The 144,179-nt window shown below is 39.2% G+C and overlaps 1 long non-coding RNA gene across 1 annotated transcript; it reads left to right on the top strand.

Moving 5' to 3' along the window:
- Nucleotides 1–62,341: 62,341 nt before the first annotated feature.
- On the top strand, nucleotides 62,342–122,449 carry LOC309874495. The gene is made up of 3 exons (XR_014316835.1): nucleotides 62,342–62,358; nucleotides 120,033–120,123; nucleotides 122,407–122,449. It is a non-coding gene; the product is annotated as an uncharacterized lncRNA (long non-coding RNA).
- Nucleotides 122,450–144,179: the final 21,730 nt, after the last annotated feature.

Here is a 144,179-nt window from a genome sequence, read left to right as displayed (position 1 = left end):
ACTTAGGCTCATCACTGGAATTTAATTTCTCAGCACAAATCATGTTCCCATCACAATAATAAAAACAGGTTTTGATTCCAGGTTGATTTAATTTTTTCTTTCCTTTGTTACTATGTTGTCGCCTATGTATGCAGTTTTTAGGAGTACTTTTGCAGAGATTTTGATTTTTTTATTATTTTTCTTTTATATAAATCATCAGTTTTCATGGTATAATCTTGTCGTCTCTTCCCTTTTTAAAATGGAGATTTCAGGGAAGAGAGAAACTGGGAAGAGAATGACCTTTTCTTCTATTATTATTATTGTTGTTTATTATTGCTATTACTATTACTATTACTATTACTATTACTATTACTATTATTATTGTAAAGCCCAAAGGATAGAGACCCTATTAAAGGTTTCTTAGCATTGTTGGTGGTGATGTTTGTGTTGTTTGTTTTGCTTTCTTTTATATAGATTGTATTTCCTTATGTACTGAGCACAGTATTCCCTTTCTGAAGAAAGAGCCAGAGCTGTGTGCTGATAGGTTGCCAATTTGCCTAGATATTATGCATTTTGCAAAGGGAGTGTTTCAGCAAATCCATGTAAAACTTTTCAATAGCCCAAACACAATCCCTAATAGGAATCAAGTGACAAATAATCTGTGTTTTTCTGGAGAGAGAGTGGATCCTTGTGTTCAAGCTAAAATAAGCAGAAACTGACTTTTTTCTTAACTAAACAATCTAAGTTAATAAGGCAGAAAGAAAGAAGAGGTCAAGAAACTGAATAATTTGTTCCTTATCTATAAACATGTCCAGTTCTATGAAATTTCCCACACAGACCCATTGGCTTGCAGTTAGCATTCATTTATCTGTGTTATTCAGCTAGGGTGAAAGTCAACAACCTCTTTCCTCCTAAATGCCCTGTAACAAACCAAAAGAACCGATAAACCAATTAAGCAGATGGGAATCCTCTCAGAGGCTAGCAGCATTCACAGCAGACAACATCTGCTTGGGTTCCTGTGCTACACTGCTGGGACACCCACAGGATGAACAAAGGGAAGTGTTAACCTGATGTGCTTCCAGCACCACATTTGTGCTAGTGAATTCCTTACAGAGATCGTACAAATTTGGGGATGCAGTTCAGTTATCAGAAGTGGCTTTTTCGTATTTTCTCTGTTTAGTATCTTCTCCTCCTCTTTCACAAACTGTTTTAGATTTGCCAGGATCTCTTCAAAGACTTTATTATTTAGTGCTGCAGCTTTGATATATAATTTGATATAAGGTCAAACTCGTACTAAATGAAGGATGGTCAGAAACCATGGTCAGAACATTCTCTGACAAATGAATACCTAACAACTACAACAGTTATGCATCTCCTCCAGGGAATGAGCTGAGGTTCAGGCAGATTAAGTGTTCTATCCAAAACTGTACAGGAGTTCTGTGTGACAGCCAGGAACTGAACCAAAGAGGTATCATTGTCCATAATCGCCCCATTTTTCCTTTCACTATTGCCTAGAACAAGCTTGGGCATGCTTTGGTTCCCTTACGCTGCATTCCCTTATTAATTTTATTCATGTCTGTATTCTGATCTTTACACCTTGTTATGTATCAATTCAAAATACTGCTTAAAGTTTAATTTCCAGTTGTGGGATTTTTGATCTTGTTATTTTCCTCCCTTATTCTCTTTTTGAGTCCCCCCTCTTCATTGTCTCAAAGTTAATCTTTCATTCATTTTCAATGACTTTCTCCCTGAGAATTTGCCCATTCTCTAACAAGATGGCAGCTTCCTCCTCTCCATATCAGTCATGAGTTTTCCAGACTCCTCTGCATGCTTAGAAGTGCCTCTCTCTGAAAACTCCCCAAGCCCTTTAATTTCCCTGCTTCAAATCCTACCTTAAAATTCCTTTGGTACCAGTGACAAGCTTGGCACTATTGCGCTGCAGTTGTGCTGAGACCAGGACCAACTATGGAGGTTGCTGTTGCATTGGCTCCTTCTGCTTTTCCATCTGGCTGTACCTTTTCTTTCTCTGGAAGCTCTTCGGTCCCAAACCATGCTTCCATCCCATGGTATTAAATCACCCAGAATGAGAGGGCCATGGTTCATGAGAGTGGCACCTATTTCTAAAGCAATACTGTTGTGGTTTAACCCGGCCGGCAGCTAAACACCACACAGCCGTTCGCTCGCCCTCCCCCCTCTCTCTCTGGGACAAGGGACAGAAATGGAAAGTGAAGCCTGTGAGTTGAGATAAAGACAGTTTAATAAGACAGGAAAATAATAATAACAATAATGATAATAACAATAATAATAATAGTACAATGATGATAATAGTACCACTAATAATAATGTGTACAAACAAGTGATGCACAATGCAATTGCTCACTACCCGCTGACTGATGCCCAGCCTAACCCCGAGCAGTCCGGCCCCCTCCACTGTCTAGCCACCCCTATATATTGTTTAGCGTGATGTCAGATGGTATGGAATACCCCTTTGGCTAGTTTGGGTCACCTGTCCTGGGTCTGTCCCCTCCCAGCTCTTGATGCACCCTCAGCCTGCCCGTTGGCAGGACAGAGCAAGAAGCTGAGATGTCCTTGGCTTAGTATAAGCACTGCTCTGCAACAATTAAAACATCGGGGTGTTATCAGCACTCTTCTCATCCTAAGCCAAAACATAGCACTCTACCAGCTACTAGGAAGAAAATTAACTCTGTTCTAACTGAAACCAGGACAAATACATATAGTAAATCAGTGTCATGACACCAGAAAAGAATTTGGTCAGTAACACCAGAACCAAAAGCAATAAATCACCGCCACTGAGACCTAACTCAAGTCAATCACAGTGAAAAACCTACTGAACATTTTTAATACATTATACTTCCATGAATTCAATCCAGTGCAAATTTTGCCTTTTTGTGATAGCATTGTAGTATTGGCTTGGGCTCAATATCACATCCTTTGTAACCTCTGAATACTTCAGTGCGGTACTTCTTTTTTCAGTCATTTATTTGAGGGATGATCTATTTGACTGCTGAATATTCTAACAATAAGCTAGTTTGTGCATATAGAAGCCTTGCCAAAGAATTTTTCTTCTGAAGGAATCCTCTGCCAATAAGCATCAGCAAAAGCTGTCCTGCTGGGGCAGATACATGTGTTTTGCTATCTGACTCCAATACAGCTGAAATTAAGTTGCCCACTTTACTGCTGCAGTTCAAACTACGTATAGAGTTCAGCTCAATGGCAGTGATGTCATGGCACTATAGCACATAGGACATGTTGTTCCCCCAGTGAGTTTTCCCCAAGTCAAGAAAATCACTGAGGTTAATTTAATGAGTTGGTTTTCAGGAGATTAGTCTCACCATGAGCTGGATTATTCTGAACATATGGAGATTCATTCTGGTTATGAAGTAGGTAAGAGGATGGTAGAGATGTGGGAATGCAAAGTTTTCAACTGAGTGAAGCTTGTGTTCAATACTTTAACTCTTCATCACATAGTTGAGATTGATTTTCTAAAATATATTTTTTAAAACCTATGGCAATGCCAGTCACTGCACTTAGATCCAGTTTAGGTCTATAACACGGTAGAGTGGAGGTGAGGGTGTGTATATTTATGATAAATAAGGTTTATATGGAAAACCTGGAAGAAAACAGATCTTGGAACAAGTGCAGGCTATTAGTGAAGTTTAGTCATTTCTTTTAGCAATTGTACTGGTTTGGGCTGGGATAGGGTTAATTTTCTTCATAGTATCTTATATGGTGCAAAGTTTTGGATTTGTGACCAAAACAGCACTGATAGCATGCTGATGTTCTAATTGTTGCTGAACAGTGCTTACAACACATTAAGGAATTTTCTTAATTTTAGCCCAGCCATACCCAGTACAGCAATACAGGAAAACCCAAGGCACAAAGACTATTTGGTATCTGTGAGTGCGTGGAACTTCTGAGATCAAAGCTCACTGATTTTAAACATGTATATATATATATATATATATATATATATATATATATATATATTAGACTTCTATCAATGGAAGGAGTTAGGTTTCTAACCTCTGCTTAGCTACCATTACAGAATTTATGCTAAGCAACTCCTCTGTTGATAGACAAATTCTGAACGATCTGAAAAATCCCATTTTTGGCCACAATATTTCGTAGAATTGGACACCATTTGCCCAGTGTGAATAATCGGTGCCTATCTCATCCTTCTTCCTTCTTAAAATTCTCGGTGAAGACAAGCAGCTATCTGCCTCTCGCGGCAAATGGAATTTCAGCACCAGGGGCTGTGTTAAAGCTGTTTCCTGTCTCATTTTGGACTTTTTTTTTTCTTTTTCTTTTCTTTTTTTTCCTAGCTTCACATTGTACAAGTTTTGGACAGGTTCTACCTCTGTGTCAAATGATTCATACTCACTGAATTCATGCAGGCAATGTTACATGTGAAGGTAGTGGTCATGAAATATTACGCTCTTCAATCTTTTACACAGATGCAATCCAATGAGCAACAGTTATTTTTCTGACAAAGAATTTGTCCCTTCAATGCTAAAAAGCACTCAGATATCATGTAGACATGATACAAGATACACAGCTTTTCCTGACACCACTGATTTTCATCTTCTGGTTTACCTGATGCATTTAAAATAAAACATAAAGTGTTTCTTAAACAATATGCTTTCACCTAGCGTAAAACTAGGAGACTGGTGCAAGAGCTCAGGTGGGGCAGGATAAAAAGCTTACAATGATCTCCTCTAACTTCTTATTCCCTGGATTTATGGAAAATTGGTATGAGTCAAAGTCTTATTCATAACTATAAATGTAAAATCAAAAGGACCATTGAGTATTTTTATTAAACACAAAGAAAGCCATTTCAAAAAGGAGGAGAGGAGAAGTCTTCTGCAAGCTCACCACAGGCTCCCATTACAAGGTAGTTAACCAATTATTTTTATTTCAGCATAGATGATAATTAGTCAGAGCTATTGTTCAGGTATGCTGAAACCTGACCATTTTCAGTGGTTTTGCAAGACTTGAAAAAGGTTGCCTGCACAACCCGCTATCTTTTCAGTATGTACCAGCAAAAGTATCTGTTACCTCAGTGAGGAAGCTGTTAGACCCATATCTGCTGTTTGTCAAGATAATTCAATTGATGTTTCACCTAGAACCCTGCAGGACCACAGCCACTGCAGTGGGAAGACCTTCGTTAAGCCTCAAGTTACTGATTTAACAAGCTGTGCTAATGAAATGGGGCTTTAATGAGGTGCTTTTAGCTAGGCTCCACGCATTTTGCTCTTTATCTTAGCCTTACATTTCCTGCATTTTTTCTACAATATAGCTTAGCAAATCCTTTTTTTTTTTTTTTTGAGTAAAATGACCCTTGCTATCTCATTTAATAGATGAACATATAATATCCAGCTATCCCAATTAACTTCAACAGTGGCTGTGGCCTTTCTCTAGGCAGCAACTACTTATCAGGCCAAGAGATGTGATACAGGACTGGAGGCCTTTAGCCTGACTCACTGGTCGTTCACATGTCCTCTGCTCACAGATTAAGTTTAAAATGATACCTTTGATAAGTGATATGTCTCATCTTCCACAGTGCCACGTTGCTTCAAGGTTGTAGTATTTAGGGCAGTGATGCTTTTTTAATGACAAATATTAAAATAATGTTCTTTGTCAGTAGTTTGCCAGAAATCAACATGTTTATTTATCAGCTACTCAGTTTGATCCAGATTCACACAGTCATTAGCAGAGATAATGACAAATTGCCCCATGTGACTGGGATGTGAGCTGAAACCTCAAATAACAGTGAAACAGCACACAGATCACACAGCATAACCACCTTGCTTGAAAGCTACTCTAATTTTGTAAAGCAAGTTGTCAAATTGATGTCTCTGCTGACAAACAAAAAAATGTTTTTAAAGGAATGCCTCAAAAATCCATAGAAGGAATGCAAGTGCAGCATGACATTTGTTTGATTTCATTCCTCAGGCAATGCCGTAAAAATTGATCAGACCACATTTAATGGAGAAATCATTAGAAGTCTAATTCAACCAACTCCAGAAATATTTATGAAGAGCAGTTAAAAACCACTGATATGATACAGGACGATACTTGTTGTAGTATTATTAATGGCTAAGAAGACAGAGCTCCAACATATGATTTCTGCAGCAACTCCGTGATGCATTTCCAGCAGTTCTTGTACAATGGGTTGTTATTGAAACAGCACAATCTTCCAAATTGCCGTTAGCTAAAGATGAGCTTTGTATGACTTGATATTTATCCATTTTGACCTTTAATGCCTTTTACAGTAATTGTTGATCCAGTAAAAAGCTACTTTATCTGTCTTGCCCTGGTAGAGATACGACTGCAAGCTTCCACTAGTCAGCCCTATGGCAATCTGTTACTCAATGTCATGTTTTTATTTAACTCGTTCTTCCCCATTCAGACCGGTCCTCCCCTCCACTGCACTGAATGATTTTTATGCAAATGTCCAAAGGTAATTAAACTTGATGACAAACTGCAATTGCCATTTTCTAATACCCCAGGCTCGTGTGAAAACTTTTTGACGGGAAATTAAGCACTTTGTAGTCTGGGGTGTTCTGATAAAGGCAACAGTACTTTTAGCTCCTTGAAAGGCCTTTTTGGTCCTCCTCATGTGTGTTTTCATTGTTTTTTTCCTCTCCTCCTTTCATTAAAGGACACATCCTTGTTTGTTTCAAGGACACATCCTTGAAAAAAACAAATGAAACAAACAAAAACATGGTGAGTCCGTATTTCTTGGCTCTTTCTCTAAACTGCTGTCATCCTAGAGAGTTCTTGTCATGACTGTGGTTCTGTGGTGCAACACTTCTGGAGGTGCAACACTTACTGTTAGCAGTGAGTTCTCTGCTGGTTGAGAATGCTGTATCTCCTGTGGTATAAACTGGACCAACACAAAGCACTCTCCTTCCTCACGGCTGTTCTGACCCATGGGGCTGCACAGAACGGCTGCATTGGGTAGAGCTGTGGTTCATTGATGCTTTTTGGTACCTAACCAGTGCCAACAGAAGGAGATAAAGCCTTGCTCTTTGTGCAGGGACCACAGAAAGAAAGATAGCTGTCTGCACAGAAGCCTATACACACACAAACACATACAGGAAAAAGAATCAAAAGGACAAGTTTCCAGATTCTTTCATTCATCTTCATTCTCTCCTTAGCAGACTCAGCACAGCAGCTTGCCTGAAGGATAATAAGAAATTAAAAACCTGAAATGTCTGAAATTTAACCTTTTAAAATTTATACTTTGACCTCTTGTACCTAGCCATGCACAATCAGGCACAGCCCCTGGTTTTGTGAGAGAAAAAGCGGCCATTAAGTTGCAGCAATTTCACATAGACAGGGATTTCCTGTTTCGACTTTCAAAAGGGCAAAGTGCTTTCACGCATATTTCCCTCACTGACCTATGGATGCCACACATCCAAGTGCAAGACTTGCTCTGGTGTTCACATAGCAGCCATTATTGCTTTGTTTGGAGCCAGACCAGCCATGACAGATCTTCACAGCCCTCTGGGAGAGCTGCAGCCATGTTCTGCAGTGCTGTATGCTGGGATATGCCAAATGTCCCTATTTTATGTCCTCAACACTGTGAGAAAAAAATAAGGAACCTAAGTTTGCAGACTGGTAACTAGGGGACAGGCTTTTAAATGATCTTGAACTCACAGATGTTGCATCAGAGCAAGCCAGATGCAGCAAACTAAGATGAAGAAGGCTGAGCAGATACATGGCCATCATCACATCGCATTGTATATGTTGCATAGGGTGGTGAAAATAAGACATGGCTCTCTTCCCTCCCTTGCCCCATAAATCCCCTAATCTCCCGTTTAATGCTAGAGCTGGCAGATCATTGGTTAGTGAACTCCTTCCAGTATCTCTTGACAAAGAAAGACAAAATAGATGGCTTTCCTTTTTCCTCTTTCTGAAGGAAAGACAAAATAGACGACTTCACTTACCTGAGTAACTCTGGTGATTTTGGCACACTTATTTACTAAAAATCAATGTAGTGTGGGAAATTTCCAAATATATACCAGGAAACTTGCCTCCACTTTTCGTGATCTGATATGAAGTGAAGGCAGCCTTTATGTCTACGGCTGTTACACAGCAGCAGGTGTTTATATACTCCTCATCATCTGAGCTTGAGTCTGTCTGCAGAAGGATAAACAAGCACCTCATAGGGAGCCCTACCAGGAAAAAACACACTCCAAATAGAAATGCATCTCCTCAGAGGCCAACAGTTTCCTACAGAATGTCAGAGAAGGCAGCTGTCACAACTGAGACCTTGCAACTCTTGAGACCCTTTAGAATAGCCCAAGATACAGCCACATGGTGAGAAATGAGAGTGCAATGAGAGGAAAGATGTGAAGGTTTGCATGATGGCAGCAAGGCAGAAGGAACCCCCCTTTCCATGGGATATCCAGAGAACTGAAGTCACATCAGAAAGCAGGGGCTATAAACTCTGAGAGGAGCTCTGTGAAGACAAGAAGCAGAAAGAAGAATGTAAAAAAGGATATTTGCTCACCCAAAGTTCAGGATGGTGAGAAAATGGGTGAGAAAAAGTAGGTGCCATGTATGGTATCCAGGGAAGGGGTTGGATCACTGTCCCTGGGGGTGTTCAAGGAAAGGTTGGACGTGGTGCTAAGGGACATGGTTTGGTGGGTGACATTGGTGGTAGGGGGATGGCTGGACCAGATTATCTTGAAGGTCTTTTCCAACCTTAATCATTCTATGATTCTATATTACAGCGAGAAATATTTCTCTTAGTCTTCCTATTCATATGCTGTTCTTTGACCAAAATCACTCTCTGCTCTGTCCCCAGTCTCTCAAAATAAAACTTCTCCTTGATTTAGTGGGAAATGTGCCCATCAGAAGGGAACTTGGAAATGTGTTGTTGTGTTGTTTTTTTGTTGTTGTTGTTGTTGTTTGTTTGTTTTTTTTTCTTCTATTTTTTCCCTCTCTCTCTCTCTTTTTTTTTTTTTTTTTTCCACACATCACATTGAGGGCTTCAAGCAATGATCTGTGAAGTCTACAAGTAACCCTCAGATATATCAATGTGGCCCTTTCTGCCACCAAGGTTTCTGTTGTGGTTATGGAAAATACGTATAAAACTCATTTATTTTGTTGGACTAATCTGAAGGAAATCTTTGGTACAGAAATGTAGGTCACACAGGAACAATCCACCTTGTGGTGACTGCTTGTTTTTAGTGTAACTGGACAGTTCTGATTCTTTGGCAAGAGTTTCTCAGAATCTTTTTAACAGTGAAAATCATATTTGAAATATGTTTGAAAGGCTGAGCAGACAGATATACCTCATGCTTGCCCAGGAATATATGAGAACAAGAGAATCTATACATCTCTCTAACATGAGGGATCTTCAGAAGGAGTTTCTCATAGGAATCTAATGTAGTCGTCTTCTAACTTATCATGCTGTGTATATTAGAGACATCTGCAAGCTTCTCTGCATAGCTGAGAAGCAGTTAGGGGTGGATTAATGGACTGCATTTAATGTTGTCATCACTTGTAAAGTCAGTTTACTTAGACTGTAATTATAATCTGCCTGAAATGATAAGAACTGTGGTGTGGTTTCACGCACCCTACCTGGGAAAGCAGCTAGCACAGGAGAGAGTGGGAAGCCGGCTCGGACTCTGATAATGCCCATCGCTGTGGAGTGCTGTCGCACAAAAGGGAAATTCTCCTTCAGCACAGCCAAAAATGTATCTCCCTGAAACATGAAGATTTGCAGCTCTTCAGGTTTTAATGCTGATGATTGCTTACAATAGAAACAGCAATTTGCTGACAAATACTGGAAAATAGAGGTTTTGGTGAGGGGGGAGAAAATAATGCACACATACTTGCTAGATTTTGTACATGTTTTAAGAGGCAAGCTACACTGTAAAATGTAAGGTTTTATTTTACAGCTTTTTTTTTTTTTTTTTTTTTTTTTTTCCTAGCAATAATGATTTACAGCGATAGTAAAATATTATAAAGAATAAATCTTTTGTTATATCAACTAGTATATCTGGAAAAGGTTTTGAGTATATAAGAACTGGTATATTTTTAAAAGTTTTAGATTAAAAGAAAATGATTTTAGATATCATTTTTGTTTTGCCAGTACCCAAGATAATCACATTTCTTTTTCATTTTGACTCAAATTACTTTTTACAATTATTAAATTCAATGTCAAACCAGAAATAAATGTATTTCATCCAGCTCCATACCTACTGTTTAAGCCCTATGTTATTAATTCATAAATCACTGAAAAAAGGATTTTAAGAATACATATTTGTAAACTTACAGTGTATTTTGTTAAGTTTTAGCCAAATAAAAAAGACAGAGTTAAAAAAGCTAAACAGATACTTTATAACACCATTTTCTAATAATTAGAAAAACAAAACTTAAAAACAATGACATATAGGGAAAAGCCAAAATATTTACTTCATCTGTAGATTTAATTAAGTAAACTTTAAAAATATATATTTCTTTCACAAGTGACATTTCTCCCTGAGAGTCAGTTTTTGCAAACCAGATGTGCAAGAAATTACATTATTCACTGAAGACTAATACTACTGGTTTGGCTCATTAGTATCTGATCTGAAGAAATTTTAGAACATGCGCAGTCCCACGTTGAGGAAGTTGCATATGGTTTCCTGCCATGTGTGGTTTCGTGCAAGCTTTTTTTATGAAATATTTTTTTTCTTTTTTTAATTAATTGAATTCAAAAAAAAAAATCATTGAAGATACTATTGCCAGTGAAACATAGAAACCCTGGATGAACCCATTACCTTTGATATTTTTCTTGAGCTTTTTAAGAATAGAGTAGAGTAGAGTAGAGTAGAGTAGAGTAGAGTAGAGTAGAACAGAATAGCACAGTTCAGTTTTGTTTAGTTGAGCTGAGTTGAAAGGGACCTTCAAAGATCAAGTCATCTGACTGCCTGACCACTTAAGGGCTAACCAAAGGTTAAAGCATATTGAGAAGGTCATTGTCCAAATGTCTCTTGAATGCTGGCAGGCATGGGGCATCAGATACCTCAGTAGAAAGCTTGTGCCAGTGTTTGGCCACCTCATGGTACAGAAATGTTTCCCAATATCCAGCCTGAACCTCTGCTGGCACAGCTTTGGCTGTTCCACTCATCCTTTCATCAATTTGTGGCGTTCCCTCGTGTTCTATCATCAATTACCAGGGAGCAGAGACCAACACCTCCCTCTGCACTTCCCCTCATCAGAGCTGTGCTGACCTCTTAGGTCACCTCTCAGCTTCCCTTTTCTCTAGACTACACAAACCAATTCTGATGACCAGAAATAATCTGAATAATAAGTCACTGCTCCCCCAGACATGGTCCTCCCGCCCTGAAGACAGGACAGATCAATATAAATCAATATAATGTTGTTACTATTAAAAACTGAAGCAAAAAAAAAAAAAAGGCATTAGTTGCCTCCACCTTTTCCTCATCCTCACTTGTTAAGTGACCATCTGTATCAACTGTCAGTCCTATATTCTTTGACCTCCTCTTCCTGTTGACATCCTTGAACAAGCCTTTTTTGTTGTCTGACACCACAGTAGCTAGAGTCAACTCAAGTTAAGCTTTGGCTTTGCTTGTTTTCTCCCTGCAAATGCAAACTGCAGCTCTACACTCTCTCTATGAAGACAGACTCTGTTTCCAGAAGTCCTATATTTTCTTTTTATGCCCTAGTTCTTGAAAGAATTCCCTGTTCAGCCAGACCAGTCTTCTTCCCCTTTAAGTTGACTTGTAGCACAAATCAAGGATTGCCTGCTTTTGGGCTTTTAAGAGATGATTCTGGAAGAGCAACCAGATCTCATGGACCCCTAGACCCTCTAGGTCCGATTCCCAGGAAACATTGCTAACTAGTTCCCTGAGAAGCTTAAATTTTGCTCTCTTAAGGTCCAGGGTAGAAACACTGCTAACCTCTTTCACCAAAAATTCCAAGCTCAACTATTTAATGACCTCTTTGGCCAAGACAGCTACCTGCTGTCACATCTACCACAAGGTCTTCTGTATTCTCAAGCAATGGATCTTGAGTAGGGTATCTTTCCTGTTAGGCTCACTCAGTGCTTGTGACAGGAAATTATTTTCATTACACACATTATTTTTCAGAGAAATTAAACTGGGAAGGACTGTTCCAGCAGCCCAAATTCATTGATTCCTTCTATACAGACAAGCTGAATCATCTCCATTTTTTTTGTTAATTGAGAAAATTATTAGATGATAAGGCAAAGTTGACTAAGAAACAACTTAATCAAGTCTACGCTAATTATACACTCTGAAATGAGTTTATTTAAAGTTACAAGCCTCCTAATTTAGAAATTTATCAATGCTACTAGAATTAGCATATATGATATGACAGTTCTCACTAACTGTAACTTTTTCCATCCCTTCCTGCAACCCAATATGTTCATTTGGAACATCGTGTCCTGGGCATCACCTGAAAAGGAAAGAACTGGACCTGCTTCACAGTGAGGAATCAACCGACAACTGAAATCAAGGCACTAAAGCCTGGATGAATGCCAAGCCTCTGGCAAAGCAAAGGAAAACCAACTGTGCAAGACATGAACATCAGGTCCTAAATCAGTACAAGTTTTAAAATGATATTGAATAATAACTACATATTTCATTTTAAATTCACCAAAATGGAGACCAATTATGAACTTAGACCACATAATTTCAGGCAGATCTCTGCAGGCACCTGTTCCTTCCGTATTTATCAACTTGTAAAATATCCATCCTACCTGGAAGTAAAACCACTGGTAGACCATGATGTACAATACAAACTCTTCTTCTGAACTGTGTGTGTCTGCACCATGCCGTTATTTTTTTACAGACACCTCAAGGCTTCCATGAATATTGTTTATTGGGTGTTTACAGCTGAGGTTTAATATGTGGCTAAATATAGTCTAATAGTTCCTTCATTCCCACTTTGCTTTATGACATGACAAGGCTTTTGAAGAGTAAGTAGGCCATCCTAAACAAAAGCAGAAAATTAAATTCAGCATCCTTAATGCGTGGTGTTTTCCAAAACTTCTGTTGCTTTCGTGACATCTCACCCAGCTCTTTATGTCTATGGGGAGTTAGAGAAAAGAGCACATATTTTACAGAGAGCACAGTGTTAAATTCATGCAAAATGAAGAAATGTGCTATTAAAATTTATTTATTTATTTCATAGCTTTTTCCTTGAGGATTGTGCTTTGTTATGTCTTTAAGGACAGCAGCACTATATTAGTATGAGGTTTAAAATTTTTATAAATATTTAGAGCAGGTTTAATCTGTAACATTTATTTAAAGCAGTATATCAAGCTTACCATACTGTGTAAAATGAGAGTAAACACCTTTACTGCACCAATGGCTGTTCTTCAACTAGACTTAAAAACTGGAAACAAAAGATAGCTAAAAGAAAAGAAGATGTTGAAAGGAAGCAGAAAAATGCTGCACTAGCTCGTTCAGTATTTTTTTCTGCTTTCACATGAAATTTAATTCTTTTGTAAAGGGCTTGAATAGTTACAGCAGAATTGTGGTAGTTCAGAGTGCAAAGGAAAAATGTCTGTTTCTGCAGCAACAATAGGGTGTTGGTGTGTCTTTGGATGGATCCCTGCACTTATGTATAAAATACTCTCTTGTGAAGAACCTTTTTCACAAATACTCAAGGACATCAAATAAATAATTTTTATGATTTCTATGTTCAAAAAACAACAACAAAAAAAGTGTTAAAAACCATCTCTTCACCAAGGATATCTAATTAAAATACGTGTCTCATTTTAATAGTGAAATGGTTTGGTCTTAAGTATCAACTTGCTTTACTCTTCAGGAAAGTGTTTTAAAGGGAACTCTCAGTGATAGGCTGACCTGAAGTGAAGTGCTCTCCGCTCATCCTTCCCACAAGCATATGAATGCCAATATCTTGAACTGATTACTGTTAGTGGGAGTGTTGGTAGGTGTCAGGTCAGAACAATTTCATTTTTATAGCTCAGATCATCTGCATGTAGGCATAACTTAACAAGAAACAGTCAAAACAATTTCAAAAATACAAACTGTCTGGTTTTTTTTTGTTATTGTTGTTTGTTTGTTTTGTTTTTCACCTCTCCCAGGAGATTTTGCTTCTTTATATGCTCCTTTATACAGCTTCCAGAAGCATTCAAGTGAATGCTTCTTGGATAATTCCTCTGGTTTTCTAAATGTACGCAGAATTCTATGCTGAGACCAGTTTTTCCAAAAACTTTACAAGTCACTGAAGTCTGGACTCTGCCTCTTAAGGGTCACTCATGCGGGCATCTTCACAAGGGAAAAAAAAAAAAAAAAAAAAGGAAAGGAAAAAAAAAAAAAAGGTGACAAGGTGTAATCTACACCCATAAAGGATGTTTCAGAATATTGAACTTGGGTACTTGGGTTTCCCCTTCGCCCAGGCCTGTGACAGTCCTTCTTCTAATAGTCAATTTCTCTCAAAGGAAATTATTGTATGCTAGTAGAACCAAGGCTTTTTCACCTGCTTCTCATTTTCTTACTGGAATAAAATTCATAGAAAGGTAGGGCTGGAGAAGACTTCAAGAAGTCACCTAGACCATGCAGCTTCCGTAAGAGGAGGATCAGCCTTATCTGCATCTTTCCAGAGAGATAGTTCGCTATATTTTGTTCTTCAAAACCAGGAGGGAGCTCCCATATCTTCATCAGTAAGCAATGCAGGTGCCTACCTAAAAAATAACCACAAAAATAACCACATTTCTTCTTTCCTTTTCCTTTTCCTTTTCCTTTTCCTTTTCCTTTTCCTTTTCCTTTTCCTTTTCCTTTTCCTTTTCCTTTTCCTTTTCCTTTTCCTTTTCCTTTTCCTTTTCCTTTTTTTTTCTTTCTTTTTTTTTTCTTGTTCTTGTTCTTCTTTTTCTTTTTCTTTTTCTTTTTCTTTTTCTTTTTCTTTTTCTTTTTCTTTTTCTTTTTCTTTTTCTTTTTCTTTTTCTTTTTCTTTTTCTTTTTCTTTTTCTTTTTCTTTTTCTTTTTCTTTTTCTTTTTCTTTTTCTCTTTTTCCTTTTCTTTTTCTTTTTTTCTTTTGTTCTTTTTCTTTCTCCCAAGACACAGAGGAGCAGAGATCTTACTTGTTTGGAAGATCTTATTCAGTTTATTTTGTATACTGTGAAAGAAAGATGTATTTTTTTCTCCTTGTCTCCAGGCTAAGGATGTAACACAGTAGCTAACCTTGACTACATTATATCTTTGAAGAATATCTCTTTGTATTGTGTCTCCGAGGAATCATACACTTGCTGGCTATTCTTCAGTCCTCCTACCTGCAGATTAAGAGTGGCTGGAGAGCAGCCCTGCAGAAAGGGATCTGGGGATCTGGGTCAACAGCAGGTTCAACGTGAGCCAGCAGTGTGCCTGCAGCCAATTGGGAAAACTGCATTTTGGGATATGTTAAACATAACATAGCCAGCTGATCAAAAGAGGTGATTATCCCACTGTATTTAGTGTCAATGAAGCTTCACCTCAAATACTGTGTGCAGTTCTGGCTCCACAACATAAAAAGGATGTTGATTTACTTGAAAGTATCCAGAAGAGAGCAACAAAGCAGGCAAAGGGGATGGGAGGTATGTTCTGTAAGGAGAGGCTGAGGACACTTGGGTTGTCTAGTCTGGAGAATAAAATAATTAAGAGGTTAAACCACAACAGGTGACCTCACTGCTTTTTTAAGTATGTCTACAACAAGAGAGGTCAGGGGAAAACATTGGACTGATAGTTGATGCAGGTGGTCACTTAACAAGTGAGGATGGGGAAAAGGTGGAAGCAACTAATGCCTTTTTTTTTGGCCTCCATTTTTTACAGTGACAACAGTCTTGATCTGTCCGATCCTCAGAACTGAAGGACCATGTCTGGGGAAACAGTGACTTTTTAGTTCTGGTCACCAGAATTGTTTTGTGTAGTATGGAGAAAGGAAGGCTGAGAGGTGACCTCAGTGGTCAGCACAGCTCTGATGAGGGGAAGTGCAGAGGGAGGTGTTGGTCTCTGCTCCCTGGTAATTGATGATAGAACACGAGGGAACGCCACAAATTGATGAAAGGATGAGTGGAACAGCCAAAGCTGTGCCAGCAGAGGTTCAGGCTGGATATTGGGAAACATTTCTGTACCATGAGGTGGTCAAACACTGGCACAAGCTTTCTACTGAGGTATCTGATGCCCCATGCCTGCCAGCATTCAAGAGACATTTGGACAATGACCTTCTCAATATGCTTTAACCTTTGGTTAGCCCTTAAGTGGTCAGGCAGTCAGATGACTTGATCTTTGAAGGTCCCTTTCAACTCAGCTCAACTAAACAAAACTGAACTGTGCTATTCTGTTCTGTTCTGTTCAGCTCAAGGTGTTTGCTGAATTTAAGCCTGGAACTATGTTTCCTCGGAGTAAGCAGAATGCATGAGGAGCTTTTCTCTAATCTAGTGTATTTTCAGTGTTTCTATTCACTGTGCAGCCTAGTCATGTCTTACACTTGGAATAATTTCAGCTCTTCATTCTGAATTTTTAAAAGTGATACACATTCCTTTCCTCAATTATTTTCTATTTCTGCATACATATTAGGGAACTCTATTAAAAATAAAAAAGTCTCACCTCTCAGGAGAAATAACTCCTTTTAACTACTTCTAGGCCTTGTTTTAAGAGCTACAGGAACTCAGAAATGGGATAATGTCCCATGCCTGAGTTTTATTTTTGGTGCCTTGTTAAATCCTAAACCTTTAAGGGAAAAGATCATCAGCACTCCTAATGCAGGCACAGACCTTTAGGAAACACATCAAGGCAAGCTACTACTCTCTGGGCTTGCAGAGTTGAACCCTGTCACAGTTTATCTGCTGCCAGCTTCAAACTGTGGCTTGACATTTCTGGTCAAGAGGGGTGGCCTTGTGAGTCCCAAGAGGGGATGAATCTGAAAAGACAGAGAGGAGCATATTGTTTCCCTGCAGCAGTTCTCTGCCAGCTTCCACTGCAGAGGTACCTGTTACCAGCAAGACGTTGCTTTGAGGAAGCTCATCACAGCATGATCTTACTTGTGCCTGCAGTAGCAAGCCGTCAAAGCACAGCAAGAAAGAGAGAGATGGCAGGAGGCATCAAAGGGGAACTGCTAAAGACTGAATAGGAATGAAAATAAAAGCTGCAGCCAGTGTAACTCCCTTCCCAAAGGGAGGGAGCAGAAGTGCAATGTAAGAAGGCGTGGTCACAGGAGACCTCAGGGCCAATTCGTTCCTCCTGTAACCCAGCTGTTACAATAGGCTGGGAACTCAAGTGAGAAAATCATGAGAAAATTGCTGTGGTGCACAAAGATGCTTGTAAAATACTGCAGTGCCATATCTTGAAGCTGCTGGGGGTCTGAGGTATTACACTGCATTTTTTTCTTAGCTTTAAGAGATGATCTGTGGAGCTCAAACTGTTTAGCACTGCAAAATCCACACCTGCTTTTATACGTAACTGGGTGATGCTTCTGTATGAAACCAAGCCTGTCAGGCCAGGTACAATGGTCTGAAGGGGGCAAGGAGACTGCAGTTGCCATAATCCAGGTGGTTTTACCACCAAGCTAGGTTTCCCCTGACAACCAGTAAGAGAACATGAGAAACATTTCCCACTGGTATAAGAATACAACTGTTTATCTTCCTGTGGAGTAAGTTCCTTACTATTTTCAGTCCATCTCAAGTGCAAGCTTGAATACTTAGATTTAACCTGGTAACCAGTCTAAGACTCCCATCTCACTTATATAAGCTTTTGATCCACATATTTTTGTGACTAAAATGTTCTCAGCTTTAGCAAATGGCCGCTGATCAGGTATACCCAAATAGTGAGTCTCTCTCACATTGACTCACTCAAAGTTTCTCACATTGTAAGTGACACAATGTGGATGACCATTCCTTTGCATTCCTGAGTCTAGCAGGAATTTGAACAAAGATCAGATAGTACCTGTCCATTTTACCCTCAGCTATAGCTTTGATGACAGAAGGTTCTTCAAAATGTCCAAGAGACTTTGCTATTGATATTGGCTATATGTGAAAAGCTGTTAAAATCTGCAATGACAATTCTGTTAGGCAGAGTGAAGAGGCCATCTGTAGGATTATAAACCATGATACAAGTACAAAAACTCTAAGGAAAAAAGGGAGTAAAGGAGGTAAAGGAGAGAGCTGGATATAAGAATTTAAGAAGCATTTAAAAAGCATTTAAGAAGCAGAGTGAACCAAAAAAAAAAAAAAAAAAAAAAAAAAAAAAAAAAAAAGATGCTAAGGGAGATACAAGGAGCAAATAGGAATATTTGGGAAATTTAGGGAATAAATGAGAGTCCAAGTTTTTCAAAATGGACCTAGATTCATGAAGCTAGGAAAACAGGGATTCTTCCAAGAAGGAAGAAAGAGAAGGACACAGCTATGCTACTTTTCATAGATAGACAGATATCTGTTAGAAAACTCTAACAGGTAGGCAAACGAAGGCATTTCATGTTGCTGTTAAAAAAAAAAAAAAGTCTTGAGGTTTCATGTTGAAAACATTTGTGCACTATTTCTGCAAGATAGTATGTATTACTGAATGTATTGTAAAAATAAGTCACTTGGGCTAGTGTCTGAGGTTTTAGGACTTTTCCTTTGTCCTGAAGCTACAGAGAGTAAAAACAGGACCTAGATGGATATGACACTGTTTACAAACATATCTGTGAGCATGACAGCTGCATTAGTGTGTACCCACATAGACTTTGGTCCTAGACTGAACTATTTGACCTCGCTTTGCCTATGTCTACTGCAAGTTCACTGTCATGATCACATTCTTTGATCATATGATCACAGAGACCGTGTTGAAATTCAAAAGAACTTTCTAATGAGGTAAAATGTTTAAGTGCTTTCCTGATGTTAAGAGAATTGTGTTATTTAGAATGTATGCAAAGAATGCATGGTGATCCTGCCCTTCCCATATCCAGTGGTTTGGATTCTGTAGCAGGAATAAACTCTTGGAATAGCAACGTGTATGTCCTACAAATTTGGTGTTCTTTTAGTAAGAACAGAAATGTATTCTTGACTTCACTGAAGTTGCTTTCAGGATGAGCTGGCTGTCTTAATTAGCTTAGATCCTGATTCAGAACTGTATGCCTTCTGTGAAGCCTCATAAACATATGCTTATTTTCAAATGTATGTATAAACTCCATTATAGTCAATGGAGTTTAAGTTCATGCTTAATGTAAGCACACAGTTAGGTGCTTCCTAGAATAAGAAAACATTGGTGCTCTGCTTCAGTATGGAACACAGCTCTAATCAGGACAGCAGTGATATTTCCTGGCCACAGCTGTCATTCTGACCCCTTTCTTAGAGAAAATCTGCAGAAATGGTTCATCTGTTTTTTACAGCAGCTGTTGAAGCTCTGCAATTTATAACAGTGTTTTAAAGCAAATCAGCACCAATTTTAGCTTGTGAACTCAGTTAGTTGAGCACCTGGGGCAGCCAAGGTAGCTGGACCCCAAGAAGTCAGGCTACCTCAGGAAGAAATGTGAGCATGGGCAGTCATGGCAGGACTGATCAGAGCCATCCAGGCTATACAATCCCTACCTCAGATTCTGTGCATTACCATTTTTCTGGGCTCTGTCTTGAATCAGAACTGAGAGTTTTATACTTTTGCATCTAATAAGCCTGAATATTAAATCAAAATGCAGAGTCACTTGTAAAAGAAAACTCCGGTCTTGTTAGCTCTCATCAATCTTTTCCAACTGTCTTTCTATTGAGATCTCTCTGCTCTGATGTGCAAAAGTCAGATGTAGAAAAAGGTGGATGAAAAACTGCCTCCCAAGTGCTTTTATGGCTTTGAAATTATAGTTTGTTTTTCCACCTTATTCTCCTACTTTGTGATAATCATTATTATCTCTTTTTCCTACATCTTTCTAACAGAATAGTTGAGCAAGTTTTCTGCTACCTATTATTATTCCTCTGCACTTTTTAAGGAACAACGTTCATGTAAAAATTCAAAGTGGCAACCTCCATCTGTAGCTCGGTGGGGCTCAGGGCTATAAACATGGAGGTTACACTTTGCATTCCATTTTTAAGCATGATAAAATACAGCTTATTTAGGTCATTCCACACACTTTTTTTGGATTTTTCTTTCTTGAGAGAGAGAGAGATTCAAAACAAAGATGCCACTAACTTCAATCTTTCATTCTGTATTGCACGTAAATTGCAAGTTATATGTAAAGGCTTTTCTAAGGTTAGCCATCACCCTGGTATTTGGACATATTTATATCATCTAAAAACCTGGGAAGGGTTAGTCTGGATCAACCTGCCCAGCATGAGAAAACTGTGATCTTATCACAGGTTAAAACAGCAAAGAAAATGAAAAAGAAACAAACAGCAGAATAAGCTTTTGTTTGGTGTGTCAGGATGCTTTGTATTTTGCCATGAGCTGCTACTGCTAGTTAAAAAGTGTCCTTGTCTACATAGCTTTTTTAACCAGAGCTAATAAACTGGAATGAGAAGTCCATCCTTATTTATTTACATATGTGTAATTGTGTAGACATACTCCACCTATGTCAGCTTTGTCATCAGGAACAAAGCTGAAGGTTATTGAGGAGAATTTCTTTATTCTGTTTCCAAGCAAGAAAAAGCACAAATCAGCTGGCACATTTGGGGAAGGTGCCGTGAGAGAGCAAAGTCAAACACATCAGTTTGCACCTTGCTTGGAAAGAGCCCGAGATGTTGTTGGCTCTCCTTTTAGCATCCCCCAGCCTCAGTGCCACTCTTGGAGCCTACAAATCTCTCTCCTGCTTACTCAATAGACCAACATGCTGCATTACAAACCCCATCAGTACACACAGTAGAAGTAGGAACAGACAGTCAGTAGAGAACAAACCCTGTTCCTGGAGTCTCAAGCCAAGTGAAGACGACAGAAGAAACAACACTCTCCAAGTCAGGTAAGTACGGCTATTATGAAGCTGTTACAAGGCAAGATCCTGAAATCTGTGCAATTATATATTTAAAACATGTGTGATGATGTGGCCGCCCTAGGCAGCTGCACTGCTCACCAACCTTTGAGCCCACAGGGCACAGAACTTTATTCCAAAGCATTCATGTTTGAAGGCTTCATAGCAACACCAATTTTCCTGTGATCCCTCCCCTCTTGTCTTCTTTGGGATATTATTTTTCATTAAAAATCTGCCAAATTTCTGCATTATCATTATACTGCCAAAGGTTTTTTGTGTTGATATATGCTGGAGCTGGTCCTTAAAGTAATAATAGCAAGAGTTGGCAACAGCAAGTGTTTCAGGAGCAACTGGATCTGCCTTGGCACACCTCTAGTTTAAAAGATACCTCACTGCAATTAATTAGTTGGAATCTGAGCGCTTCCAGAAGGAAAGTTTTATGAGTTACCTCTTTCCTCTGGGAATGTATCATTCAAGCCAAATCACTGTTAACTGACATATTCACTCTTGAATTCTTTCAACTCAGCATCCACCCAGACTGTTTTCTTTTTTTTTTCATAGGAGAAGTGCCTGTGGAAAGTTATGCACTTTTATCCATTTTTTTCAGATTCTTTTCATTATTTATTTTTTCCTGAAAAAAAGAGCAAAAAAATTACATTTAACGTTGATGTCACTGCTCTTGACGCCAAAGTTTTCACTCTGCCTGAAGAACAGATGGAGAGTTACACTGCCAGCAGGGCAAACTTCCCTCACCGTGCAGTGCATCTTCCCTCCTTCATTAAAGCCAGCAGAAAGATTCTCAATAAATGACTCATATATTGATGTGCTGGCATCAAAAACATTTCCCCACTATCCCTCCTCAGTGGGAAACTGCCCACTTCATTCCCTACACCGAGTCCTCTCCTCAGTAGTAACCACAATGGAGAAGTTTGCAGTCATTGGGATGGGTGCTGACCTCCTGTTAGCACCTCTGTCAGGAAGTTTGTCTCTGCCAGTACCTCTTCTGCAGTTCACCTCCTTCAGTTCTTTGTTTTGCGGGAAACTTGGAGCAGGTCTGGAGAAGATGAGTGAGGCTCCAAGCCTATCAGTCTATCTCCTTTCCAACCTGGAAAAAGAGGAACCACCCAGGAACTCTCCTCTACCCTACAACAGCTTTGCTGGGACCCCATCTTAACACGTCTGGATGGACACATCCAGCTTCTCCTCTACAGGAAGTGTTGTTCTGCCACCTGCTCCTTACAATGATGTGTTTAGGTGGTTAGAAGGGAAGCTGAGAGTTACGTTCCTGCTTTTTTCTCCTGTAGCTCCTCGCCTGATTTATTGCAACAGGCAGAAGCCTAACCATTATGGCCTTAACAGTAGTTCCATATTTTGTTCCCTGACCCAGGAAACCAAAGGCTTGTGTGACTTATGTGAAAATCTGACATTTCCTTTATCCTTTAGGGATCACTCAGAGCTCTTTAAGTTCAAGTCATGTAAGCCATAGTTACCGGGAAAATCGTCGCTTGATAAATAGCCGTTCTCAACAGAATGATTAATAAAAGGATTGATATTGTCAGTGGGTCTGTATCCTGTTGTACACTGGCTATTCTGTTAACATTTTGCTTTGGATATAGGATGCCTCTTTATCAAACCATGTTTTTTCCTCTAAACCTAGGGAGTACAAGATATCATTGCATCATAAATTTTTAAATATACCCTGTATGAAAGCAGACAGATTTCCTGTCTGACTTGCTCATCTATTACCTAGAGAGGATGAAAGTGAAGTTTACTTGTTATGTAACCTTACCCTGATCTGATTATTATGCATGAAACCACATTTCAAGTGCTCCAGTGTGAAAAAAAAACTTGGGAAACTGCTATAGTAAACAAGGAGAAACTAAACACATGGATTGGATTCCATCAGGAAATCTTAGCTTTAAAATCCACAACACATGGTCTGAAATGTCATGCAATTATTTCTCTTTTAATTTATGCAGTAACTCATTATGGACATGAGAGGGGATGAGCAAAGTGAACAGAATTAGGTAATTCCCTTTTTTACCGCCTGCGTTTTTTTTTTGTTTTTTTTTTTCATAGACCTCTGGGCTGAACAACATCTCCAGAATTAAACTGGGTTTCAAAGTTCCTGGTACAGCAGAGAAATGGCATTTTTACTCTTTTGCCTGGAGTAACTGAAAAATTTGAAAGGGTCAGCAGGCAAAGAAAACATTTTCAAGCTGAAAAGTAATGATTTAATATGCTAAACATCAAGAGAGACCTCATTTTTCCATGCCGTAGTCAGCATGCAGCTATTTACTTACCCCACGGCCACCAAGTAAAAGCATTACTAGATGAGAGCTGGTACAGTTCTTGCTCTCTTTGCGCTATATGAGAGGGACAGAGAAAAAAAGTAAAGGATATTCTATATTCTGCAAAAGTAGGTGTTTGAGTTTTCGTAGGTTGCCTCTGGTTCTTCAGTATTAGCCCTTAAAAAGACAAAAAAAAAAAAAAAAAAAAAAAAAAAGGCACAAGAGGGACTGTTTTCTCAGTGTATGTATGTCCTACCCACCATTACTTTGCAGGATTGCAGGAACAGTGTCTCAAATTAGGTCTCACTCCATATTTGAGCATATAAACATAAGGTCATACCACTCTTCTCTGTGTTATAGGTCTGTCAATGCACACAGAAAGCATGAGAGGGGTCTGCACATCTGTCTACAGAGAAAACAGGAGATGCCATTCCTCTTCCAATAAAGTCAAGAGGAAACTTTTCATTCACAAAAATGAGTGTTACCTTAAGTTTGGAAAGTACTCTTCACTCAAGCCAAGTTAAAATATCCTTCATCTCGTTTCATGTTAAAGGAATTTAGTAGATTTATACATATATATATATATATATATATATATATTAATATTTGCGGCTTAGGCTACCTCTGCAGATAGCTACGTGTACATGTGCTAAACTTGAGTTAAGGGCTGCCCATGAGCTGATAACAGTTGTTATCCGTGTTTAATGGGATAAACTAAAACATTTTAGCCATAAATCAAGTACTAACTGATAGATGGGGAACCTGAACTTGGAAATAAAAAGCAACAGTGATTAGGGTATTAAGCGACTATCATACTTCTCCCGTGGGATGGCTAGTTCTGCATCACAATCTACCAGTTTCTTTGACTTTATTCTTTCAGGAGTATGATACTTTCCATTGCTACATCAACCTATTGATTTTGGAGCTCATATTTTCATTATTTTTGAAATGGTGTGGAAAGAGTTTTTCCAATGTGAATATTTATTTCCTGGTAAAACAAAATTAAATTATAGATTTGTATTGTGGATTTTGAGAGGGAAACACCCTTTCACAGACCTGTCTTTAAAGATATTTGTACCAGATTTAAAGATACTATTGTTATAGGGATTTTACAAACATTACCAAAACAAATTTGTCAACTCTGGACAATTTAGAAATAAGATAAAACTGAAAAGAAAACTAAGTGAGGTAAAAAAGAGGGATGAAGATGGCTACACAGTTATGATGATAACATAATAGTATCTCTCATTTTTATTGGAATGAAGTTGATTCCAAAAGACACTCTATTTTTCACTACAAGATAGACAGACTTAGTAGAGTAAGATTCATAAGATACCTCAGTTATGGCTGTTAGTATTTAAACATTTAGCTTATTTTAAAAGTTTAAACAAAACTTGATTATGAGCAATGATAAGCAAATTTTCAGACAAACACACTTCCAATTTAGAAAGACCAACAATTAAAGGATCATTGAAATTAAAATTATTTCTTTTCCAATATTTCTCCAACAAGAAAAATATTTTTATGCACAAATGAGAACTTAAGAAACTCTAGCCAAATAAATTAGCTCTGCATGAGTTGGCTTTGTCAACATGTGTTCAAAAATCGACACTTAGCAACAAAGCAATATTCTTCCATCACACACTTTTTCATATGTGCAAATATCAACAAAGCAGAAATGCAGATTAGAAGCAACATTTGTATTTCACACAAAGTTCATAGGAAAACATCAATAGGATGGAAATATCTAAAAAAGTTCATCTGGTGGACTGTGTAGATTTTATTCCAATTACTACGATTGATATCTCAAACACAGGTTGATTTACCTCAGGACATTCACTTTCTTATCCACAGTTTCTGTATTGCTGTACTAAATACTAAATATTTTGTATTTAAGGACAAATGAACAGAACATGATGCTAATAATTTATATTAAGATTTGCTAGTTGTGCTCTTTAGAGGAAAGAGAAGGTAGGAGACAAAGAATTGATTATTCTGCATTTTAGAAGAGGTTTGGAAGAGCTGAAGTTTGGATTTCTCCATGAGCAGAGTATGGTGGCTTCTACTGAGCATTTGTCCAAGGTCAAGATCAGGTGAGTGCACAACAGACCAGAGGTCAGGAATCAGTAAGAGTCACTAACACCACAAAGCATGCACCTAGCATTTATGCATTGGTATACCTCCTCTAGGCTTTGGAGATACCCTCTAAAGTATGTCTGTCATCCTTTTTGACAGTAAGCCTGCAAGTTAGGGCTGGAAGGTGCTTTCTGGAGCAGAGCAAACCCTGTGCACGTGAGCAAATTCTCAAACCAGAGACAGCCCTCAGGCAGACTGTTGACTTCACAGGCAATGAGGTGAAGATGAGGAGATCATGCTATGGACACGACAGCCAAGTAACTGACTGAAAAGGGTTGTTTAGACTTCATTGCGTATAACAGCACGATTGCAGCATTACAACAAAGTCATCCATGACTGAGGAATGTGCCAGCATGCCAGTGCTAATTTAATTTAGGTCATACGGTTAAATCAGGGTGAAAATGTGTATTTGTTTCTTTTCCCTGATGTTTTTTGCTCACTCTTCTTCAACTAGAACTGAGTGAGACCTTCTTACTGAAGCATAAACTGGTACAAAAGTGACCTTAGATCAGAGGTGCACTACTCTGGGAAAAAGGCGAAGGATTTGTCTGTGACTGGAAGTTTTGAAGACCCTCCTGGACTATGAAAGAAGAAGAAAATCTTGGCAGGCCTTAAGGGAAGCTGTGAAGTGTTCTCGAGGGGAGTGCTGATTTTATCTTTACCCTTGCATCTGGAGAATGTTCCAAATTTGAATTCAGGGATGTTTTCATGCTGCTAAATCATTACGTTGAGACTTGAGAGGGAAAGGTCCTGTTCTCAGTTTGTCATAAAATTATAAAATTCCTGCATGATTTGGAATTAGCCTATTAGAGATAATACTACTTCTCTCATTTCTTGTGTAATTTCATGCAAAGTGTCATGAGATTGAGAATAGCTCTTACTAACCTTTATACAGCCTATTGCACACTGAATACACAGCACATTCATTTCCACATAGCCTTGGTCTGTCCTGTAATGTATATAAATAGCTGATAAATATAGAAAGGAAGGATGTTTGGCACCTCTTGTAAACTGAAATTCAGGATTCAGCTGCTGAGCTGAGCCCCTGGAGCCAAAGCCTTTAGCATGCTTTCAGCTCTACTTGCTGTCTTTTTCTTTTTAATTCAGACTCTTTCATCCAAAGACTGAATGATGCAAGGAAATGTGGAATGTAAGGACATCTGGTTAACAGCTATCAGCATAAGAGGCAAAGATAACAGGCAAAGATAAGAGACAGGAAAAACAATAAATTAAACATCTAGATATACAAGCCCTAAGGACAACAAGAGATAATAGACAACAGCAAAGACCAAAGACCTCAGGTCACTAGCTTAGGGGCCATTGAAGAAATGAGTCAAAGTCTTGAGGAGGTTCAATCAGAACTTCGTAACTGATAAGAAATTAGGAAATAACTTTCTGACATGTCCCACAGGAAAGAGAAAACTGATGATGGGATGTTTCAAGAGGACTTGTGAGGTTGCATACAGCTTCTTATGCGATAAACAATAGAGGGTTTTGGAAATTTATGAAAATTATTATGGGACATTTAAGGAAGGGACAAATGTAGGAAAGGGAGGGATAAGGGTAGATCAGGGTAGAACAAACATGGGAAAATTGAGAACTGCAGACTGCTCTATTTTATTAAATCCTATTCCCATTTTCTGTGCAACCTTGTCTGTACTGTATGATTTGCTTGTGAACCTCAAGCTGGTCTAGCCAGCCAGCACCTGGAAAGATGCAAGGTTGGAGGCTGTGGTTGTAAAAGGGGGACAGAGTTTGTGCTTAGTTACTGGACACACTTAAAAGCCTGTATGACCATAAGGAAACCTCAATCCCGATCACCTGGAAAGGAGGAGCAGGATTAAGTCATCTGTGTTTTTCATGTCTCTGCATATGCTGGTGGTGTTTACGTGGGTGCTAGTAAAGGCCTTGGTCTCTGTGTTGGTTGGCACACCTGGCCATCTGTCTGCTCTGTGTTTTTGTATGTTTGATACATGGTCATCCTGGTTGCTTGCTGAACCTACAAATGGCAACAAAAGAAGACTCACCTAGGGATGAGCACTTTTCCATCTTATTTTCTGCCTCTAACCTGTTGAAGAGGGGGAGCAAGAGAGTGGCTGGGTGGGCAGTTGGCAACTGATCAAGGTCAAACCACCAGAAGTACATTGTTGTTTTGTGATATAATACTGAGCCTTGGATAGAGAGTAGGATTCTGTAGCTGCGCAATCCTGAGCATATAATTTCTTGCCCAAATATCCATTTCTGCATTAGAAGAAGTCCTGATAGATCCAAACTCCTTTAAGTAGTGTTTGAAGAGCTGTTGTTGATAATGACGAAATAAAAGTAGGATGCTAACAATATCAGTATCTTAACAGCCTGGTTTTGATTCTGACTCAGATCAGAATGGCAGTCACATGAAAAACTGAAGAGATGTTGTTGTGAACATTCATATTTCTAAGTGCATAATTCAGGCCATTGGTTATATCAGGACCTGTTTTACCTGAATGTCACATATCCTTGTCCAATGAAATGTGTTAAACTCTGCAAAACTAATTGTGCATGAGTAATTATGCCTCAGTAGGATTCAAGGTCATACATGCTAACATGAGTGAAGTGGCTTTCATAGCCAGTGAAATGAGAGTCACCTTGAGGTTGTCTTTTTGCTCGTTTAGGAAGAGTACATGATTAGTGAGAATATTCGAATATATATGTTGTGTCTTTATTTAAAAAGAGAGAGAATAAGAATGCAGAGCTTAAAGGATAGTATACTTTCATGAGAAGAATCCCTGGAATGTCTTTTTTTAATAAAAGAGAAAAAAATATGTAAAACTTATTTTCCTAGCACTAGGTGTTATAGAAAGTTTGGCACAAAATCATCTTCTTTGGCACTATGTTTGACATCACAGAACTGGAATTATGAGTTCTGTTAAGGACCCAAGCATCATACTGATCATTTGCTGGTTGTTATATTAATCAGCTGAAAGCATAAAAAAGTGTAGTTTATACCTCTTTATTTCTCTTTATCACTGTTTTTATCCCCTCCAGCTAATCACAGTCTCTTGTCTACACATGCTTTCAGGCTCTGGCTCCTTGTTAGCTTTTACATTTTTTAGAACAGATGCAGCATTCTTTTCCTGTGCATAGGAGTCTTTTTCATTTGAAATGACCTTGTTTCTGTCTCCATTAATTTCATGCATCAGTTTAGAAGACAATACATGGAGCTGGATGAGCCAATGGTCAGGTGCAGTACAATAAATCTCACAGGCATTTTCTAGTTATTATTCAGCTCTTGGAAGCACATACATCCTCACACAGTAAGTAGAAAAGTCAAAGGACTTCATCGCAAACACATTTTGTTGTCATTAATGCATTTCTCTCCTACTTTTTTCAACAGAGAAAATGAGGACAGAACTTACAGTGTCTATGATTTCCATTTACAGAAAGTCCAGGAAGAAGCAAGCTCAGGAAATATTCAGTCAATCAACCACAGCTATGAGTGGCACAGAGGCCTATATGTCTTGCCATTACCGTGCAGCATGTCCAAATCAACATATTAAGTGAGACAAAGTAAACAGAAAGTAGAGAATAGAATGGTAGTAGGAGAATTGTGTTATGGGACAGTGATGAAGGATGATGATGCTGAAGTAAGATGAAATGGATACTGGGTTTTATGGATCTCACCACACTCTGATCAAATAGAAACCCACAGAGCTGGGCCTATTAAGGAATGAGAACTGGTAAAATTTTAAATAAAAAGATTGTAGGGGGGAGGAGGTGGGAAGTAATGAATCTGTTTGATCTGTATCAGGCAGAAAGTGAAAATGGATGAATTTTCTTTTCTTGTAGCAGTGGGCTTTGCATTAATTTAAAATAAAGAAAAGAAAGAAAGAATGAAAGAAAGAAAAAAAAAAAAGTAAAATGAGAGAAAACCCAACTGCCTAACAAAGTGAATGCTCTGAACAAAAGAAAGGTGCCATTGGTACTTCTATCAAAAAGCTCCTATTAGACCCAACAGAAATCATAATCCAGCTCCACAGGACAAAGAAAAATGAAATTCACCCAGGAAATAAGAGAAAGAGTGTGAAATCCCACACCGCATACTGCACAGGATCTTGTTGGTATTTTATGTCCTGCACAAGCATTAAGTGCTTTGCATACTTATGTATCATGAGTTCATTTGATTTCATTGATTTTGTATGGAAAAGTAGATCTGATACTAAGCAGCTTCCAAATCCTGCTACAGAGGAAATAGATAACCTAACCCATGAAAAGAAGTTGGAAAACAATTTGTTGATAGAACTCCCATGCATGAGCATTTGGATGATTTGATTTTTATTTTTAATAATCAGTATTATTTTGTCTAAAACATTCCCTTGCAATTCTTTATTTCTTATGCATGGAGGTTCACTCTTTATACTCATCTGTCTTCACTTGCAAAGCTACTATTATACTATATGCTTTGGCCATCTGGACCTTCATGGCAGTGTAGATGGATTCTGGTAGATAAGAGAAATCTTGCTTAGAAAGGCTACAGCAGCAACTTATAGTCACAGAATCATAGAATTACAGAATGAATGATTAAGTCATAGAATGGTTAGGTTTGGAAGGGACCTTACAGATCATCTGGTTACAACCCCCCTGCCATGGACAGGGATGCCACACAGTGCATAGATTGCCCAGAGCCCCCATCCAACCTGGTCTCGAACACTTCAAGGGATGAGGCATCCACAGCTTCTCTGGGCAACCTGTTCCAGTGCCTCACCACCCTCTGAGTTGAGTTTCCTCTTAACCTCTAATCTAAATCTCCCCTCTTTTAGTTTAAAATCATTCCCCCTTGTCCTATATTTATCTGCCCATGTAAAAAGTCACTGTCCATCTTTTTTGTAGCCACTCTTTAAGTACTGAAAGGCTGCAATGAGGTCTTCCTGGAGCCTTCTCTTCTCCAGTCGGAGCAGCCCCAGCTCTCTCAGCCTTTCCCCATAGGAGGGGTGCTCCATCCCTCTAATCATCTTTGTGGCCCTTCTCTGGATTTAATCCAACAGATTCACACCCTTGTGCTGGGAGCCCCATATCTGGATGGAGGGCTCCAAGTGGGGCCTTGCAAGGGCAGATCAGAGGGGGACAATCACCTCCTTCCCCTGCTGCCCACCCCTCTGGTGATGCAGCCCAGGATGCAGTTGGCCTTCTGGGCTGCAAGCATGCACTGCTGGCTCATGTTTTAGTGCCTGATAAAAATTCAGATACTAGAGAACATCTAGAGACAGCATCTAAACATCTCTGCTCCAAAAGCTAGTAGTCTTTAACATCTTGTTTAGGAGTAAATGCATTGGACTAACACCTTCTGGCTATATTTTTGTTTTCAGCCTTTGCTAAAGCACATCCAGACTGAACAGTCAAAACATCTGCCTCAACATCAACACCCTAAGTTGGAATATAAGAGCAGGGCAGGATCCAATATGGGTGGTGTTACATATGACTGAAGGAAGAAAATTAGATAAGCATAAAAAAATTGGGGTTCGTCCCAACTAAAGCTTAGTCATCTGCAGTGTGGTTATCTACACTGTAGCTCATTGTTCACCTTTGAAGTTTCTTTATTTAAAGTAGGTATCTACTTTAGATTGAAATTTGTGATACTGATTATAAATGTAGTTGTATACTACTAACTCAATTAAGTATACCTAGATTTGATGAATACTATTAAAATTAAAAAAAAAAAAAAAGTACAAAATTTTCCCACAAAGCCAGCAATACTTGCATAGGAAGTACCTAGGAAATAACATGACATTTTTAAGGACTGAGCTGATTAGTCTTTTCTGGAAAAGAACTGCACTTAACAGTACTGCAAAATCCAAAATTGGTCCATAACATCCCCAGATAGTTCTCTTCTCTAGGAGGAAAAATAACTCCACACTGAATCCATGTTATTGCTTCATAAGTTTATAAAATTTTCATATCCAAGGATTGGCCAGGCAAGACACAAGGGAAAGTTATCAAGAGAGCTTAGCTCAAAATGATGTAATAGCAACTATGCAAGGAGTTTATTAGGATTTAAGAAATGAGGATGAAGAAAGGGCTGGGGAGAACTATGATGGGCAAGATGAACAGTGGAATCATTACACATTCTGAGCCACTAGGGTAGGTAATCAATTCCATCTCTGCCCTTGATAAGAGATTTAAGTAGGGTGTCAACTTTGGGCTTGCAAAGCTTTGGCTTTGTTAAGTGAAACCCATCTGACTGTACAGCTGAGCCATGTTAAAACCACATGAGATTCAGGCCCATTTGCGCTGATTTTAGTTCATTGCCCATCTGACTTTTTAGTTTGACAATAGACATTTTGATTCAGTCTGACTGCACTCAGTAGGAAGCAGGAGATCTGGATTACCAGTGGTCAAAGAAAGCTTTCAAGCTGTTTGACAGTAGCAGTAGGAAAGTTACTCAAGTCTGCATTTTGGCTTTGTCCATAGTGTGGCTAATAACACCATGACTGAGTAAAATGGAAAACTCTATATGAGGCCTAGGTAGTATAGTACCTGTCTTGCTCCATGGTCCAGCTGAGAATGACTCAGTTCTGAGAATAATTTGGAGTAAAAATTATGCAATAAATTATGAAGAACCCTAAATTCTGGTGGTGACAGAATTGTCCCAAAAATGCTAACTAGGAAATTTTCAAAACAGCAGTATTTTTCAAGACAGCATTCTGCCAAAGGTGGATGTTGTGCTGTGCTGGTTGTTGTTGTTGTTGTTTTATATAGTCAATACTATAAAAAACGGAGGCAAAAAAAAGTCATTGAATGTCTCCACCTTCATAGAAAAATAGAATCATAGAATCATTGAATGAATCATAGAATGTTTTGGGGTGGAAGGAACATTAAAGATCATCTAGTTCCACCCCCCCTGCAACTAGCAGGGATGTCACACACTACATAGATTGCCCAGGGTCCCCATCCAACTTGGCCTTGAAAACCTCCAGGGATGGGGCAGCCATAGCTTCTCTGGGCAACCTGTCCCAGTGCCTCACCACCCTCTGAGTGAAAAATTTCCTCCTAACATCTCATCTAAATCTCCCCTCTTTAGGTTTTAAACCATTCTCTCTAGTCCTATTGCTATCTGCCCATGTAAAAAGAAACTTTCCATCATTTTATAGGCCCCCTTTAGGTACTGAAAGTCTGCAATGGGGTCTTCATGGAGCTTTTTCTTCTCCAGGATGAGCATCCCAAGCCCTCTTAACTTTTCTTCATAGGAGAGGTGCAGCAGCCCTCTGATCAGATTTGTGGCCTTCCTGTGGACCTGCTCTAAAAGGTCCATGTCCTTTTTGAGATGGGGGCCCCAGACTTCTATACAGTACCTTAAGTGGGCCCTCATGAGGGCACCCCAGGATGCAGTTGAACTTCTGGGTTGCAAGCATGCACTGCTGGATCATGTAGAGCTTTTTGCCCAAAAGAACCCAAAGACCTTCTTCACAGGACTGCTCTCGATGAGTTCTTCTCCCAGTCTGTACTCATGTCTGGGATTGCCCTGACCCAGGTGCAGCACCTTGCACTTGGCCTTGTCAGATCTCATTAAGTTCACATCAGCCCACTTCTCCAGCTTGTCCAGGTCCCTGTGGACTGGCCATCCCTTCCTTCTGTTGTATTAACTGTACCACTCAGCTTAGTGTCATCTGCAAACTTGGTGAGGGTGCATTCCCTCCCACCCTCTATGTCACTGATATTAAACAATACCGGTCCCAAGATGGACCCGTGAGGGACACCACTCATCACCAGCCTCCAGCTGGACCTAGAGCTGTTGACCACATCTCTCTGGGTGTGGCCATCCGGCCAATTCCCTATATACCAAATATTCCACCCTTAAAATCCATATCTCTCCAATTTGGAGATCTGAATGTCATAGGGGACCATGTCAAAAGTCTTTCAGAAGTCCAGGTAGATGACATCAGTCAGTCTCCCCTTGACACATAATGCCATTATTTCATCATAAAGGCCACCAGACTAGTCAGGCAAAATTTGGCTTTCCTGAAGCCATGCTGGCTGTCTTGGATCACCTCCTTGTCTTTCATGTGCCTTGACATTGCTTCCAGGATGATCTCTTCCATCAACCTTCCAGCACAGAGGTGAGGGTCACCAGTCTGTAGTTCCCTGGGTCCTCCTTAGTACCCTTGTTAAAAATGGGAGCGATGTTTCCCTTTTTCCAGTCACCAGGCAGTTCACTTGACTTCCAGGACTTTTCAAATATGATGGAGAGATGCTTGGCAACACCACCAGCCAGTTCCCTCAGGACCCTGGGACGTGTGGCATTGGGCCCAATAGACTTGTATCTGTTCAATTTCATCAGGTGTTCTTGCAAATAAGTTGCTGAGTACCTCAGCCTTCTCCATGTCTGTCATTGCCAGTTCTCCCTTCTCATTTGTCAGAGGGGTACACTTTCCTTGACCTTTCTTTTCTGTCTAAAGTACCTATATAATCCCTTCTTGTTATTCTTTTCATCCCTTGCCAACCTCTGTTCAGTCTGTGCTTTGTCTTTCCTGATCCCATCCCTGCACATCCAGACAGCATCCCTGTTCTCTTCCCAGGCCACATGTCCCTGCTTCCTCCACCTCTGCATTTCCTTCTTGCACCTCAGTTCACCAGCAGGTCCTTTCTCAGCCATCCCGTCTTCCTGCCTTTCCAGCTTGATTTCTTATACGTGGGGATTGCCTTTTTCCTCATCCTCACTTATTATGCAACCATCTGCATCGAACAGCAGTCCAGTATTTTCCCTTGACCTCCTCTTGCTGTTGACATACTCTAAAAAAGCCTTTTTTTTTTTTTTTTCTCTGATATTACACTTGTCAGTGTCAACACAAACTGAGCTTTGGCTTTGCTTGTTTTCTCCCTGCAGATGTCAACTGCAGATCTGTACTCTCCCTTTGAAGCCAGACCTTGCTTCCAGAGATTATATATTTTGTTTTTCTGCCGAGTTCCAGGCAGAGTTCTCTGTTCAGTCAAGCAAGTCTTCTGCTTCACTTGCTTGACTTGTGGCACAGTGGGATTGCCTGCTCTTGGGCTTTTAAAAGGTGATTCTTGAAAAGCGACCCACTCTCATGGACACCTAAGTCCTCTAGCGCAGATCCCTAAGGGGTATTGCCAGCTAGCTCCCTGAAAAGTTGAAGTTTGCTCTCTCAAATATCAGGGTGGCAATCCTGCTGACCTCTTTTGTCCTCTCATCAAAACTTCTGAACTCAACTATTTAATGACCGCTGTGGCCAAGATAGATACCTACTGCCACATCTACCACAAGGCCTTCTGTGTTCTCAAAAAAACAGATGTAGGAGGCACCTTTGCTAGGTGTCTCAATATGTACTTGTGACAGGAAGTTATCTTCAACATACTTTAGGAAATTCCCAGTGAGGTTGAATGCAGCGGGTTCAGAGATTTTCCTTAGTTGCCTAGAGAATAGTTTATCCATGCCATCATCCTGAGTAGACAGTTGAGAGTAGACATACACAAAAACATCTGCTATCTGTCCCCTTAATTGTCACCCAGAAGCTTTCTACTGTGTCATCCCTAACATCAGGGGCTGTACAGTCTTTTCTTTCCCTTATGTGCAGCACAACAGTTCCACCTTGCCTGTCCTGTCTAACCCTCCTGAACACAAGCACTCAAGTCATGGGATTTATCCCACCAATGATATGATAACTCAGGGATAGGCTTCCAGTTTGTCCCATTTGTTCCTCATACTGTGTGTGTTGGTATACAAGCATTTCAGATGTACACCTGAATCTGAAGTGCTTCCATGTGCACCACAGATGCTCCCATTAGTTTTGCCACCCTCAGGTAGCATACACTTAACCTCAGTGTTCCTAATCATATCCCCCTCTCCTACCAATCCTAGTTTAAAAGCCCTCTCAGTCAGTCTCACCAGGTTATGGGCCAAGAAACCTTTCCCCCAATCGAGACAAGTGGCTCCAGCAGGCTTTTCATCTTGAAGACTCTTCCATGACATAGAACCCAAAAATCTGGCAGATGCTTCAGTCTTAGAGCCAGACATTGATGACCTGGACTCACCTTTTTATCTTGCTGTCTCTCCCCATTACCAGGAGGACTGAGGAAAGCATAGAATGTCAAAAGATGACTTTTTTTTTTTTCACAAAATACCATTCTTGTTTTCCAGTTGGTCTTAGTTATGAGGCTTCCAAGTGGTCAATTTTAACTCAGCATCTCAATTAATTTGGGGTTCCTTGCTGATGTGAACAGACCCCAGAACAGCAAGGGTGTTCATTCTTATCATTAAAATATGGCCAAAAGGGCAACCATAAACTTTTCTCTTGGAATTCATCCTTAGCAAAACTGCCAGAGTGTTTCTTTGCAAGTGCTGCTTCATCTTCTAGGAGTTCTTATTGTGATAATTTTCCTTTTCCTGTTGCATTTTTACATCCACTTCTGTAATTGTCTTAAGCAATTACAGACACCTTGCTTGACAAATGCATTGGCTGTTTATCACAGTACCTCCTGTAATTGTTTTTCTTGTTGACTGTGGATTTTAGTTTTTCTGTGCTATTAACTTAGCATAAGGATGGATGGGAGGGTTAGGGACTATGCAGGAGGTAAGCAGGACATGCTTCACCACTCACGCTAGACTCACATTCAAACCAATCAAGTGCCCATAAATGCAATTACTATCTTTATAGCTTTTATTACTTATCAATGGTGCATTTGTAATGTTGTGAGGTATTAAAATGCTAATAAGAGAGTGAAGACAAGGTCAACATTTCCTCTATTCTATTTTGCTATTTAGATGAAGTGCAATCCACCCAGGGAACAGTACAAACAAGGACACCCAGATATGTAAAATTATTAAAAAAATATATATAAAAAAAGTTTAGGATTTAGGTTCTCATGTATCTCTCATGTTGTCAGGGATAAAGATCCTAGGATGTGTCAGGCAAATATATTTACCTTTGACTATGGACTTTTTTTTTTTTTTTTTTTTTGCTTGACTAGGGATTTGAAATACTTTAAGATTTTCTGAATTTGGCACAGAAACAGCACCCATTGTGCTTACACGGCAACTGGAGCCCAAAGTTAAACATCTTGACTATTTTAAAATTAGACACTTCTCCAGGGATTCTGTAACTGCTTGGTACATTTCATGTTAAATTTTTGCCTCTAGAGTTGGACCAAGAAAACTCCAACCCACTGAGGTGACTGGGAAATGCCACAAAAGATAAAGAGGTCTTGCTCAAGACCCCATTGCTGACTTTCATCACCAAATGCAAAATGAGCTGAGGAGGTAGAAGGAGGAGAGACCCGGCTTTCTGTTTGGGAAGGGAAAGAATTTGGGAAGAACTGAGTAGACAATGAGGAAATCCTACTGCTTAATAGGCCGGGTTACAGCTTCTCTGTCTTAGGAGCAGTGGAAATCTCTGAAATAACTGTGGGGCAGAAAGCTGCGTAGTGATGCTCTTAGGCCATTTCATTTTAGTTTTCTGTCAAAGCTCTCACTCATTGCCTCAGGCTCCTTCCCAGGGTAATGGATATAATCTTCAGCTATGATGTAAAGGGCTTGTGAGGATTAACACATTAAATTTTCAAGTGTTACAGTGGTTGAGGAACTGCTGTTGTGTTGAATATCAAGCCACCAGTGACTAGGATAATAGGCCTCTGAGCATGCCCACAGTGAACTGGTTGTTTCCTAAACCTGCGATCTCACAGGCAATGATGTATTCTGTGCTCTCCCTCCTGACTCCTGGATGTGTGATACATGAAACATCGAGCAGTCTTAGATTATTTATACTCTGATTTCAGACTTCTGTCTTCAGAAGCAGTTTCCCAGAAAATACATACTAAATAGACCCTTTGCTTACTTTTTCAGAAAGCAGAGGCATCACCTACATTTTTATGTAGCTTTTCTCAACACAAGGCAATAGCAGTCTTGGAGATTTATGCTGGCAGACTTGGCAGCCTTCTCATGTTTACATGTGTTGTAAGATCATCCAACTTGAAGCTCCATTCCTTATTAGTTACAAATTAAGCTGCTATCTGAAAAGGCATAGATATGTTGAAATTATTGTTACTGAAATTTACTATGGCTTGGTAGAGTCATGGTCTGGAATAACTCACAACAATCTCTAACGTATATGACAGCAGAACTGAGTGTACTCCCTCCATCATTCCAGCCAGAGATAAACTGGTCAGGGTTATTCACGCCTTTGTCACTTTTCAGCTGGATGAAGTGGCAGGAGGGCTGTAAAGCTTAAGAAACCCTAGGTGATACAGCCCACTGCAGACACCCACTGGCTGTGGCATACAAATCTTTCCCTGCCTACCATGCCTAACCAGCAAAATAAAGTGCAAAGTCCTCCCGCCCGCTTTGAAGTCTTCAATGCATGAAGTGTGGAAAAACAAGTCAGTCTCTAGCATGAAGGCAAGGGTTGAGAGGATTTCTTTAGGCAAAGAATTCAAGAAAGGTAAAACTCTTTTGTGTTAGAAGCAGAAGTTTTTCCTGGGAATTTGTCTGCAAATGGATTTACAGGGTGAATAAAGATCATGAGGAATAGCAACTCTCTTCCATATGACATGCAAAACACTTGCCTATGCTACCAAGGGTAGGTTCAGACTCCAAACTCTTCAGCACACGCACTGAGATGACCAGAAGCACAGTAGTCTCCGATGCCAGTCAGCCACTGTAGTGTGGCACTATGGCCAGCCACCATGTCCTGCTGAGAGGCTGTCTTCAGAAAGCAGAACGACATGGGCTTTCTACATGCGTTATTCTTGGACTTGATGATCTTGAAGGTCTTTTCCAACCTAGATGATCCTATAATTCTATGATAATGTGGTGGTTTTACTCAGCTGGGCAGCCGAGCTCTACCACAACTGCTGTCTAACTCCCTACTCTAAGGGAAAGGGGGAGAAAATACAATGAAAAGGGCTCAAGCCTTGAGACAAGGATAGGGAAATCACTCACCAATTATTGTCACAGGCAAAATAGTCTCAGCATAGGGAGATTAATATAATTTATTACCTAGCACTAACAAGCTAGAGAAGTGAGAAACTAAAGACAAACTAAAAATACCTTCCCTCACTCCACCCTCATTCACTTCCTTTGGCACAGGGGAACAGGGAATGGGGGCTGTGGTCAGACCCTGACACTTCATCTCCATGGCTCCCTCATGGTCCCTCTCTGTCCCTGCTCCCCATGGGGTCCCTCCCACGGGATGCCATCCTTCCCGAACTGAGCCTGCGGGGGCTGCCCACAGGCAGCAGCTCTTCAGGAACTGCTCCCACATGGCTCTGTCCCACGGGGTCCATCCCCCAGGAGCAAACTGCTCCAGCACGGGTCCCCCACTGGTGGACGGCAGCTTCCCCCAGACTCCCTGCTCCTGTGTGGGCTCCTCTCCATGGGCTGCAGCTTCAGCCCGGGGCCTGCTCTTGTGGGGGCTCTCCATGGGCCGCAGCCTCCTCCAGGCCACATCCACCTGCTCCACGGGCTACAGCATGGAGATCTGCTCCATGTGGGACCCATGGGCTGCAGGGGGACAGCCTGCTCCACCAGGGGCCTCTCCACAGGCCACAGGGGAACTGCTGCTGCGTGCCTGGAGCACCTCCTGCCCTCCTGCTGTACTCACCTTGTAGGAATTTCTCTCTCCCATTTCTCACTCCTCTCTCCCAGCTGCTGTTGCTCAGCAGTTTTGCTTTGTTTTGTTCTGCTTTTTTCCTTTTCTTAAATCTGCTCTCCCAGAAGCACAAACAACATCGCTTAGGGGCTCAGTTTTGGCCAGCAGCAGGTCCCTTTGGAGCTGTCTAAAACTGGCCCTTATCTAACATGGGGCAGCTGCTGGGCTCTTTGCACAGAAGCCACATTTGCAGCCCCCCACTACCAAAACCTTGCCATGTAAACCCAATACAGATTCTTAAAGAAAAATACTAATGCACATCTCCCTTTGCATAAAGGGAGAACATGTGAGGGAAAAATGTTTGTGGATATTAGTACTTTTTTTCACATGTAGTACTGTGAAGATATTTTAATACTGCAGAAATAAGTTTAGTGTTCAGATCCCTGCACTAGATAGGATAGGACAAGGAAGTAAACACTACTCATACCTATGCCTTCTTTGACAGAATATACTCTGGGCTTGCATCTGAATGAATTTTGCAAAGCAGCTGATTTGGGTGCAGCAGTAAGTCGATAATAAAACCATAAAAAGTGAAGGGTCCAGCTCACTGCTGCTTTATGCCTTGCAGGTAATCATCTGCCTCTCTGCAAGGTGTATGAGGAATTGTCCCAAAGCAGAGCTGTAACTTCTAGCACTCACTTTTCTTCAGGTATAAATTACTGTGCAAAACGCAATGCAGTGGAGAAACAAGCCCAATGGAGTTGTTTAGTTGTAAAACTGGTCCAACAGAGGTCTGACTCAAGCCATACAGCTTTAAATCACTAGAAGGAAAGGGTTATGAACATTAAAAAACTTTGCAAATGAATGGTGCACAAAATCTCATCTTCCATAAGGTTTACTTATCTTCTACCCTTAAGTAATCGATTTTATTATACCTGATAATAATCCCTCCCTGATAAAGGGAGCTGGGGATGTAGACAGGAAAAAGGAAATTAAAAAAGGGAAGAGTAACATAATTGTTTTCATATCCTCTTTTCTGAAGAAAACTATTTTTTTTTTTCTTGACTGAAAACAACGGAAGGGCTAGAAAAATCAGAAGTTTTTCTGTTGTTGGTTGTTGTTGTTTTTTCTTACACCAAATCTCACACTATAATTGGAGAAAAGCTAAATTAGCAGCTTTTCATTAATGAGATCTATGGTTGCATTTTAATAGGTTGGCTAAATTATGCTTCATGAATGGAATACTAAATTTGCCGACAACAAAGCAAAACAACTTTGCTTTCAGAGACTTGTGTGTTCAAAGGTCATCGATCTTTTTAACTGTATTTCCTTTGTGCTGTGTCTTCAGAGATGGATAGCACCGGTGTTGGGAGTGGGGGTAGGAGCCAAATATTCTTGTCAAATTTATAAAATTTGGGGATAATATATATTTTACTGAAGGTGACTTCTTTCTCCTTGAACTAAGAGATTTAATTTTCTCAAAATCCGTCAGATACTGGTGGATCTTAGTAGCAACCAGAGGCAATGTCTGGTCTGATATTTTTTAAAATCAATGCAAAAAGAAAAAGGAAAAAAAAAAAAGGAAAAAAAAAGTTTACTAAGCACTCTTTAAAAACTAATCTCTTTACTTTGGTTGCTGCTCAAGACAAGATAGTCTTAGGTTATTGAACAAAATGCAGAGAGTTAGAGGTGAAGTAAAATACCAGTGAAGTAAAATGTTACATTTCTCCTACTTTGTATTTACTAGGAGATTGGAAGTTGTGCATACTTGGTTACTTTCCAAAATCTAAGAGCATCAAATGATTATTACATTATTTGCCCCTTCCACATTTAATTATTATTGTGTGGATCAGGTAGCAGAGTCATGCCAGTTCTCCGTGAACAGTAAACACCTTCAGGCACAGCAATTTTTCCAGCGTGTCTTTAGTCAAATGATCACTCTTCTTTTCCCTCTATGGTGTGCCTAACATATCTGGGGGCTGTTCCTCAGACAGTGGCTACATTTCATGGTGTTGCATGTAGCTGGTAGGCATTTGGGAAACATTTTGAAATTACGGCCATCTCTTTGTAGATTACCACTATCACTGTTTCTGTTTTTTTTTTTTTTTTTATTTTTATTTTTATTTTTATTTTTATTTTTATTTTTATTTTTATTTTATTTTATTTCTTTGTTTGTTTTTTAAATAGATTTCCTTGCTGGTGCATGATATGTTTAATAGTCATTTTCTCTCATATTTTTGTGTTCATATCCCCTTCAAAGCATGGAAAATTGGCCTTTTTTGATGCCAGAGATTGTTTAAATAGGGAATAGTGTTTGTAGACACAAACATGTTCTTTCTCTTTGATTCACTTTTTGCTTTAAAAATTGTTCTAAGAATAACAGCAGTACTTCATGGTGTTGTTTGTTGTTGGTGGTGGTTGTTTGTTTGTTCGTTTGTTTTGTTTTGGCTGGGATATCCCAAACAGCCCATTTATTCAGAGTGAGAAGCTCAATCATTCCGTGACTATATCGAGATCCTTCTAAAAAAATTTGTGTTTTTCAGACTTGTAGAATAGCCACTTGTAGAGCGACCCTATAGCCAGGGTACCAAGCTTTGGGTTTCAGACAAATACATTGGCAATGTTTGCTTTCCCAGAGAGCTGTCAGTTCTGTAATAATAACTGTAAAGAAAGAGGTGGATGGACCAGAGGGCTTTCTCATGCTTCCAGTAAAGATGCCTCAGTCACAAATGTAAAGGAATACAGTAAATGTTACATCAGTCTGTATTTTATATTTTGACCTCTTTTTCTTTCTTGCAGCTATTAAAATGAGATTCTTACCCCTGTGGGATTCTTACCTACCTATATTATATATATATTTTAAATGTCCTTTGTTTTGCCTTTTTTGTTTACTTTATTAGAATTTTCCCAGGCATTACAAATTCTCTTGGCTAGTTCTCCCCAAAAAAACAAGCTCATTTTGTTCTGTCCTCCCATCATCCAGCCTTATATTCCCAACTGATTTTAATTACTTATTTTTTATTACTTATTACTTCTGTAAGCCCTTCTCCCCATTATAGATAGGAATTACACTGGTGACCTTATACAAGAGTAGTAATGTACACTTGTGGCAGGAATAGCTAGTTTGTTCTGCTAATTCAACAGCTGCAAGTGTCTGGGCACATCTACACAATGAGCAGTAACACTTTTGGCATGGGGAGAAGACAAAATTCAGAGCATGGTACATGCTGTAGTCTTATTCACCCTTGCTTCTGCCTTTCCACACAGGTATAGTATAGTAGGTGACACAGTATGTGGCATTAATTCTGCTAGCTTAGGGTTGCATTAAGAGAGTCTTTCTTTTCTTCTTTGGTGATCAGAAAACACAGAGGGTGGTCTAATCTGATCTAATCTATTCTTTCAGCAGCTGCCATTGTAGCTTTCTTGTCATACTCTGTATGCTTTCAAAACCTTTACATATGATCAGTTCTCCATATGACCATACAAAATATCAAAAAGCTCCAAAGGATGTGTTATGTCAGAAAAGGTGATACACATCTGTTCAAACAGAAATATCTACAAGGTAATTGTCTACCTGTGAACAAGTCATCTCGTTGATGTAGCTGAAGAAAAGCAGGCAAGAGGTGATTCATCCCGTAAAATAGAAAGCTAAAACAGATCAGATGATTCATGTCTTGAGGGTGCTTATTTCTTTTCATCAACTCTAATTGGAGCTAGTTGAGACAGAGGTTTCTACATTGCAAACATTTAAAGCCAGGTGAAAGAGTTCTTCCAAAGGCATTTTAAATAGAAATGGACTTTCACTCTATCATTGACTAATTAGCTATATTTTAAATAAGGGTCCTGTGGTGGTGATAAGTTGATAAAATTTTGGTCATCTAACTTACTGATAAACACAAATAAGATCTTTGCTTGTTATGAGAATAAATTTATATTGAACATCATATAACATCACCATAGAATGACTTGGGTTAGAGATGAACTTAAAGATCATCTAGTTCCAACTCTGTTGCTATGGGCAGGGATGCCACACACTACATAGATAGCCCAGGGACACATCCACATTTACATGATATCAATTAGGTCATAATTTTTTTATTTGCACTGTGGTTTCCAGCTGCATGCATTGGTGTAGAAGCAATTCAGTTGTGCTGTTGCCCACATTACCTTTTTAGAGAAGCCCTCCCTCAGTCCTCTGGGACAATTCACAGGTATTTATTTCCCTGTTGTTTCAAAAAGTGTCAATGTTACCTGGTTCTTCTCCATCACTCAGAAGTACATCCCCTTTCCCTGTTGAATCTAGTTTAAAGCTCTGATAACAATTTGAGTCAGCTTGCTGCCCAGAACATTCTTGCCCCACCTGGTCAGGTGTGCCCCATCTGGTGTCAACATGCACAGTCAATTAAAGGTGTGTCTGAGATCACAGAACCCTAAACCCTGAGTGTGGCATAAGCCATGCTGCCAATCACTCACCTGATCCATTCTTCTCCTTCTTCTTGGGTCCCAGTCTCCAACTGAGAAAATAGAGGAGAACATTAACTGCACTCTCAATCCCTCTTTTCAAGGGAAAATATTTTAATATTTCAGAGTCTCCTCATTGCAGCCTCATTTGACCCTCCATGAAAGAGTAGGAATGGGACAGAACCTTACAGTTTCTGACTAATCAGCCTGCCATGAGTTTGAAGCATCCAGTAGCCCAAAGTCTGATGATTAGTTCTCCTCTTCAGCAGAAGTAGATATTCCTTTACAGTAAGTATGTAGTAGCTGATTATTTCATTTGCACACTTATTGCGCTTTTATCATGCACGTGTTTGCATTCACACTTGTGCCCATCCTTTTTTCAAGTCTACATCAGTCAAATTTCAAGACTCCTGTTTTAACTGTTTTTTTCCAGGTAGTTTTACCTCTCATTATTGCCTGTATCAAAATTCTCACTATTTCTTCACATACAATAAAATATAATCAAATGTGTAACTTCCCTTCTCCATTTCCAGGATTCCCATCAACTGATAATGAGTTAACTACAGTGTGCTTTCTGCACCAGAGAGGTTAGGGGCTTTTCTTGAGGTTCCTGCTGAAAGAGAATGGGCTGGTGAAACAGTCTATTGCATGCCCTTCTCTAATTTGTTCTCATTTCCTAAAATAACCGCCCTTCTTGAAGGACACAAGCGAACTTGTGTTACAGTTAGAAGGCATATTTGGTGAAACAGCTTGTGATTTAGGCCCTCCTAGAGTACTTTGAAGTGCAAATGCTGTGATAAGACACCATATCTCAATGAAACTTCCATAGGAAAAGTATTAGGATCCCTCCAAGGGCAGCTCAACAATAAGACCATTAAACCTAAAGTAATACAACTAGGTCATGGGGAATAAGGTCAGAGATGCAAGGCTTTTGTATTGTATGATGAATGTGAATGAGAGCTGAGCCATTGAAGAAGTAGTAATAAAAAACATGTTATCAGAACTAGTTTGTTGCACAAACTGGCTGACACATCTCAGGGGTCAGCGTGAGTATTTCAAGCATGAAGACTTGCTGAATGGACAGTACACTGATGATAAAATACAAGATTGCAAATTATACATAATGATGGCTGTATAGTGTGTGCTCTCTTTATATATGTTTGGTGTTCTCAGTATGGAAGATCTGCAGAGACACATACCCACATCATCGTTACATAAGGAAAAGAAAAAGAATACGGTAGAAAAAATAAAACAAGCCCTCCTGCTGTCATTGTAAGCTATAAAATGCAGTGACAACTATGTATTTTCTCTACAAGACAAGGGTCTTCCTTCCAAGTAGCATGGAGGCAGATGAGGAGATGGAAGGGATAGAGAAGCAGATCGTGTTCTTGTTAGTTTAATGATTTATGTCTGGGTTTGTTTGTCTTCGGTGTGATTAATTACTTCCAATTATGTGCTGCCACAAAGTCTGCTCTGTACAAAAAGGATGCATCCTTGTGGGTGGGATCTCTTAATCTGTGGATGAATCAACCCTGAAAATGTCCCAGTGATCTTATGTCTGACACATTTTTACTTTTATAAGACAGAAATTAAATCACAGGAGGCAATCTGGGAAAAAGAGAGACAAACGAGCACAGCCAAATTTTTATTTTATTTTTTCAGTATCTTCAGAGTGTGCTCCTTATTCTTGCACACCTTGCCACACTCACAATTCTCTGTTATGGCTATTGCATGTGCCAAAAAAACAAAACAAAACAAAACAAAACACAATTGCCCTTTATTTAGACTCCAGATAACAAACATGGGAAAGAAAAGCAGCAGCTGACTGTATGGACAGCTGCTGTAGGCTGGGCTTGAACCAGACCTCACACAAGCTTTGCTGTCCCCTTCCCTACAGCATGTGGGACAACCTGTTATTGCTGAACTCTGGAGTCTGGGTGACACCAGTCAAGTCTGGGAAGTCAAGTGAAAAACATGCCATCCTTCCAAGAGTGGTGTGGATGGCATTTCTACTCACACAGTGAGATCAGATAAGTGTCATGCTGGGTTTTGTTTCTCAGGTGGACAGGAAGGAATTATTGGTGATATTCCCAAGTGATTTCTTTTTAATCAGTAATTTGTGGCCCGGTGGGTGTCAAGAGATGGGTTTGCAAAACTGCTACTTTATTTCTCACACAGTGCTGAGGAAGGAGAGGAAACAGACTGATACAGCTGAGCTCATTCTGCTCTTTACTAGGACCGACTGTGTTGAGAGATGTGATGAGGACTGAGCCTTGTTGCAGGTCACTTTTGCTTTGTTTCTTCTGGAATTTTCTCAGTATTTCATTGTTGCTGATGGCTTTTCCTTTGACCTACATTTATTTTTGCTTTTGCCCTTCTGCTAGGCATGTAGCAGTGCTTCCCTGGATGCTTTGTCTCCCTCAACAACCCAACCTTCCCTCAAGGTCCTGTTCATTCTCTCGTGTTTTATCAGATAATATTAACCATATAAATTCACCATGAATTGGGGATTTTCCTTTTTCTTTATATCAGAGATGTACATCTGTCATATAACGGGATTGTATGGCAGGTCTGATAAGGAGACAAGAATTTCTCTGTTTCACTCCCAGATGCATTAAAGGCCAAATCCTGACTCTGGTTGAAAGTTGCTTGAATGTAACTCAGGGTAAAAGTTAGCCTGCAGTATAACCTTCCTGTCAGAGCCAACAATTTACTGTCTAGTTTGTGGATAGCATGAAATTAAGCAGAACCACTATCCCAAACTGTAATAAAATCTATTGACATCCAAACTATGTATTATGCATATGTAGTCTATTATCCTGAGGCAAAAATGCACAGAGGTTTGACAGCAATATAATGAAGGAATGCAAAAGAAATAGGATTTAAGTAAAAATCTGCAAAAGGACAGAAAAGGTACCTGATAGCCAAAGGGCTAGTTCTGTTTAAGATCTGTTTCAAGAAAATGTGAGTCTTGGAGCAGGGAGAGGAGTTATGAGCATGACGAGGAAGATTCAGGGGAAATGAATATGGGTGATTGGGGAGGTCTTAAGGGTGAAGATTTTTGTTAGAAAATGGGTGTCAGGGCTACAGGAGGTGCTGATGGTGGAGCAGCCAGAGCACTAAATGAGTTTCTGCAATGACATGCCGGGGTGGAGAGAAGCAAGAAATCCATGATCTTCAGTGGGGCCAGTGATGAAATGCCTGAAGGGGATCAGTGTTCCTGATGAGTAGGACAGGGCTCCTCCACTGGTTCAAGCGAAGTCTGCTCGGTAATTTCAGCAGCTCTGCCCAGCAGGAAACATTGCAGCAGTTTCTGCTTTGCCAGCCAGCTGGGCACTGAGTTGACACAACGAGTACATTAAAGAGTACAAACAGTAACAGACAAGACAATGAGAGACTAACCAGCTCCCACAGGAATGAGGGCAGAAACAAATATCAAGACCTGGTAGATCTGTAATTGCAGTCTCTCTCCAGACTGAGGCCTGCCAAGACTCTTAGCAGTAGCATAGATGAAAAAGTGTTGAGATCCTATCCTTCAGAGAAAAGGCTAACTGTCTCAAGGAATTTTTTTTTTCCTGCTTTTCTTTAACACAGCTCTTGCTAATCACTTTTTTTTTTTTTTTTTTTCTTTCTGTATAACTTACATATTTAAAAGTTAGCAGTCATCAACATTACCATCGTTAATCTAAAATGTGTCAACATGCTGAATCCTACTGGGATTTTACAATTTATTTTTAATGTGTAAATTGTCTTCAAGAATTAAGTGTACTATGATGTTCATAAAAAGCATATTCTCGCTATCACTGGAGAAATAGAGCTAAATAATAAATTAAAGCCTTTCTGCAAAAGCATTAATTCTTTGCATACATTTGTTTTTAAAGCTCCCTTGTTTGTGAGCAGTGATAAAAAAATATTCTGCACATTTTTTTTGCTAGTAATATGAGAAAAGTATAATAGGAAAGTAAAATTAAATTATATGTCATTATTGATGACAACCTGAATAAAACATGGAGAGAGCATTATCAGGCTTCAAGAACTTCTGGCACCTCGACAACAAACAGAACAAATCTATATACACTTAAAAGCTCCCACACATTAAAGTACCCCAAAATAATCATCTCTCTTTTCTTGAGCTGCAAACTAGATGAACTAGCAGTGAAGAAAAGGAAAGCACTTCCTCTTGAATTTTTCATAAGAGCTGTGTTTCAAAAGAAGCATATCACACAGATTTCATTACCTCATTACCTCATTTTATACCAGGGCACACCCCAATGCTGCCCTTAAAAACTAAGAAACCTGTCTGGGAAAAAGACTCCCTGGGCACCCACGCTCACAAGTAGACTTCATCAAAACTGGTCTAGATCAGCAGCATACAACTCACGAGGACATGACATTCTTACTGACATACGTTCTCTTGTCTTCTGAGAACATACAAATGATGTAACGTCCCATAGTGCTAAAACTTATTTAGCGCTCCTTGAGCCATCCAAGGAGCTGAAAACCTTGATGTGGGCCTAAATCTTCCCTCTCCCTATCCCTATCCCTCTCCCTTTCCCTTTCTTTTTTTTTTTTTTTTTTTTTTTTTTTTTTTTTTTTTTTTTTTTCTTTGACAGCACAGACAGGGGTAGCCCCTAAACAGACTTAGGTGAAGATCCTTCCACTCTACTGAGTACAGATGAGATACATTCAGAGTGCTGTGTCCAGTACTGAGCTCCCTGGGACAATATAAACTTGGATGTACTGGATCAAGTCTTGTGAAGGGCCATAAAGATGGCTGAGGGACTGGGACATCTGATGTACAAGAAGGTGAGAGAGCTGAGATGTTAAGCCTAGAAAAGAGAAGGTTCAGGGGGAAACTTCTACATGCATATAAATGTTTGACTGAGGAGTAGAGGGCTTGTAAAAAAGAGGAGCCAGACTCTGTTCAGTGGCACATGCTGAAAGGACAATAGGCAATGGACAAAGATTGAGACACAGGAACAATTTGTTTGTAAACTGTTTATGTTTCTGTTTAAACATAAGAAAAAACATTTTCACTCTGAGGATGACCAAGCACTGGAACATTGTGCCTGGAGAGGTTTTGGAGTGTCCATCCTTGGACGTATTCAAAGCCCAACTGGACATAATCTTGAGCAATCTGCTGTAACTGATCGTCCTCTGAGCAGGTCATGGGCTAAATGATCTCCAGAGGTCCCTTCTGACCTCAGCAACTGTGTGGTAAGAAAGTGGCAAAGACTACAGAAATTGCTTTCCTCCAGAGTGAGTTTCATAAGCCAGAAAGACTGTCCTGGTGGAGGGAGTTTGGCAACTCTTGAGAATATTCTGAAGATATATATTCTTTGTATTTAATATATTCTCCAAAAATAGCTGCTGGGCTCAGTACAGTTAAAGATCCCCGTAGACAAACTGTTTGTATATGGGCTGGATGGGCAGAAACTGAGGTGGATCAAAAACTACCTGAATGGCCAGGACAAGAGGGTAGTAGTTAGTGGTGCAAAGTATGGTTGTTGCTGGGTACTGAGCAGAGTACCCAAGGGGTCAATAACAGGTCCAGTCCTGTGTAACATCTCCTTTAATGATCTGAATGATAGGGCAGAGTGTGCCCTCAGGAAGTTTGCAGATGACACAAAACTGGCAGCAGTGGCTGATAAGCCAGAGGGCTGCCATGCTGCTATCCAGATGGACCTTGAAAGGCTGGAGAAATGTGCCAATATCACTCATGAAATTCAACAAGAAGTGCAAAGTCCTGCACCTGGGAAGGGACAACCCCAGGCACCAGAACATGATGGAGGCCTGACCTGGTTTCAGCTGGGATAGAGTTAATTTTGTTCCCAGAAGCTGGCATGGTGCTGTGTTTTGGATTTAGGATGAGAATAATGCTGACAACACACTGATGTTTCAGTTTTTGCAGAGCAGCGTTCACCCAGAGCCAAGGACTTTCCAGCTCCTTGTGCTGCCCTGCCAGCGAGGGCCTAGGGGTGCACAGGGAGCTGGGAGAGGACAGAAACAAGACAGCTGGTCCAGATGGACCAAAGGGATGTCCTATACAATGTGATGTCATATTGAACTGAGGGGAGTCGGCCAGGAGGGCTGGTGTTACTTGGGGACTGTCTAGGCACTGGTCAGCTGGTGGTGAGCGACTGCACTGTTCATTACTTTTTTTGTTTATTCTTTTTGTTGTTATTTTTTGTTTGTTTTGTTTTGTTTTGTTTTAGTTTCTCTCTTATTACATATTATATAATTATATATTATACACTTTTTTCTTTCTTATTATCATTATCTTGGCCCACAAGTTCTTGCACTTTTCAATTTTCTCCCCCATCCCACTCAGAAGGAGAGTGGCTTCATGGTGTATAGCTTCTTGCTGTATTAAACCACAACAGGGCCACCCAGCTGGAAAGCAGCCCTGCAGAAAAAGGCCTGGGGATTCTGGTGGACACCAAATTGAATGTGAGTCACCAGTGTGCCCTTGCTGCAAAGAATGCTAACGGTATCTTGGGATGCATTAGACAAAATACTGCTGGCAGATCAGGAGACATTATCCTAACACTATATGCAGAGTTGGTGAAGGTGCACCTGAAGCCCTGTGTCCAGGTCTGGACCCTGCAGTGCAACAGAGACCTGGACATACTCAAGAGAGTCCAGTGTAAATCCAGATGATCAAGGGATGTTCCCGTTTAGCTTAAGCAGTTCTGATAACAGTTCTGGAGTTATTTCAGACTATGAGGTTGTTCCCTTTCACCCTTCTTGTACTTCTTTAAAAGATTGTGATTATGTGACTCTTCCCTGAAGTGCCTCTCATCTCCATTCCCCATGTTATGACATTATAGGATCTTAGAGCTGCTTCCAAATGCTGTATTTTTGACTATATCACAGGGCCCTCAATGAGACAGCAAAAAAATGTATATTTCATCTCCTCAGAACTGAGTATTCCTGTGTATCTGAAATAGTGCACAGCCAACTTTACAACTGTAACTGGTTAGACTTTGAGTCTTTAAACTGAAAACTGCATTTTCAATTCCAACTGAGGATGTGAAATAAGGAATACTTCTAAATAGTAGAATGTAAGACCCACCCTCCTCTGTCTTCACTGCTAACTTGTTCTCCCTCCCTGTTTGAGTGCTTATCCTTCTTTCTCCTGTGGTTTTGTTTGTTTGTTTTTGTATTTTGTTGTTGTTTGTTTGTTTCTTTGTTTCTTTGTTTTGTTATGTTATAAGCCTAGAATGAATATTCTTTATGGTAGGGCCTTTCTTTCATTTATATTTACAAAACTTAGCACAAATGGTAGTCTGAAAATGCAGTAAATGACTTGTGAACATCAGAGAAAAATGGGAAAATGGGTCAAAATTACCTGAATTAAGAAATTTGTTAGGAACAGATAGGAAAATAGAACAAAACAGGAATTGCAAATTAACAAAACCATAAGATATCTATTCATTACAACATGAAAGATGAGTAACCTAGAAAGTACAATTCTAAGAAAGGTGACAAAAAAACTGCAGAAGAGCTTGCAATGAGATGTAACAGCAAAATAGGCCAGTACTTAGGTAAACATCATTTTCCACTCTGCTGGGAAAGTATGAAATATCATCAAAAGAGTTACCCAAAAGCATATGTTAAAAACTTTGAGAAATAAATGAACAATAAGATAGATGAATAAAGCTAAAAAATTGTATCTTGGCTGAACATGCATTATAGAGGGAATAAACAAGAAGATGAGAATGATTTAGAATATCACTTGTGAGTATAAGTAATGGGATGAAATTAAGCTCAAGGTAGTATAAAAGGAAGGTAATTCAAACAAATCCTGATGAATTGATGTTTTGAAGAACCATCTTCCCAGAGGAATGGTGAAACCATGTGAAAATTCAGAGAACATAAATAAAAGTACAACAGGGAACTTCTGTACTGTTGGAAAGATATATGTATTTATTCATCCATACCATCTATTTATTAGAGTACTTTGGCTGAAGACACATGAGGCAAGCCTTCCTTTCCTTATGTGGTAAAAGAAGGCACTACTTGTAGTCAGCATTAGTCCATCTCTGGCAGATTAGCACTCCAGACATGTTGCCCAAAAGTGGGACAGAAATGATGGATCTAGGAAGTGACTGATTTTTGAACCAGTGTGTGCTGGAGAACCTGCTAGGAATAATATAAGCAGATATGTGTTCATGAGCAGTGACAGGAGAAGGATCAGTAAATAACATATTGAGCTCCCAGGATCAAGCAATAAAGGTGTTAAATGGTCTGGCAGGCTTTCCCAGGTCAATACATCACAATGAGAGTTTAGGAAGAGTTTTGAGGGTTGACAATTTTGTGGTTTACTTCTTTTTTCTCTTACTTGAAAGTGTAACATTAAACACTAAGGTATTCCAGAGAAATCTCTGTGTACATTTCAAAACATAAATTTAGCATTTACTCTCACCAAAAAAACATAAAGAACAGAAAGGCAGCGTGACTGTCAAGTACCTGTTCCCATACCACCATTTCTAATCTGGCTGCATTTACAATGTTGTAAACAGAAAGAATATTTAAGGCTGACCACAAAACCCCTTGGCATTCTGATCCTACCCTTCCATCATCTATATCTCTGTACAGGTTCTCTCAAGCAGCTATCAAGAAATTGTCACTAACTTCATCTGTTTTGTGGTAAAACCTGTACAAAGAAATAAGTTTTGCACCGAGACAGCTAGCTCTGATTTTTGGTGTCTGAGTGCTCTGTGGTGTGGACCCCTTCCAAGAACGCTCCTCTTCTCCAGATTTGTGTTCTGTGGATTTGCTATTGACCCAATTTCTGCCAGCATTGCTTTGTAGAGGGGAATAGGCAATGTCTGATGCCACTGTAATATATTGAAGCAGAGAAAGAGGCTGTGGCTTGGAAGACTAAAAATCTTTAGTCAGTGAGAGCCTACATACTGCTCTTTATTTGGGATTTATCTGCTATGAAGCTACAGAAGTTCAGTGCTACTGGAATGGGATAACGAACAGTAACTCTCAGGACAGGGAGAAGCAAAGTTCATGTGGAGCAACTGTTTGAATTTGAGTATAAACACTGACCTTGCAGTCCCTATGAAGCTGGGGCATCATATCCTAATCTTTGATCCCTACTGTGTCCAAAAGTTCATTTTAATGCCCAGCTGGGTCCAGCTAGGTTTTTTCACAGGGCAGCACACACTTGATGGATGAGGCAGAGATGACAAATGAATCAATATCATGTTCCCATTTTAAAAGTGTTAATTAGGGAATTAAAAATATCATCAGTACACTTATTCCTGCTTCTTTTTCTGAGTCTAACTAATGCCTGGACTCATCCTCAGTCTTCACATGCCGCTATGTCTTTGTATTTTTGTGAGAAAAGTAAAGATTTAATTTGGGTTATAGGTACTCATATAGATAAAGGCTCACTTTCCACTGAGATAAAATTAAAAGTTAGGGCTTAATTTTCTTAGGGGACTGAAAATCCCAGTTTCAGTAAAACAGGAGGAACTACTGATTTGATTTAATCCTGCATAGACTAGCCAGAAAATTACCTGAGAGCATTCACACCTTTAAGTTTGCCTGTCTTCCTAGTCCATTGGTACCATTAGAAGGTACAGTGTTTTTGGAAGGTCATTCTTGAAACAAAGATTTTTTATTCTTTAAGGTTTTTGTGAATGCCTTAAACAAATATCCATCAGGACAGACTAGGTAAACTCGATGCTTCCATGGAACAGAGTTATGAAATAAACGTGTTCTTTATGGTCCTTTCTGTCTTACTTTCTATTAAGAACTAAAAAAAAAAATACACCTGAGAACTGGACAATTCAGTTATGCCACAAAAACGCAAAGAAGCAGGAGTTTAACAGACAGCTTTCCTGGAATTTGGGTACTGAGAGGCAATATTTGAAAAGGAGAAAGAGGAAAAAAAAAAAAAGAAGAAAAAAAAAAAAAAGCATGAGGAGCATTGGGGGATACAAAGGCAAAGCTACATGTAGAATATTCAAAGGCATATATTTGTGCCTACAGTAAGCTTCATTCAGCTTTTCATGTAAGATGCTTCCTTATGAGACACTTAAGATCCTTAGGAATTTAATTACCACCTGAGATTTTGCTAAGTGATGGTGGTGCATGTTTGGTGTTAAAGATCACTTATCAATAAGAAGATGAGATAAGGATAATCAAATGATACTCTTTTTGGCTTGCTTAGTGACCCAAGAGAAATGTGTTGATCTCAATTCATTTCCAAGAGGAGAAAAGTCAAAGAAGAAACCACAAAAGTGTCACTAAAAGTCTGCTTGCTACTAGGCAACGTACAGAGAGTAAAGATGAATTTTAACTACTTTTTCTTCCTTGCCTGGCCAGGGTTGAGACTTATTGACAGGCATGTGTGAAAAAGCTTCTATTGCTCCTACTTGCTACACCTGATTTTTTGAGAGGGAACTTCAATCTTAAGGGCTGTCAGTTTAGCACCTATAATGAGCATGATATTCATTTCAAAAGGAAATCTACCAAAAAATAAATGACAGGCTAAACTTTGCATCTTTACAAGCAGAACTGGTGATCTCCCAAGATAGTGCTACCAGCCCACACACCCCTCACACTACCATGTGCTGTTGCTTCTTTTCCTTTTTTCCCCAATCTTCCTCATTACATTTCCTTGGCAGAAATTCCACTGTGGATGCTAGCAATAGACTTGCCTTGATGCTGCTCATCACAATCCCCTGTGACAGCTTAATATCTCATTATCAACATTAATAATAAACGTGTGTTTCTCTGAATATGCAATGTGAGAATGGAATATATATATGGGAATTCACGCTGCATTTATTTGAATTTGTAATGGCTGGTATAAATGCAGACTCAAAGTGTTAGGAGTGAAGGACACGATTGGCATGCAGAACCAGACTTGACTGAGAGTTGTGACACAGAGTACCTGTGTGCCTTAGGGCAAGTAATTTGACCCCATACACACCTATTTCCTTGTTCTTTAAATCCCTCTTGCACTTTTAGGGGATGTTTTAAGTTTTGTGCACTACATACTGCGATGTTTAAATACATTGTCCAACCGATGCTGGCATCTTAGCCCTTACATGAATATTGGATAGTTACAACTGCAAACTGATAAATATAGAAATAAAAATCTGATATTTGCATTTCTGAGGGCATGTGTTTAACGGCTTATTTTTCATTTACACGCTTTTTAATGATAAATATGACTTTCTGAAGAAAGTCTTTTATTTTTATTCTAGCATAATACTTTTTTATTTAAAAGATCCTATTTTTGAATAAATGCAAATGAAAGTATTTTAGTATAACTTCAAGTACCAAAAGCTGAAAAGCTATTAAAAACAGTTTCATAGAGGAAATAAAGAAGCAGAACATTCTTGTCATAATAGAAAAACTGAGCATGAAAGAAGGTCTTAAAAGAACTAATTCCTATTTTTAATTTCTGAGGATATATTACTTGGTCATTCCATTTCTATTGGCCAGAGTTGTAAAGTTTTTAGAGCTGCCTACAAAAAAAATAGTGGTCTAAAGGCCCGCTCCTTTAATGGACATTGGAGGCTGAAGCTTATTTGGCCTTACTCTGATGGAGGACCTGCTGGTGGACCAAATGCATAGCCACACTGTGGGATTCTGTAACTCTTTTAATACTGTCACTGAGGTAAATTCCTTCATCCATGCCAAAGGAGTACTCCAGCCTAATGACAGCAAACTGTGTTAGCATAACCATATGTAGCCACCCAGGCTGAGTAGCCAGCGAAATGTTCACACTTCAAGATGTATTTAACAAGAAAGAACAAAATTAACAAATCCCCCAAACAACTCCATTTATTTTTCATGTACAGTGTCATAGTTTTTGCTAGGATAAAGTTAATTTTCTTTGTAGAAACTTGCATGATGCTGAGTTTGGGATTTGTGATGAAAATATTGGTGATAACGCACCAATGGTTTAGTTGCTGCAGAGCAGTGCTCACCCAGAGCTAAGGACATTCCAGCTCTTCCTCGTGCTGCCCTGCCAGCGAGGGGCTGGAGGTACACAGGGAGCTGGGAGGGGACAGAACCAGGAGAGCTGGCCAAAGGGATGTCCCACACCATGTGGTGTCATGTTCAACAATAACAGCTGTGGGAAAGAAGGAGGAAGTAGGGGATATTTTGGAGTGATGGCATTTGTCTTCCCAAGGAACCCTTCTGTGTGATGAGCCTTGCTTTCCTGGACATGACCAACACCTGCCTGCTGATGGGAAATAGCAAATGGATTCCTTGGTTTGCTTTGCTTGCACGCATGACTTTTGCTTTACCTAGTGAACTGTCCTTACCTCAACTCATGAATTCTAGCACTTTTACATTTCCAATTCTCCTTCCCATCCCACCTGGAGAGAGTGAGTGAGTGGCTGTGTGGTGCTGAGCTGCCTGCTGAGGTTAAACCACAGTGTATAGCTTGACAGTGGATATATTAGTCTCTTCAACTCTATTCTCACCTCAGTCTATCCTGGCTGTCAGATTTTGAGAAGAGATTATCTGAATGTAAAAGAAAAGATCTTTCAACATAGGGAGAATATCTGGAAAACAGTAGATTAAGTCAGGAAGGTGCCACTCTGATGGCAGTGTCCCTAAGCATTTCCCAAGACAAATTCTTGTATGAAGCAGCTCCTACATAAAGTTCAAAATATGAGATTGTTGAGTATACTCAGTCTAGAAATAAGTCCAGTTGAGACAGAAATATTTATGTGTGCTTAAAGTGTTACGAAACATCAAAATGGAATGCTAAACTTTCTAAACAGAAGGGAAGATATGCACACAGAATGCCAGCACCTAGGATTTTATCTGCTCTCCTTTGGAAAAATAAAAAAAAAAACAAGTGTTTCAAAGTATTGTAGAAACTTTTTAAAAACACAACTGCAGTATTGTTTAGTCCTTCACTAAAATATAAATTCAGCTGCTCCAGTTTCATCTGAAGAATGATGAAAACAATAGGAGTTTTTCAACTTACTGAGTTAAAAAGTGAGGAAGGCAAAAATTCAAGGCTGAACTCTCCTCTTCTCCTCAGCCCAGATCTCTTCCCCCACCCCTCCACCACCCTTTTGAATTCACACTAGATTCACACTAGAACAACTATCATTGTTCTTTGAAACTGAGTCGTCTACAAGATGAGAGTTAAACAAGCACAAGTGAATCTCATGAAGAAAGGACTGAATATAAACAAAAACTTGTTTTGAAGTTGTTGTTTTTCTTACTGAAGAACATTTATTCCCTAAATTGTAACTCAAGCCTGAAACTGTTTTCAGAATAGAAATGTGTTCAGAAATACACCAGAATGAAGAATATGCAAGATCTAATAATTTCCACATAAATTTGTCAGGAAGTATCAATATGATCAAGCAGACATAATTAGGAAGGTGTCTAATACCAAAATACTTCAAAAATCCATGCTCCAGGGGCCACAAGTTTGATGAGCTTGCAAAAGATCTTCGAGCAATGGGATCAGAGAGAAAGGAAGAAAGGCAACAGACTTGGTCTCATTCTTCAATCACATTTCTTATATTTAGATATTTAAATAAGGAGACAACAGAACATATACACCTTACATGCCAATTTTGTGTGGATTTGTCCTTTTAAGGGGATATTTAAACCAGTTTTAGCTGCTGTAACTAATTCAGTTTCCTTGACATAGGTACATCCATGGCTGAGATTAAGCTACCCAACGACAATACTTGACATCTGCATAGCTGAACCATTCTTCTTTGGCACATAAGCAACCCCCACAATGTGCCACCTTCTCTCTTCCCTTGCTTTAGAGAATTGCAGGATTCCTAAAAAGATTTCCTGCATATTCGTATTCTATTCCTTCTAATATCCTCAAAAGAGTGGCCTCAAAGTTAGTAGCCTCCCACCAATATGATAATCATGTTAATTCATGTCATGATTTGCTTGTGTCCTCACACCTGGAAAGCCTCAAACTGAAACTGAAACTGGCCAAAAGCTGTGTACTTGATTTAATCTTCTTTTCTCGCCTAAATCATACTTTAAATCACAGATTTTCCAGAGACCTGTTTAGACAGTTGGATCAGGACTGCAGAGCTTAAACCTGCTGAAGAAGGACTAAGCTGAAAAACTACCGCAGTACAAACTTGGTTAGTATCTGAGTATCACTCTATTACGAATATTAAATAACAGAGATAATAACCCTGTTTTTGCCAATTTTTGTTCTGCTTCATTCAGCCTAAGCAGAATGTATTGTGATCTCCAACCATCCATGAAACCCTGGAATGTCTTGCTAGCTGGTGTTATTATTAACACATGAAAAGCATCAGGAAGTGCAATTCTTAGTAAAGAAAATTTTATTAAAAAAAAAAAAAAAAAAAAGCAGTGTAAAAGTTTAGCTTGGCTGCCCAAGGAATTCACTGTTTCTCCATCTGTCTGTCTGTCCAGCTGTCTGTTTAATGGTTCCCTTTCCTCTACCAGTAATAACTTTTGAATTTATTAGCCGTTTCCAAACTTTATTGCCAAAGGAGTCTTGTTATAAAGACAGCCCAGTTCTTGTATGATTGTCCATTTTTATTGAAGATCAGCACATCTGTCAGAGAGAGGTGGTTGAGCTAGCATCACACTGAGGGAGAAGACTGAGGGAAAGCTGATATCTCTCTCACCTATCTGGTCTGTCTTGACCAACAAGCTTTTGTGTGTATGATAGCCATTCTGCACAAACATAATTGTGAATCAACTGCAACACATTCTGGCTCTTGCCCAGAGAACAACAGGTGAGTGCTGAAGGGGCTTGGCAGAGCTTTGTAAAGGGAATGAGGCCATCAAAAGTATGTTAAGGAAGGGGAATCCAATGTGTAGTATAAAAGTCTTTAGAGACCAAGCTAAGTGAATTGCAGATTAATACCAAATTAAACTCAAGTTAAAATACCACAACTTACTTAATGGTGAAGCTTTAATATGTTTCCCTTGCATCTTGATGTGCTATTGAAAAGAATATTTTACTACAATGCAAGTATATTTGGTTGAAGAACATATGTTATAGAGCCTGGAAGAGATAAAATACGTCCCACACTTCTAGCTTACAGAAATTAGCAGGCTATGGATTTTAGGTCTACACTACCCACTTGATCCTAACCGTCTTTATGAATTAAATAAAACCTTCTGCTGGCTTTGTGAGGAAGCTTGTCATGAATAAAACATTTTAACTCATATTCTTGTAGCAAATCACTTGGAATGAGGATAAATATGAAGAGGATTGAAAAGCCTCTTTGTGATTGACACTAGCTGACCAATAATTTAGAAGACCCTCAGACAACATCTTCCCACAGAACTACTAAGTTCCTGTTAAAACATTGGAGTTTTATGTGCATTTGCAGTAGGGTTAGGATCATAGCATGTACTTACTCTTTGGGCTGATATAATGCTAGGAAGAAACACCCAGCCTTTTCATCCCATTCCCATGAAGAAAGATCTCTGCTCTTGCTTTTCCCTTCAGAGTCTGTGCCTATAACACGTCTCTACTGATACTGAGAAGACCAGTTTCTGTCATGGGGAAATATGATACAGAGGCTGTAGCAAGACTTGCCTCAAACAGGGCACTGGTTCCACCAATCAATATGGTAAGGATAACAAGCCCTGCTGTGAACAAGGAGATAAAAGTAGGAAATGTGAATGGTGCATGTTTTTTGCATGTTTTTTTTGGAACAGGAAAAGAAAAAAAAAAAAAAAGAAGAAAAAAAAAAAAGAAAAATTAGTCTAGAGTGGAATCAAGACAGACATGTTTTCCAGCAAAGATGTGAAAAATTGAAAATCAGTACTCATCAAAAATATTTCATTAAAAGGCAAACTTCAGTTCATCTTAAAAGCATCTTCTACATTGTTAGAGGAAGCCATTTCTATTTTGGATTGGCACCTCATGCTGCTGCATATTTTTAATGGTGGTTACAGAGCAAACGCACACAGCAGGTCTCTCTCTGCTGACTTGGCACTTGTTGGATCCCCCTGGATCCATAAGCGCAGTTCTTATTCATCAGTCCTGCACACAAACGATTGTGTGCAGCAGAGCTCAGCCTTCACAGAAAACAATAAATGCTTTTGAAATTGTGTTGCTTCAGTCTGAATGCTCGTTAGATAAGTCTGCTCTGGAGCCAAGGGACACTTAATGATAGTCTCACATAGGTTTGATATTCTCTTTTAGCTATATAAAGTAAATTTTAGGTTTTGTGCAAGGTCTCAGATTAACTGCTGTGGAGAATGGTGTCTTCATTCTCTCCACGGAGATCTGTTGAGACAGCAAAGAAAATTTTCTTCCAGTACCTTATTCTGGAGTGAAGTTTCTATCGGTTTCTTTGACTTTTTGTGGCCCAATCAATTCATGCATTGCACTTCTGTGGCAGAAGAAATATTCTGACTTTTGATCTGGTGAAGCTTTTCATTTAAAAACAACAGAACTTATGTACTTCCATGAAGACGTCAGTATTCATTAGAAAATAATGACTTCTCAGGGCAATAGTAAAAGTCTAAATTGCCCTGTCTTAACCTGTATATAACACTCCTAACAGCAGCTTGTGTACTTACAAAAAACAGGTTGATGTTTATTCTTCCTTTTAAACTGAACTAATCCTTAGGGAACATGGAAATGGTTTATTGTTCATCAACCTCATGTGACGTAGCTCTAGCTGGAGTATCACAGATACCAATCTCACCGATTCTGTGTGACGTACTGTTAATGAATCCCTTCCCTCTCTACTTACTCTGTCTGTGAGTGTACTTCAGGTGTTGATTTGTTAGTTGCCATCATCTGCATTATTTCAACAAAGAGCTTTTTCTTCTAGATAATAAAGTGGTTACAGATTCTAAAGTCAATTATAGCCCTGCATATGAAATAGTTAACAACAATAACAACAACAACAAACAGTTAATTTAAAGTGTAGCTCTGAACATAATTTACAGCATACTTTATGTATTTAGATTGACTGCATCTTGGGATGCTTAAATCTGAAACAGATGGTCAGGTGATTTGAAAATCAGTCAAGGAAATCTGGAAATTAGCTCAGAGCCACATGAAGGAATATTTGCTAGATTGAAAACTGAAAAAAAGATGGGGTTGTTGATTGGACTAGAGGGTAAATGGGAATACAATAGACGGTTGGTTTCCTAGACTGAAAGAATCATTTTGGGGGTTATGAAAATGATATTCACCATGATACATGCTTAGGAAAAGATAGACGCATTCTGACAGGCAATGCTTAGTTGCAGGCAGCATAAAATTGGTGCCAATATAGAAACAGGAAATGTATCTTATAAATAAACATGACTAAATGTATGAAGACTCCAGGAATGTGAAGTGACAGTTAAAGTGGCACCTTGTGGTTCATCAGATTTGATCCCACTGTGTCAATGTCACAGTGGCAGCTGGTATCAAGAATCGCTGGTAGGGAAGAGGATAATAAGCTGCTCTCCTCATCCTTGCCATCTTTCCTAACCAAGTTATTCATATGTATGGGGGGTTGAAACTGGGACAGTAGTTTTGAAAAGGAGGGAGCAGATAAAAGAAGGGATGTCTAGGTTCACTATTCTCAGATCATGCCCTCAAGGAAAAAAAATAAATAAATAAAATAAAAAAGTTAAGATGTTTCAGCAGAAGGTAAGGAAGAAGAAAATAACACTTATCCATCCATAGGAACACCATTTCTTTTTTGAATTCTGATCTATTCTCTCTCGTCCAGCCCTGCCCTAAAATAACCCTGTTTTGTGTTGTACATGCAGCATAATTGACCTGTGCAGTTGGCAGTGACAGAATGTGGCTTCAAACCCCTTCAAGCAGAGTCAAGTCTCCTCTAAGCTAGCTGAGGGCTTTCAGCCATTTAGTTATGGGGTGAAGAAAGTGAGCAGCAACACCTTCTCCTTCTCCCATTTGGTGTCTGAGTCTCCTCAGGCTATGTGTGGGGCACCTACTACACTTCATCTGGATGCTGAGCTCACACAATGAGACTATGAATGGAGGCACAAGAGTTTTGTGAAACATACTAGCTGGAGAAGGTGATAGTCATCAGGTACAGCCCTACTAACAAGGAGCTACCCACCAATACCGATGATGCCTTTTGGCTAACTCCACCAGATGAGTCAGAATTGCTTTCTTTACTGATGGATTTTATTTTGGTCTAGGAGACCCTCATGTCTTACTTGTTCAGTCCATGCACTATACCATACTTTTCCTTATACACCACAGAGAAACTCCTGTGCAAGCACATTGTGAACACAGCTTAATGTTTGACATTAGCTTGTCAAAACCTTAGGTGGTGCACATGCCTTTCAGGATACAAGGAATACTGATAACCCAAGATAATAAGGAGCCTTCTAAAAACTTTCCATGGATTGTCAATAGCCACATGAAATGGAGACAGGTTGAAAAGACATTTATTTCCAGCCATATCTGGAGACTGGCACTTCTAACTGTATGTTAGCTACAGGACTTTGCAGAAATGTCAGCACAGGGCATGAATCTAGGTGAAAGACACTTCTCTCCTCAAAGGTGGTATCCCTAACACTCGTACCTACACACTCTCAAGCACCAGCAACTGATTATTTAATGTCTTTTCATGAGTGCTTTATTTATATTAAAAGTGGGAACGCAACTGTTGAAAACATGCAAGTCAACTTTTCATTCTCTTCAAAGGCTATTAATTTTATTACAATATATACGTGGCATTTGTACATATTTATCAATATTTGAAATGAAGTCAGTAAATTTTCCTGTATATGCATGTATATTTATAACTTAAGCAAAAATATGCCATTTCCATGTTCTTATCTGCAGTGAAATAGCCTGTGAGCAAATTCCACTTTCTTTTTACTGTTTACTCAGCACAGTGAAAGAATATATTGATGGCTAAGTTTCAGTCTTTCTTCTCTACAGTTTAAGAAAATGGATGCCTACTCTTACTAATCTTGAGTATTTTCCACGTTGTCCTATAAATTGTCACTGCAGCTCTGACCTTCTTGTAAATGTAAAGGTAAAAAGAATTTGACATATTTATTTACAGCCATTTCCAAAACAGCTGTGCATCCACATGCTCCCCATAAGAGTTTTCTGTTCTGTAGGTGTTTCAATCATAAAACAATGCAGCTGGCATATAAAAACAGATCCATTTCAATAGCTGAATTTCTTAATAGGATGACTGAAGCCATTACTAAAGCCTATGTTGTAGATCTTACTCCCATTAATCTTTTCCTTACTGTCCTTTAGTCACGAGTTGTGCTGCTGACTTCATCTGAAACTGTAAATATGAAACAGCATACCATATCACATCATTCCCATTTCTTTTATTCATTTATCTGCTGCTGGCATGTGAAAGACCCTACATAATTGGTCAGTTTGTTAATGAATGAATAGTGTAGACCTGGAAGCAGCCTGGTGTAGACCTGGAAGCAGCCTGGCCCATCCAGAGCTGTGAAGTCTTGGGTTCTGACCTGGGTCCTTTGGCATCAAGACTTATCAGCTCACTGGAAGAATGTAGGTAGTCCCACCGAGTAAAAAAAAAAGATTGATGGCTTGATCCTCTGAAGCTTTCACTGCTGTGAAGACCACATGTGCTGAAACACACGGGAGAACCCACTGTTGCAAAGCTTTTAAATTGTTCTTATCTTCATAGCTCAGCCACATGAGAATACTTTAGGCCCTGAAATAGGAGAAAGCAGAACCTCTGTCTAGAATGTGTTTTTAATAATTTCTTAGGTCAGATGTCCAGCTAACTATGTTATGGGCTAATTAGCATCCCTAAACATAAAGAGATCATTTATACAAATTGGTGAGATAGAATAGAAGGAAAACAAAATAAATGTATGAGACCATTGCTCTCATACAGCATGACAGAGAACTACCTGTTACTACCAAAAGTTAAAGTGGAAAATAAATAGCCTAGGGACAATTCATGTCCCTCATAATAGACACTTATCACTTGCATGATACCCAGAGCCACCAACTAGGCTTAGAATAAAAACAGGTGGCCTTAATCAACATGAGATGAAGTTGATGCCAACTTATATGAGATGGACTATCCACAAATCACCCTCAGCCTCTCAAATGGCCAAGTGCTAAAGATCATCTGTGCCACTGTGAAAACTTTACCCATATAACCCTTTCCCCAATATCAAGGCTACTGTCTTCTCTTTATAGTAACAGCTTACCAAACTAAAGAAATTTGGGGTTTTGAGCATTGATTTCAGAGGATTTCATCTGTATTTTAATGCTTGCACAGGCCCAAGGCTCACGCTTAGACCCAAATCCCACTACTGTTGACATTTGCCAACATGATGGCTAATGCCATGAAGGATGCCAGCTGGCTTGTCAGGATGGATAGATGACTAGGAGCTCTTGGTCAAGCTCATATTCCACTGCATCAGGCAGAAGGATCACAACTGTGGGCTCACAACTAGGCACAATATCAAAGAGAGTGTAGCAGTACTCTGAGAGTTACATGGGATTAGCTTTGTGTCTAAATGACTGCCTAGAGACAATCATCTTGAGGAAAGACTACCACAAACCTCACCAGCTATTGCTACAGCTGCAAAGTCCATGTTTCTGCTTTGCCTTCACTAAGATAAATACTCAGCAATGTGTGTTGAAACCAGTGAAGAATGGCTTCTCAAAAGAGGCACTTCACTCACTGCTGCAGAGAGGATGAAAGAGCAAACTGTGAATGTCAGGAGCTGGTCAGATCTCTTCATGCATGATCAGAGAATGCACAAGCCCTCCTGTGCTACTTATGCAATTCTTGGAGAAGATGGGCTGAGGACAAGGTGTATTATTGTAGCATTCTAAAGTGCATCAATTACATGTCAGATTTATTTTTATTTTTTTTTAACTTAGAAAAAAATGTCAAATACATTTTTGTTTAACATAATAAATAATTTCAACATAATAAAAAGGTTATAAGAATTAGGATAAGGACAATACTTGATTTATAAAATGCCTAATAATTTCAGATGGGAAGTTACGAACCTATACTTTTAACCCAGTATAGAAACAGTAAAGAAGAATCTTTTTTTTTAATGACTTCAGTCTTGAACATATTTTACCACCAATACAAATCTGTTCTTGGGTAAATTGCTCATTGTAGAGATTTCTGGTTTCCTGGCAATTAAACAAGAAAATAATAGTTATTTTTACAGTTAACAATTACTGCTACTGACAATAATTATCATAATGCTTTATCAGTAAAAATCATTCTGATTTAGGCAGAAGCACCAAATTGTCAACAAGACAAATTTTCTCAAAATGAAATTAGTTTTAGAAAGTATTTTATTTTCATATGATTCAATGAAATAGAAGAAGTGTATATGCCAAACTGATGATTAGACTATAAAAAGTCTCAACAATTCATATGTAATAACATGCATTTATTTATAAGGTTACAAAGCCTGAAAAGTTCTTAGTGTTACAGACTAGATACTTGAGAGTGAACATAAGGCTGTCTGGATCACAGTGTCCTTTTAGTAATTTATGATTAAATCATGCTACAGATAGCAAATAAGGCTTTTATTACTGGAAAATTATTTCATCTAGCACATAAAATTGCTAGAAAATTCCTTTCTTAATTACAAATTTTACTCAGTTCTTTGATACTATCATGCAAATTTTTCCTCAGAAGAATGAGCATTGAAAAAATAAATTAGAAAAAAATATATCACAGGTTTATGAGCTTGAAAGAACTGTTACATTTTACATTTTTCATAAACGCACTGTAGGTGTAAGCTAAGGAAAAGAAGTGAAAGATCACAGATTCAGATATGTCAGACTGCTGTCATTTGCTTCAATGTAAAATGATCTTGTGGTTAAAAATAAACTGGGCCGCATGAAGGCCACATTCTCTAACAGTCGATCTATGGGTCTTGGATTAAGTCCCAAAAAATCAGCCTGCCTCAATACTAGTGTTATTCTCCTTTAAGGAATATCATGTAATACTTTCATGCTATGGTTAAATATAAACATTAAACAAATTTAGAGCACATCAGGATGGGACTAAAAATATTTATTAAAGTACCTATATTTCTCAGAGCAGAGTGGAACTTAGTCAAGCTCCAGATTCTCCGCTACTCTGTTAATAGGGTTAACCCACTCTCAGTTGGTAGAAGTGAATTAAAGAAATAAAAAAGGTTTTCTTGATGCCCTACAATATTGTGGGGAATAAAAAAGAAGATCAACAGATGTAGTTCCTCAACATCCCGATATGCTAGAGTAGCTTTATAAAGGAGGAAGACACCTTTTTTTTTCTTTATCCCTTCATTTGTTGCTGTTGCCATCTAGTGTTTCTTAGGGGGCTGCTGGGAATAATGTTGACTTCTGCCCAGTTTTGTCATCTCTCTTTTAATCCAGTTCCATCACACTTAGTTTTTCAGATATGTTGAAATGATCCTTCTGTCCACACCTTTTTCACAACACCTTCCGCGAGCTTCCCTATGAATAAAAATAAACCCAGTTGACATCAAGCCATAATTTGCATGAGCTAGTTTTGCCAAATTCTGGAGAATTTGCTTGGGATGCATTCCAACACACAAGAAGTTGAGAAAAAGCATCTCAAGGTCAGCACAAAGAAGGAGTGTGTAAGAAAGAGAGGAGTAACCAGACTCATCATCAGGATGTCTCATATGACAAACAGAATAGCAAAAACCCTGCCACTTGCACAACTTTGTTCTGTAACTCATGCTCTGGGTGGTCAGTGCAGCAATACACACTTGTTTGCATGACTGACTCATGTCCTCACACCTGCTACTGCTGACATGGTCTCTGCCCTTGCAGCCCTGGCTGTTTGTGGCTGCAGGTCACAAGTTTGGATATTTTGTACATTCTGTGCCTGTTGTCATGAGAGGCATGCTGGAAATCTACCCTGCACAGCATATTATAGCTGACAGGCTGGTCACAGATGTGTTGCCATTTCTGCTGCTCAGGAGCTCCTTACAAGATTGTACTTATTCTGTGCTGTAGTCAAGAAGGCTTTTGTTAGTGTCCTGTACTGTGCTGAGGCATTAAATGAAATGTTTCTACTGAATTTCAAGACATATGGCAAGATCCCACTGGCTATATTACATATAGGAACATAAGCTGTCATTCATAGATCTTTCATTTCAAAAAGTTACTCCATGTAGTAACCTGCCAACAAAAGAATCTGTTATGGTAAATGTGTTTGGTTTCTGGTCTTCTTTCATCTGTGTATGGGGTCCTGCCCTACAGCATCCTCATATGGTGGTACCTTGAAAGCATGTCTGTATTCCCTCATTGTTATTTCAGAGAAGTGGGTCACATCTTGCGCAGATTAGGACCATGAAGGCAATTACCTTTCATAGAATCATAGAATCATAGAGTATCCTGAGTTGGAAGGGACCCTTAAGGATCATCAAGTCCAACTCTTGACACCGCACAGGTCTACCCAAAAGTTCAGACCATGTGCATAAGTTCACAGTCCAATCTCTTCTTCTCTTTAATTGCATCCTACCAATATTGCATCTTCTCCTTCACCTTGGAAGTGCAAGCACTATTACTGGCACAGCTGTGATGTAGTCAGATACTCAATATGGCCTCACTTTTTGTTCTTTGCCTCCAACACATTATTAGCTCTATTCACATGCTTTGCTGCATCTGTAAGAAGAAAAAAAAAATCATTACAAGAACATGACAGCTTACTTTTGGTAACGTAGGAACAGATTGGCTTGTTCTTGTTTGGTTTGAAGTTGTCTTCCTTTGGCTTAATATTCATTATATAATTCTCAGCTGGTAAAACATTTTCAGCCAAACCTGCTTTATTGTACAAGGAACACTTCTGATTGTTCCTTTGCCCTGGTAACTCCTAAAGTGGGTACTCCCAGTTAAATCATCTCATCTCATGCACTAAACCTGGAGCTCCATAGCCAGAGCTGCCCCTCAATAAAGATGGAGTGTGTCCAGTTATGATCCAAGCAGTAAATCTGGTCAATAAGGTACAAGAGGAGATGTAAGAACAACTTCATTTTCCATAAAGCACTATGGAAATAGTGCTTAATACCCCACTTAATAACAGGTTCTGGTGTTTTCAAGGACATTGCTTTGACTATTGAGTTTTTGCCTTTTTTTTTTTTTTTTTTTTAATAAATAAATGAAGGTCATTGTTAGATTAGCAACACACACAGCAATTCATTTCTTTGATTTAATTCATACTGGTACCAGAAAGGAGGAAGTGCAGTGTGATAATGGGACTCCTCAAGAAAATAAATAAATAAATAGATAAGATTTTAAGAAACAGATGAGGTTTCCAAATCCTAATGATTTTTACTAATTATTTCTGTACCATCCTTGTTTGGACAACTCCCAGGGAATGCAGCCTTTAACTGTGGTATTTTGAACAGCAAGATGGACTTCTAGGGAAGTTTGTAGGAGCGAAAGTGGTTCAAAAGAAAGTGGCAGCTATGGAATTTTTCTTAGATAAGATAGAAAATCACATCAATAAATGACTTGCTGCTGGTGAGCAAAGTTAAAAGAGCAGCTCCCCTCCTTGAGTTTTCTTTCTTGTCCAAGTAATTAATGTATTATTAGCCTCAGAAAAGGAGTGGGTAACCTTGTCTCTTACTAAGAGCAACCTTGCTAACATTTACCTTACCTTGGAAAAAACTAACACTTTTTATTTCTTTAGCACATTTCACCACAAAAGGACAGAGTTGGCAGTCGTTATTGCAAGCAATACGTAGAGCAAAATCCTGATGCACCTTTGAAGGGAAAATGTTTTGGCTAGGGCATAGCGGTTAATTAATATTTTTTTGTTCACAGCACTACAGCTCCCTAGCCAAGGTCAGGGCTGCATTGTGCTGAGCACTATGTAGATTCACAGAAGGAGCAAGTTGCTGCTCAAAGCTCAATAGAAAGAAATGATAAAAAGCTAGAGGGCAAAATGGGAGCTCAGTGAAAGTAGGTGTAAAAAATAGCACTTGTCACATGAGTTGCTAGGGTTCTGCCCAACTTGTCATGCTCACAAAACCTATCAGGTAACACAAAATTCAGTGATTTTAGGCTATACTCTAAAGGGGAGAGGTGTAATATCAACTTCATTATCCTCCTGAAAGAGTGGTGGATAGCTATAGTCAGAAATCAGTTGGAGAGTACAACTGAACTAAGTGAACTTTTTGGCTTTTGCAAAGCTGAATGCTGCATTTTTATTCAAAACAGAACAATCTAAGTTGCATGTGTAGGAAATGCATGGTTTCCTCAGAGTGAGTGTTACCATGCTGAAACACTGGCCTGAATCAAAATGAGTTTTGCAAGCAATATTGAAATGGAGATTCTTATATAATGTATATCTCTGGGAATCTGGGTATACGTGGGTAATGAATGTAATACAATTTTAATGAGAATTTCATTTTATGACTCAGGATACAAGAAGACATAACTTCTCCTAATATAATTACCTTTGATTAATCTGTGGGAGTTATTAATTTCAGACAAAAGTTTTGCTTTTTCAAATGTCCAGACTAATGAAATTACTCTTATTAGTCTGGGGGTAGATGATGACACAGATATAATAGGCACTGAAACAGATGTATTGGACAGCTTACTGGAAATTGAAATTACAGCAAATGAATATTGCACATTGACCCATGAGCACAGCGGCCACTTTTCCAACAAGAATTCTTTTATCTCCCCTCTGTTAGTACTCTTAACATACATGCAACACAATCTACTTTAAGCTATTACCAAGCACCTCTCTGAAACACAAAGCAGGAATGAGAAGGAAGGACTATTAAAGGAACAAAAGTATTCCACCCAGGCATATTACCATTATAATTTATATTCTGTATTCTGATAGTGGCCAAGAGGGTGAAAGAAAATTGGACTCCATTATGGGAGGAGTTGTTCAGACTCTCAAGAAAACAGTCTGAGCCCAGAAGAATTCAAAATCTTATTTCCAGCAAACCAAACAAATGAATACAAGAAACAGTAGTAGGGAATCCAAAAAGAGCTTATGAGGGAGCCTGTATTAAGGAATGATATAGTGAAGGATGTTACAACTGTTTAATCTGTTTGCTTCCAACCTGCTCTGTCTTGCTACACATCCCTTCTGTTAAAAATGTCCAGGAAGTAAAGCTACTTGTCTGCCTTGAACTGATGGATATTCCTTGTTTGAGGTGATGCCTTTTGAACTGAGGAGAATTTCTGACCCTCATGGGAGCATCCCAAACAATGTAGCTGGATTACAGAGCAGAAGCAGACCAGCAGTGAACCTGAAGCACAGACAGAGACTGGTAAACTTCTAAAGAACAAGAAAAAGAAAAAAAAAAAAAAAAAAAAGAAAAAGAAAAAAAGACTTTCCGTAGTCCAAGTGCATCCGACTCCTGTCGTACCCAGTGAGGTACCGTAAATTACCGAACTGAACCCAATGCTATAAGAACCAGAGCTGGAAAAGAGGGGGAATCTGAGTGCAAATCCATTTATTTTTATTTTACCTAACAGATTTTTTTATTTGAATGTTCATTTAAAAATTCTACTTTAGAAGCTATTTCTTGCTTGTGTTTCCATAAGGCCATCTGTGATGACGGAGAGCCTGTTTGGTATCTGTGGTGTGCTCTCCATCCAACTCAGAGCTCTGACTTACTTCAGGTACTGGCACAGCCATGTTCATAGCTATATCAGCTGTAAAGCAAATGATAAAGTCTACAAATAATAAGAATCAGAATTTCAGATTGCTTGTGCCATACTCCATACCAATGCATAAGAAATCCAATTAATTTGACATATTTCATATGCAGGAGGAGCAAAGTACGTGGTTAGAGGATGAAAGCCTACACAAAAAGTTACTAAATGAATTTATCTCTGAGAAAAAAGAAAAAAAAAGTTATAATTTGAAGTCCTCACTTAAACAAAGTTTGCGCTGATTTTCAACAAGTTCGCCTATAAAGGGCTAGGAGAAAATCAACTATTATTAATACTTGCAAAGGTACTAAAATAAAATATTATGAAAGATTATTGCTTATATCTAAATGTAAAATAATTTCCGTACATATTCGTACTTTGGGGCACAAACATTATGAATGTGTCTTCTCTTTCAGGCATTATTTTTCCTCCAGCATGTTTACCGTTATCTTTCCATATTTATCATTGCTAGCAAAGTCTGTCTCCAGTTGTGTCTGCATTTCTGAACGTCCTACATGCAATATATTAGGTGAAGACAATATATGAGCAATTTCCTTGCTTTCTTTCTGTATTTCATACTGGAAGCCTTCCTTTGAAGTCTTTACCAAAACCACAAGATATTTTATTTATTTATTTATTTATTTATTTATTTATTTATTTATTTTTGTTAGATTCTCCTTATAATTGTACTTCACTTATTTTTAAGTCAACTAACTTCCAATTACTTATGTAGGTGTTTATACGCCAACAAACTTATAAGTCAATTTCTCCTTGAAGTTGCTGGGAAGGGAGCCAAAATATAGCTTTGTGTAGAGTGCTATGTCTTGCCCACCTGACATATCAAAGCTGAGCTTTGGAAGAAACCCTCTCATTTTGGGCTCAAGAGTACCTGGAGACTAGCACATGGTAGAAACAGGGCAATGACTGTATTGGAGCTCCTATGACCTTGGTTTAATTTCTAGATGCTTTCTGTGACCTTTTGTATAGGTTTTGGTACATTATTTAATAACTGTTTGTCACTGGTCCCCTTTACAAAATGCGACTAATGCAACACTCAAAGGCCAATCCTTTGAGTTCATTTTGTCTCAGGAGGTAATACACTCTTCAGAGGGGGATCCCCACTCCTTGAATGACAGTGAGGTTTTGCTCATAATTCTAAATGTTCTTGTAAGACAAATTATTAACACAAAAGCCAGATAATCCCTTTCACCCTTTTAGAGAGGAACATTCTGGGGCCTTGATTTGTACTGTTCTTATAGGCATCTACAATAAAGATTAAAATAACCATCCTACTTGAAAATTGCAAGAATCTTACACTTCTAATACTTCCCTAAAAAATACCTCACTGTCACCTCCTGTCTTTTAATTATGTGGCCTTGTTAAGCATTAAAACAAATATCATTTACTTACTTAGGCATTCCTATTATCAGTGATTCACATGTACCTCACAACTTTGTGATACAGGCAGTTTTGCATTTTCCTTGTCAGCCTAGAAGTAAGCATTCTATAGAACAATCCTACTCTGTTTCCCAAATTACAGCACAGTAATTGGCTCGTAGCTCCTAGTCACGAATGAGTTTTTGTATCTCCTACTTTGTTTTCTTCTCTCTTTCATTTCTATATCTACATCTTCATTTTAAGTTAAGAGCTGAAGAATTATTCAGCAGCACAAACCAACAATTTCTCTTCCCTGTAAAACTTTCTTTGCCATTTTAGCACATTACTAAAGATGTCAGAAAATGTGTGCATTAAAGACTGTATGTACAGGAAGCCAAATTTTAAAACTACATTGCAGAATCTACCAAGTGAACTTAGCTGCAAAGCATATAGATAGTAGAATGCTGAAACGCATGATAAAATATACTGCCTTTTAGATAACACACGGATAAGGGTGGCCCAAAGGCTAACTGAAGATGATCCCCAATTATAACAAAGCACCATTCTGTATTAGTGATACTAATGAGCAATGAAATTAGACAGTGAAGCTCAAATGAAAATGATGATATACATCTACAAATCTCATTATTCAAGTGGTATGGAACATTCAACATAGAAACAGATCTGACAGTAAGAGTATTAATTTATCTTTAAGTTTTCCCTTCACATTAAAACTTTTGCACATCTTGATTTCTTGAAGACATCCTGAAATGCATAATTGGCAGCATGCCGCTGAATGTGTAATGCCTCTTGTGGTAAAAGGTATATAATTCTGTGTCCCATGTTGTCTCTGCATCATAAAATTAGCCAAGAATTATGTATTTCAAAGCAAGGGACTGAGCTCCAGCATATCGAAGCCATCTGCTGAACGAATCAGACAAAAACTGCCACAGTCACCAAACCACTAGATACTGCCAGCTTTACCTAAAAGGAAACACAACATGTCACACTAGTCTGACATTCCCTGTTGTCAAAAAATATGACTTGCATACTGATCCAGCAACCATCTGAGCAGCTTTAAGCACAGAAATGGTTTAGACTGATTTTGTCAACTGGACTGAAATAGAGAAAAAGTCAAAAGACCTAGGATCAAAGTGTTCCAGCTCTAGTTTGTGGATCTGCTGTTCTCAGTAAAGGCCATTCATTTTGCATGGCCAGGTTCAGACAAAGGTCTCAAAGATGAAAACCTAAAATATGTAACAAATAAATCAACTTAAAAAAACAAAAAAAGTACTATTCTGTCAAGGCAGTCATCAACAAGGATCTGAAATAAAAGTGTAACATTGAAAAGACATTGCCTGGCTTCATTGTGACAAGTTTACAGAATTGGTTCTTTCAGTTTTGTCTACATTTTAGACTAGACAGGGCCAAAACATAGCAACAAAGCTGGTCCATACTCACCAATACTATTTAATGCCACAGTATTCCTGTGGCAGCTAGCACTTTTTCCCCAAGTATGTTCTGGGAATAGCATCAGCCAGGGACTCTCCTCATTATTCAGTATACATTAGGTTCACCCTGTTTGGGAGGAGTAGGGGAAGACAATTTATCTGGAGAGATCATAGAATCATAGAATAATTAAAAAGACCTCCAAGATCATCTGGTCCAACCATTTCCCTACCACCAATGTCACCCACTAAACCATGTCACTAAGCACCACTTCCAACCTTTTCTTGAACACCCCCAGGGACAGTAATGCTACCACCTCCCTGAGCAACCTGTTCCAATGCCCAACCACTCTTTCTGAGAAGAAATATCTCCTCATTTTCAACCTGAACCTCCTTTGGCACAACTTGAGGACATTTCCTCTTGTCCTAGATGTGAGCTATACCATGATGTCTGTTCTCTGATCCAAAAAACGGGCACCTACCTTAAAAGTAGGGATGTAGATTTTCTATCTATAATAGGAAGAGTCATCATACATGCAGTCCTTTATCATATTTAGTGGGATTGACATCCCTGATGACTTGTAGGTGAACTTTCCATGCAGCTGTGGATGCTGTAATGTGTAGGAGGGCAGTATCTCTGAGTTAAGGAAACTGTTTTCTTCCAGTTTTCAAGTCAGAGAAAAGAAAGATTCCTTACATTTCAAGAAGAAAATATTCTGTCTGCAAATCAGAAAAGAACTAAAGAATTTTCTGTCTTTATGCGCTGTTCCATTATTCCTGTATGTACTCTGGAAAACAGTGGGAAAGTGACCAAGCCCAGAAAAAGTTGCTTTGACATGGCACTGGCTTTCGTCTGCAACACAAAAGTTGTCCACTTTATTCCTAAAACAGTTGTGCTGGACTATTATCCTTTCTATTCTCCAAGCAACTGTTGAGCTTCCCAGTGGGAGTGTAATTTACCAAGTGATAGCATAGTAGCTTTGCTGTGTACTCCAAGGGGGAAAAAAAAATAAATAAATAAAATAAAAAAATCATAGAGAGGCACCACTGAGGGACACAAAGCAGCTGCAAGCAGAACCCTCCAAGCCAGGGGACTACTGAATTTCAGAGACATATCTGTAACTCTGAATGGTCCTGTCTTGTACTCTTAGAGCCTCTTGACATCACATCAGGCATCTTTCTTTTTTTTCTTTCTGTACTTCAAGATTTCTTCTTCTGCAGTTAACTCCTCTCATCGTGCCAGTAAAATAAAAGCAAGGAGCTATTGCCATACACCATATACTGCCAGCACTTTCTTCATTCTCTGCATTAAACCTTTAACCTCATGTCTCCATGTAGACTACAAATTCTTTGGGGCAAGGAGACCTTCTACCACTCAGTGTTCATTCAGTGTTTAGCATAAGATAACCATATCGTTCATTGGCTGTTAGACATGACTATAATAAACATAATTAATAATAATAACCTTTTTAGCAGTCCACCAATTACCAGAGATCAGAGGAAAACCTTGCAGGAAATGGAAGAGATGCCTGCCCTGTGATACTTTCTGTGCTGTTCTTAGTACAAATTAAGACCAAAAAGAAAATTGTTCATAATGAGCTCTAGATGAAAGTCTTTGCAGGGAGGAAAGTACTATACCAGAAACAGGGGGAAGGGCTCCTCCTGGCCTCATCATTGCTACAAGCCATTGGTCTTGGCCTGATTTTAATTTTGTCTTTTAGATGTTGACAGTAATTGTGGCACAAGAGCAGTTGAAATGGGCTATTGTTAGTGGTGAGCTCTTTCCTCATTTGCACAATTTGTTTGAAATCGGGATGACTTTATTTTTCCTCTGTGTTTTCTTATTCTTTCTGTCTCCCCAAACAGCTCCTGTGGTGTTCTTTATCTCCTTCCTACACACACTACTTCTTCCTCACTTCAGTCTCTCACTCAGCACCCCAAAATCATCACTCACACCCCCGCATGACACGCAGCCGTCCTCCTCTCCACTTTTTCTCACAAAAGCTCACGTATGCCTGCTCTGTGTATGGTGTTCCCAGGTGGTGATTAATGAGAGCTCTAGCTGGAGCTAGAAGCTGTGATGAGTGTCTATATAATAACAAACATTAGTGCAGGCGAGGGAGGGAGAAGCATGCGTATCTCTTCCCCAGGCTGCCAACACACTTACTATTTCATAGCAACTGTCTGCAAATCAGAGAAGACCTAAATAATTTTCTATCTTCATGTATTGCTCCAAACATGGAGTTACTGGACCTCACTTCAGGCAGAGACTCCTGAAGGTCCCGTTAGCTTCTGAGGTTCATGATAAACTACAGAAGAGCCAGGCCCATATCATATAGGTAGGAGAGGATCTGAACCTCCCATGCTTGGTTATTATGTTAACTCTGTAGAGATTGAAGGGATTTTCTTACTCTCCATTCAAATAACACAAGGGGAAAGCCAGTTAGGTTTTCTGGCTCTGATGGTGGTAACTAAGTGAGACTTCCCACTTTCTGATGTCAGCTTTCCACTAGAGGACGGACCCGAGGGGCTATGTCCTGAGGGTGTACAGAGGTCTCTGCTGTAAGCTACACACTAGTTCAAAACAAAAGACCTGCCACAAACACCCTCTTGCAAGTCTCCCCTAGTGATCTCATTCAATTTGCTTGTATTTCAGGTAGGAACCATTTAGGTCTTATCATTATGTGCTTTGTGGAAAACTGGGAAGTGTGCAAACAGAACAAGTGACATTTATTCTCTACTTCTGTGCTTTTAACCAAGAAGTTTAATGAGATACTGTGATTCGATAATGATTCAGGGAAGATTATCAGAGAGGCAAAGTGCAAAGAAAGATGTCCAAAGGAAACAACAATAACAACAGTGGCAACAGAAAACAAAACAAACAAACAAACAAACAAAAACAACTGTGATCCAAACTAAATATCCATTATGTATAATTTTATTCTGAGTTGGAGAGGAAAATTTTAGACTGCTGTGGGGCAACTACAAGAGAACAGCTGAGTTTCTGTATCATGAAGAAAAGCTTTCTTGCAGTTGCACTGATAATAATAAATTAAAAGTCATGATGTCAAGAAGCTTTTTCTATATAAATGTTATAGACTCAAACAGGACAAAATCACACAAAGAAACAGGATAAGGTAGTTTAGACTCTAGCTTGCATATTGAAAGTATTTTAGATGTACATGTTACATATATTTATACCTGCCATCAGAACAGGGAACAGCATACAGTAAAGCAGTTACACAGTGGAGAGCAGAGTGTATAACGAATGTCCAGACTCTGCCCTGGCTGATATCCCATCCAACCTGTACACAAATGAAGACAGAATGTGACCTAAAGCGCCAGCCGTTGTTCTGGATTGCCTTAATTTGACTACATTAGATCCTCTCACATCATTCCTAATCTTGTTTTCCTTTGTCTAAATTTGTCATATTTGTTCTTGGCCTCTGTTATCTTTGCAGTTTGCTCTCTTCTAGCTAACCATTATGCCTCCTCCTTTTCTTCCCCCAATTGTACTCACCGCTGACTATGGAATATAGATTTGAGATAAATGAGGAGCGAGCAGAGATCAGAATCTATTGTGCTCATTAAAGAAACTTTCTGACTGCTTTGCTTTTCAAGTAAATAGTGTATAACAAGCTGTATGCTGAAAGATGAAGATCCGGGTTAATGAAAGACCTTGTCCTGTTGTAAGAACAGTCAGCAAGATGATGAGTCATTGCTTTAGCCTCATACCAAGGGACATGTAGGTTAGCCTTATAGCCTTATAGCCTTATAGCCTTATATATCACATGCATACACATGCTCTACCCAGGCTGATCCTTAGAACAAAGCTGGAATCAAATTACATCCTGTTTGAAGAAGGGAATGATAGGATCACAGGGACCTGGCCTTATTATCCCAAATGCCATATCATTTTTTAATATGAATGCATCAGGGTCCATTCTGATTACATTTATGTTCTGCTCTTAATAATCTCATTATGAGATGACTGTAGAGGAAATCTTCCTGGACTTTTGGGGATCAGACACTCTCTGCATATCTACACAAAAGCTTCAGCTGTGGGGGTGTCATGAATGAAGTTAAACACTTCACTTTTAAGAGAGAAACAGCAGTGTATTTATTGATATGTTGTAGTGATCTAACACTTAAGACAGTGGCTTACCAAGGTACAAGATGGCAAGGTGCACTTGATTATTTACTGCACAGAGGACAGGGTAAGTCAGATGTGTCAGGGAGACCCTCCCATTGAGTCTTGAGATTCAGAGTGGACCCCCTAGTTTTCTAAACTCCTTGAACCAAAGAGATAAGGAGCCTAGCTGTGGCTGAATCCACTCCTAGTCCCAGACCTGGTTCACAGTTTATGTCTAAGGATTCTATGTGTACAATCGGTCTAAGATATAATCTTAGGCAAAGTTTAAGATATAATCTTACAAAGTTTAGCAAGCTATTAATACCAAGGACCTGTTGTGGCAAGGAATCTCTGGTGAGGAATAAGGGATTTCTGCAGAAGGCAAGACCTCAAGAGGCATCCCTACTTAAGGAGACATCTTTTTATGCAGTCTGTTGTCATGCAGGAGACCTTAAAGGGCTCTTGGCCTGCTCACTATTTATGGGGTAAGATGATGGACTAATAGTCATGTTATTTTTTTAGCACGTGCTCTGTTGGCCGTCAGCTGCTGAGCAAGATGCCTGCCTATCAGTTCCTCTAGCACCCAGCTTGATTCAATGTTGTGATCGCTATCTGCTGAGCAGGGCCTTGGGTGCAACAGCCAGTGTTTGAGCAAGGCAACGGCCAGACCAAAGGTGGGGGCAGTAGGGGTCCACTGTCACAGTGGACTGTGATTTTTCTGGTTTCTGGTCTTGAGATACCTGAGTATCACTCTGCTCCCTAAAAACAGTCTCTTGTTATGTCCAGCTCTTCAGCCTTCTAGAAGCAAGATACTTGCTGTAGCATCTATGAAGACAAGGCCTAGCTTGAGTCTGAAGGGAGGAAGAGAAAGTGAAATTTGGGAACATCGGGACATATCCAGAGAACTGGGCAGGGTCTCCTTTTCAAACATCAGCTACATTTTGTTGACGTTTAAAGACCTGGATGTACTGAGAACTGAGTTACCACCTCAATTAAAATGCTTTATTCCACAGAATGGCACTGCAAAATTGTTTATCTGGTTCAGACATTTTAGTCCAAGTCTGAAAAGTATGGCTTGTACTAAATAATTCCCTCACCAAGAGCTCCACTGGGCAAATGTCAGAATGCTTTTCTCTTGATAGCACTTTACAGGTATTTTAGAGCCTAAAATCATAGTTCTACAACTTTTATTTAGACACATCTCAGTTTGAAATCTGAATATGATAGAAACATTCTTTTCCAGGCAGATCATTCCAAAACTGAACTTCAGCCCAGCTGGAACATTTAGTTTCTCCCCACTGAGTTATATGATCTTTTTAATGGAAATGTCATCTCCACCTTAATTATTGCTGTACAAGAAGATGTTATAATATTCATGGCACCAAGTAAAAAATAGCTAGATGTAATATGTGTGAATATCTATTTTCTAAGATTATTGATCTCTGTGGTAGAGGCTTTTGGCAACATCCAGTTCTGGAATTTTTAAGAGTGAACTTCAAAGAAAAATAAATGGAAAGGCAAAGCCCTATTTAAGAGTCCAGCCTGGGAGAACAGAGGTGGTATTATTTCTTAGTATTTATCAGAATTGGGCATTGTAACTCTGCAAGTCTCTTCCCTAAGGTCTTGTACAGGATTTTTGTAAGTTTCTCCTATTACTCCAGTGTATATCTTTGGCAAACAAACATCTACTTTTACAAATTTCAAAGCTTCAATTCTGTTTCTTTTTTTCTTTATTATACCCCGTTTTCCTTAAAGACAAAGGCAGATAATGTTATTGAACATGTGTTGAATTGAAATAGAATCCTAATACTTATGGACTTTTTGTTTATACTTACAGGATAAATATTTATTTTTATAATAATTCTTCATTCTTTGAGCATTGCTGATTGCTGATTTTTTTCCTTACGGCTGACATATTTTTTTCTTCCTGCACTTCAGGCCCAGCATTTCTAATCTATCCTTCCTTTCTCTTTTCAGCTTTTAACATCATCATGCTACCCTTCAGTTCTCTATGGAAAAAAACAGTACAAGCTTTTCTCTCTCTCTCTCTCTCTCTCTCTCTTTTTTTTTTTTCTTTTTTTTTTTAATTTTTAAAATATCTCCCACCTCCTGAAAAATCAGCCAGAAGCAGTTAATAAAAACTAACATTGCCCTATAAAGACATTACTGTGTGAAATTGCTCACAAACACATCCTTTACTTTAAATTCCACTGCTGTAGAAGAATTCAAGCTTTATGAGTGTTTGGGGTTAACTGTATTTGTAATTTGAACATTTGAATGAAATTATCAAAAAGAGAGTAGTGTATGGAAAGGGAAGGAAAAGCAGCATAAAGGATCTATACTAATAGAGTCATCCTGCTGCAGTAAAAGTAAACCTGTTCCTACTTTTCTTGAAGCTTTATTAATCAGTTATTTGAATAAGCTATATCAGGAGCAGCATATTGAATCTTTTATTAAAAAGACACCACAGAGAAGCATCATTACATGAAATGACATAGAAGATTCTTATAGATAAATAAATATTAAAATCCAACATAGATGAATTACTATTTTCCAAGTATTGTACATGTTTACTTATCTTCACTTCTGTATACAGGGTTTAATCAGTCTAAACAGGGTTTAATAGGTAAGTTTTGCTTGGACACAATCTATAGAATTAGTTTTCAGACTTTTCCAGTTTCAGTAAAGGTCTAGGCTTTCTACTGGAGAAAACATAGATCTTTAAGATTAACTCTAAACTTGTAAACTAGAGGTTTGCTTCTTAGTTGAACACTTCATGAGTATTACATCAAGCCATCAGTTTCCTTGGAGTCTGAACACAGTCTAGTATAAAAGCTCATCAAACCTAAACAGTAGTTCATAACTAGTTGAAACTACTTTAAGTATTCAGCACTTACGAAAAAGTTAGAATTTTTCAAACTGCTGTTGGCATGTTCATCACCTAAAATCTGACCTTCCATAAGAAGACAAGAAAGCAAAATATCCTTTTTCTTATCCTGTGTGCTTTGTGCTTTTAACAACACTTTGGCACGTGTTTGCACTGTGAGGGCATCTTGGGTCACCAATCTATTGCCTAGTGTACTGAACAAAGGAAAAAAATAAACCCTAGCACAGATTTAACACAGGTATAACACAAAGTGTACTAGGTACGTGTTCTGGAAAGATAAAACAGGCAACAGGAGAGATGGCAGAATTGAATAATGGTGAATAGTCAGTACCCTGTACTGTCTGCTGGTAATTTGATTTCCCCTCTTGTCTGTGCAGATCTTCCAGCATTTCTAAAGAATAAGAAAATAGGATCACAAAAAACTGAAGAAGCTTACTGCAGATTCTTTTTAAGACATCTTATAGCCTAAAATACACTTACAAACAAAGCATAGGTCACATACATAAATATGTATGTAAAAGGGCATGTATACCTTCACATATGATTCGCAGAGAATCCTACCCCAAGGTGCTCAGTATCTGTAGACCAAAATGTATAATGTGCAGAGGAATTAACACTACAGATAAAGCAAGTTCTCAAAGAAAGGAGGTGTTCCAGTCACCTCTGTCTCTGCAACCCCAATTTATCATGTGATACAGTGATACAGTTATTTAATCATATACAGCTAGGTCTGTGTTATGTACTTTTTTTTTTTTTTCCCTTCTATTTTACTGATGAGAGCATGTAGACACACTCTCTTTTGGTTGTGCTTATACCTCCTGGACTGAAGCATCAGACCTGTGTATTTCTGCTTGAAATGCTGACAAATTGAATCATGATGAGCCACTGTCAGGAATTTCATTGCCTGGTTCCTGATGACTGCTGATGACATTCAAACATTGACTCTAGCAATAGGTGCTCAAATTGTTTTAAATCTCTAGCACTGCCTCCTTCTCACTTGAAATATAAATGGTCAGCTGAACTTTAGTGTAGAGATAATCAATAGGAATCAAGCAGAAGGAAGGAGGCTATAGCATAGTGCACGGATACTTCAAAAGAGGCAAAGTCAATATACTTATCTTTTCCTCACACCGCAAAAATTCCAACGTGCCTCATAGATATCAAAGTATTCTCCAACATGAATTAGTGTCTCCTACAGTGTAGCTCTTCACCTATTTGCTTGCTGGATGAGATTTTCAGTCATGCTTGTTTAGCCTTGGAAGTCAGGAGGCATGTACCTGCTCTGTAACACTCAGCATTTTCTGAAAATATTCAGATGATGTTTCAGGCACTATCACTGAAAAGAGAATTCTCCAAAACTGCAGACAGTTTTGAAGAATGTGATATGTATAAAAAATCCCGATGAACTGCTCTTGCTCTTTTTTTGTCAAAGTGGTGTATTTCTTGGGTGTGAAACACATCCTGTTATGTCAGGGTTTTTACTTTTTCCCCTCAAGTTCACTTTCCTACTGCACAAAGAAATTGATGTGTGAGAACTATTAACATGACTCCTTTCCTCCATTTTCAGGTATGATCATGTTTTCCATATGTACAGAGGCAAGAGTAGTCTTCAGTGGTTTCCCCAGGCCAAAGTTCTTTCTGCATTGAAGACATTAGAAAAAGCAGCTCACTTGTAAAACCTCAGGATGTACAGAAAAGAAGTAGACAAGAAAAGATAATGCCTTGAAAAGATTTGCCTTGACCAGGATGACAGATCCTTTTTTCTCATCTGTTATCTGTCCAGGAAGAATATTTTTAAACTACTTACTTTTGACAGTGATGTTTATTGATATTTTTTCCTGTTGCTGTGGAAGCAGACTACAGGTATTCCTTAGTATCCCAAATGCTGCTGAAATATGAGGTATCACTACACTACTCCCCTGCATGTTCCCTAGAGTTTTAAAGTTTAAATTCTGTCAGACAGCAATGAAAGACAGCTAAAGAGAACCTAAATTCCAACCAGAATGCATCTACATATTAATTGTGGTTTTGGGTTTGCTTTCATAGAACCACAGTGGTGCAGAGAAAAGAAGCTTTTCATAATATACCTTATGTGCCTGACACTACTATTCACAGTTTACTCTTGGAGTTCAGGTATGAACTATCAACTATTCATGGGGATGGAAAATACAGGACAGAAGAAAGTCAAAGGAACGACCTGCAAAAGAAAAGGTCACATATCTCCCAGAAAAATAAATAAATAAATAAATAAATAAATAAATAAATAAATAAATAAATAAATAAATAAAATCTCCTTAGTGCTAAATGATAGCATATAAAGTATTGGGGGAGAGAAATGGTGTTAATATGGCTTCCAGTTTTGATGCATTTATTTTCTATATTTTAACCATACTGTTGAGTTTCTAATATATCTAGCTGGACAAGTAGGGAAATTCACCAAATAGTCAATGTAAATGTAGAATCTGTTTCTTGATACACTCATAAGGCCTGACTCTTCTTGCTATTCAAACAATCCAATGATCCACAAAACAAAACAAAATACTCTTTATCTTCTCTATCTTGCTAATCATTTCTGTCTACTCTAAGCCTTTGCCAGTAAATTCTTCCAAATGTTCTAAGCACTCCCCCCAACTTTTTTTTTTTGTTTGTTTGTCTTTGTGTGGGGAGGAAGTTCATTATTTTTGTATTATTATTTCTACTTGAATCAAGGAGTCTTTAGAAAAATACCCATATCCTTACTATTTAATCATGTTGGCATACTGCAGTGACTAAATTAAGAAGTTAATAAATAATGTCTCTCTGGGTACTCTGCATTTCATCCAGAGCTCAGTCTACACAATGGGAGGTACAGACCCTCCACCAGCAAAAGATGAGGCAATGACAATCTCTCTGCAATGACAAGCATGTACACACACTGGGAGATCCATGGTTAACTTTGGGTAAAGATAGCATGCAAGTGTAGGAACAGCTATATTATGTCTGAACAAAGGTCTGTCTGGCCCAGCATTCTCCATCCAACAGTGGCTAAGAGATGCAGGGACATGCAGGGACAGTCTGTTCCCCGGGACACCCTTACAATCTCCAGCAGCCCCAGCAGTCTCTTGCAGTACCAGACTGATTGAGCAAGTGTCTGCATTTCCTAGTCCTTGATATTTTTTCTTCTGTTAATTTGTCTAGCTGTTTGCTGAAGTGATGTTAACTTCTATCATGTACTACAAGGAAGTACAAGGGGCATGCAGAGCAAGTTGCTTCCCTACAGTAGGAATAAACAATTTGCTTTGGTCCATTTGTTTAATCTGAAGTTTTCATTTGGTGCCTCCTACATCACCCACTGTAAGACACCATGAACAGTTATTCCCCATGCATCTTCTCCTGTCACTCACAAATTTAAACACATTTATTATACTTTCTTTAAGTCACCCATCTTCCAGACAGAAGACCTGTGGCAAGATCGTCTCTCTAAGATATGTGTTATCACTGTGCTCAGATGAACAGGCCTTGCAGAGAAAAGTGATACTACACTAAATAGTAAGACATACTTTGAACCATGGTGACATGTACCCAGCTGGTCAGAAGGTAGGCTGAGGCTGCAGCACTAGGTTGTACAGCCTAACAGTATCTAAATCCAGGCTAGGATTTTAAATTTTTCCTTTTTTCTTGGTACATTGGGTGGTAGACTGGTGACCCAGGATACCCTTACTTTGCACCTTTCTGCATGTAGGGGCTTAGACCAACTCTGTTGTTTTAGAAAAACTGCTGCAATCTCACAGATGTGGTGGTTCATTAGCAGCTGGAAGATATTGGGTTCAGTCTTGGAAAATTCTGGCATGGTGAAACAATGCCTAACAGCTTCCAGGCACTGTGAGAGCTTTCGTGTCAGGGCAGAAAGGGCAGATCAAGCAGAGGCCGAGGAGGAGGCCCAGGGCGAGGAGAAGCAGCAGAGGGCCCAGGCCCCAGGAGGAGGAGGGCAGGAGGGGCTCCAGGCCCACAGGCAGCAGGGATTCCCCGGCAGCCCTGCAGAGCCCCCACTGGAGCAGATATCCATCCTGCAGCCCGAGGAGAGCCCATGCCGAAGCAGGGGGACATTTGCTGAGGGAGCTGTGGTTGTGGTGAGCCCCCGAGGGGGCATGGTGTTCCTGAAGGGCTGCAGCCGAGGGCAGGGCCCCCGCTGGGGCAGGGCCACGGGTGAGGAGGAAGGGGCGGTATGTGAAAAGCATATTTAAGAATAATCACATTATACTCTTACTTCACAATCATCAGTCTTATCTCCCTGTCCTTATCTCAGCCCTTGAACCCATTTCCATCGTATTTTCTCCCCCACTTCCTTTGAGGAAGAGGAGTCAGATAACTGTGTGGTGGAGTTTAGCTGCCCAGCAGGGTAAAACCACCACAGTCTGTCAGACATCACAATGCTCTAGAGTTGTTGAAATCTATTTAAAACATTGGGTGTATTACTTTAAATTTTCCTTCAATAGCAAAATCCAGACAACACTCATTCTCAAAAAAAAAGAAAAAAAAAAGAAAAAAACAGCAACAACAAAATCAAAAATGTGTGAAAACAAAACAAAACACAAATATACCACAAAACAAAGCATTCTACCAAACACCATCCTAAAAGTATAAGCAGATAAACAGCAAGTGAAGAGTACCATTTATGCCCCTTAATGCACTTCCAGGAGATACTTATGCAACAAGGAAAATGGTCTGGTTGTGGTGACTAACATGTCTACTCTCAGCATAGGAAAAATGAGATTATAATAACCCTTACTGATGTATAGTTAAGGGGCATGAGGTGCCTAACAGGAGTGCTGTTCAAGATCCTTGTATTATACGGGAGTGACAAATGATTGATAATATATTTCCACATTGCTTCTGACAGGTTTCCAGTAGGAGAGATCAATCCCAGTTTATGAAATGTGGAAAGACCTCAGCATATGATAAGAAGATGTTAGCTTACTTGTGGATATTACTTTACAGTGCAGCAGATCTTCTAAGCAGCAGCTATTCTTCCCTTTGGACATTTTATACAGTAAATGCTCTATTTTCCAAGGCATTCAGCATCTTGTGCTTTTCCTTGATGCTCTTGTGTATTCAGGGTATTGAATATCATGCCAGAATGTACCTTCAGTAGGCCATACATTTTTTAGCAGGGATTTTCAATATTTCACAGGATCGGGCCCAAAATACTCCTGATATAAGATGAGAAGTTTTCCAGTCTCTGTACCATGTAATTTCAAATGCAAAGAGCTTCTGGTTTCCATGTAGTAGCAGTGTTCCAGTCTCAAAGCCATATAAAATGTTTGGCTAATTGGACTGGTAGAGGAAAAGGGGATTTTTGCGTTTGATAAATTAATCAGTGAGCACTGCTGTACATTTACCACTAAAATCCTTAATTAGACATAAAATGCCAAAGAATGGGATTCTTTCTATATTTTTAGCCAGGAGTTTATTTTTTAATTGAAGGGATGACTTTTGATCCTCCATTAGCGGGAAGAGAAGAAAGCTTTTCAAATGGAAGCGGCACCCCAGCTGTTGCTTAGTGTCTAAGAGGTTCAGCACTGCACTTCCATGAATCCCAGGAGCCTATTGATACTTAGCATAAACACACTAAAAGGATCAAATTGACATTCACACAAACCAGAGTCCACGAAATCACAAAAGCTTTTAATCCAAGCCTCTCTGTAAAAGGATAGCTTCTAATTAGCAGTCTAGACTAATCATCAATGTTTAGCTTATAAAAATGAAGCTATCAATAAAGAAAGCAAAATCTGAAATGTTGGTAGAGACCAGACATAAGCTGGAAGTTCATTTAGTCATTCTGTGTCCATTTTTTTCTTGATAATTTTTTCAGTGTTTGCAGAACTTTTGTAACCCATGAAGACATAAAAATCTCTGAGGCCCCACTGGTTATGGATTTCATATGAAAAAAAAAAAAAAAAAATGCAACCAGGGCAACAACCAGGGCAAACGAGGATATCCTGTAAGAATCCTCAATAGGTCTTTACTCCTGCCTTGTACTTCTCAGATGGAGCTAACACTTAGCTAGACCCTTAGGCAATGTTATAGGGCAGCTGCAAGTCAAGGTGAAATGCCACTTATATTCTTTCATTAACCCTCCTGGGCCTGTCATTAAATATGGCAGGCTTAGCATTTTTCACTTCGGATGAAAAAGCACTGCTAATCCCAGGAGGCAGAATTTTTTCGGTGCCCAAATTGATGAACAAGACAAGGTCAGCAATTTTCAGTTTATTGACAGAACTCTATTTACCTTTAGAAGTATTGAAATGGTATTTCAGATGCCCTAGAGCAGAACTGTGACCAAAACAAAAAGGGAGAGGTTTATGAGAACCATTGGCGTTATGCTACCTGAAATATTGTGAGTGGCTTTTGTTAACTTGCCAGAGTAGAAGGATGTATTTTGTGATTAGAAAATATTTTCATAAGAAAAGAACTTTAATAAATGTGACAGCAAACGATAGAGACCAACACAGAGATGCAGAACAATAGAAAAGAGCAGAAACTGCAGCCAACCAGACATTTAGAGTTAAATATAGGATTGCATAAAAAAAAAAAAAAATAATAATAATAAAAAAAATGTGTGTGGGCTTTCTGCTTTGTTTGAGGTTTGCTTGTTTGCTTAGGAATGATTATCATTACCAGGCTGACTATCTAATCTAGATTTCAGTGAGGGAAACAGAGCCGACCATTTGAAATCTGTCAGTCACTGTAGCAATTCACTAATGACAATTACTGAAAGCTGCAGCTGAGCTCTGCTTTTGTTTATAAAGCTAAATGACCTGAGTTAATTCATAATGAAAAAAAATAATAAAAAAACATATTTCTGAGTGAACCAGGATACAGTTCATAAGAACTGGATTTTCTCCTTTAACCATTACTGGTGTGTTTGCCCAAAATGATGGCTTTGCCATGAAAAGCACTGCCTTCTGTCTGGAAAAATAGTTGTTGTTTTTTTGTTTGTTTGTTTGTTTTCTGAAAAAATGCAGATTACCTGAAAGGAAGCCAAAAAAATAAATAGAGGAAAAGTCATGTTCATGTCAATAAATGTTGCTAATAAAGATTAGCAGATCTAATTAAAACCTGGAGCCCACAGAATTCAGTTCAACCCACTAAATCAGTGGCAGACTGATGGTGGTTGGAGGACTTGCAGCCATACAGTTGTAACTGCATCTCTGCCACTTTGGCTACTTGGTAAACTTGCACTCAGTCTTTTTTATAACTGCCAGAAAACATGCTACCTGCCTTGGGTTTACTGCAAGTAAACTAATTTCTGCTAGCTAATTTAAATAAGGAATACACCTTTAAATAAGGAACACACCTTTTATTCCTAAGGAATATAAAGTTTAAGGACATATACCACCACTTTCCTTCCTACAATGTATATAGTTTGTGTTGGGAGAAGGAGAGCTGGGAGCCTACTGTATTGCTAAGCTAACTGCCTCTGGATGAGAGTTTGTTTCTGGAGGCGGCTGTCCTGCAGACACCCTGTCTTTCCTTCCAGAAACAAACAGGTTACAAAGCCCTTGAAGTAGGTGAGATCTCTGCCCTCACAGTTGCTGCATTCTGGTTCAGTCCCATCATTAGGACATCTGGAAAGATCTCCTTGGTTCCAGCAAACAAAGGCACACTGAAAAAAAAAAATGGGGAAGATGACTGGGGTAGCATCTGTTGAGCATGAAATATGCTTCCAGTACTTCTTTTCCACTTTTCACAGTGGATCAACTGCCTTAACTGGGGTTTGGGATGAGTATGGCTGCACCCCTTATTCCTGCATCTGTGACAAGTTTTCTTGAAGCCACTGAAATATTTAGAGAAAATAATATCTACTTTGATGGGTCTGATGAAGCTTTGGAGAGGGAAAGCTGCTCAGAGCCATGAGTTTAGATTTGCAGAGACTGTCTTTTTGAAAACATAGGCTGCAACTGGCATTAGGTACCTGATGAGCTAGGCAACCTGGGAGACATTGCAATCTACCCCAGCTTGCCCTTCAAAGGTCTTGTCTGAAGTGATGTGTACATAGAGAAAGCAGCAGTTGGCAATTAATCTCAGAGAAATTTCTGAGTAGGAAAACTACTTCTGTCCTGTAAGACCAAGGAAGTAAATGATACAAACTGAATTCACAAGTGGTCCTTCCAAATAAAATTCCTGTAGCCCATCAAAATCAGGTTTCTGGCTTTTAAAAATGCGGTTGACTCTTTTAAGGGACCAGCCCCTGATTTGCATGCTGTGGGCAGGGAGTAGCTAGGATTTTGTTGAAGAGGCCTGGTTTTCCTAACAAGATTTTTCTTTATGTCAATGATTCATGTCAATCTTACCTAAATTCCCATTCCATTTACTGTAGAGTACATCTGTGGGCTTAGCAAGTCCATGTTTTTTTCATGATATCTTTCACACATGTATTTACCAGCCTGCTGTTATCTGGCTGCAAATTTAACTCAGCACTGCAACTGTTAGCCATCAAGTGCTTCTCTCACAGATACCAGAAAGTGTGGCCTCCTCTCTCAGTCCTCTCTGCCTAACATGCCAAACTGCATTCCCCATTCTCAGCATCAGTCCCCTGGGTAGGGAATGCAGGGGGTTGCTACTATGACCCCTATTGCACGACTTTCATGTGCAAACATAGCAGGCAAGAGACACAGCATCGCTCATATGTATTGACATATTCAATCCTCTGACACCCAAATCAGCAACATAGCTTCATATCCCTCCTGCACACAGGCACAGACACCCACACCCCAACTTCCAGATGTCTTACCCACCTCGCTTCTTCGGATGTGTTGATGTGGCTACGTGATGTTGTATGCAAATGTTGGTTCTATGCAAATTGCTTACGGTATGCAAATTAATGCATTAAATAACTAGCATAAAGTGACACATACGGAGATGTGCATAACTTGGCAGCTATAGATCTGGAATCATTCCACTGACGTCAATGGTTTCACTGCAGATAGGCTCCAGTACGGAAGGTATTGAAATCTGTCCCTATGGTATTTTAAGTCAGCTTCTAAGCATAAACTCAAGAATGAATTGTGGTCCAAAAGAGAAAAGGAATGATTTAATAGCTTTAGTTAATATTAATGGTTTTTAGTTGTTGTTTCACTGGGTTTTACAAACATATATGCAGAAGTAGATTGCAGAACATACTTAATTTCAACTAAGTTGAAGTAAAGAAACTGTGGTTTATCGGATCTCCAGGCAGTATAAATCTGATCCACTTCAGACATGATCACATAACAGTGTGTCTTTTGAAATATCCAGGGCAAATAATGCAGGATATACGCCAAGAAGCCTTCAAAGGCAGATGCACGCCCTAAAGTGTTTCAAATCAATGTAGAATGGGGGAATGAGTATAGATCAGTTCAGTGTTACATGCTAGGTATTTTTGATCAAGGACTGAGTGCCTAGAAGCATATGTACCGTCTTGTCTAGCCACCCCCTGACAAGGATCTGCTGTTATTGTATGCAAGAAAAGCAGAACACGGTAAAGGTTAATGCTCTACATGGCAGAATCACAATACTAAGCAGGGGCCCCAGTTGTTGACTGCCTCGAGTGCTGTGCAGTCATTTACACATTTGCAGATGTCATTTTCACATGGCAGAATTTCCACCCACTTTTGCCTGAATGTAAATGACTTCAGGAGATGCCAGGCATTAAGTGTTCTCACAACTGCCCCCAACATCCCATCGGTCAAAACCAATGCTTCAAGACAATCTTTGAAAAACCTGTAAGATTTTCAAAACATATCCATTTGTGCTTCTAAACTTTCGTGGTCACTGGCAGGGCTAAGATCAGATTCGCCAGGATGCTGAACTATAAGACGTGAATTGACAGCAAGGAGATTCAGCAAAGCCTGTTAATGAGAGACTTTGGAAGAGCTAGGCTCTGCTCCTGCTGTCTATTCGATCTATTCAACTCACCTTAAATTCTGTTGCATTTTGCATGAGCAAAAAGCTACAGGAGGTTTTGATGGTATGAAGAACCTTCCAGATTTCTGATTAGTTGACTGAACTAGCATCTGAGACTATCTATATAAATATAGAAACAATCTAAACTGTGTGAATGTCAGTGTCTACCCATACATACAATTTAACATACATCAAGTGTATACAGTATTTATATCAGTATTTACTTTTTTTTTCTTTTCTTTTCTTTTCTTTTTGACATCAGAATCATGATTTTTTTCTGTTTGCGTTGCTATAACTAACCTCAACTTCCAAGATGAGACCTTCTTATTATAGCTATCACTTTGGGTATGTTTTTGAGTTTGTTTGGGTTTTTCTTTTCTTAATCATAACAGTCTCTCTGCAGACCTAAACTGACATCAATTTACCACTGTCTTGACATCTTAAAGTTGTTTCTTATAAAATTTGCATCGGTGTCATTTTGTTTCAAGCTGATATTGTGACAATGTCTCCCTGGATTTATACTGACAATTTATTCTCATTTTGACATAATGTCATCCCTATAGCCCTTCACTAGCATCTATCATAAGTCTGTGGATTTAAATGAAAAATAGTTTCATTCTGTAAACTACAGTAACTAACAGAGGTTGCTCAGTAGCTACAGTTCTGACCTCAATATCTGTTATTGATTGCACTAAAGCACTAAAGTTTTTATAGAAATATCAAAAGTTCCTGCCCAATGCTTTAGGCAGCTCTTCCATATGTACTGAATAAGGAAATTAAGCAAGAGCTTCTATTGAAAATAAATAAATAAATAAAGCCATTTTAAAAGGTGTGAATGCTTGTTTGTAACAGCAGCATCAAACAAGCAGAACTAGGTAGTGTTGGTGACTTTGCCTTGAACTGCTGAGAGCTGCTGATCCTCTTTGTCTGTCGCTTAACTGGTAGGGACACCTTTTGGGACTGAACGTTCAAGGTGTTTCCAGGCATCTCCTAGGAAAACACAAAGTCCTCAGTAACTATTTATTTGATATGCTGTTGTTACTTTTTTAAAATACCCAAACTGATAATAGGGAAGCTCTGGGGGGAACTAGGGTGAAGGAAGATTCCAGGGAAGTTCCTGTGTAGCAGATTATATCTTTGAACCTGGTTTATTTATTATTAATAGGCATTCAGGATAGTGTGCAGTATCACAAATATCTTGTGACCCTTCTGGAAGCAGAGTCATTGTGTGGTATAGCTCAAATCCCCAAGGACATCTTTGCAAATTATAAAGCGAATTCCCACCTGTGGTTATTGAATATTCCTGGGATTATCCATGATCCTGACAGAGTGGCATGTGCATGTGATTTTGCAAAAGCTATTGCTCATCTGAATACAGACATGGCTTAATGAGATATTTACAGCAGTAACATCATTTATATATTCTGGTATAAATTGTTTAGCTCCTAAAGAACGTTGTATCTGGTAAATAGAAGTACAGGTACAGAGAAATGGATCTTTCAGCTGCAAGAATTACTCATTTTTAGTGTATCAACCCATCAAGTAATGGTGATAGTGACTTGCTTTAACTAATTTGCCTCAGCAGCAGTGCCTAAAAGGAAGCTATACCTCTGGATTTAGACAAAATTAAGAACACAGAATTGAAGCTTCCATTCATGTGAGAGGTTATTTAATCTTCCCTACTTACATAAATGAGAGTGTAATTTGATTGCCTAAACAATCATGTAGTCATGTATGATTTGAAGAGCACCCCCCCCCCCCCCCCCCCCCGCAGCTCATGCTCCAGAAGTGCTCAGGTCTCCCAGAGGTAGTGTTGTCAGACCTGTCAGCATCATGTGGATGTTTAGATGTTAGTAGATCTCTAACATCAGGCAGTGAGATCAAGCTCTAATCAAGCTCTAAGTGACAAGATCAGGGCAGGAGGCACTTTAACAACCATGAAAGTAAAGGCAGATTTGCAAAGTTGGTGTGTGAAAGTGGTGAGAAAAGTTTATCTTCAAACTCTTCAAAACAAAAATGATGAGTTTAATGCAAGTTTAAATTATTATTATTATTATTAATTTACAGTGGGCTTAATTGTCAACTTCAAGTCCAAAACTCAAAGGGGAACCTGGGACTTGAAACCACATAGACAGAAAATAGTCACAAGGGTTTTACAAAATGTACATAAGCAGGGCCAGTTCTTATAGATGGTTTGGATGAGGAAAAAATGTAGCGTATAAATTAACCAGAAAAGTGTCATCTAGATCATTAACCACTTACTGAGTGTTCTCCGTGTGCCTTTCCAATGTCAAAATACATTGTTGCTGTTAGAATTAACAGTATATTTTTGTTATACATATAAACTCCCAGTCAGCTTTTGTCGTTAGTTCCTGGCCTCAGCAATATCATCATATCATATGGCAGTAAATTTCATGGTCTAGTTAAACATTGTCTATCAGATTTGAATGTGTCCATAATTCTTGTCTAAAAGGTAAGCATCATGACTGGAGATGGCACTTTGTTCCATTCAGCATAGCGATGGCACCCATATTAGTCTTGCATTTTACCTCTTCCAAGCACTTGTCTTATCTTAAAGATTGTCTTATTCAGCAGATGTTTGGAAACTATCTTCTGATTTTTGGGGCAGATCATTGCTGTCCATGTATTTGATCACACATAACTGGTGCTAGATACAAATGCAGTTATAGGGCTTTAGCATATTGTGCAGGGTGCCAAAATTTTATGAAACTTTTGAAACACATATTGCTACAACCTGTACCTGACAAAAGATATAGTAAAAAAATTCTGCTATCAGTCAGTGATGACAAAGATTGGAACAAGTGAGCAAGGGGTATGGTCATCTATGTAATGGAGGGGCTGGACTGTATAGAGCCTGCAGTAAGTGGTGAAATGGCTGAGAGCCTCTGGGTAAGGATTAAAAGACAAGCAAAAAGAGCAGATGCCATTGTGCGAGTCTACTATCGACCACCCAGCCAGGATGACAATACCAATGAATTATTCTTTAAGAAACTAAGAAATATGTCTAGATCACCTGTCCTTGTCCTTATGGGTGACTTCAGTTAGATAGATGTTAACAAGGAATACCACAGAGCAGATACAAAGAAGTCCAGGGTATTCCTAAAACACCTTGATGATAACTTCTTGGTACAGGAACTAACACAGCTGACTAAGAAATGTGTCCTCTTAGATTTTTGCTTGTAAACAGAGAGGGTCTCATGGGTGTAGTGGTGATTGGTGGCTGTCGTGGCTATAGTGACTATGAAGTATTCAAGTTTAAAATTTTGGAGATAGGAGGAAAACTGCCAATAAAACTTTCTCTCTGGGAAGAGCAAACTTCAGGATGCTCAGGGAACTAGTTAGTAAGGTCCCTGCAAAACTGATTTGAAGGTATTAAGGTCCATCAATGCTGGTCAGTTTTTAAGTATCACTAGGCAGCACAGGAACAGACAATTGCCAAATGTCAGAATTCAAGCAGGAGGGGCAGAAAGTCATCTTGGCTGAACAGAGATCTTCTAGAGCTTAGCCAGAAAAAAAGAAAAAAAAAAAAAAAAAAAGTCTATGGCCAGAAAAAAAGAAAAAAAAAAAAAAAGTCTATGGCCACTGGAAACGAGGTCAGGCAATATGGGAGGACTACAGAAATGTTCTTTGCTTTTAAATGGAGAAAATTCATGCAGCAAAAGGTCAATCACAATCGAATCGGGCCAGTACAGTAGGGGCCAAAAAATAAAAATAAAATAATAATAATAATATAAACAAAAAAAAAGACCAGAGATATCATTGGTCCATTACCTGATGATGAGATGATGATGGACACTTTACAAATAGGAATGTAGGCAAAGCAGAGATGTTTAATGATTTCTTTGCCTCTGACTTTAAGACTGATGGTGGGTGCTGAGACCCCAGGTGCCCTGAATTGGAGGATCATGACTACAGAAATGATAAACTCCCAGCCAACCCTGAACTTGTGCAGGATTTCCTGCTCCAGTTGGACGTATACGAGTCTATGCTGCCCAATGGGATTCATCCCAGGCTACTCAAAGAGATAACTGATGTTATCACAAGAACTCTCTCAATTATTTTTCAACAGTCTGGGGAATCTGGAGAGGTCCCAATCAAGCTGGCAAACGTTGTTCCAATTTTCAAGAAGGGCAAGAAAGAAGACCCTGGTAATTACGGGCCTGTCAGTCTCACTGCAGTGCCTAGTAAAATTATGGAGGAGATTATTCTGGGAGTTATTGAGAAACACCTGAAAGACAATGCAGTCATTGGTCACATCCAACACAGGTTCACCAGGGGAAAGTCCTGTTTAACAAGCTTAATTTTCTTTTATGACAAGGTCACCCATCTAGCTGACCAAGGGAAGCCAGCTGAAGAAATCTTTCTGTATTTCAACAAAGCTTTTAATACTGTTTCTCAGAGTAGAAACAGAAGAGTGTCCTTCTGGAAAAATAAAAAAAAATGTCCAGAATACAGCTAGATAAAAACATAATGTGATGGGTGAGCAGATGGGTCACACTCAGGATTATAGTACATGAGGTTAGCTCAAGCTGTTGGTCAGTGTGGAACTAGTGGGGTTACACAAGGCTTTAATTTAGGATCTGTTCTTTTTAATGTTTTTATAAATGACGTGGATGCAGGACTAGAAGGTGTTTTGAGTAAGTTTACAGATGACACTAACTTGGGAGGTACTGTTGACTCCAACAAGGGTGGAGAGACTTCACAGAGAGATCTTGACAAACTAGAGAGGTAGGCAATCACCAACAATGTGAAGTTTAACAAGAGCAAGTGCAGCTTTCTGCACATGGGATGGGGCAACGCTGCCTGTATCTACAGACGGGGTGATGAGAGGCTGGAGAGTAGCCCCATGAAAAGTGATCTGGAGGTTCTGGTTCACAGCAAGCTGAATATGAGCTAAGATTTTATCCTGGCAGCCAAAAGGGCCAATTGTTCCCTGGGGTGCATGAGGCACAGCATTGCTAGCTGGTCAAGGGAAAACATAGTCCCACTGTGCTCTGCAATGATGCGGCTTCACCTCAAGTACTGTGTGCACTTTGGGCATCATAACATAAGGACATAAAACTATTAGAGAGTGGCCAAAGGAGGGCTACAAAAATGGTGTAGGGTCTGGAGGGCAAGACTTAAGAGGAGTGGCCACAGCCACCTGGTTGGTTCAGCCCAGAGCAGAGGCTGAGGGGAGGCCTCATGGTGGCCTGCAGCTCCCTCACAAGGGGAGCGGAGGGGCAGGTGCTGAGCTCTGCTCTCTGGGAACAGCGACAGGACCCAAGGGAACAGCATGGAGCTGGGACAGGGGAGGGTCAGGCAGGGGGTTAGGGAAAGGTTCTGCACCCAGAGGTGGTCAGGCACTGGGACAGGCTGCCCAGGGCTGTGGTCATGGCACCGAGCCTGCTGGAGTTCAAGAAGTATTTGGATAATGGTCTCAGACACACGGTCTGATTTTTGGGTGGTCCTGTGTGGACCAAGGAGTTGTATTTGATGTTTCTTGTATGTTCCTTCCAACTTGGGGTATTCTATTATTTTATGAACTGCTCTAAACTGATAGTTTCCTAGGAGAAAAGCAAGGAGAACTGGCAAAAAGGTTTGCATATTGTCTCTGTAGAGGATACTGGCCCAATCTTCAAAGTTCTGTGCTGTCTTATGAAGTGACATGCTTTGTGTTTATGCTGATCCCCATGTTTGGGCAAGTTTGACTCCAGAATTCTGTTGCACTAGGCACGAAGGATCATTCAGCTATTAAACCAAGGGTTGTATTGCTGTTAGTTGTGGAAGAGCTGCTTGATTATAATGTTGTGTAATGCTTGGATAAGAGTTAAGATGTTGTTATTATTTCAACCTAAAGAATCCAGACATATACAAATACAAGCAGACATATGTACACTGTGCTTCTGATGCCAGATGATAAAAGAGGAAAAATCAGCTGTAAAAAAAACTGAGATGAGGTGAGTTTATTTGGATTTGTTGACAGCTCTGTGAATGATATATTGAAATCTTGAATTTAAATTTAAATATGTAATGATAACAAAGAAAAACAGTCTACTGACTGTCTGAAACCCAACCATAGATTTAACCATCATTTATTACATTTTTAATATACATTTACTGTTTGCAGCATGCTCTGCCTTTAAACAGTGACCAAATAATATTTCTACCTGTTTCTCAAGGATTTCCATATTATGGTCCAAAAGTTTTAACTCTGAAAATCATTTTCAAATTGTGAACAAACTTTCCAGATGATGTGCAGGAAGAGGCATGCAATGCAATTGTACATAACATCACTTCAGTTTCTCTCTATCCCATTACTCACAAACTCTACTTCAATTAAGTGTTAAGAAAATAAAAATGCCTCGGACAAGAAGAATAAAATCAACACTAATTAATTGCTTCAATATTTCTCACAGCCATTCCCTCTCCATAGGAAATTAATTTCCATTCAAGCTACAGAGAAGATACGGGAGATGGAAGGGGAGAAAATTAATGTGTCTGATGTCATTCTGTAGTTTAATCCCAGCATTAATATCCTTTGTATAGTGACTGGGAATGATATCTGGATTCAAAAGTAATTCTACTAAATTTGAGGCTTTATGGAGTTGACATTGTTCTGGGAATGAAGACATTGCAAGCTTCCTATTTCCAATAGCCAGTAAGAAAATAATCAAATGAAAGCTGAAATTCCTGTCTCTCTTTCTGAAATACACAGCTGTCATCGTCTCCCACTCCTGTTTTGTAATGATCAGATAGACTTGCCAAGATATTCATGTCTGCCATTGCCTCTGTTTTGATGGATGAGGCCTTAAAAAAAAAAAAAAAAAGTTTTGTAACGTGCCTGAAGGCTAAGAAATGAGCAGCAGTTTCTGTGTTCAGTACTTACATTAGGTCCCATGTTAGAGAAATTATCTTCAGAGAAGAATGCTAAACTTCAGAGACACACCAGGGTTAGGGATAAGATTGCCTTGCCATGTACAGTGCTGTCAGGTCTCATGCCTTCAGCCAGATTAAAGTAAATTAAATCCCATCTCATTTTACCCACAGACAGCAGGACTCCTGTGTACATAGTGACACAAACAATCTAAAGTCTTTTTCCACCCAGTGAGGGAATCAGCAAAGAGATGGCTTTGGGTTCCTACCTGCATCCCACTCCAAAGAAGTCTCCTTAGTAAGTGCATTCTCCCAGAGCTGCCTACTGCCTGGACACAGCTGATGTCACGCACCCCAGCATATGCTGCATGCCTGCTTGCTTGCTTAACAATCACAAGGGCTTGCACATTGAGAGGGAGAAAGGTCATCTGCAGCTATGCCACGCTGGGGAAATGCTGTCCATTGGAGTTAGGCTGGGGAAATTCAAATCCCAGTGGAGAAAAATGGTTTCAGTTTTAGAATCTAACAACTTGTCTAAAAATTTTAAATATCCCACCAATGTGATTGCCAGTAAAAGTTTCATGCTGTGAATTTAATGCAAGCTGATTAGGTTTTCTTTTCCTGAATCTCAAGAGAGACTAAATTCTTACCTGAGTTTGAGTTAGATTCCTTTTATTATAAATACTAGCATTTTTTTAAATATAAATCTAAAGAGACTTCACTTGCATATGCTGGAAAGATTGGTATGTCCCCTTCTGACACTCTGATTTAAAGAATCATCTTTAAAGCCAGTGTATTTATTTCTGTGTTCTTTTTATGGAACATTATAGGGATTATTGTTTAGTGAAAAGTGTTCTCATTTGCATTATTTTATGCTATTTGACCTTCTTCAAGAGCACCAGGACACCTCCAAGCTCAATTTAGCTTTGAATACTAGCACTTGTAAGCCCATTCTTACACCCTGGTAAGATGATTAATGTACCTTGGAAAATCACCTAATGGCCTGATACACTTTCTATGCAACCTCTTGTAAGGGGAAAACAGAAGAATATGAGATGTGATTTAAAGGAATGAAATGGAGGAGCTGAGAAAGAGAAACCCACTCAAAAGTGTTGACAATATAAGTGTGCCTGAGATCCATACAGTAGAATCAAAGCATGCATGAAATAGAGTGCTATTGGAAGAGATCCCAATTACAAAGAGACAGCTGATGAAGATGTTCCTTCATTAGAGATTGGTGGAAGGAACATGAAGAGATTCGTCTAGTCAAGATATTGACCTGGAACCTTGCCTTTTGTTAGGAGATGTGAAGTACTCGATGTATGTGACATCAAAATGTCCTGAATTAAGACCATTGTTTGCTCACAGATCTGCCCTTTCTTGTCAGGCTACAAATTTTACTTTCTCTGCAGAGCTCAGAGGAAGGAAGGAAGGAAGGAAGGAAGGAAGGAAGGAAGGAAGGAAGGAAGGAAGGAAGGAAGGAAGGAAGGAAGGAAGGAAGGAAGGAAGGACGGACAAACACAAACTTCTTTTTCAATCAGTACATACATGTCTGCCAAGGTTTTTACCTCTCTTGGTTGTTTTGCTCCTCTTGAGACATCCTGTAAAATATTTTGAAGCAAGGAAGCCACCCCAGAAAAAGATATATGCCAGAATATTTGGGAGCTATCATGCCTTCTTTGTGGATACCAAACTTCATTCGCAGTAGAAGAAGGGAAGGTTGCTGACTGGACCGCACTCTGATTAACAGTGTGAGAGAATAGCTAAAAAGCCAATAATACAATGTGAGAACGTTTATTTGTATTTCATTTTTATTCTGTGGTTCATGATCTCAGTGACATTCTTTATTGACATTTATTAATTTTGGTGGCTCTAATTCCTTAAGCTTATAATGCTAACACTAAAACATCTGTTCTAACTAATGGCGTATTTCTTTGATTCATTTTTTAATGTTAGAATGTGACAGATACTGCTTATCTGTGCACTCTGGATGCCCTTGATGTAACTTTAAAGTACATCTTAAGTGCAACAGTACTGTATAAATTACTCCAACAAGCAATTTCAATCTCGAATCCCCCATGTGCTCAAAAAGATTCTCCACTCTTGTAATTACAATTCCTGTCCCCATTTTCAAAAGCCTAAGAGACAAATGAACTTCTGTTAAGTGCCCTAAATCATCACTTATTTGCCTGAAGGTGTTAATGATGGGTCATATTCTTTTCACACATGGAGTACAGCATTATTTCTTCAATTTTCCTATTGATTTCAGTGCTGGCAATATACAATGATTGTCACTGAAAATTTGTCACTAATCGTAGAATTTCCAACTCTCTCTCCATTGTTCCAAAAATAATAACTTGCAGTAGTGCTCATCTCACTGTCAGTTTATCAAAGAACAACTTCCAATTGAAAAGCCGTGAGATGTTATTAGCCTATATTGTACACAAAAGTTAAAAGTAATGTGTCATCTGGAAGGCAGAATACATTACATTCCAACAGCCTCATCAGGAAGGGGTATGAAAATCCTCCAAACAAAATAGTGCAGTCAACAGGCTTATGTAGCTGATCTCGAAGTATCATCAGTATCTTTTATTATTGCTATTATTATTATAGAACGTTGGGTATTTTTTCTTCCATTTGACAAAAAAAAAAAAAAAAAAAAAGGTAATAATGATTTTCTTTTTATTGGCTTGAGAATATCCAGGGGTGACACAGAGGATTTTTTATAATGAAAAACTACTCAGAGGCATAGCCACTTTTGGCAGGGTTAAATTATGAAAGCAATTCAGCAATTCTTCCAAACAAAATTCATGAGTTACAAACATACCACAATGGGGAAAAAAAAAAAAGAAAAAAAAAGAAAAAAAAAAAAAAAGACAAAAACACCACCACCCTCATCCCACCCCAATCTGTAACATATACTTGGTACAGATTTAGAGAGTCAACTGGTTATTGGCAGAGTGTAGGACCTGCTTCTCTGTCATTGTTGACACATAGCCTGAAGATGAGATTGCTCGGTTAAGACATTTTGGAAAGGGAGGGAAATCTAGTTTTCCTCTGACTCTTGCTGAAACTGCCATATCCTTTGTGGGGAGAGGAAGTACATTAAGGAGAAAACAAGTTTTCTTTTTGAAATAGATGCAGATACCAGGTCAGTCTGTAAATCAAAGAAGTGTTAAACAGACAAAGCTTTGTTCTCTGCTACATGTTCCTCACTGCTTTTAAAGTGGGACTTGTGGATTTTTAAGGTATATCAGCACTCTTCCTACCCCACAATGAGTCACTGTCTCGAAGTACAAAAGAACAAAACACTAATTTATACCAACAGATATCCTTAGTAAAGCAAACGGTCAGTCTGTGAATATAGTTGAGAGTTTTGCACTGCACAAAAGAAATTGAATTTTTTTTTGTATTGTAGCTGATTTTCACATGTTCTGCAACAACTTTACAAATCTACCCTTTTCCCTTCTCCCTGTCCAATTAGGTCACAATGCCACAAAATCTATACTGTATGGTTTTCAGTTGCAAAAAGCAGATTTTTGGGTCCCAAGAAGATGAAAACTAGGCAGGAAATGATTTATTTATTTATTTATTTATTTATTGATAAGGAGGGTTTCTTTCTTGAGTGTGGTTAGAGGAAACCACAGCTATCCTCTGCTTCGTAATATGTAAATATGCAGTATCATATTGAACAACACAGAAAGAAATTACTCATCAAGAAATTTCTCAGCAAGCATGTAATTAGAAATGGATTCCAGATAAAAATGCAGCCAGAAACCACAGAAATCTACATCTAGGAGTAAACAGCATATAACTGCTTTAGGATAAATATTCTGCTATGCTATAGAAGTAAAATTAAAAGAAGGTGGGGGCATGAGCATGATATCTACTGTTCCTGATACCTGTGGTTACATTAAGACATTAAAAGAATCTGTGTTTAAATATATGCATTAGCCAGAAAATAATTATCTTTACTGGTATCAGTCTGAGAAACTCTTACATCTGTTTTCATTAGCAAGCCTTTCCAGAAAGCAACCAAGGGTCAAAAGAAAGTAGCTGTGAGATCTACCAAACCCACTGTTACACAAATTCATCCCACCTGATGTTGGGAGTTCAACTACAGCACCTTTACTAGGAGCACAATCACTCTACGCTCCCTGGATGATCTGCAGAAAGCTATAGACACAGATCTGGCATCTGACAAAACTCTTTTGTTTCCAAAACATGAAAAATGCCTCTTCAACTATGAAAATGCATAAAGGTTTATAAATTCCCATAATTATTTGAATCAGGACAAAAACTTTAACTAGAAGTTTGTGGTTTGTTTCTGGCTAGGAATTAAGATTCTAGAGAGTATTTAACACTGCACAGTAGCATTAGCTTTCCATGTATCACCTCCCTCTGTTCATTCTTCCCTGATCATGGTGTTCATGGTAAAGATGTGGATGGACTTTGATGGCTGCACAGGAAGGCTTATGCTGCAACTAAATTTTTTAAGTCCATAATGAATACCACTCGCATCTTCAGCTTCAATAAGTATCTTCAGTTTATTGTATTGAGCACTACAGAAAGACCTGTGATCCAGTCTCTTGACTAGATAGGGGCTTATCAGGTGATCTGAAACCATCCATCGCTGTGTTCCTTAAGCTCCATCCACTGATTTACTGAGAAGCTTTTGACGTATTAAGAGGTTATCCATCCTGAATTTGTGACTATGACCTATCTCTTTCCTGATTTGCACAAGAAAATCATGAGCAACTAAGAAAATCATGAGAAACTAATGCCACTCTAAACCCATGGCTCAGTCATGGGGAAATAATTTCCCATCTTCCATCAAACGTGTTAGAATCCACTGCACACTGAAGAAACTTAACTGGGATTTATTGGCTGTAATTTTTAAAAAGTAGTGTCAAACCTACTGCTCCCGAGAATACCCATGGAGAACTCATGGAAAGGAAATCTTTAAACCTTTCTAAGTAGTATAAGTAGCAGTGCAGGCACAATTTTGTCTGGATGTAGGTCAGGACGTGAAATTGTATGAACCATATTAATGACATTGATTAATGAAATTCTTTGTTCGACAGATAAAAGGTTTTATTAGAAGCTTCCCACATCCTTTTGCAACATCAGATATTGTCCAGCATAAAATACTGCTTCTCACCTGAGAAGCACAGCCATGATCCAGAATAACATATTAAAATGGCATGACATGTTCCTCAGGTAATGGATCCACTGAGTTGAGACAGAAACTACTTTTCCATTTCTATGCTACTTACCTGCATTATACCACTAAGACCAATTCATTCTTTAGCTCTAATCAACAACCAGGTGAAATGGACAAGTAGCAGTAACTTTAGACTCAAATATGCAAAAGACGTACTGATCCTATACTTAGCTCCATGTGACGTTACTCTTGCAATCAAAATGTTCCACAGCGGTTTATTCCATCAGTACATGACGGATAGTTGTGATATGTTTCTTCTTTTATTCCTTTCCCAGGAAAAGAAGGGTATTGTGGAGCACCTTTTTTTTTCTGGCTTTTCTAGTTTCCTTGTTCTAGCATGGCAGATACAGCAGGGCTTCCTGAGTACTCTAAGAGCTGAACAAGAAGGGATAAGAGATATGGGATGGATATCTGGGATATCCATGGGATATCTGTCTGGAACAGATTAGACAACCCACTCAACCCATACAACCATGTTCCAAACAGTTAAACTCAAAAGAAATGGCATTAGGATTTGAAGTCTATTGCCTCTATCAGTAGTGACGGGTCAATAGAATGTCCTGAGAAAACTGCTTTATGACCCCTCAACCTGCCTGAGGTCTTCCTGGGGTTGTTTGGTTGTTCTTATAGGTATATTGACTCTAGTGATAGGACCCGTGGGAGTGGTGTTAAGCTGAGGCATGGGAAGTTTAGGCTGGACATCAGGAAGAGGTTCTTCACCGAGAGGGTGGTTGACCACTAGAACAGGCTCCCCAGGGACGTAGTCACTGCACCAAGCCTGTCTGAATTTAAAAAGCGAATTGGACTGTGCACTTAGTCACATGGTCTAAACGTTTGGGTAGACATGTGTGGTGCCAGGAGTTGGACTTGATGATCCTTATAGGTCCCTTCCAACTCGGGATATAATATGATTCTACGATTCTATGATTCTCTATTTTCACTGACTCTTGTTGAGGTCATACCACAGATATGGGAATCTTTTACAGCCCACTTCACCCCTCTTTTAAAGACCTTCATGACCTACCATAGGAACACAAATTCTCCATTAGAACAAACCAGGAACTCTTGCTTTACTTTGATCCTTTGAAAATCTTAGCCTGGGTTCTACTTTTCCATAATTTCTGTTGTGTATATTTTTTCATTGTGGATCTCTTCCTACTATTTTACTTCCCACCTGAATCAGCTGTCCTCTCTAGGATCATATATCCTTAGTGCAGAGTGTCTTGCTGGGACCACAAACCCTGCTAGAATCTCTCAACAGCTAAAGAAAAGCCTCTGTGATTCCATATTTGCATTTTTATTGATTTTAGATTCTGTAACTTTTTCTCTCCACCCCTTGCTGCCCCCCACCATCCTGCTACTTTTCATGGAACCCTAACAACCACCCTCATATTCACATAAAGGCATTACCATGACTCTGAATTTACCTAATTCATAAGAGTAATTTTTAATAGACTACTACAGTGGTAGCACAAGTTTCCCAGGTTCACCATGGAATTAAAGATACATTTCCAGAAGGACACCTGATACATAAACTTCTAAGAATGAGTTCACGGAATATGTGAAAGAAAGTCATATTTCCTCACCTTACAAGTACAAAATGTTACTGGAGCTGACATCCATGGAAATGCCTACTATGTATCTTGAGGTTCTGGAGAGGAAATGGAGTTCCAAATGTACTCTACAGGTGGGAGACATAACCATTCCCACATGCTACTTTTAGCAGTTGTTTTTCTTCCTCCCATAAACCAGGAATTTATGTTATCCAAAAGCTCTTCTCATCAAGTGATACAGCTTTGACAGGACTCTAGAGCACAGGTGGTATGTGCACCTCAGAACCACAGGCTCCATGGTGCTCACATTTGGAAGACCACTTGAGCTTCATTCTAGGTTGATTTTCAGCAATAAGTTGCTTATTTATATTAACTAGGCAGGGAAAGTTAGAGAAATATCCACCTTTAGTTTTAATGGTCTTCCAAATGTTGACAGTGTCTCCCTCTCTATTCAGCACAGCTTTTCTTTATTACTCAAATTGCACATAAAGTAACAAGTTTCTTCACTGAGGATTTGTCCAATTCATGAGACTAAGGCTAAGTTTACATCTTCCCCAATTATAAGAGGGTCATTAAGTTCAGATAATGTGAGATATAAGTTTCAGAAGAATTCTAGAGAAATCATAATTAGGTGCAAAGACATTACATGAGTTTAATGACTGAGACTTAATTTCAGTTTTCAGGATTGTATACTGAGAATCCTTATCTGGCTCATCTTTTTTTCTAATTAATTGGAAATTTATTTCCAAGCAATTAAGGCAGAGAGTCTTTTCAATCCCTAAGTGTTGGTGAGCTATATAGTAATTTCCTCTACCTTGCTTTTAAAACTCTGTCCTGCTAATTTCTTTGAGTTCTTTCTGATAACATGATAATGTGTGTATGTGTTTTTTATATTAAAAGATCAATTTTCTCTTCAGTTTAGATACTCGGTAGGAAATTAAGTTCCTCCGGACTTAGAACTGTAGTATTCCATAAATGCTGATACATTAGAAAGATAATCCCACACAAAAGCATTCAGAAGGAACAAAATTAAGAAGTAGCATCATTCTGCAAGTGTCTGAGAAAATGGCTTGGTGAAACATTTTGTTGTGGTGTTTTATGGATTCTAAGTTATACAATTTCAGCAAGTACAAGTGTCCCACTTTTAAGCACTTGGGCTCTGACTCATTGCATTTGACTGTAGACACATTATGTGTCTCTCCTAAATCAGTCATCCACTCTCTGAAATGAGAAGCGGCATCACCAAGTAAGGAAATTTGATCCCTTTTGATGCAGTTGGCCCTTTGCATTTCATATATTGACAACACAAGAATGATTCTACACATCAAATCTGCACACCATGGGGACACTAAGGTGTGATATCCAGTGGGCTGGTATGTGCATACAGGAACTCAGCTTCTGGTTTTCTTATTTTCAGCATATAAGGAAATCTAACCTCCTCCTTCCAAAAACTCTGCAACAATATAGGGGTACTTTCAAAGTGAGAACAGGTACATTATTTTGTAATTTTTGTTTTCCTAAAGTGCTGCTCTAATCAAATATGTGGGCTGCACTGTCCCAGTTAGGTACCAAGCATACAGCATAGAAGATGATCTCACAGTATCCTTCTGGAAAAAAAAAAAAATGTCCAGAATATAGCTAGAAAAACAAAACAACATAATGTCATGAATGAACAATTGGCTGACGGGTCGTACTCAGGGTTATAGTACATGGGGTTAGCTCAGGCTAGTTCCATAAGGTTTAATTATGGGGCCAGTTCTCTTTAGTATTTCCATAAATGATTTAGATGCAGGATTAGAAAGTACATTAAGTAAGCCTGTGGGCAACGTCAAACTGGAAGGAGCTGTTGACTCTGCCAAGGGTGGAGAGGCCTAGCAGAGAGATCTTGAAAAACTAGAGAGATGGGCAATCACCAACAATATGAAGTTTAACAAGAACAAGTGCTGGATTCTGCACATCAGATGGGGCAACCCTGCTTATACACACAGACTGGGGAATAGAAGGCCCTGCAGAAAGGGATCTGGAGGTTCTAGTTCACAGCAAGTTGAATATGAGCCAGCAGTGTGTCCTGGCAGCCAAAATGTCCAGCCATACCCTGGACATTTAGGGCGACGAAGCTGGTGAGGGGCCTGGAGAACAAGTCCTATGAGGAGCGGCTGAGGGAGCTGGGCTTGTTCAGCCTGGAGAAGAGGAGGCTCAGGGGCGACCTTATCGCTCTTTTTAGGTACCTCAAGGGAGGCTGTAGCGAGGTGGGGGTTGGCCTGTTCTCCCACGTGCCTGGTGACAGGACGAGGGGGAATGGGTTTAAGTTGAGCCAGGGGAGTTTTAGGCTAGATGTTAGGAAGAACTTCTTCACTGAAAGGGTTGTGAGGCATTGGAACAGGCTGCCCAGGGAAGTGGTGGAGTCACCATCCTTGGAAGTCTTCAAAAGACGTTTAGATGTAGAGCTTAGGGATATGGTTTAGTGGAGGGCTGTTAGCGTTAGGTTGGAGGTTGGACTCGATGACCTTGAGGTCTCTTCCAACCTAGAAAATTCTGTGATTCTGTGGGGTGCATCAAGAACATTGCTAGCTGGTCGAGGGAAGGGATAGTCCCGCTGTGCTCTGCAATGATGCAGCCTCACCTCAATTACTGTATGTGGCTTTGGGCACCACAATATAAAGATATAAACCTACTATAGAGTGTCCAAAGAAGGGCAACAAAGATAGTGAAGAGTCTAGAGGGAAATACATATGAGGAGTGTCTGAAGACACTTGGTTTGTTTGGCCCAGAGCAGAGCAGGCTGAGGGGAGGCCTCATAGTGGCCTGCAGCTCCCTCAGGAGGGGAGCAGAGGGGCAGGCACTGAGCTCTGCTCTCTGGGGACACTGACAGGACCTGAGGGAACTGGCATGGAGCTGAGACAGGGAAGGGTCAGGCAGGGTGTTAGGGAAAGGTTCTGCACCCAGAGGTGGTCGGGCACTGGGACAGGTTCCCCATGGCAGTGGTCACAGCACCAAGACGGAGTTCAAGAAGCATTTGGATGACAGTCTCAGACATCTCTCTGAATTTTATGTGGTTCTGTGTGGACCCAGGAGTTATATTTGATGATTCTTCTGTGCCCCTTCCAACTCAGGAAAATCTATAATTCTGTGGTCCCTATGCCTAAAGGCTTAAGCCCGAAAGAAAACAATTTTCAAAAGCAGATGTTGCTTTTGTCATTACTTTTCAGAGCAGGATCACACCGTGGGACTCTCTCCAACTCTTTAGTCTCACTTCTTTATATCATAGCACCCAAATGCCTGCAGTTCCATCTGCTCTCACTTTTCAAGAAACACCATGAACTGCCTCCTGGAAAATATGCCTTGGGAGCCCAAGTCAAAAGCAACACTTTAGCCAATTGTCTTTACTCAGGCCATAATGTGGAGCCTCTTGACTGTCAGAAAGAGAGGCCGCGACTGAATGAAGACAAGGATGTAATGTCAGCTTTCTTCTCTTTCTTCTCTTTCTCACGTCACTATAATTCTGCCATCCTTCAGGGCAATAGTTGCACTTTCTCAATCTATAGAGTATGAAAAAACCTCAATTCCCTTCAAAATTCAAGGATGCTAAAGCTAACTTGTTATTTGACTTTATGTACGCTGTCTTTGTTTGCACAAACAGTTTAAAAAATTCTGCCTTCTTCATCCTCATTTTCTTGCTTGCAGTCCCCCCTGCAGTTCAATACTCTCTCATTTGTACTGAGAAACATTGAACTAGGCTAAAAGTAGTGACCTGGCACAGGCTGGTTTAATAATAAAACCTCTCCAGAAGTTCATGGATTTTTTATATATTTTTTTTTTAAGTTTTAATGTTATACTTTACTGTACAGCATCACCAGATTTTTCTTTTTCTTTTTCGTTTGTTGTTGTTGTTGTTGTTGTTTTGTCGGTACAGTCAAAGAGATAGTGTTGCGTCTTGGTGGAAAGAAGCAGCTGGAGGATAAGTTCCTAAGGTAATTTAAAGTGAAATAAATATCAATGGAATTCTACTCTAATAAATGCTATTTTCAGAATTGAACAGGTATCCTCTTGGTAATCTATCAGTGCTAGAAAACAGGAAGGTTAAAAAAAAAAAAAAAAAAAAAAAAAAAAAAGTTTTTAGATCAATAGCTTCAAATATTGTGCAGCAAATAAAATGAAAATTAAGATCTATTTTTAAGTCATGAATTGAATGATTTAGAGTATTAGAGGTAGGAATTACACTTCATATCTAAATAACCATTTCCACTGTGAAATGACAAGATGACATGAGGTGGATGGTTCTTTGCTTCTTTGCTACTGATAGGCAATAAATTATATTAATCTCCCTATGTTGAGCCTTCTTTGCCCATGACAATGACTGGTGAATGATCTCCCTGTCCTTAGCTCAGCCCTTGAGCACTTTCCATTATAATGTCTCTCCCTTCCTCTGATGATGGGGAATGAGAGAGGAGGTGTGATAGAGATTAGCTACCCGGTAGGGTTTAATGCCTGACATGCAATTGGCCTTTTTGGCTGCCAGGACACACTGCTGACTCATACTCAGCTTGCCATCTTTAAGAACCTCCAGATCCCTTTTTTCAAGACTGCTCTCCAGCTTTTCATCACCCAGTCTGTAGATACAGACAGCGTTGCCCCATCCCAAGTGCAGAATCCAGTACTGGCTCTTGTTAAACATCACATTGTTGGTGACTGCCCATCTCTCTAGTTTGTCAAGATCTCTCTGCAAGGTCTCTCCACCCTCGTTGGAGTCAACAGCTCCTCCCATTTTAGTGTCATCTGTAAACTTACTCAAAACACCTTCTAGTCCTGCATCCACGTCATTTATAAAAACATTAAAAAGAACAGATCCTAAATTAGAGCCTTGTGTAACCCCACTAGTTCCACACTGACCAACAGCTTGAGCTAACCTCATGTACTATAATCCTGAGTGTGACCCATCTGCTCACCCATCACATTATGTTTTTATCTAGCTGTATTCTGGACATTTTTTTTTATTTTTCCAGAAGGACACTCTTCTGTTTCTACTCTGAGAAACAGTATTAAAAGCTTCGTTGAAATACAGAAAGATTTCTTCAGCTGGCTTCCCTTGGTCAGCTAGATGGGTGACCTTGTCATAAAAGAAAATTAAGCTTGTTAAACAGGACTTTCCCCTGGTGAACCTGTGTTGGATGTGACCAATGACTGCATTGTCTTTCAGGTGTTTCTCAATAACTCCCAGAATAATCTCCTCCATAATTTTACCAGGTACTGCAGTGAGACTGACAGGCCCATAATCATCAGGGTCTTATTTCTTGCCCTTCTTGAAAATTGGAACAATGTTTGCCAGCTTGATTGGGACCTCTCCAGATTTCCCAGACTGTTGAAAAATAATTGAGGGAGTTCTTGTGATAACATCAGTTATCTCTTTGAGTAGCCTGGGATGAATCCCATTGGGCAGCATAGACTCGTATACGTCCAACTGGAGCAGGAAATCCTACACAAGTTCAGGGTTGGCTGGGAGTTTATCATTTCTGTAGTCATGATCCTCCAATTCAGGGCACCTGGGGTCCCAGCACCCACCATCAGTCTTAAAGTCAGAGGCAAAGAAATCATTAAACATCTCTGCTTTGTCTACATCCCTGTTTGTGAGGTGACCATCTCAGCTATTTTTAAAGCACCTTGAACTGAGGCTTTACCTCAGAGCTCTAAGTCAAAAATGAAATTGCCCACTTTCTGTCACTACTGGTCTCAGTTTTACTGTCTGACTTCTTGTTGTTTTAAAAGTATAAATAGATCCCAAGATTAACTAGATTTTCATTTTTATGTGCTTCTCTCTTTTTGCTTCTGTTGCTTATTCAAATTATAAGTCTTTCCACTTAATTAGGAACAATCTATAATAGTGATATTAATACCAACTGGAAGCTCCAATGACAGATCACTACATCATTTTATTGTGTTTTGAAATATGGCTAGAAATATGCTACCAAGTAGACATATGAGCGCTACACAGCAAGATTTCAAGAGCTGGTTAGAAGCTAAGAAAAAGCATATGAATTTGCAAAGGAGAACACAAGGTGACATTACTAGCTACTGCCTTTTTGAAGCCTCTTTAAATATAAGGTCATGGATCTGTATTTTTGTTATACATAGTGGCTTTTTTGTCTCATGATTAAAAATGATAGACAGGTGGATCAGCTGATGTAAATTAGTGTAGCTCCATGAATGTTGGTGAAATTTTCCAGTTTACCATCTGAAGATATGCACCTTATTTTTCATGAAGAATCTGTGATGTTATAGATTGCCAATTTCTGATATTCTAGATCTGTAATCACAGTTTATGATTTTTATCTTTATCTCTTCCTAATAAAGTTATCATAAACAAACAAAAAAAAAATCACATTATTTCAGGAAACGTGGATTCTTAAGAGGGTGTCTAAGATATCACAGACTCCTAGAGTAACTGCTATGGTTTGTTGCCATGGCTTACCTCTTCACTACTGTGTCCTCTAAGACACAGCAGCTGAATATGAGTAGTTCTTACTCTCCTTTACAGCAAAGTACAACAGACCCATTCTCTCCTTTGCAGAGGTGGTTTAAACCAGAACAATTGAGGTTGATTTCCATGAGCCTCGTTTCAGTTTGCACTGAAATGAATCAAGGGATTTCATGTGAGCACTTGAGCGGATGTAGCAAACAAAGATCTGAGGGTCAACTCCAGAAACCATTACAGATATTCCAGGGGAAAAAAAAAAAAAATGACAAAAAAAAAAAAAAAGACTATGCATTTAAAAAAGGCATGATAATGATGTTTACATGTTATACAAAGGACATACAAAAGGACAGCTCCTATGTGTCATGTAAATGTGTCAAAGATGTGGACATAACTGATTTTTCAATAGTAAGAGGAGGAAATGCACCTGGGGATGTGCAGTTGATCAGCATGCTCTGCTCTGAAAAGAAAAGAACTTCATATCCAATTGTATTGAATAATGCCCAAGAGGAAATTTCAATGGAGAAAGCTTTGTTAAAATAGAGTTCCAGTGGAATCCAGTTAATTCAGCCAACATTGCACTTTCTAATGAAAATTAGGCAACTTCTTAAAAGCAAAACCTGAACTCCAAAGTTTTCTCAGTCAAAGAGTTCAGAGATTCAGATAGAGAGCTGCCAATTTGTTTTCTTATGCCATCAAAGTAGCACCCCCTCATTGCACATACACTTTTTTCCGTTGTTGGGTTCTGTTTTCTTTTTTTTTTGTTTTGTTTATAAAGTTCACAATAGTTTCTTGTTTGATTATTTATTTATTTAATAAAGATACGCTTTGTTCACATTAAATTATACCAAGGATCTCTGAGTGTTATTTATAGCTCTCAGTTTTTTATGAAACATATTTTTCCTTCAGTTATTGATGATTATATGATGGGTTAATTTTAGGTAATCACAGCAAGTATAGGCAAATGACATTTCAGCTCTATTATTTGCAATTATACAGAATCTAAGCATAGCATTTCATAGCACACTAAGGTGTTGGAATTTCCTGTGGTTGGTTGTTTCTTTTTTTTTTTTTTTTTTTTTTTTTTGAATAGGCTGTTTGAATGAATCTTGAGACTTGAGTGAGCTGCATTTGCAAAGGTGTCAAGTGTTATTCGCAACACCCACGGTTATCTGAGACATCTTCATGGGACTGGCAGCTATTACAGGGAACCTGTGGGATGGCAGAGCTCAGCTGGAACAGCAGCTGGAAATTGAGCAGAATTGCAAATGAAGTTGCACTGGCCACCTATCCATCCTGGGCACCTTTATCCTGTCCTTAACAGGTGGAATTCAACTCAAGTTTAATACCACTAGTTATAAGTGTCTATATATAGACAAGTTCTTCCGCTCTTGGTGTCTGAGATTAAATTGTAACTAGTCAAGATTTAAAAGACTTGGTTCGGTTGCTTGAATGTTATCTCCAGTGACACAAGATACCTAGTGCATCCCATTTTGCCTCTGGCTGTCACTCCCAAAGGGTATATGCCTCCTGTAAGTCCTATCTCATAGGTTCTTGGACAGCCTTGGGTACCTTTGGGTGTCTCAGATGCCACCAGATAACTATCCATGGGCATATCCAGTTGCATTGCTCATCTGTTCAGCACGGTCCATGGATCCTAGAGAGCAATTCAGCTGACAAATCAATCTACTTTAGGGTGAATTAAGGTTTTCTCCAGGCCTCACTGCTTACATTGGGTAGTGGCATTATTCAGACACTCTCAGGCAGGTAAGTAGGTATTTGAGACAGCATAGACATATGGGGCTGGCAGACACAACATGTGACATGAGAAGAAGGGTCCCAGCATGCATAACAGTTGACTGGAAAGACACACACTATAACTCCAAACATTCCCCCTTCCTTATCCTTTCCATGATCTTTTGTTGCTGAGCATGATGTCATATGGTATGGAATAACCCAGTCTAGGTTAAATGCCCAGGCTATGCCCCCTCCCAGCCTCTTGTCTAACCCCAGCCTACCCACTTGTGAGGGTGAATGAAAGAGGGAGAGAAAGCCTTGACACTGAGCAAGCAGTGTCCAGCAACAGCAAAAACACTGCTCTGTGATCCATGCTGTTTTAGCCACAAATGCAAAACACAACACCATACAGGCTGCTGTGAAGAAAGTTAAGTCCATAACTTCAACCCAGCCAAAACCATCATTCTTCCATATAGCTAGTAAAAGTAGTGACAGACAATAGAAAATGATTTTATAAATACATCAGCAGTGAAAGGAAGATTAAGGAGACTCTCCATCCTCTATTGGATGTGTCCTTACTAGTAAGGCCAATTGTTCTTAGGGTGCCCAGCCTCCTGAGTTGGAAAAGGGTGACAGGGAGCAAGATGAAGACCTTATAATCCAATAGGAAACTGTCAGTGACCTCCTACATGTTTTGAATGTTTATGTCTATAAGGCCAGATGAGATTCATCAAAGGGTGCTGAAGAAGCTGGCAGAAGTGCTCACCTAATCATGTTTAGTAAATTACCAGCAATATTTGCTAACCAGGGAGGTACCAGTTGACTGGAGGTTAGTGAACGTGTCTCCAATCTACAAGAAAGGCAGGAAGAGATTTACAGGACAGTCAATGTGACCTCAGTACCAGGGAAGGTTAAGGAGGAAATCATCCTGAGTGCCATCACACAGAATATACAGGACCATCAAGTGATCAGGAGCAGCCAGCATGGGTTTATGAAGGACTGGTCCTGCCTGACTAATCTGATCTCCTATGACAAGATAACCCAGTTAGCGGAAGAGGGAAAGGCTGTGGATGTTGCTTACCTGGATTTTAGTAAAGCATTTCACAGAATCACAGAATTAAAGGGTTTGGAAGGGACCTCGAAAGATCATTGGGTCCAACCCCCTGCCAAAGCAGGTTCCTTAGAGCAGGCTGCCCAGGTAGGCATCCAGACAGGCCTTCAATGTCTCTAGAGGAAAGTCCACAACCTCCCTGGGCAGCCTGTCCCAGTGCTCCGTCAACCTCACGGTGAAGAAGTTCTTCCGCATGTTGGTGCAGAACCTCCTGGGCTCCATCTTGTGGCCATTACTCCTTGTCCTGTCCCCACAAACCACTGAAAAGAGGTTGGCCAAATCTCTCTGTCTCCCGCACCTCAGGTATTTATGCACATTAATGAGATTGGCACCACCTCCCACAGTATGCTCCTAGAGAAACTGGCTGCTCATGAATTGAATAGGTGTACCATTCACTGAATGAAGTGGCTGTACTCAAGGAGTCATTGTGAATGGAGCTTAGTCCAGTTGGTGGTCTTCCACCAGTGGCATTCCCCAGAGCTCAGTACCGGGGCCAGTTTTGTTTAATATTTTAATTAATTATCTGAACAAGGTGCCCCCTTGTTCAGATAATTAATTAAAATATTAATTAATTATCATTAACTCAGTAGGTTTGCAGATGACACTAAGTTAGGCAGGACAGACAATCTATTTGGGGGTAGAAAAGCTTTGCAGATGGATATTGGGTAGGCTGAACCCCACTGTGTAACATTCAACAAGTGCTGGGTCCTGCACTTGGGTCATTACAACTCCAGGCAGTGGTATAGGTTTGGGGAAGAGTGGCTGGAAATCTGCCCAGTAGAAAAGAACCTGGGGGTGCTGGTCAACACCCAGGTGAACATGAGCCAGCAGTGTGCTCAGGTGATTAAGAGGACCAATGGCATCCTGGCCTGCATCAGAAATAATGTGACCAGCAGGACTAGAGAGGTGATTGTCCCCTTTTATGCAGCACTGGTATGACTGCATATCAAATTTTGTGTTCAGTTTTGGGCCCCTCACTACAAGAATAATATTGAGTTGTATGAGCATGTACAGAGAAGAACAACAAAGCTGGTGCAGGGATTAGAAAACAAGACTTATTAGGAGCAACTAAGGAAACTGGGGTTGTTTAGTCTGGAGAAGAGGAAACCAAGGCAAGACCTCATCACTCTCCACAACTCTCTGAAAGGAGCTTGCAGCAAGGAGGGTGTTGTCTCTCAAGGAAGTGGTCTCAAGTTGTGCCGAGTGAAGTTTTGATTGGACATTAGGAAGAATGTCTTCACAGAGAGGGTGGTTAAGCACTGGAATGGGCTGCCAAGAGAAGTGGTGGAAACCTCAGTGGTTTGTCTTGGGAGGGACCTTAAGGATTTACTAGTTCCAACCCCCCTGCCATGGGCAGAGACGCCTTCCACCAGAGCAGGTTGCTCAAAGCCCCATCCAGCCTGGCCTTGAACACCTCCAGGGATGGAGCATCCACAGCTTCTCTGGGCAGCCTGTTCCAATGCCTCACCACCCTCAGAGTAAATAATGTCTTCCTTATATCTAAACTAAATCTACCCTCTTTTAGTTTAAAACCATTACTCCTTGTCCTATCCCTACATCCCCTGACAGAGAGTCCCTCCCCAGCACTCCTGTAGGCCCCCTTTAAGTAGTGGAAGGCCACCATAAGGTCTCTCCTGAGCCTCCTCTTCCCTAGGTTTAACAACCCCAGTTCTCTCAGCTGATTGTTGTGATTATGCCTGAACGTCCCAGTTGCTCCTGGGACACTTTGTAGTCAATTCCTCTATTTTGTAGAAGAGAGTGGCCTTACACACAAACTGAAGAAAAGAAGCAAGTGCTTAACTTAGGAAGATCAGGAAGAAAGAATGGGGATTTCAAGAATGAGATGACAAACCTCCATGCTAACTTGATTCTCCGGTTTCCAGTGACCAGCATTTCACTGATCCACCATCACCAAAATTGATAATATGTTGAAATTGTATTAACTAGGAAACAGTCATTTCTAACTATGAATTGTTGTATGCCCTTTCAGTCTGCATAACCTGAATGATTATATAACCTATAATGCAAACAGGGTATATATTATATATATTTTATGGTTAACTGAGCAGTCAGTGGTGCAAGGTCTAGTTAGAGACCCGTAACGAGTGGAGTACTCTGGGGTCAATACTGGGTCTAGTCTTGTGTAGCACCTTCATTAATGATCTGGATGGGGTAGAGTGTGCCCTCTGTAAATCTGCAAATGACATGAAACTGAGGGGAGTGGCTGACCCACCAGAGAACTACACTGCCATCCAGAAGGACTTGAACAGGTTGAAGAAATGAGCTGAAAGAATCTCATGAAGGGGATTCGTGACAAGAAGGAGTAAAGTCCTGCACCTGAGGAGGAATAACCATAGGCACAAAGATATGCTGGAGGCCACCCAGCTGGAAAACATCATGGCAGGAAAGGACCTGAGAGTCCTCATGGACACCAAGTTGAACATGAGTCAGCAATGTGCCCCTGACACTTGATGGAAGCCATTATGCAGGCAACCTGACTGTAATAAGAAAGTTCTGACACAAAATGTCTGCTAAAATGCAGAGAAAAGAAAAGTCTGACAGCCCAAAGACTCAACCTGAGAACTCCATTGATATGAACCAAAGAAGGAAGGAACGATGAGAAAGGACAGAACAATTTATCTCCTGAGAAAGGGGGATTGACATGAGGAATAAATTCTTGTTGAAACAAGAAATATTATCTATTGACTGTCTCAGGAAGAAGACTGAAACTAATGGTACCTATTGTTTACCTAAGTAGTAATGTCCTACTCCCTCTTATGTCTCCAATGATATAAAAAAGGCCTAAATTTTACCCAAGATGAAGTTTCTCTGATAAATGTCCTGCGCTGCATATACTCCTTTCTTTACTCCATTCTTCATTTTGATTCTTTTATTTCTTAAACAGGCTGAAGCTTCACTAAAACGTCAAGTTCACTCCAAGTTCACTCTGTGATTTGACAACATTAAAGCCTAATCTCTGTAACACTCCACACCAGATGATGCAGATCAACTTTGAAGTGAGAATCTGTCCATTACTCCATTATTCTTTTCCTGACAATTCCTGGGGGTGGTCAGTTTCCTTTTGGTAACTGCTTTTTGACCTGTTTTATGGTCAGATATCTTTTTGGTAATTATTTTTTGATCCATTTCATGGTCAGTTTTCTTTTGGAGATTGTTTATTTGGCACTACCACCACACCTTTCTCCTCTGTTCTGTTCCCCTTCTGGGATCTGTCTGATGCATTTGGTAACAGTAATCGTTAATATCTATATATATAACGTGCTCTAAGTGTGGCTTTGATAGGTTTATAATCATAAGTATTTTCACTGTCATAGTGTTCTTGTTAGTGGTAATTTCTGTTGCTTTTTAATAAGTAGAAATCTTTAGTGAACAAAGCTGTTGTGTCCTCATTTATCATGTAATCCTATGGTTGCTATATACACACAAGCTAGGTAGTACCCCTCCCTTTTCAAATTATGACATCACTAAGAAGGCTAACAGAATTCTTAGCTCCATTACGCCAGCAGATAGCATCAGCAGATCAAGAGAGGTGATCCTTCCCCTTTACTCAGCTTTGGTGAGGTCACACCTAGAGTACTCGGTCCATTTCTGGGCCACCCAGTACAAGAAAGACTTGTGCATACTGGAAGGAACCCAATGTGGGGCCACCAAGATAGTTGGGGGAGCAGGGCAAGGGATGACACAGACCTCCAGAGGGGGTTGGACATCCAGAGGTCCCTTCCAACCTTAACCATTCTGTGGTCCTGTGATTGTGTGAATGGAAAATGTTTATGAGGTACAAAATATCAGTATTGTTTTTGTAGTTCCAAAGTCGTCTCCAAGTTTAGTTTAACCAATCATAATATAACAGATTTTTTCACAAAAGCTTAGACTCCCATCCTACCAAACTATGCCAGGATCCTATTTGTTGTTATATTGCCTAAAAGCATTGTGATACGGCAAGCATCATCTTATCTGGATGATAAAAATGGGAGATATAACTACAAAAACTTCACACATACCTAAAATAGGTATTAACTAGAGACTGTGATGAGATTAAAAGTATTTTACCTCATAAGCAACTTCCCTAAAACATGTGGGAATCAGTTATTGATTTCATTTGCTAGATTGTCTTTGTGTTAGAAATCTTGAAAAAAAACAGAACCATGAAAGGGACCTCTCCTAAAGGGTGAGCACTCTCACCTTCACCTTCACATTATCTACTGCCAGGAAAGATAGGAAAGAGAAATACATGTACATCATTAGTATCACAGAATCACATCTTCCTGTGACTTTCATCCAAAACAGAACCAGGAAATATTAAAATAAAAAGGATGAGGTACTAGTACAACAGTATTGGAATTCCAGTCAGATTTAAGGCTAGCAAAATTTGGAAAGAAGGTCACTAGGTGACCAGCTGAACTTTTAATTCTATAGTTAAAGTGAAGCCCATGATTTCTTCAGTTTTCTCAGTCAAGACAGAAGAAAATTATTCTTTTGCCACTATTCCGCTCAAAGACTTTCAGCTGTTTTGTAGCAGTACTGTTGTTTCTTTTTTCTTTCCTGAATATAGCCAGTCTCCACTTAGCTGATGTTACAGTGAAAGATGTATGCCATCATAAAAGCATATTTCAGTAGTAATTTACAAATCATAACCATCTTTGTCCACTGCTTACTGACCGATTTGCCACTTGTCAGTTAAACCAGGCAAATTATTATTATTATTATTTTTTAAGATTAAAGGGGAATTCTAAAATTCCTTGTTAATATGAAGCAGACTATGGGATTGTATGTTTCTGACTGAGCTACTACCACAAGAAACTTGCGAAACTAAAACTGGATTACCTAGCATACTTGCTTGAGCTGAGCTTTTCTGGCACAAAGTTCTTGCTAATATTTCACTCCTAATGTGTCTTATATGCCAGAGGTGCTAAAAAGAAAAGAAAAGAAAAAAATAAAAAAATAAAAAAAAAAAAGAACAGAAAATGGGTTTATATTGAATTTGGGTAACTGGCAGTGATCCCTATCAAATAACACCTTAAATAATGCATTGTTCAGCATCTTGACACTATGCTGAGGTATTTAGAGCATTTACATACACAGACTAAAATCTCCTGCCTTCCTCAGCTTCTCTATCTGCCTGGAATACAGATGCACACACAAAAACTCCATAACTTAAAAACATACAAACAAACAAAAACAACAACAGCAGTAGCAGTAACAATTACTTCAGTGGAGGAAAAAAAAGGTGGAATGAAGGTGGTTCATAGACTAGATATCTTCTTTTTTAATTTTGAGAGGAAGCGCCATCTAAGTTTAAGATAACAATGTGAATGCAAAGTGTGTGGGAGAAGGGACCTGCTAGGTTTATACCTGTTTTGAAGGCAGTACCCAGAAAGGGGAACTGCATCTTTAAGCATCCTGGGATTTTTACTGTTGTTCAGACTGGGGAGGCAAACTGCTAAGAGAGAGAACATCTGTCATTGCTGCCTTCCCCACATAGTCCTTCATCTATCACTGCTAACCTGCCTGTTTTTATAGCAAAGATTTAGCACAGTTCTAAACTACAGTTCAGTCTTCCAGTAGTCACCTGCTACAGCACTGTACTGCTGGCACTGGCCATCACAGGAGACAAATTTGCTAGCTGACTATGCAAGACAGGCAGATGTTGGGTGAGAGATGGAGAAGTGACTTGCCAGAGTCAGGAAAACATAGGGCTCCATGCTATGCCTTGTCAATTTCCCTTATAGAGTCCTGCCTGCTGAACTCATCAAAGTTCACAGCAGAATTTGGACTCTAAATTAATTAAATTTAGTAGCACAGAAATATATTAATTTACTATGAAAACTCTGTTAAGTCTATGAATGGTAACACCAAAGTTTATTAATTGTGACATGGATGTATAGGAAAAACAAAAATTTAGTAATTTGGTAAGAAGCAAGCAAAAACAAAAACACATGTAATTAAGATAAGAAGAGCCAAGAGAAGCAGTATAGTGTAGATCTTTTCCATCTCATGTTCATTAATCACAGGTCATCAAGGAATTCTATATCCAGGGGCACTCAAATAAGTGATAGTCAATGTAAATGAAATGTAATAGCAGCAGTAAAAACAGTACCATTACTAGTCTAGATAATAGTATCTAGTATATAAATCCCTTATATCCCAAATCCAGCCCTTCATGCCAGAGCTCTACCTCTACCTCTGTCAATGAATTGTGGATGAAAGGGATTTGGTCTTGTGGTGAGACATATTTTTCCTCATGAAAACAAATAGATATGGTGATGAAATTAAGGTACTGCTCTTTTTCAGGCTGTCCAGCTATTTTGTACATTGTTCTTTTCTCCTTCTCTTAAGAGAAAGAAAGGAAGAAAACGAAAATAAAGATATTTGTCTCCTCTCCAACAGATATTGCCAATGCAGCCATGAAAACATTTATGCCCAAACTGTTTCCAACTTGGACAGACATACAGTGTCCACCTATACACAGGAAATGCCAATATAAGAGGATAAAAATACTCTGAAATGCATGTTTATTGGAGAAAGCAGCGTTAATGCACTCCTCTCTAGAGATTTATCTTGTAATGAAGATGCAGATACATAATTTAATATTTTACATCAATTTTATTTGAAGACTGACATTTTGAAGGGGAAAAATTAAAATAAAAATCTTATGAACATAACCTGACAATGAGTTGGCATTGGCATTTAAACTAATTGACTTTATTTTTTTAAAAGCATCTACTGTAAAATTTGTGATGGTAATCATTTGTCTTGTACTAGCTCTTTCCTTCTGATTTTGCATATGTAAAGGCAGAAATGGAAGATTTAATTTGCCAAGTTTTGAGGCATTCAAAAGTAATTTATACACTCAAGGTGTCTATTAGGAAAAAGTCTATTATATTTCCTGCAATTAATGTATTCTGATAAGACTGCAGTATGCAACACTCATGTGAAAGCAATGTAAAGCAAGTGTCAGAGCCAGATAACAGAGTCTAAACAAACTTTGATTACCAGTCAAAACCTCAAAATTGGTAAGGGTATGATTAAATCCTAACTAGCAGATTTTTCAAATGGATAATAAGAAAAGTTTGTGGGTTGTTTTTTTTTGTTGTTGTTTGTTTGTTTTATTTGTTGTTTTTTTTTTCAGTACCACATAAATGGCATTCTGAATAGTTATAAATGAGACAGAATTTTAACAATTAGTCCTAATGATAATTACCCAATATTTATAATTAGGGTAATATAGTAAGTATAAATAATAACAGGTACTTATCACTGATATTGCTTTCACAGGGAAGACTAGATTTTTCACTCAAAGATATGACTGGAAGGATGTTACTACTTTGTTACATATAATTACAATATGTTTCATCATTGGCAAAAGGTAAGACAAATAGATAATATGATGATTCACCTCTTTATGTCTTTTGTGCTCATACAGCATCGATAACAGCATACACAGGAGTATATTCTCTGGGTAGCAGGTGGTGGAGGCCCTGTTTCAATGGGACTGAATGAGTTAAGTTAACAAAGCACATGCTGTTAAGAATATGTTCCTCTAGCAGAAAAGAAAAAAAAAAATTTGCTGATGACAATTCAGATTGACAGTTCCCCTACCCATGACAGGACAGATTTCAAGGAGAAGGATCTCCAAACATACATTCAGAGAGGATTGAGTTGTAGTCTATCTACTATTTCTCTTCTGAAACCACAGTGAATGGAAGTTATTGAATGTGAGCTATGTGCACACTCTTAAATCAAAAATGGTTGAAAGACAAAACAGAAATATGTGCTAGTGGCTGTAAACTCACCTGGAGTGATGGACATCCTATCTGCACCACTGCTCACTTTCACAAGAAATAATTCTGGTGGGATCCAAGGAAATGAATGCAATAAGGAAGGAATATCTCAAATGATAAAAACTGTAAAAGACTGGAATTGTTTATTTTGGAAGGAGACAAGGGAGATGCAACTAATAGTTCAGGAACAGGTAGAAATGTTGAACTGAAGGAAATAATACTACTTAAAAAGGAAATGCATACCTAATTGGACTATGAAATTCTTTGTCATAGAATACAATTGAAGCAAGAGTATATCAAACTCAGAAAGCAAAATGATATTTCGTTATTCATCAGAATAACTATATTACTAATAATTATCTTGATTAATATGTTATGTTGCTTGTTAACTATTTCTTTGGTAATAGATTATTGTTAGCAAACATTTGCTTTCTAAATATGCCATCTCATATTATTCTCACTGGAAGTGAATGAGGCCATCAGTAAAGGCATATCTTTTCAGAAAAGACTTTTGGAATTACCTTTCAAGTTTTCCATAGAAATGAAACTAAACTGCCTATGGGAAAGATGGTGGCCATTATGCTAGAGACAGACAGTGTTTAAAATTGTTCCTGCTGAGCACAGTACAGGATTAAAATTTTATCAGGTTGGAGAGGTATAAGAACACATTTTGCTGAATAGAGAGGCGATATGATAAACTGAGACATTTTACCAGTTATCCTGAAGTGAATACAAAATACAGCTCCTTCCTAAACTACATTTGAGTACTGCACTGAATATTTCTTGATGATCAAGCCAGTTGTTATATGTAGTAGAAGGCAAGTTTTAATTTCTTCACTCTGTCAGTGTGTTCAAGGATAGATGAGAATAGAAAAATACAGGGCCAATCACTGGCAACCAAAAATGCAATTATCTCCGAGAAAGGTTAGCGTTTTATTTTTACTTTTCTATTCCTTAACGAAAAAGTGCTAATCAAAAAATAAATAAAGAAATAATAAGAAAATAAGAAAGAAAGAAAAAAAAAAAGGTATGTGTTCAAAGTGTTTTGAATTTCAGTTAAGTTAAACACGAGCAAGAAATATGTTTCATAGACAGAGTGTGGGTAATATGTCCTGAGGTGTTAACACAGTTACTTGTTCAGTAAGTAAGGTCAAATTATGTGTGAGGCAGGGACATTTAGTATAAAAACAGTATTAATAATTCATGTGGCAAGCAGAGTAGTAGAATGATAAGATATAGTGATGGAGAGAAAAAAAAAATAAAATAAAATAAAAAAAAAATAAAAAAGGAAAGGTAGACAATGGAAAGAAAAGCTCATAGAAAATAAAAGCCAACAGGATAGAGGGGTGAAAATACCAATTAAGCCTTTTCTTATGAAGTGCCCACACATCTCAGTCTTACAATATGACAGTGATTCTTGTTTCTGTTATTTGCTTGCTGTTTATCTCAAGACACAGTAACTCAGTAACACAGTGATTCAGCCAACTACATATTCTTTGCCATCACTGCAGAATAATAAAGAGAAACAAAGCTATCTGAATATGTAAATACAGTAGCGCTACGGTAGGAGAAGGGACAAGATGCTTCAGGTCTGAAAAAGAAGAATTTTGCTATACTGGCCTTAAACTCCAGGGGAGATTTTATTTATGAAACTTTCTCAGGAGCCTGAAGTCTCCCATGAAGACTTGGAAGGGCTGAGCAAGCTGGCATGTTACTTATGCTATGCCTATCTGGGTTCCAGAAAATAGGCCTTTTCTCAGTTTATGGTTCCTAAAAGGCATTAGGAATACTCACAGTTTTCCTGAAACCAGAGTCCTCATAAAATGAGGTTTCTTCTAGCTGACTCTTTTCTGTATTTATATGTGTAGAACTGCAGGTTATTGCCTTGAAACAGCATGACAGAAGAGCAACGAAATGGAAGGGAGGCCACTAACAGCAGTTGGAAAGTAAGAGCATTCACTGAGGACAACAGGCTCGCAATGAACTCCTTTCTCTTCTCCTCATGTTTAAATATCAATGCTCTTTTTTATTCCTGTGGTTAACACTTTAAGGGCAGACATGAAGGAAAAGCAGAGATGAAGATCCGTCCCACAGAAGCAATATCCCTGGCCCTTGTGCACTTTCCTTCACATGTCTCTGAGAACAGCAAGATTCCCACCCCCCCCACTGTCTGTCCCAGGGGGAGAGGGGGACCATGTTATGTGACTGGATGAGTCTCCATCATTTTATTGGGACCTCTCAGTCTGCTGCCTCGTTGTAGATGAGCAAAAGCATTAGGACCCTTCACCTGGTGGCTGTGCAACTCTGCCAAAAATAAATAAATAAATAAATAAATAAATGGAGTCCTTGGTTTACATTCTTGATTCACAGAAGTTCTAAAGCAACTTTTAATTAAAATGACTTTTAATTCCTAAAGTCACATGACTTTAAATAAATAAAATATAAATAAATAAATAAAGTCACATGACTTTAAATGAAGTCATGGACTAATTTTGAGTGGAAGGGGTCTCTGGAAGTTAATTAGTCAACCCCTGTGTCAAAGCAGAGCTGGCTTTGAAGGTACCTCAGGCTGTGTGTTACATCAGGGCCTTGTCCAGTGGAGCTGTGACAGTCTTCAAGGATGGAGATGCAGCCTTTGGGGGGAACCTGTGAATTTGGTTTTGTTTTTGTTTTGGTGAAGAATTTTGCCTTGTATCTAACTGATTTATTATTTTTTTTTCTCATGGCAGCTGTGATTATTACCTGTTGTTCCTTGTGCATGCTTGAGGAAAGTCTTTCTTTGTCTTCTCTATAGCTACCATTCAGGTAGCTGAAGACATCAACTAGGCCTTCTCTTTCCCAGGCTAAAGAAACAGGGTTCACTAAGCCAGCCTTTGGTCATCATGGTATCCAGCATCACAACCACCTTGGCGGGCCTCTGCTGGACTTCTCCAGTTCATCTCTCTCTCCTGTACTGGCAGACCCAAAACTGGAGACAATTCTGCAGATGTAATTTCATAGTTGCCAAATAGAGGGGAATAATTATGTCCCTACAGCTATGCTACTACTAAAGCAGCCCAACATGTGGCTCAGATGGTTTTCCACAAGGAGTCCCAGGATATTTTGGGCTGAGCTGCTCCCCAGACTGAGAGACCCTAGCCTGTACAGTTGTATGGGGTTATGCCATCCCAACTACAATAATTTTCTTTTTTGTTGCTGTTTTTGTTTTGTTTGAATCCTATACGGTTCCTGTTAGTCCATCCCTCTGGCCTGATGGATCCCTGTTTGGCTATATTGCTGCTTATCTCCAGCTCCATTACCATCTCAAGAATTCAAACTAGACCTTCCCAAACAAAACTTCTCCAGAGAAAGCTAGTCTGTTGTATCAAAGTATTCCCCAATTTGGAATCACCTGCTAACTCAGCAAGGGTGTGTTCATATTACCCAGGTCATCTGAAGATGACAGATTAACAACCCCATTACCAATCAGCAAAGAACACCAGTCATAATTGCTTCCAGGTAAACTTTGAGCTGGTGACCATTATGTTTGAGTCTGACAATCCAGTTAATTTAATACACATCATGTAGTGTACCCATCCACTACATATATCCTCATTATGGCTTCAAAAATACTAAAGGAACTATGTTAAAAGATTTCCTAAAGTTGATGTAAATGATTTAACTCCCCATGTCCCCTGAGCCTGCCATTTCATTGTGGAAAGCAATCAGGCTGGTCAAGCATGATTTATCCTCATTTATTACCCATGATTTATCCAGACTGTGTTCACAATCACCTTGTCCTTCATGTGCCTGGAAATGGCTTCTGTGTATAACACCATTTTTTTAATAAGCCCTGGAAAAAAAATGCAAGGTCTGGGATGCAGCTTTTGGCTACACGCTCCAGGTACCAGGACAAGAATTCATAGGTATTCACCATGCCAGAGGTAAAGTTTTTGTATAAAGTGGAATACCTCCCAAAGAGAGGCAATCATTGTGTTCTGTCCCAGAACAGTATGTGGTTTGACTTGCAGTGGCAGGGTTTCTCAAGGACTTCTGCACTCCACAGTTTGGCACCTACAAGAGAAAAGAGTATAAGTTAAGACACATCCTTGCCTAGATCACTGACTTTTGTGAATACTGGTTTTAGAAACTGACGTCACTGCGCATTGGTGTTGACATAAGTGCTGTAATTCCTCTAACAGGCTTTTGTGTTATAATGCCTAAATTTGTCACTTTAATCCTTAACTTTAACCTCTGTGTACCCCATTGATACTTCAGCAATGTCCTGTGTACTTCAGTGGTATTCACACAGTAGGCAGAATTGAAGGTGCTACAAACATTTATTATAAAGATGAGAGGAGTAGAGCTTGAGGCTAGAGTCAGGAAAACCTGTCATGTGTACCTAAGTAAACGTGCAGCCTGGACTCAGACCCTCACATTATCCCACACATTATCAGGGCAGAGAGTATTTACCAAAAGCCAGTAAACAGAGACAGGAAAGATTTAAAGTAGCAAGTAGAAAATTCAGAGAAAATAGCAAGTTTTTGATCACATACAAAACTGAGTTAGCAAGGTGACTCAATACAGAAGGACACACTTCACTTACTAGGATTTATCTAAGTGAAGGATAGGGATAAATTTATTTTCCAGTAAACTTTTCAAATTCTTTGATTTTGGGTATGAGGTTCCCATGATGTACTGATAATCTGTTACATGTTTACAGCTACAGATCATTGCCTGTGCAGAGAACAGGACCGTGCTTTTTTTTTGAAATCCTCTGGTTTGTGAGCATTTTGGGAGTATTTAGAAGTGATTAAAATATTTTAGAGGCATTTTCTAGACATCAGGGGAGGGCTGTGTAGAGGAAGATGTTTCTTATTTTCAATGGTTTGGGCTGATTTGGGTTAAATATGAACAAAAAGAAGAAATGTTTTGCCCTTTCCTCCTCTGCATTTCTGTGAGTGATAAAACTTGAGCTGTGCTGCCAAAATAATCACAGCTTAGAAAGCTGCTTTGAGGGATGGGGATTATCTCCATTATCACAGCTCTTCCAAAGGTATGAGCATAGAGGACATCAATCTGATAAGACAAAAATCCTTGTATTTGTGTTCCCATATCTATAAATTCTATAATGTACCCCGAGGCACCAAATAGAGTCACACTCATGCCGTGCCTTACTCATGCAAGTAAGAGTTCAGGTTTATTTCATGTCCTGAAACCATGGAATGGTGATACATAAGACCAGACTGTAAATGACTTGTCCCCTCATTTAGACACAAGCCACAGCTGCAGCAAAAGTGGCCCTGTCTAAGCCCCAGAAATACTTCCAGTGGCAGATCAGGATATAGGCAGTACCTAAGGTCATCCTTTTGCACTATAATGGGCATAAAATTGTGTGCACTCACCAGTTTCCTTCTCAGATTCAGGTACAAACTGTGCCAGAGGGACTGTCAACAAGATGCATCTCACAGACAGCTCAGCTGTACCTGTGCATCTCTGGTTGCAGGTCAAACTAGTCCTTAATGCACAGTGGGAAGATGAACTTACTGCTGATACCCAGGCAGCAGAGTCTGAGCACGGTCTCCAGTCTGGAGGATGTCTTCTTAACTGTACTATATGTGCATATTTTTCAGACAGCTTAAGAGCTCTTGACTTGCTGTCTTCTCTGTTCAGATACTTATGATGTTTTCACAATACTCTCCTGTTTTTTCTGACTTCTGCCTCTTATAATTAACTCTTGCACACACATAAAATCACCCTACATCCCTTCCATGCATGCTCTGAAGTTTATATTTACAAATGTAATCACAACATGGATTGTAAAGCATTAAGGACCAGCAACTGCATGTGACCTAAGCACTTCTACATTCTGTGGCAAAGCTTAAAAGGTTTGACAGTCCCACTTGAAATGTAAGCCCCTGAGCAGGCAGAGACAGGGAGCAGCAGTGTATCAGAACCAATCTACTCACCATGAAAGTAAAACATTGCTTGGCTCTTGCTTTTCTTCTCTTCTTGTTGTTATCCAATTAAATAACTGTAACAATGGGAAATGACATAATTGGTTGATTGGGTTTCTGGAAATATAACACATGTGCCTTGTGACCCAAACAGACTCACAGAGCAAGCAGACAGGGGAAATAGCAACAAGAGACAGAATCCTGTATTAGACTGGAGTCAGAACCGAGTTGTTAAAAAGGTAAAGGGGAAAAAAACTTCCTCCATGGCCTGAAAATGTGTATACTTGAATTATACTGATATCATTGGCAAATGCTTTGTGTTCAGGTTCCTCAATTATACAAAATTGTCAAATCAAATACTGGAATAATTTAGTAATTCTGCATCTGTTCAGCACTCAGGCTGTCTCTGGTTAGATGCTGTAATCCAGTTCACAGGTAGAACTATACTAATGATGCTATGTTTTCTGAGTAACAGGATGCTACTTTAGCCAATACAAAAGGAAAAGACATGAGCTGATTTGGAGAAGAAGTACTACAAAAAATTGGAGGAGACAGGTGGGGATGAATATAACAAATGATAATATGTTATATTATCATGTTATATTGAAGATAACAAATGATAAAGCTGGGAGAACTGATGAAGAGGGCTATCTTTTTAAAGATCAAATAAAGTTATTTCCAGCAAAACCATAGGAAATGGTTTTCCTCTTTTGTATAGTAGTTGAACGAAAATGTCCACACTTGAGTAAGATATCAAACAAGTTATTTTTCTGCCCCTCTGTAAGACCAGATGCTGGTAAGCAGGATAGCAGGCCAAGGGACAGTGTGGAAGCAGCAGCTTAAAGCATCACCATTTTCCTCCTTCTTAACCACCTCCTTTCTCTCCCTTCCTTCATAAGACAGGGGACTGGTAAGAAAAAAAAAAAAAAAAAAAAAAAAAAAAAAAAAAAGTATATATCATTAAAAATATAATGAGGTGAAAGAAAGATCACTTGAAAGTCAGGAGATGGCAGATAGGCCAAGCTCTCAAAGCAGTGGAAAGCATTATTGATAGGTGATATCAATAATAAATGTGAACAGGAGGTAAGAAGCTGCGAGGAGGATGCAAGCGCAAGTTTACACTTGAAGAAGAGGAATGGAGCATGTTTGGGCTAATGAGGAAGCAGCTACTCTGCTAAGGGCAGGAGGTTACTTGCTCTGACTTCTCTTCTGGTTTAGTTTATGGATGGGGGAACTGGAAGATTTTGGGATCTTCGTTTCCTAGTACTGCCACTGGGGAAATCTCTCCTGTTCTCTGTGTGGCACTGAGGCCAAGTAATTCCGAGCCTCAGCTCTTGCTAAAATCTGCAGATGTGGATGGTGGAAAAGCCAAGTGTAGAGCTGGAAAAGTGGTCAGAGCACCAGCTCTGTCGGGCAGTGTTTCACTTCAGGTTATTCAGGGAGGGAACAACTTCATGTTGTTCCTGGTAAGAGTCCCACTCTGTCTGTCAAATCAAAAACACTGCAAACATGCATTGCTATTCCTGCAGAAGACTAAGTCCACAATACACACATTATGTTAGCCAGAAGGTGGCATTTAGATGTTTCTTTCAAACAAAAATTACCTCTCTCTTATCCACTCTTCCATGTTTGTGCCAAGTACATTCCAGTACATCCTGAATTACTGTTCATATGATGGTAAAAGATTATGCTGTCCAGTCAAGACTCACAATGACTAATGAAAATTTTTTTCTAGTCATTCAGGTTAAGACTCGGCTCTGCTGCTATTGACGACAGCAACAATAACAACATTACTGTTGTTTCTAAAGGGGAATGTGAAGAGATGAAGAACTTGTGCCTATAGTTATCCTTACATATCCTCATCTCAGTGCTGCTCAGCACATATTATACATATTTGGGGAATATCTTTGAAAACCCTGAATGTTCCAAAAATACATAATTTGTCTGGAAACTTTACGTGATTTTCTCAAAGGACTTCAGAAGCTTTGAAATTCCTCTTAGTATGGAATGGTAATGAATCGATTGATGGTTTTGTCTCATTTTGTTATTTCTAGACAGGAAAATGAAAATAAAAACTAAACGGCAATGAAAACAGGCAGATCTGTCCTTCAGAACTTCTCAAAAACAAAGTTAAAAAATAGAATATTGGTATTTTAGGAAAAATCGTTCTAACTGTTTAGTGAGTCACCTCTATTTATCTAAACCTTATGCCTTTTGCTATTTGTTTCCAAGGAGCGCTGTCCTTTCTCCTCCACTTGCCTTGTTAAGGGCTGAAGATGTGAATTCCTAAACCTAGATTCAGTGCACCTTTCAGAATCAAAGACAAGTTTTTGAAAATTAAGGATGAGGATAAAATTTCTCCTCAGTGTAAGAGCAAGACCTGCCATGAAATCAAGATGTAAAAATCTAATCAGTCTTTCTAAGGATTGGAATAATTAGTAGTGATGGAAATATGTACAGAAATTTGCTTTCAGCAGCTGTTGTAAGCAGATATTCTTCAAAGAACATTTTAAAATAACATATTTTAAATAGGTATTTAATCAATGATATATTCACTGGAATTGTTGTCTTCCCTGTTTTCTTTATGTTTAGAACCAGGTGAGAAATGCTGGGTGTATGCCCTCAGATAGTGATTTTGTTTTGTTTTGTTTTGTTTTGTTTTGTTAACACAATATTTGCAACTGGATAACCTTTAGGGGAGTTTTTCTAGGGTGTAATTTTCATGAGACTAGAGAGAAGTGAAATTACTTCTTACCTCAAGCTAAACTGAATTTATCTCTTACTAAAATCTCAGTTGTTTCTTAGTATTGCCTCTAGGCTTTGCAGCACTTTCTCCTACTTGTGACAGCATCTTTTTACCCTTGAGAACTTCAGATAATTTACCCCAGAGAAGGGTTGTCATATAGGATTTAAACAATGATTTAGGGCCTAGTACCTAGAATAAAGGGGAACAAAACCTCTGATATCATCTAGACTGGGCACCAGTGAATGCAGTGTTGTGCCTTTTAGATATAGTTAAGTGTACATTATCTAGTGTCTAATCCCCTGAGAGCATCTTCCACAGTCTAAACCACTGCAGTGCCCAGGAGCATTTCCTGACACTCACTGTACCACTTGCCTCACTTAATATCATCCCATTATTCTTAGTTATGGCCTCTTCATTCACTTTTTTTTAAACCCTCACATTTTGGGTGCATAAACCTGCCATATATGTACAGGCACATTCACATTGTGTTATCCAATGCACAAAAAATGCAGCACACTCTGCCCAGGACACTCTCCTCACTTCAGGTTATGAAAGGGAGTATAGAGCCAACCTTAACAGGTTGCATTTGACTATATGTGGATGTCATGAGCAGAGCCCAACGTGCAACTTCTCTGATCCCAACATTCATCTTTGAAGAAAGTTGATGTTATGTCTTAAAAGTGCCCATTTCTATTATGTGTAAAGAGGTTCTTATCTGGTTAGTTTGTGTAAAGTCCACACTGCAGGTATGTAAAGCTGGGCGAGATATGCTCCATCTCAGTTCACTGCAACTAACAAAATAACAGAAAAATAACAGATATCTCATGAGCAGGGTCCTCTCCAACACTTACAAGAGCAGAGCATAGGGAGATCTCATACCTCCTCATTGCAGCTGCTGCGTAGCCTGGGTCATCACCCCCATCAGTGTACACTTGTGTCGTGGTCCACACCTACAAGGTGTTGAGTGCTCTACTTCCAGCCTGAAAGCATCCACTTTTTCAAAGCATTCCCCATGCTCACAGTTAAGCACTCAGTTGGGCATTTAAGACAGAATATGAACAACCTGCTGGTTCTAGCTTTGGGACATCTGTCTTTACACAACCGCAACTGCAGGTCTGACAAGCACTAGTTTTTTCACATATAATAAAACCGTGTGTAGAGGCATGAATTTAATCATTCCTTAATCTTACAGTTTAATTTGATCTAATAATTAAAAGTAGAAAAATGAAGGTTAAGAGCCTGTATTTGATATCTTGTAGTAGCAAATTAACTAATAAAATACTAGAATACTAACTCTATTCTACTCTTGGTAGACATATGGGGAAAACAAACTGAACTTCCTGACACTGCTTCAGTCAACTTTTTTTTTTTTCCCTTGGCTGAGCTTTTTTTGTGAATGTTATCTATATCTTCAAGCAGAAACATGTGATATTGTAGACAGACCAAATGTTTTAGTATTGCTGCAGTGTGCTTGCCATTCCTCTCTGACTTCAGTCTATGTAAAGATTACAGCACTTGCTATCATAATGCAATTTTTAAAGTAACTTTTTGCTTGCTGAGGGTCAATAGGACAAAAGGCCATTCCATAGCAATTACTTTTCCCATGGTTTAAAAAGGAAATTTCAGGTCATGTTACTTAAAAATGTGATTTTTTCCCCCTAATATTTTAGTTGCTCACTTCCTGCCAATCATGCTTCGCTGAAGTTGCCTCAGATATTGTTAAGAGCTGTGTGTTGTGCTGCTCATCTGACCTGTAGGCAAAAAGTGGTTCTCATCAGAGAAAGAATCCTGCTTTTCTTAAAAAATAAAATAAAAAAAAAAATCCCCAGTAAGGAAAATAAAATAAATAAATAAAATAAAACTAATACTGAGGTGAGCAGGTATTTTCAAGAACTCACTGGATTTTTTTCTGCAGCCAAGAATGTATCACTTTAGAAGGGGAAAGTTATACTTGTCAGCTTCCTGACTGCCAAGTGTCATATTAATCCTGACTTCAGGTGGATACTATGACAGTGCCTTCACCCTTGATAAACCATTTAGTCTCTGTTCAGTCTACTAAAGAGTCTTCAGACTCTCATTGCACTGTGGTGTGGCTTTAGCTGATAAATCAGGCAGAGGATCATTTTCCTCTCTGCCCTCCCTTCACCACATTAATATTGATTATTTGGAAATAAGGAGTCCCAAGGAGTGGAAGTGGATATGCCTCATTGCCTTGAACAATTCTTTTCCCTCTATTGGGGCAGTACAAGGTAAATTAATAGTGTGCTTGCAGACACTAGATAATGTTAATGTACTTGCTATTGATACAGCGAAATAACATGAGTAACTTCAGCTTTACTTAAAACAAAACATTAATTTTCCGAGGCCACTAGGATTTATGCAGCTGGTCAGTATAGTGCATGCAACCTTTGTTTTTAAGTAAGCAGCATTTGCTTTTTTAAACATGAAGTAGGATTTTAGTGCCTGATGAAAGACAAAAGGTGATTTTAATTCATTGCTTATGCTCTCAGGCTGTTGTCTGCCTTTAATCTAAGTCCCTGCTTGATTTTGTGGCTAAGAAGATGTCTTTTATACTAGGTAATAATACACAACAACATTATCCCCCGTGATCCTCTGGCTATGTAAAAATGCAAATCTGTAAGCATGATGTCTGTAGTTTTGTATATGTGTCAAAAAAATAAAAGTTTCAATATAAAGAAAATATGTTGGCAACGAAGGAAACCCCACCTCCATATCAGTCTAATTGAATGTTCTTGGAAATTATTACATTTGTATTTGATTAAATAGAGGGTACTTAACAATAGACTGGACCTCTGCTAGTTGAAAGCACAGATGGAAATGGAGCCACAATACTTGACCTTTGAGGCACATTTAAAATACCTTCATCCTACCTGAAGACTTCATCTCACAGTTTCTCCTGCTTTTGCTGTATGAGGACCATCTCTCTTGCTGTGATGGGAAATTTGGAGGAAACTGCTAGTGCAGAGTATTGGTGAATCTACTGCTATGCTGGTGATGGCTGTACTTCCATAGTGCTATCTAGCACAGATCACAGCACAGCAGCATGGGCTGAGACACAGTGGAGACACTGCCATGCAGAATCAAAGTGTTGCCATGTTCCCTTTTCTCTTCTGGCCCCACCAACTCGCTATACAATTCTGTGCAGCTCACCTGAACTTAAAATTGTTCACCCATCTGTAACTCCAATGTAGTAATAAATTATGGGTAGAACATCAATTACAGCAAATTTGGCCCTGCTTTTCTCTTTGCACTCTGATCCTAATTTTCACAAACATGTTTCTAGCTCATAAATATTCACGGAAAAGTTCGTGTAAACAATTTTTTTCTACATGTTATTCATGTACTGCTTGCTTAGATTGTGCAAGTTCCTCTATGCGTTACTTATGGTGGATGAATGGTCATAAAAGTCACATATTATTACTTCTGGTACAGGACTGGGTGACTGAATTTTCTAGGCAGGAATATAGCAAACAACAAACTGTGGATAATGAATAGCAAGTAACAAATAACAAAATATACAGAATGAATATTTGGAGGAATAATTATTTGTGCTGAAAATCATGAAACTTTTAGGATTTGCCAGCATTTTTTCTCCCAGACAAACTGGTATTCATTTGAAAGCTCATGAATGATAGATAACCTCATCTCACAAATAATGACAGTTCAAACCTCAATTAAACAAGCCTCACAAAACCCCTGGGAGATAGGCAGTAATAATAGTTTTATATTACTAAAACTGATACGTGAATATTTTCCCAAAGAAATATAGCATTTGAGGGGTATTTTTACACCACTGAAAGAAATACACTACTGCAAATGAGTGAAAAATACCATTATTATATTTGTCAGATTCCAGCATGCAAGAAAATTAGATGAAGAACACTCAAGAAATCATCTCTGGTGGACTGAATAAGGAAAACAACATCATTTATTTGTGGCAGGTCAGCACAGAACCTCTTCCAGACTCAGCGAATCCTACAGTTACTTGACAGCATGCCAACCAACAAAGCAAATGTCAAAAATTCCTTCTCACCCTGTTCTGTTCCTTTAAATGATTAACTGTACACACACACACACACACACACACACCAAAAAAAAAAAAAAAAAAAAAAAAAAGTAGATAATCTTTACCTATCCAGCCCATCAGGAGAGAACAAAACCTGTTTTCTGTTGCAGGAGTTTCAGAATTCTAAGTGGATCTTACAGAATTTATTATTCACTATTTGTACTAAGGTGGCATCAGTCCAGGGTCATGCAAATGGCCAAAGCACCTTTCTGCCTCTTCAGCTGCCTCACTCATGGCTATATAGTACTAATATTCAAGTCCTAAACACAGTCTTATTTTTCTGACTCTGCATCTATGCCAGAAGTCTATGGTAAAGTTGCATTACACACAGTATGCCCACATAATAAGAGGAATCCCATTTCTTTGCAGATGCAGAACTCGGGGTTTATCTGAGAGAACTTACGACTAAAGAATGAAGTTTATAGGAGATCAGCTTTCATCATGCTTCACTACTGTAGGGCTGGAAGTGCTGAAGCACAAGCGGCAGGAATGTAGTAAACTAAAACTCATTGCAAGCCTTCCAGCAGTATCTTTGTTGGAGCACTTTGGATACCAGCTTGCTATCTTCTTACTATAGCCTCTTTCCCCAGGAGCTAATAGGGAACTTAATTAGGCATAATATTAGCAGTTCTTCAGTTGTATGCAAAGGTCCTATAAAGCACCTACAGTGCTCCAAGTAAGTTTTGGAGATTCTGTACTCTCTATACTCAAACGGAGAGTTGTAAAAGGGACATTTTTAAGAAGATATGATGAAGTGAGCAATTTCCAACCCCCAAAAAAGATTTCTTATGTAAAGTGACAAAAAAGCAAGCATACAAAGTCCGCCATCTTAAAATCATAGAATGATTTGAATTGGAAGAGACCTTAAATCTTCTAAATGTATGTTTCAGTGCTTGATAAGTTTATACTTGCATTTGTACTTCATTCTGTGGTTGCCCAGAGAGGCTGAGGATGCCCCAGACCTGGAGGTGCTCAAGGCCAGGCTAGGTGGCGCTTTGAGCAACCTGGTCTGGTGGGAGGCGTCCCTGCCCATAGCAGGGGGTTGGAACCAGATGAGCTTTAAGGTCCCTTCCCAACCCAAATCATCATGTGATTCTATGATTTATGTTTGGCTGCTCAGGATGGAGAGAGAGAAGAAAGAAACTCGGTGGGCAGAAGACTGGCATTGCAGTGACAAGTATCAGCACTGAAGCTGGTCTCCATGCTATTGTTAATCTGGAATTCTCAAAGTAGGAGAACTGGGGGTAAATTCCTATTAAGCCAACACAGCCCTTCTTAAAATATCAAGTTTTCAGTGCTCCTACCCTCTTGAACCTTTCAAACTCTTAACAGCTTCTGTTTTTCAATTTTCTTTTACAGCTTGAGTTTTCAAAAACTTACTTTTTTTTTTTTTTTTTCTCTTCCTCCTGCCTGGAGACATTTATCTTCCCAGAATGTTGAAATTCCCTCACACTGCAGGATAAAAGAGCTGGTGCAAGTTTGCAGCTTTATCAGTATACTGTCACACTTCTACCTCAGTCCAGGGCTAGGAAAGCAGGCTCAGAAATGGCAGAAAAACCTGTGACATGGTAGCAGGGAGGAATGCACCTTGTGCTTCCAGAGCTGTACCTGGAGTTAGACCCCTCCAGAGGTATAGTTCTTTTTCTGCCATTGATTTCTGCTCTGACCTTTGGTTGCTTGTTAAATCCTCAATTTTCAAAGGTGCTAAATGACTGCCACTAGGTAAAATCCTGTTTTTAACTGAGGTCAGTAAGAGCTTTGCAGCTGGAAGCCAGGATTTCATCTGTTCACTTCAGCTGCAGCTGTGAGTGCTCAGAAAAACATGAAGCTGGGGAAGGTGGACTGGGTGAAGGGAGGGAGAGGTTAGGTCAAAACCAAGTTGGAAGTAGCTTTGGCTGTGTTTAGTTAACTTCAAGGTATGATTCTGCCCCACAAGTTGTGAGGCAGATTAGCAACTGACCCAATAAAGTAAGGAATTACTTCTCAGTAAAAGCTGTGCCATGCAGCCGGTGAAACGAATGCTTGATTATAAATGAAATACAAAAGCTTAGTACCTAACATAAGTCATGTTAACAGAGAATATGAAGGAATACCACATTATGTCTTCCTGGGCTCAGAAGGCCTTTGACACTGTCATCCATAAGATCAGAAGCTGTTGAAGCATGGCCTGGATGAGCAGACATTGAGGTGGATTGAAAACCGGCTGATCAGCTGGGCCCAGAGGGTGGTGGTCAGTGGTGCAAGGTGTAGTTGGAGGCCAGCAATGAGTGGAGCACTCCAGTAGTCAATATCAGATCCGGTCCCATGTAACATCTGCATTAATGATCTGGATGGACTTTTAGCCTGCAGAAGAGAAGGCCCAGGGAGGATCTTATCAATGTGTATAAATACCTTAAGGGAGAATGCAATGAAAACAGAGCCAGGCTCTCTTCAGTGATGCCCAGTGCCAGGATAAAAGGCAACGGGCACAAACTGGAACACAAGAGATGCCATCCAAACATCAGGAAGCATTTCTTTATTGTGCAGGTGGTAAAGCACTGGAATAAGTTGCTTAGAGAGGTTGTAGAGTCTCTCTCCTTGGAGATCTTCAAAAGCTGCCTGGGTATGGTCCCAGGCAACCTGCTGTAAGCATTCTTGCTTAAGTGAGAAGGTTTGGACAAAATGACCTCCAGAGGTCCCTTCCAACCTCAGCCATTCTGTGATTCTGTCACAACACATAAGGCTATACAAAGTGGTATGCACTACTGCATCTTTCTGTAGGTGTCATCCAGAATTTTTCAGTGTGGATAAGATGCCATCTATCAGAGAAATCATTCTACCCTGAAGCTTGAAATCCTAACAAATAAAGTATCTGGAGTATTTTATGGTAAGGAGAGGTCACTGAAATCCAGTTATAAGTAATAATTCAGTTGAAAGATGTATTTTTATTATTTTTTTCTTCTGCCATGTACTGCTTATCTGTCTCCTTTCTCTTACATGTGTTGAGCAGTAGAATGACCCTCAGGAATAAATAATATAAGCCACAGCAGTCTCCAGTACTGTGTATTAAAGTAGTGCCTTGCATTAAATGCCAGAATAATGCTTAATTCAGCCAAACATCTGAATATATTTTAATCTATAAGCTTATCAATAGCTTTTTGGCATTAAAAAGACTGCATACACTGAAAGCTAAGAATATGAGAAACTGCATTTCTGAATAAAAGCTAAATGGAGCTGAGATACAAGCAATATGAGGGGACAATAATTCACTTAAATCATAGAATCATTAGGTTTGGAAAAGACTTTCATGATCATCTGGTCCAACCATTCCCTTACCACCAATGTCACCCACTAAACCATGTCCCTAAGCACCATGTCCAACCTTTCCTTAAACACCCCCAGGGACAGTGACTCCACCACCCCCCTGGGCAACCCATCCCAATGCCTGACTGCTCTTTCTGAAAAGAAATGTCTCCTCATTTCCAACCTGAACCTCTCCTGACACAACTTGAGGCCATTCCCTCTTGTCCTATCACTAGTTATCTGCAAGAAGAGGCCAACATCCAGCTCCCCACAACTTCCTTTCAGGTATTTGAAGAGAGCAATAAGGTCTCCCCTGAGCCTCCTCTTCTCCAGACTAAACAGCCCCAGCTCTCTCAGATGCTTCTCACAGGGCTTGTGTTCCAGGCCCTTCACCAGCTTCATAGCCCTTTTCTGGACACTCTCCAGAGTCCTTGTATGTCCTTCTCAATGTTCTTCTTGTAGTGAGGGGCCCAAAACTGAATACAGTACTTGAGGTGCAGCCTCATCAGAGCTGAGTACAGGGGGACAATCACTTCCCTGGTCCTGCTGGCTACACTATTCCTGATACAAGCCAGGATGCCAGTGGCCTTCTTGGCCACCTGGGCACACTGCTGGCTCATGTTCAGGTGAGTATCAATCAGCACCCCCAGGTCTTTTTCCTCTGCACAGCTTTCCAGCCACTCTGTCCCAAGCCTGCAGGGGTTGTTTTGACTGAAGTGCAGGCTATGTTGAACCTCATCCTGTTGGCCTCTGCCCATCGACCCATCCTGTCCAGGTCCCTTTACAGGGCCTTCCTACCCTCTGGCAGATTGACACTTGCATCATCCAACTTGATGTCATCTGCAAACTTGCTGAGGGTGCAGTCAATTCCCTCATCCAACTCATCAATAAAGATATTAAAGAGTGTGGGCCCCAATACCAATCTGAGTGGAACACCAATGGGGACCAGTCACCAGCTGGATTTCACTCTGTTCACCACCATTCTCTGGACTGGCTGTCCAGCCAGTTTTTAACCCATTTTAACCCATATTTTAATAATAGTAATAATAATAATGATGATGATTAATAATAATAATAATAATGTTCTGATATACTATAATAAATATAATAACAAAGGGTATAACAAAAGGAGACACGTCATCCTACAGATTAGCCAAGTTGTTTGCAATAAACTAGCTAAAATATGTGTTTTTCATCAGTTTTTCATCTCAGAAAAAATCGGACAGAGCCTTCACAAACTACAGAAATGAGAACACTTCCCACATCCAAATGTAAATGCATCTTTTTGCCCATCCGCAGTTATAAATAGAACTGGTTGACATTCTTCATTCACATTGCTTGTCAATAACAAAAAAAAAAATGGCACTTCAGTTGTTTTTTGTTTTGTTGTTTTTATTGCTTTTTTGTTTGTTTTCTTTGTTTGTTTTTGAATTTTCTAGACCTATTGGTGTTCTGTTTGGACTTTATTTCATGAGGCTTCCAAAATGAAAATAAAAGTAACCTTTCCTCAATGCACACTTCTTTGTTTAATCCCTTTGCAAAGTGAAAAGCTTCTGGATTTCCCTAGTGTTTTGTTTTTCACATTACCACGAGATGATGTAGGGTATGTTGCTATGTTTCCCTAATCATATAGATCATAAATGTAATTCAAAAAAAGGACTGAACATTTAGATAGATAATAAGACTTTGGCTAATTTAACCATTAGCAACTGATGATTTAAACAGGTGATTTCTAGTGAGGATGATAGTTTATATTGGATATCAGGAGAAAAAATGACCATGTGATTGGATTTTGGCTGAGGTGAAGTTTTCTTCCTTGATGCCCAGAGGGCTGGCAGTCCAGATACAAAGCAGCAGAGAAGAAGGATGATAGGTTTGACCCTGAGTGATATTTCAAATCAATTCTTTGCAAGATTTTTATTTTTAAAAAAGTTAAGCTGCCATATCTTCTGACCAGCTCTAATTACAAATCTCAGCTGTGTTCAGAGCAGAATCTGTTCTGTAAACTGTTTTCTTCTAAAAACAGCTTTAGCAGTTCTGATTCTTCTCCTTTAAATCTCCAGTTTGACTTTCCTGTTTTATCTTTTTGTCATCTTCTTTGAGCTATTCATTATGACTTCATTGTCAGAATAATCTTCAAATCTTTTTCTCACTGTTTTGGTAGATCTGTGCCTCTCCTGATGGGTCTCTTATTTTTGACCTCACGACATGGGAAATTTAGCAGGGAGTCACCTGGAGGAATCTCTCCAGGTAAAACACAATTCCTGTTTGTTAGGGAGCTAACAATATGAATGAAATTACATTGAATGATACGGGAGTGAGCATGCTCCACCACAAGATGACAGGGACATTTTCCATTATCCCCTTCTTTCGTCACCACCTCTCAAACAAATCCATCCCCAGTCTCTCAAATTCCTCGGTTTAGTATGGTTGGGAGTACTAGGAAAAATTCCTTTCTTGTGGAGTTTTGTATGTTATGTAGGTTCAGCCTATTTCTTTGTCTGGCTTTTCCTTTCTGTTATGGGGAGGATGTCTGGCATAAGTTTCACCTCAACACACCCAGATCAGAGTTTTTATTTTCCTCAATATCATTTTATCATTTCCCTTCCCACACTTCCCTCCCCCATCAAGCTTTCCCTTCCCATGTTTCTCTGCCCCTCCTTGTGTTATTTCCTGCCTTTTCTTTCATCTGTGACTCCTCCTTGATTAATGACCCATGCAGATTTTATTAGGGTGCCCTTACTCCCAGTTTCTGAATCATATACAATAGGGACCAATACCATTTGCTCTGTTCCTGCAGTGGGCAGTTGAGCTAAACTCAAGCCCTTGTCCTTTGTCATTCTTTTACATTTTTAGCAACATTTCAGAGAAAGACATGTTCAACAGCCTCAGAGGAACCCCTCTGCTTGATTCTTTCAGAAAACATTGCACCATTTTCATGAAATACTGCATCCAGAGCCTGATGCTTAGTCCCATTGATAGGAAATGGTTGGCAACATATATATGCATGAAGAGAGACCGTGGCAGAAGGCATTTATTTAATTATTTAACACTGGAATGAGTTATGGAGCATAAGAACAAAATGAAACAGTTTCTAAAAGGAATGTGGAGGTAGAGCCCGTTCAGATTGCAATGACTCCCCAGGAGAGCAGCAGATACGCATTCCTATGAAGGCAGGAGGCCTGGAGATAGGCACATTTCAATGGAGCCTGCCTGGCCACGTCACAGCCATTGGTGAGAATGCCTCACCCAGAGAGGAAAGCAACTGACAAATGACATGTTACTGCTTCTGTGAAGAGTGTGTAAGTGCTGACTTTGATAGCAGAAGTAAATTTTCACTGTAATTAGCTCACAGAATCTGCTCAGCTTCATTTCAGTGCAATGGGTGACTGTACCCTGGTGCTGGCTGGAGGCCGCAGGGCTGCCATTTCCATCCAGCTCCAACAGCCCTATGGCAGGGCCCAGCTGAGCCCAGCACCAAGCTGGTGAAGCCTTGGGGAAAGCAGATTTCCAGAAGGGCAGAGCGGGCACAGGCCGAGGAGGAGGCCCAGGGCGAGGGAGAAGCAGCAGAGGGCCCAGGCCCCAGGAGGAGGAGGGCAGGAGGGGCTCCAGGCCCACAGGCAGCAGGGATTCCCCGGCAGCCCTGCAGAGCCCCTGCTGGAGCAGATCTCCACCCTGCAGCCCGGGGAGGGTTCACCACAGGCCCTCTTATATTCTCTCTCTATCCTTTTGATTAGAGGCAGTGAGTGATCAGTTGAATGGGAGTTTAGCCCTTAGCCAGGGTAACACACCGCACAGTTACTCATCTCCTATCTAAGATCACAAAGTTTAATTTACCTTCTTCCAAAGAGAGGGCAGGGGGAAATCAGCCTAGTTGTGATTTACAAATGGAATAATGAGCCAAGGTCTTGGCTTACCTGGTTCGTACAAGAGGGCATAGTCTCCCTTCCAAGCCCTCTGTCAGACTGTCAATGCCAATCCACTCAGAGTACTTGCTTTACTTTCAAAAGCCAAAGTTCTACTCCTATTGCCAATGAACAATGGAAGAAAAAGAAAAAGAAAAAAAGAAAAAAAAAAAAAAGTTTTTTTTTTTTTTTGTTCATTGGTCATAACATGTGTCCTCCAGAAACAAACAATTCAGTGAAAAATGTGTCCCAGTTTAATTCTGTTTATTCCACATCTGAAAGGAGAAAGTTTAGACTTTGTGCAGTATCGAACAGGTATACGAGAAAGCGTACCAAGTCAAGTCCCACAATTCATCATTGTCACTTCAAGGATACTTCAAACATAATTTGAAATCATAAAATTCCTATTTCAGTCACTGGGAGACTTATGATGATGCGTTGGAGGATCCTGATGCTTTCTCATATCACTTAGAGACGTACTTGGAAAGAGTTATCTCCAGTACTCAGCAGTCACAAGTATTTACACATTTGTGCAAGCAGGTGTGGGGTTAAATCCCATTATACATATTATGCAGGGAAAGTGATAGACCAAGATATATTTGTTTCCCAACTCCATAATTAGGCTCCCAAATGAGTGACTGCTGATTGCTTAGCACTTTTTAAAGCCTTAAGGCTGCAATTTTTGCAAAACTAATGAAAATGGTTTCGGGGGAACTTTACAGCTTCCACAAAATCTGAAACATTGTAGTCCTCAGGACTTCTGTTCCCTCTAACCAAAAGCAAAAATCTGTATCTTCACTAGGATAACATGTAATTTAGAGAACCTACAGAATATTTCAATTTTGAAGCCAGCATACAGGACTTTAAATAATAAATAAATAAATAAATAAATAATAATAATAAAGGAATATAAATTAATATAAATCTGAGCTTTAATTTCTAAATATTCAGAATAACACTTTAGTATATGACTTTCTCATTTTGATTTATTTGATGAGGAGTTTTTCATGGATTTTGAACTGGAAAGTTTTAAACAAGTATTTTTCTATCTCAGGACAGATAAAATATAGTATTAGACCTAAAAAGTTTCAGTACTGTGTTTAATGACTCATTGTTTCTTGGAACAGTAGGTCTACAGACCTACCATTCTGGCCCAAAGGTGCAAATATCCCTGATATTTAAACTTGTCAGCTGTAATGAACTGCAAAGGGTGTCTGTTGCAGATTTTTCTTTCTTCTGCCATGTCAAAAATAAACATCCTGGCATATTTTGTTTTGGCATTTACTTATTTATTGTTCAACAACTCCAGAAATTAAGGCCATTATTAACACCAGAACTGCCAGACTGAATCATATCAGTCTCTCTAATGCAATTCTGCCTTCTGGAAAGCTCAGTGCTGGAAGAGGAAGTTACTAAAATTCCTACTGCTGGCAGCTATGGAATAAATTATTCTCTTTTTAAATACACATTATAATAAGAATTATATCAATGATAGCTAGCTAGCAGTCTGTATATTCAGTAGAGTTGTCCTCTGCTTTATTTTTGTTGCCAGCATACCTAGAAATTAAGAAAAGAAACACAAATCAGAATGCCCAGTGCAAGTGCCTCTGACTTTTGGAAATAATTGGATGTGGATCCACACCTGGCAGCCTTACCATATACTAAAGTTTCTTAAAATCATTCTATCCATCAGTAAGACAGAGATAGAGAAATATGGAAGAACAGGACGCATTAGCAGGAACCAGTTGGCATGATTCCACGAGATCCATTTTATTTAGTGGGACCCGTTTCTGCTTTTCAAATTGCAAATCCATGCCAAAATTTGGTGGCACAAACATGCACAGGATTTCACACTTAGGTATATACTGTATCAGGGTGACATTTCAGAAATGATATGCAAGTTAGACTCACATGACTGGAAGTAATGGCTGTCCAATTCCCGGGAGATGGCACTAAACTCTTAACTACATTCTCTGCAAACTCTGCCACAAGGCACTGCAGATTGGCTCCACAGTGTACACACACATAAACCACCTTGCTTTAGTACGAAGACTGAAGCATTAACTTGAGGAAAAGATTCTAATGATGCAGTTTGAACACTACTAACAAAACAGTAATTGATGAGAAAAATTCAGCTTACTAAGAGGCAAATTCTTCCTTCATCACACTGATCATGGTGCCTGTGCCATTATAGAAAAATGCAATTTGCATTTCCATAGCTGTTTTCTTCTTGAGATTTTAAAGAAAAGAGAATTCTTAAACCATAAAAGACCATTTTATGTACCCTTAAATATTCCTCCTATTTTTGAGCTAGTACATGAAGGCATTGAATAATGAGCAACAAATTTTCTGAAAGAGATCCATGGATGGCAGCACACTGATAACTCAGAAGACTTTCCAGCTTTATTACTGTTAGGGTGAAGGCACTTGGAGAACAACTCTAAGCTCAGAATATTCTGAGAATAGAAATATTGCATGCAAAGAGCTAAACCTTCCTCCAGCCTGCTTGCACTCTGAAGAGGCAAGGTGTAAGAGGGGGAAGAATAGAAAAGTAGTGGATCAAGAAAGTATCAGACAGAATATCTTCAAAAATCTTCAAGGAGCTTGCCAGTACATCCCATTGAATTGGTATGGTATTTCTATACATCATCAAGGAGATTTACTACACCTTTTTCCAGCAATCCATTTACAAGAAGGTCCTGAGTGAAGTGGGGCAATCTGTGTATTAGGTCTAGTACTTTTCTCACCATAGGTAGTTATGAATGGTGAGAAACTTCCCAGACCAAACTCCCCGTGAAGGAATGTGAACTGCTGCTTGAGATCTTCATCTCAACACCTCGGATTTTCCAGAAGAGTTGAAGGCAAAAGAATAGAACCAAATTCACCCATCTCAGGGCATCCTTTGAAAAGCTCCTTGATTTTGTCTTCCTGACCTGTTATTATCTCTATAATCAATGGATCCAAACACTCGTGAGCCCATCAGTACAGACCTCCAGAAAACCTAGTTGTTTCAGCAGTCTCAAAGAAACACTTCAGAATGACAGCTGTCTTATTGCTGCAGACAAAAAAAGACCACTTCTGAAAGAAATCTACAAAGGTCATTTTTCAGCAGCAGTACTACATCACCCTCCTACACAGAGTTTAACCTAACATCTCATAATAAATAAAGACAGCCTTACCAGAATTTTGTTTGCCACACAGACAAATGTCCTACACACCCATATACATTTCTTTGTCCCCACAGCAAAATCCTGGTAAGAGAAGGCACCTTCTTGTATCCTCTGTGACAGTGCACTCCCCTGCTCCACCCTGTTCAAGCAGAGCATCTGTCCCAGGCAGACAACCACCAATGGCGGTCATGATGGATGTGTTCGGTCCTGATGGCTGCATCCTGGATTTGGGGGAGACAGAAGACAAATAGCTAAGGAATGATCTGCACACACACACACACCAATCACAGTGCTCGCCAAATGTGGAAGAAAGTCTGACTCAAGCCAATGTTGGAAGAAACTAACATCTATATTTACATATTACCATAAGTCAATCATCTTACCCCATAAATAGAGGGCAGCCCAAGAGCCCTTTGAGCTCTCCTGACATGACAGTGGACTGCATGCCAGGTCCTCCCGTTGGGCAGAGACACCTCCCAGGTTTACTTCTGTGGATTGAGAGGACACTTATTGCT

The sequence above is a fragment of the Aythya marila genome (genome assembly GCF_965140915.1).
Source record: "Aythya marila genome assembly, chromosome: 2".
NCBI classification, from domain to species: domain Eukaryota; kingdom Metazoa; phylum Chordata; class Aves; order Anseriformes; family Anatidae; genus Aythya; species Aythya marila.
Note: the sequence above shows the minus strand (reverse complement) of the source record. Positions and strands in the feature narration are given on the sequence as shown.